Source organism: Euprymna scolopes, chromosome 1, assembly GCF_053919585.1.
Source record: "Euprymna scolopes isolate OS-2025 chromosome 1, ASM5391958v1, whole genome shotgun sequence".
Classification (NCBI taxonomy): domain Eukaryota; kingdom Metazoa; phylum Mollusca; class Cephalopoda; order Sepiida; family Sepiolidae; genus Euprymna; species Euprymna scolopes.
Window position 1 is genome coordinate 55,721,880 of NC_136482.1, and position 144,179 is coordinate 55,866,058.

Consider the following 144,179-nt stretch of genomic DNA (forward strand, 5'->3'; position numbering starts at 1 on the left):
AAGAGAACCCAATTTTGGGCTTTAATGCAGGTAAAGGATTGCGCCAGGAGTTAGGTTTCTTCTGAAGCAGGTAACTGACACAACCATTTTTCTGACGAAATTGGCAACCTAAAGTTTTCATTTCAAGTTTAGTAGTAAAGTTTGTCAAGATAGGCAATCTCTTATAGATGAGAGCCATTCAAATCAAATGGGGTTAAGTTGGGATCAGAGCGTTGATGGTGAAAAAATAAAAGCTTGTTTTTAGATGCGTTAAAATTAACAAGCAACATTTTACCTCATTGCACCACATGCTGAGGAGAGAGACTCAGAGAGATCTTTGTTGGTCTTGGTTTTTGCCATAGATTGTAATGCCATCTGCGTATATGTTGACGAATAAACTTGGAATGCGAGTTGGGAGATCATTGATGAGGATAAGGAAGTGAGTTGGGCCGAAGAACGATAGCATTGATACTTTGGGCTTCGACCTTTTTTCCATCAACGACTACTTCTTTAAACCTATCGGAGAGAAAATATTTCCAGATATTCGATAGCTGAAAATCTTGTACAGTAAACCTTTATGCCAAACTTTATCAAACTCTTTTGATATGTTAATCAATATCATAGTGATCTATAGAGAGAATCCCCGTCTATAGATTTATTGAGCATAAATTAAATTACAGTCAGTATGTCACCTGTAGATTTCGATGGACGAAAACCATATTGCTTGTAACTGAGTAGGTTAATTTTGCTGAGATGGTTGATAATTTATCTATATAACAAGGATTCAAGCAACTTACTTATGACACACAAATAACCAATTGGTCTGTACTGAGATGCAGAAGACCTATCTCCGATATTTTTAAATATTGAACAAACTAATAAAAATGTCCAAGGATTTGGGGGCATTGTTCCTTTATGCATTTATTAGACAGTTTTTCAATAATGGGTGCTAGTTCCGGACGCGATTTTTGCGTACTATAACTGGAATATTATCAGGACAAGTTGCTTTGTTGACATCAAGGGTCTTGATGAGTGTCGCAATATCACAAACAGATATATGGATGTCACAACGATTAGTTTCAGTCTCTGGAGGAAATACTGGAAGTCGGCGACCCTGATCGCATCAGGTTGAGTTTACTACAAAGCTTTTTTGCTTTGTGCTGACAAAATAACTTCAGACCCGTTGATGATGGTCGAGAGAGAGGATACGCATGTATTTAAGACCTTGTTTGTTACTCGGAAAACTAATGGAAACAAGTCCTCTGCTAATCTACTTTGAACTTGATAGACTGAGCATACGACGCTCTCGCGTTTTCTAAAAGCGTTTTGTAGCAAGTGTTGACAGTTCTATAAGCGATTGTTTTTTACAGTCATCAATTACCTAGATTCCACTTGAGGATAAGCGTTAAAGAGTGTACAGTAGTCAGTGAGACAATATCGTAGTAATCGTAAGTAGTGAAGTGGAAATTTGGTAGATTGGATTAAGGAGACTTCTAATCAAGAATTTGTTTATTATGGACTTGAAGACGGCCATACTGCAGTAATATGGAAAACAGGCAAACAGAAGTGAATTCCACAGGCTTGCAATTCTAAAAAAGAAGCTTTGTTCATGGAATATACGTTTAGGTTTAGGCACAGATAAAGAGTGGGGGAAATTATGTATAGTGGTTTCTATAGATATTTATAGTGTTTTTGTGAAAATTTTACAAGAGTGACCATAGATTTAAGCTCAGATGAGCACTTGCCATGAAAATAACGATAAAGCAGAAACAGTCGTGCAACGTTTCTTCTGTGGGAAAAAGGTTGCAGGGAAGAGAAAAGGGCATCTCCCACTAGGCTATGACGTCTATTTTGAATTCTGTCAAGACAGTATAAGGTGCTTCTAGCAGCTCCTGCCAAGATGTGGAAACAGTATTCCATCGTTGAATGTACCTGGCTTTTATATAGGTAGATAATTGCATCAGCAGTGGGATATCTATTGGAGCGGTAAATGGATCCCACCATTTTTCCAGCGACCTTGGCAACAAATTTGATGTACGTGTTTCATTTCAGATCAGGAGTAAATGTCAGATCCAGAAGCTTTTCAAAACATGGAGCATCCACATGACAAGAGCTATTTGTTTCAATGGATGTCAAATGGGGTTCAGGGCGTTGATGATGTAAAGATAGAAGCTTGGTTTTAGATGCATTAAAAGTAACTTGCCACAGCTTTTCTTATTGTATTACGTGCTCAGGATCAGACAAGATAGAATCGGAGTGAATTTGGTCATTTACGGCCTTTGATGTGTTACTATAGATGGTAGTGTCGTCAGCATAATGTCTACAAAGATATTAGGATGTGATTTGAGAGATCAATGATGTAGATCAGGAAGATAGTTGGGCCCAGGATTGACCCTTCAGGGACTTTAGCAGTAATACTGTGAAATTCTGATTTTTGGCTATTAAATACTACTGTTATGAACCTATCAGAGAAAAATGATTTAATAATCTAGAAGAGATTTTCAGCTATACTGTAACTGGAGAACTTGTGAAGTAAATCTTTATGCTATACCCTTTCAAAGAGCTTTGATATGTCAAGAGCACTTGCCTTAGAACGGAAGCCTCCGTCGAGAGATTCGCTAATCATGTGATATATAACCGTTAGCACATCTGCTATAGATCTAACAGACAATGGAAGATGTTTGAAAATGTCTATTACGTTTAAAGCAATTGAAGTAGTAGTTTCTGTGTGTAATATCGGCAGAACGTTTAGGAGAGTATTTAGGCTGGCTGTTGAGTTTTTGTTGAAATTTTTGGAGGGTATGTATATGTCTATGCCGATAGTAAATCAATCAGTTATGTCATATGCTATATCATTTTTAAACATCGAGCTTAGGGTGAGTTTCGATATGAACGTTCGCAAACCGTCTCAGATCCATCAGTACACTGTTCGGTATTTGGAGTTTTGTTATACTTTATTTTTATCTATATTGAAACAACCGAATGATCAGAAGATCCTAACGGAGACAGAACTAAGGTTGAGCACAGTTCATTGAATGTTGTTAGAAAAATGTTTTTTTAAAAGATTGGGTACCAGAGTAGGTTCGTTAACAATCTCCCTTCATTATCAGTTTTATTTGAGTGAACTATATATTATCTTTGTGAACATTAAAATTCTTACAGACGTGAATGTTGGCTGAGGGATGAGCATGCAGGGTATTATTAATTTGCTCAGCGATACCCTCAAAGATAGCTACTTCATTGTGAGGAGAATATAGGGCAAATATAACTGCTGTTTTATGAGTAGGCGCTACTCTAACGCAAATGTAAGCATGTTCCGGATCTTCTTTAGAGATGTCCCTGCGACAATGTAAGCTATCTTTGATGTAAGCGCATATTCCATGGCCATGGCGATCTTGACAGTCATGTTGTGACATTAAGTAAGAATAGCATTTGATGGAGAAATCGGCTAAAGGAAGTAGTTGAATTAATGCCAGTTTCAGACGAGAAAACAGGTCAAGTTTGGTCCGTCACAATTGTAGTTTAACCTCTAAAAGGTTGAAACGTAGATCCCCGATGTTAGGGAAGGAGACCTTGTAGTAAGGTTTTATGTTAGAGGTTTTTGGAAGAGGTCAGCAGAGTTATTAAAAGCAAAGCAGAGGGAAAGAGAGGGAGGGAGAACATGGATGAAAGAATTAGTGAAGAAGAGAAACTTGTAGGTCATTGAAAAGGAATAGCCGAAGCAGTTCCCACTAATATGGCACCGAGAGGCCTCACTAGAACCTACTATATGGCCCAGGCTCCATTCACAAACGGCAATACAACAGCACATGTTTTTGCATCTGCTGATATGGCAGCCACCTCATAAGTTGCTCCAAGGTTCGAATCCTTAACTATCAGGCAAATAACCTCAGCCCAGGATACCGTTAACCCCCAGCACTCTTATTAATAAAATGGCAACAAGAATAGAGTGTAAAGAAAACTTAGCTATCTCTACTGCTTGCACAAAATAACTGATCGAGTATAAAGTGTTTCCCCCACCCCGTTGTAAGAAACATCGTTCATTCGTTTGAGGTGAGGACTGTGAAACAATAGAAGGGGGGAAGCGAAAGTTTCTAGGCTGCCGAAAAATGCATCCACAAATACTTATTCTACGAGTCGTGAAAAATATATCAAATAAATAAAAGAAAAAGTTTTTAAAAAATTGAATAAACTAAGTATTACACTTAGTTTAAGTCCATAACTACTATTTCCAAAATGTTCGAGATAGGTCCTCCTTTCAACATATCACGCAGAATAAGAAAGAAAATAGTTTAGAGAGACAGTTAAATTTGCATAGTTTATGATATGAGAGCGAAGAAAATTTACCTACCTAACTTAAATAAAAAAAATCATTTTAAGACATGCGAATATTGCAATAATCAAGATTATAAATAATTACATTTGATCTACTTTGCAAAATTATCTGTTCCCTACGAGCACGTTATATTACAATCTAAATTCTAGATATCTGGGTACATATACATGTGGCGTCACGCCTCTTGTGCGTCGGTAGAGAGGAGAGGAGATGGAGAAAAGGAATAGGGTTTTTAAAACCTGACAGCTTTTTCTAAATATCTTATAAAAGCATTTAAGCGACGCCAATACATTTAAAAAATACTGATAACCTTGCTTCAATAAGTGACGAGCATGCATAGAGATTCCAGCAAGACCTGAAAGAGATAAAAACCATTAATCGTGGTCGCTGAAACGCATTCGTGATGGCTAACTACTGTTTGAATCTGAAGAAAGACCTTCCTGTCACTGAGCATCCCAGTAGTTCAAAGAAACGTAATTTCCAGCCCCGAAGTTTGAACAATGGTAGAGCAACATGCAATTTATGTGGCATTACCTTTATAAATGGCCAATATCTAGTTTACAATTTATACAGTATATTTTCTTTTGTTTTTATTTTTGTTTAGCACCGAGTAAAAGTGAAATGGGAATTCCACACGTGATCGTAGCAGCCTTTTTTACGGGTGAGTATGATAGAGGGATTTACTAATATATTATTTTTACACATGTTTTTACTTATATATTAGTTTTATACGTAATTATTTAAATTTGGCAAAGGTCTATAAATAAGAATATAGTAATAGGTATTTAGTAAGGTGTTTTGTAAGCTAGACTGAATATTCATTTAGGGGGGTATTTCAATTAAACAGTGTTAGCTATAGCAATTTATTAAACTATGCTTAACTAATATTAGCGCTTGCATGATACCAATCAAATTAACGGATACTCACTATATGATCGCTTTACGATCAAATAAACACAAGGTAACTCTAATCAAACCTTACATATTTATTAAATAAAAGAGCAGAAAAGTAATTTTCATTGGATATATATATATATATATATATATATATATATATATATATATATATATATATACTAAACGGCACTAGTATTTACTGATTTGGCAATCATTAGCATAGGAAATAATACTAACTGCTGATCGGGAAATTCGAACCCAGTTAACAAGTCAACATTTGACACCATTGGCTTAATTGTTACTTCTGGGCTAGCAGCAGGTAATCCGAGATTAAACATACAACGAGTGGAAGGATAAATTTTGTCACCCTCAAAGAAACAGCACTACAACTTTATTTTTAAACTTTTATTGAAAAAATACATTCAGCTAACTTGATTATGTAATAGAGCTGAGATTTATTTAATGTAGTTGCCTTTAGCTTCAATAATCGTCTCAATACACGTTCGAAACTAGGAGCATGCTTTTTCTACAAGCACCGGCAGCAGCTCCGCGAATATTCGACAGATGGCGGCGATCAGGCTGGCTTTGGTGTCGTGGGAAGTCATGTTGGATATGTTTTTACGTATGATAAAACGAAGTAGTCAAGCGGGTTTAATCAGGGTAAGAAGGAGCCAGTGAGAGAAGGGTACAAAGTCGTAGAACTTCTGAAGCCAAGCCTGGGTTTCTTTTTGAGTCCTGCCTGCTGCAACACCCAAGGTTCGCCAGCGGCCGTCTGATATCATCAGAGATTTCCACAGGTACACTTTAATGTTGACTTTTAAGTCGACTTCAAAGATGTAAGGTGGAATGAGGTAGCCCTCTCTTGAAACCACACCAAAGACAATAACCGTAGCCGGAAACTTCATTAAGCTGTGACTCAAACACTGAACCGTCCGAATTTGCACTCTTAGGATGCTGGCAATAGTCCTATTTTTCAAACTTTGATCAGTAGAGAGCGCGAGTTGTACAGCGGTTCATCTCCGATTTCGCTCGTTGAACACTGCATCACTTTCAGACATTGTAGAAGGCTTCTATCGCTCTTGAAGTTTGTACAGAACTGGCCAATTAGTAGATGGTCTGCAACAAAAAAGAAAACCGATTATTATCAAATGGAAATGGAATTATGTCGTCTTTTCTAGGGTGACAATTTTATCATTTAACCTTGTATATATTTTATTCTTACAGATTCTCCAGGTATCTCTTTCGTCGGATGCGCGATTGGAATCCTGTAGACGAGTCACTGTCTAACACAAATACAAACATCTTAATCTATAAATATATATAAAAGTCAAAATGTATGTTAGTGTGCGCATTTTTTCTGTATGTCCGGCAAAGGTTTTTGGAGGAGGGGGCGCTTGGGTGGTCACCTATCGTTAAATTTTTTTTATATACTGTCTAAATTTTAATATCTACTATTTACGAAGGGAGGTCGCGTCTACCTTTTATTTGAACGACTTTTACACACTAATTTCGCGATATTTCTTGATCTCCGCGTGTTACTTTAGCTTTTCAGTATAAAAGCGAAACTGAATCCCTAGCTTAAGCAAACTTTCCTGGCACACGTCCATAAATGCAATGAAATTTCATCAATGTGGAGGAAACCCTTTATATCAGACAATTGCTAACTCTCCTTTTTTATGGGGAGCTGGTTTTCTTCCCCAACTAAAAGAACTACCGCGCATCTAGAGTTGGAGAAACAAAAGTTTAATGGGTGATTTCATTCCCTCAATGGCGTGATGTTTGACCTCATTAAATTCACGAAACTGTTTTTAACTTTTAAATTGTTAAATTAAAACGGCTTTCATTTCTGTCCCATCGTAGTCGAGCGGGTAAGATGCCACGAGATCGGTAGCGTTTTGAAGCGCAACCACTCGGACGAATAATATCGGAAAATTGGCTACAACATGAATTCAATCACACAACTGGGCACTTTTCTACAGGGAGGGAGTCGTTTTTTCGCAAGTATATATTAGCGCTTGCATGATACCAATCAAATTAACGGATAATCACAAGATGAGCGCTTACAATCAAATAAACACAAGGTAACTCTTATCAAACCTTAGAAGAGCAGAAAAGTAATTTTCATTGGCTATATATATATATATATATATATATATATATATATATATATATATATATATATATATATATATAATTTTATACTCAAAGGCACTAGTATTTACTGATTTGGCAATCATTAGCATAGGAAATAATACTAACTGCTGATCGGGAAATTCGAACCCAGTTAACAAGTCAACTTTTGGCACCATTGGCTTTGACCCAGTAAACGATTGATTAGACTTAATTTTAATTTATGTCACTTCCAGTTTGGCGATGGGCGCAATAGCAAAGACATTACTTTTTCCACGTTCTTTTCCTCCTTCGCGGTACGTGTTCGAGCCTTCCGGCCTACTACCACTTTTTTTTTGCTCAACACTCACCAAACACCCGGGAATCGGCTAGTCATATATATATATATATATATATATATATATATATATATATATATATATATAGTCATCCACGGACAGACTATTTCACTATTTCATAGCTCTTCAGTGTAGTTAGACCAGCACATTTCACAAACCGAGGATGGAACTATCAACCATCGAGACAATTGTCTTCTAACAAACTGCTAGATCGGCGTGGGCGACATATATATATATATATATATATATATATATATATATATATATATATATATATATATATATATATATATATATATAAGGGAAAATACTAATATAATAAATGAAATATGAACTATCATACTTTACACACTTATCATATTCAAATAGTACAGAATAGAGAATACATTATTTAAAAACCCTGAAGAAGATGACTTTTTAAAGAAACATGTCCTTTCATCAAAAGAAACAAAACTATCATTTGACAAGCATTGATTTACATTATTAATTTGTAAATGTTATTAAAAGAATTATCAACTGTTTATTTGTTCTGAAAGAACAAAAGTACATGTGTGAGGTCTTTTTTATTTGTTTTTTAAAGACGTATTATAACGGGGTTTCAAAGGGTATCATCCATTGAAATATTATATTTTAATATAAATTGTATTCATTCAGACAAATATGTAAAAACAATCAATATTCAAAATATGCAAAGATCAATGTATTTAAATTTATTATGTCACTAAATTTCTTCATTGGCATTATTATACATATGATGTGATCTGGTCCAAGTAAGGTGTATAACGAAACATAGAAAACCCCGAAAGTAATAAAGCAAGTGTTTAACTTATGTTCAAGTTACGTTTAAAATTTACAAACAATTTTTAAATCCTTTCTACAATGGTTTATGTTATAGTTGCTTGCATTGAATTAATAAATAAAACATTTGCTTGAACAATGTTTACGTGTATTTTTATTTATTTGTTAAAATATTATATTTATTCAAGCGACAGGGTTTGTTAGTGCACAAATAACGTTGCCTGCATTCCCTTCCTACGATCTTGGGGGAAGTGATTTCACTCATCTCGGCGGGGCGGGTGCTTTTACTCCTGGTTTCGGATCATTCCCAGCTGGATTTTGGCCGTATCCCAGAATGATTAATCCCGGAATGCCATTGCCAGGTCATACAGGTGGAACAGTTGGAACAACTCACACAGTCACTCATGGATCGACTGCCGGAACTTTAGCACACCATATTGCGCCACATGTCAGCACCAAAATTGTAGGTCATCATCAACCTACAAGACATGTAACTACCGTCCATCATACCGCACCCACTGAAAACCTACCATACGTAAACTACGGTGTCAGCTTCCCAGGTGCAGTGTCTTATTCCTCTTCTTTACCCTTTAGCCCGGGGATGTCATATTTTGGTCCGCAATACACAAGTGTCGTCAAACATGGAACAACACCAGTTGTTGCACATTCACCAATTGTACACGGTAAGTATAATTATTTAAATACTATCTGGATATCGAGAATTATTTTCTATATCAATCTTCATAATTTTTTAAATAATAATATTCCTTTTAAAAAAAGGAAAATGTTTGTCAGAGTGAGGATTATCAACATAAAATGACTCTATCTGCCGTAATATATGATTACCGTTGTAAGTTAAATTTTCTTTAAATAAATCGAACATGTTGTTCGTCTGACAAGAGATGAGATAATCCTATTGTGGATAGACGTTTTACATTTTACTGTACTTCTAATAATTTTTATTGTAAAGCACTAATGCTACCCTACTTTATACAAGAGTGGTTTGTAAGCATTCTGATAACTATGGGTCGCTATGGTTTCTATTAGGTTGAGATGTAAGTTCTTGTGGAATTTTTAATTTTGATTTCAAATGATGTCTTTTTAAGTGAGTTTTCTGTTATAATATCTTAAAAATGTAAAATTGTTAAAATATATATTTAATGTAACAGTACAACTAATGGACTACACATAAACTGGAACAATGAATTTAACTAAGTAGAAAACGCTTAAATAATTTGAAGGGGGGGGGATAATTTATTAGTTTGCTAAAAGTCAACTCTTACATATATAATAGAAACATAAAGACGTCATATAGAACTCAGATTAAAATGACCACTGGAGATGTACCGGTTATTTTTGTGATGAAGATGAATAACTTGTATTATTTGGATTATTCTGTATATTGTTCTCATTTTTAGTGCTACTATCATGTTTCAGCCGATGTAACCTCCGCACTTCTTCAGGTAAATCTTGTACAAATTCGAGAATCTTTCCGTCGAAATCGCAAATCCGTAGACTTTAAAACAGTTGATTTATTTAATCCACGACGTACCATGCTTTCTTTCCGTCAGGGTTATGATCACAGAACATTCTTATCATTGTCTTAACTTTCGGGTATATATTCGACACAGTTGGACACAGTTAATCAACCGAGAACCACATCATTCTACATAAAAACATATATGATATTAAAGGATATACACTCGAGAGTCAACACAATGAAACGAATATGCTGTTATCCTAGCCATAGTTATTATCAGTTATCAGTAATTAGCAATTTTTTCTTGATATCGCTTGCACTGAGGATCGAAATTTTCAGCTGCACGAGAGTGTCACTTAAAACTAAATTTTACTTAGTATTTTATCCCTTTCGCCATGCTTAAGAAACATTTTGAGAACAATACTGAAGATGAGAACAATAGTTCGAATGATCCAAATAATACAAATCCTTAAAATAAGTTTTTAATTATATGCATACGTAATAAGGTTTTGTTCCAGAATCAATTTAGGTTATTATCTTTTACATACAATTAAAAAAAATAAACTGAAATTATGAAATTACGTTTTGTGTGCGAATGATTTTTTCGTGTATCGGTAGCTTTAGCAGTCAAAAATATTTACTGTTTTCTCGAATTTTTAATTGTTAAAATGCATTTTCATTAAGTATAGTACACTAATTTTAAAATTATTTACTGTACAAAAGAAATGTAAAATTGCATTTTAATATTTAAATAAAAATGGATATAAACAACGTAAAGTTCACTTTCTTTGCCTCCTTGATCGATTATTTTTCAAATTGTTGCTATACTTATTAATTTTATTAACTGTCCAACACCTGGACTTTTTCCAGATTTTTAAAATTCTGTCACTTTTGTACTCATTGAACTTTTTCTTTTATTATCTCTCGACCCCGAAGAAGCACATGTATTACTGAAATGTAACTGCATTTACGACGACTAATCAAAGCGTTTATGCAATAATAACTATTATAACAAAAGCTCTTCTTAGAATTAAGTAAGTTTGAAAAACATATTCGTGTTAAGTTTATTTTATTAATATATCTGAGCTTGTGTAATTATATACAGATAAATATGTGTGTGTGCGTGTGTGTGTGTGTGTTGTTTCACAAATTAATTAAATTGTCTAACTGACATAATAACCCCAACAGTGTTTTAGAATTATATATTTTTTTAATTTATTGTTTTATTTTCATCCAACGTTCTCAAATTATTTTACGAAATTAAAAGTAAGAAAATATTTTTAATGAGTTAACTATCTTACATTTCTCAAAAATCTCAATTCATAAATAACATTTTTTTTTAATTTTATCAAAGAATTTTTGTAAATTTATTTTATGTTTTTACTTTTTTATTTTTGTTGTTGCTCTTATCAATTGTTTTGTTAAGTTGAATTTTCTTTTCTCAATTATTTTTTCTAGCTAACAAGGTTTCTACTATAGCCAATGTCGGGCATCCCGACACATTGTTTTCGTACACAAACTATGCTCCATTTCCAAGTGTTGTGACTAAAACTGAGCACCACTCCCCTACTGTATTGCATCACGGACCATCTGTAACAACAGTCCATCACCAAACGGGCCCAGCTTTAGGAGTTGCCCATCATTCAACTGCATTTCCTGACAACTTACCTGCGGGTATAACTAAGTATCAACAAATGTCTACGTATCCTAGTTATGGATTGCTGCCAGCTACCTCTTTCAATCCTGCATTTGGAAATTTTTTCCCGTTCATGAACCCAGGACCTATTGGTGGGAGCATCAGTTCGGCAGCTGTTAATACAGTTCAACCTCAAACACTTGGATTTGGTACACCTTTTGCCATGCTCCCTGGTTACCAATATGGCATTTATAATCCATTGGGTATTTATTCAAAGTTAGGCGCTCCTGTAACCTTAACTGCAACTAAAACCTCAACAAAAACGTCCTCTTCAAGCAAAAAGAATTAGTAAGTTTAAAAGACATGCTTAATATTTTTGTGTAGATAATTATGTTAAATACACTTTGAAAATATATTTCACAGGTAAAATGCACATTTTCTATGACTTTTTTAACCCATTATTTCAGGATAAAAATATTTATTTTTATTTGAATTGTTTTTGTTTTGTTTTGTTAATAGGTATTTTTTATAATTAAACTAGATTACAATATAAAGTGTTTGGAAGCTTATCACGTCAATTTCACCTATAACTTTTTTAAACCTTCGAAAATAAAGAAAATACAGATAACCAGATTTAAGGAAATAGAAATCACAATTTTTAATTGAGAAATTACAGCTTTTTTACTCAAATGGATATGTATCAAACGGAATAATTGTGTTATTGTAAGTATTTAACGTACTTCTCGATTTTCTAAGACTGAATAGTTAATAATCCTATGCAGGCTATACATTTCTGATCACAAAAGATACTTTAAATTTTCGCTCCCCCACCACTGTTTGTCATTTGTGGCTTCCCGACCCACCTGAATCCTTTTTATGCCGGACATAAAATCTAAACAGTATATGAAATATACTTTTTCCAACATTTCTACACACTAACGAACAGAGTTTTTCAGACACTATAGAAACACACTTTATAATGGTGATATTTCAATTATATTCTCCATGTTTCGTCTCTCGTTTAACTAATAGCGGAATAAAATACATAGTACGGATGTTCAAACTGTTAATGGGCCATGATTGTACTTTTGGTAGCCTCGTAACTCTCACTTCCCTCACTTTTTCCTTCAGTCTGTTCATATAAAATAACGTCTTTAATCAAATCATCGCCATTTTTAATACATCGTTATTAAACTAAGTTGCAAACTGCAACTCCGATTATACTAATTCCGTCATCCACATTTTAGTACGTCTTTGTTTTCACATGTAATAGCAAGAGAAATTATCTTTGGCCTACTTTTTCCTCATTTTATACACGCACTCAATCCTAACCGACTTCCATGTCGGACTCACACGGTTCATTCTGAAACGGACTCGTCCAATAACCCCTTACATGATAAAATACATAGTACGGGTGCTGACATTAAATTTTCTGTTTTTCTTTAATCTATCAAAATAATTATAATATATTCTAATGAAAAAAAAACACACACATATAAGCTAAGTTAATACAGGAAATTTCATGTTTCTAATTTCGATTATGTTAAGAATAAAGAAATGTTATATTCTGCCACCTCAATTCTCTGCATATTTGCTTTGTATTTACAAATTTTAGAAGATTCATAATTTGTTAACATTTATTTAATGAAAAATAATATCGAATGAAATATGAAGCTAAAACAAAAAGACTAAAACTGATTCTATTTATAATAAATTTGTTACGTCGCAAATGGTGTAATAGCATTCCATAATTTATACAGATGGTTAGCTTGTAAACTTATCGCTGTGTCTTCACTCATTCAGTAATTACGTAATAAGTACGAATTTTCAATGTCTTTTTATTTATATTTTTCAGATCATGTGAGTAAGGGAAATGCAATGGAAACATGCCAAATATTGCACAGCACAAAGCGAAGACCAAATTAAAAAGAATGAAAAAAGTGAGAAGCTGGAAATATCAATGGAAAATGTTTTAACTCTGGTTTTATTGTTATTTTATTCTCTAAAAACTATTGAAATGAAATAAACACAATACCATCATTCATATTATTTGATTTTATTTCCTTTTTCTTTTTAACAACAACAGACATATGTATATAAATTAGAAAATAACATCAATTATCGATCAACAAATGAAACTCGTTGTATCCTGGTCAAACAGCATCAATGCAACAATTGAAGACCTGAACTGTTCATCGGTACGTCTTGTAGTTCCAGATGGTTCCGATTTCCTGACACCCACGAAGGTTCAGTAGCGTGGTCTTGATCGTCTATATAATGATAGGGTTTTTATGCGCTGTTCCTGGGATTCCTCGTTTCACCAGTGGTCCATAGGTAAAAGAAAAAAAAATGAAAATAATAAAAAATAGGAGAAAAACATACAAATGGAAACAACTCAAAATCCCCAGGGAAATTGGAGTGCAACGGGCTACAGTGTGAAACCGGCGTTAGGTTTATTACCCTTTTTCTGATTGCTGTTTCCTGAAAGAAATTAAATAGATCGTGTTCGTTTGGTTTTTGAGTCACGGGTTCTGTATGCAACGAATAAAATAAAACTCCAGTCGTAAATCCTTGTTTTTATAAAGATTACTTATTAAATAAAATCCTGACTAATATTATTGGCTATTATACAGTAAAGTTAAATGAAAAAAAATATATGCGATTTTCCTTTTTTTAACAAGGCAGAGATTTACAGTTGCGTGAACAGTTCGCTCAGAAAAAAAATTCTGAAGCAAGATTTAATCTTTTTTTTTCTTTTCTTCCTCTCTCCCGTTTTGGTCAGTGTAGCGTGGGTAAAGGGGTGGTTCAAATTCCACTCCTTAACACAACCACTATCAACTCTACACAAATCAACTCAGCTCAGTTGCTAAAACTCGGTCCCACACACCTTCTTATAGGAAAGTAACGGGGTGACGAGGTCTAAGGTTTCATTCACCCAATCAACCTTCGCAGTGTCAAAATTGAATTCACCCTGATTTGCAAATTTAGTAAAATCACTTGTGCATATCAATTAAGTAACTTTCCATCAAAAGTTTCTCACACGTAGCAACTTTAGAATTAATCTAATGTCACACTTATTATCAAGTTTAGACAAAACAATCGTGAATACTACTATATGCCATGCGATGGGTTCCTTCACAAAACACTATTATTATTAGATATTATTATTAATACCCAAATCCGCCCAGCTGGAGTTGTTTTTCCTTATGTTGGTTTGAGTCACCAACCAAACAAATGGAACCAGCAAAACAACCGGGAATTGTCCGGGATTGCTCACATAATAAAAGCCTAAGCTCAGCTCTATTTTAACCGTTATTGACGTAAATTACGACCATTACGGGTAGTTAAGTCACAATTATAATAATTTATTTCACTTTAATGCAACTAAATAGCAGATTACTTTCAAGTAAGATATTACTAATAGCGTCAAATGGAAGACACCATTGATAAAATCCGGTGTTTGGAATTATTTCGATATTTTCAAAATATTATATCATTCAAGTTATTTTAACGGTCATCAAAATGATTTCGTGATTTTAAATAAATATTTGTATTATTAATAAATGTTACAGTTTTTTTGGCAGATTCTTTCTACGTGATTATTTTCATTTTTATAGTTTATGTATTCACGAGAGTTACACAGTTATACGATATTTTGTGTGGTCGTTAATCTTTTGGTGATTTAACTGCAGATTATTCTCATTCAACTTCAGTTAATTCGGACATATTTATTCTTTTTATTAGCTATTATATCAGACAGTGAATTCAAAATTCCAGTTAAGAATGTTTGCTTTCAGCAACTTCTACGCACTCATGAAAAAAATGGACTGAACTCGACGAAAATCGTGCCAATCCTCCACTTAGAATTGTGTATACAATTTCTCTTGACATGCCAAAATTACAAAGACGTACGAAAAATGCCAACAATGAACTTAAATAAGTTACTGTTAGAATTCAAGTAAAAATAATGGCGCAAAACGTATTTGTCTATGAAAGCATTTCAAATGATTCTTATCATTAAAGAACTGGTACGTAATGTAAACAAAAATTTTATCTCTCTTTTGAAAGATATCAGTCTGCTCATGTAAAAAAAGAATCGAGAGGACATCAATCTCAAGCAATAGAAATTTAATAAATTGCAATTTATACATTATTTGGATAGAAAAATGTAACCCTACCGATAGCTTAATTATGTAAAGTCCACAAAATTTCATAGAGAAAGATGCCACGCTGTCGTAATTTACTCATTTACTATTAACATTTTCTTACATAAACAACACAAGTCTACAAATAGCTTACTATTGTATGTTTTGCACATGTTTAAGCAGGTTTATCACACTCCGTCGATGATTTACACATTTAAGATTTGCACAGCTGATCCTTTTTAAGAATTATAAAACTTCTTATCGCTTACCGATCTGATAGCTTTTTTTAATGTTTTAAAAGTCTAATCAAAGTTGCCGACGAATAAATCATCTGATGGTTTAAATATATTTAAAGAAGAACTATAACAATCTGACGAGTGAAGATTATTCGAAACGTTCAATAAAATTATGATATTCTGCCGATAACTTAAAAATATAAAGTTTATATCGTGATACATTTCTAAAAATGTATAATTTCCTTTTTTTATCTCGTTACGTCACCCATCTCTACCGTCCCCAGTAGGGCTGGGTTACGGCGTAACAAATTTTGGGGGCTCGTACCGTGGATATATATTCTCTCTAAAGACACACTGGACAGCCAAGCACATTTGAGGTAACGAGAACTAGTTAGCTCAATATATATACAAGACTTTCTACATTCTCCCGCTTTCGAGGAGTTATGCAAATTTATAAAAGATAGCATCCTAGCAATAGGTAGACATTATGAACTACATGTTAGGCCAGGTATGAGGAGAGCCTTGTTAGTAAAGATAGTAACAGAGCATCTTAGTTGACGAAGCCGTTTTAAAGACTCTGTCAGTAAGTTTGCCTCAACACCATCAAGAAAGACGGGAGGCGTTCAACATCCTCAAACATGCCCGCCTTGTCCCGACGTTCCACAAATCTAATGTGGACAGATACTTTCAGCATTTTGAGAAATTTGCTCTTAGTACAAAATGGTTCCTAGAAGTTTGGCCCATGCTCTTACATAATGCATTGAGGGGAAGGGCACAAAAGGTATATGCCTTTCTCTCCCAATCGAAGAATGTTCGAATTATAACCTTATAAAATCCGCCACACTCAAATCTTATGAATTGGTACCCGAGGCATATCGAAAGAAGTTTAGGTCATATCGGAAAGAGTACAAACAGACCTACGTGGAATTCTTTCAGCAGAAAGAAACACATTTTAATCGGTGGAGCTCTGTTAAAGGGGCAGAGTCTGATTATAATAGGCTCTGGCAGATGGTCCTTATCGAAGAATTCAAACGTTGTGTCCCTGATAACCTAAAAGTATTTTTAGACGAACGTCCGATCACCAAAGCCTATAAAATGGCTATCTGGGCCGACGAGTATACCCTTACGCACAAGCGGGATAAAAATAGAATTAATCCATTTGAGGGTGAAATTTACGCAAATCCTCGAAGAATGTCTGTCACAAACCCGAGTTGTAATTCAGGTCCAAAAGGTACCGTATATCGACCTCCCAGCCCAAGAAATACATCCCCGAAAGTAAATCGATCACCCACCTATCAACTGATGGACAGGTGGAGATCCATAACATACCACTACTGCAGAAAAGTAGGGGACATCGCATTGAACTGCCTGGCCAGGAATAATGCCATCCTGTGAAGGGACTTTCTAGTAAGCCACAAGGCTTCATCACCTCCCGCAAACCCCCTGCAGAACATTACAATAGTAAGATAAGAGAGGCGTATAAATCATTTATCTCGGAGGGCCTAGTGCATGTAGATAATCACTAAAATAGACGACCGGTAAAAATCTTGAGAGATACGGGGTCAACCCAATCTCTGATTTTAAAAAGTGATATATCGGATGGACTGAAAACAGCCACTGGTGAATCCGTCACCAATCAGGGAATTAGTGGAAAATTGATTGATGTCCCACTCCACCAAATCTCCCTTGATTCAACCATGGAAAATCTACCAATGAAAGACATTTCACTGGTGTTAGGGAATGATTTGACCGGTGAAAAGGTTAAATCAAAATCGAGAGTATTAGCTGAGGTAGATGCTGATAAATTTGAAGAAGGTAAAGAAGAGGAAGGAAGGTTATTCCATATAAAAAGTGATGAGAAAATTGACTTACTCCAACCATTGTTAAAAGAAAGGAATACGCCTAGTTTAAATTTAAGAATTCCCAAGAATCCTGTAGAAAATGTTAATTTAAATACAGCAGCACAATTTCAAAATCCGAAATTACTCACAAAGAATATTATCGAAATAAACCACTATCTGTACATGTTCAGGTAATATGCAATTAAAAAAGTAGTTAGAAAATCCATTTCTAACAAGTCGTGAACTCACAGGCTGTATCGTTTTGGAAGTTCTATCATAGTTAATTATATTTGTTATAACGGGAGAGGTTCAGTAAATAATTTTAGGAAAATTTCTATGTCAGATTAAGTTATGTGGAATTAAATAACGTAGACATCCGAAATTACCGGCCTGTATAGAAAATCTTATTTGAGGACTATTTCAAAAATTTTTAAGGGGTGTAATATATTTGTAAAAATGTATAATACATTATTTTATTGATTTTCAAACCGAGAGAAAATATATTTGTTCTGTCTTTTATTATTTTTATTTTTGTGCTCAAAAGCCAGTTGTTGTTTGCCTGTTTCATTATGTAAATTAAACAGGAAGTAAAAGAGAAGGAGACCTGTGAACAGGAAGAGAAAGAAGGGAAGGAGATTCTATGAACGAAGGGCGGAAGAGGGAAGAGAAAAGACAGCTTATAGACGAGAGAGTAGAGAAAATATAGAGAGAATCTATAAACCGGAGAAAGGGATAAAGAGAGATAAACCATATATACAGAGAGATAAGCCGTATATACAGAGAGATAAATCGCATAGAGGGAGAGATAGCCCTATATAGAGAGAGGTGACTGACAAGAGTCGTGAACGGCAGTCAGAGCCTTGTGTTGAGAAGCGAAGGTTGGGGGTGGCGAAGGCAACGAAAGTAGAGACAGCGAAAGACAACGACAATGTGGGCGGCGAAAGCTGCAATAGCTAATGTGGGGCGGTCAACTCTCGTGCGTGTGCAATTAATGAAAATATGAGTGAGGAGGAGTTGTCACGACAAGCTAAGTGAGAGGAATCGCTACGTACGTGCACCTGTACGATATTGATGGTGGGCAATACAAACCATCGAGCTATTAAGCAAGACAAAAATAAACTCAACGACGATGTAGCTGGACGAAAAAATCGAAAAGAATGGCGAAATACTAACGACAGACCAGTGATTTCATATAAGCTTCAGAAATGTGGATTCGGAGCAAATAGCGCGCGTATAATAGTTGTAAACAACGAAGGAAGGTGATATATGCATATATATCAACAGAATTGTGAAACGCTGATGATAGATTAATTTCTAGGCTTTGCACATGTTCCGACAACATCATGAGACTGCGAATGACCGGTTGAAATAAGAACTTTTATGAATAGTGGTATGCACAGTGATCTTATTGTATTTTTACATCATGGAGTTTCAAGAACACTAGAAATGTTCTTTTTTTTGTAATCGAACAAGGATGATTCAATGAAACTTCCATTTATAACGGTTACCTATGTCATTACAACCTTTAATAGCTTTAACATGACTACCTTCATTCTGTTAGCTACTTATAATTTCTACTATCGTTCTTCCTTGATTTAGGACTGTACCCTAATCAACCATGTATCTGAAAATATAGATGCAACACTGTCCTTGGATTGACAAGAGTCGTGAACGGCAGTCAGAGCGCACGAGTACATGTATTTGCTGATAATACTGTCTACTACAGTAATGGATTGATTTCTCGAGCTACATAGACACAGTTTGTATCAGCACGCATTGTTTCTCTATATCTCATTCTCTTACACAGAAACTCACATTCCCAACCCACTTTCCAGATTATGAAGATCAGAAAGCCTGACTTCTTGATCTATCTCAAACTATAGTACCTGATGATTGTGTAACAAATGTCCATAGTCCACTCGGAAACGCCGATTACTTTGTGCTATTGGTAGACATCACCCTAAATTTTCGACTCAAAGCTGAAGAGCCATTATCCAAAATGATTGGATAGTTCAAAACGGCTGATTGTTAAGCCATTAGAGATCACACCATAAATGTTCCTTAGACTAATATCTTTTCTACTCCTGCCAAACAGTGTAAAAAATGAGATAACCGAATACTGCAAATCAGCTATTAAAACATGTTTCTACATAGAAGTTCTATAGAAAGCCCCACTCTCTCCAATAGTTTACTTCTGTTTGTACACAAAAGGGGCAGTATCCATTTTGCAGGCTTGTCCACCGTAAGTCGAATAAAATACACACAAGTTTACAGAGGCTAGAAATTATTGTAAGAGTGCAGCAAAGAAAAGACATATCGAAATTACCAGGTAACATACTGAGTCGCGACAATTAGGATGTTACAATATTTTTACAACATAATGGTGTATGATCCGCACAGTCGGGAGATTCTATTTATAAACGATGCTGCTAGGAACTGACGAATCGAATTAATTGACGTGTTGCTACCAAACAATCAGAAACCAGAATTGCTCCATAAATATCACCCCTTTCTGTAGCAATTTCGCATATGTTGTCTTCGTGTCAACACGGGAAGAATATTTTGCTTTGTGGATTTCAAATCGAGAACTGTTTACTGCGAACCAGTCACCGCCCAGGACTTGTGGAGGACAACAAACCATCGGAAACGGTTTTGTTTACTGCGAACCAGTCACCGCCCAGGACTTGTGTAGAACAACAATCCATCGGAAACTGTTCTGAAACTAAAACATGGCTTACACTTCATGAGGTTACGGACCCAACGCGCTCGTTTATTTCGATGGATCCGAATCAAAATTCGAATTGTGGCAAGTGAATTTTTAGGATATCTACGAATTCAAACGCTACACAAAGTACTTCAAACACAACCTGAAAATAAACACCACCACGACTTCATTTAAAAGAACGCAACTGTCTTTGCGGAATTAATACAGTGCTTAGATGACCGAAGTCTATCAGTGGTAATGAGAGAAGCCCTGGACGATGGCTGCGAAGTATTGGAAATATTGAGAGAGCATCATTTATCGAAAGGAAACCCCAAAATTATTTCTTTATATACTGAACTGACCTCTCTAAAACGAATGGAAGGCGAAACCATTACAGATTATATTATGAGAGCCGAAACTACTGGAAATTCTTTTTAAATTTCTGGTGAAGTTATCAGCGATAGTCTCTTAATTTTCATTGTCTTCAAGGAATTACCGAGTGATTCAAGCCATTTACTACCGCGATAACCCAGAAAGAAATTCCCATGACTTTTAGTCAATTCAAGGTAGCATTCAGAAGTTACGAGGAAACTGAAAAAATGATCACAGAAAAAAACGAATCTACAAATATCATGAAATTTTAAAATGCACACATAAAAACACCGACATTAAATTATACGCATGCCAGGAATAAAAACCGCAACTTTGTCGAAAATAATTTTTCTCCTAAGAAAAGTACAAAAATTAGTTGTTATAATTGTGGGTGATCTAATCACAAGAGTTTCCAATGTAGATACGGGACTCAAAATGACAACTCCATTAAAAGTGTGGAGAACATACATTTTTACTGTCATGTACGTTTAACGCTTCAACAAAGAATAATAATTTTCTTGTCGGTTGTCCTGCAATGGCACATGTGATTACAAAGGAATCTTATTTTATCAATTTTGATCCGAATTTTAACCTTCAAAATTATTTTGTAGAACCTGTCGACGGCAGTCGAGTAAATAATATCGAAATTTGAAAAGAGGTGATGCTAAAATCTCACTAAGGAACAATGAAGGTGAACTACGTTTCTGTATTCTAGAAAACGCTATTCTAATCCCGAAATTTAAACAAAATATATTTTCTGTACAAGCTGTCATTAAACAAGGTGCAAATATAAACTTTAGCCCAAATAAATCAAAACTGGTGTACCCGAATGGAACGGTATTCGACATTAAAGAAAATGGAAGACTACATTATTTAAATAGTGTAGTCCCATCAAAAACTGCCTGCTATAATTTATAGACGTGGCATAATATTCTTGGGAACTGCAATACTCCTGATGTCAAAACGTTGCCGACTGTAGTTGATGGAATGAAAATAAAAACATAAAAAAAAAACTTTTGTACGCAGGGAAAAATGAGACGAACCATAGGAATCTGTTCTGTCTACTGCGAACCAGTTACCTCTCAGGACTTGAGTAGAACAATGAACCATCGGAAACTGTTCTGAAACTAAACATGGCTTACACTTCTAGTGTCTAGTGCCTAGTTATGTTTTAATTTTTCGGAAATTTTGTGATTATGAACAATTTCGCCACTCTCCGAAACCTATGAGGACGTTTGCAATGCCACTGAGAAGGCTAAACTGCTTATGTAGCGGTTCGCATCCAGCTCCAACTTAGATCCCACAAGCAATTCCCTCTCAAGTATTTTGCGAATATAAGCCACACCTGTATATTTGCAAATCACCACTTCTCATGTATGCGATATAAAAACACAAGACACCTCCAAGGCATGCGGACTTGATCTTATATCTGTAATCCTAACAAGGAAATGTCGCACTATTTATTTCGTTGCCACACTCAGCGTAGTAACCCAGATATTCTAGCTGAGTGATGAGGCCTGTGGCATAAGAGTTAGCAATAAATTTTCCATAATCCCATTCTTGCAACTCTCTCTCTTTCTCTTTCTCTTTCTCTCTCTCTCTCTCTCTCTCTCTCTCTTTTCTCGTTTGACCAGCAGGCAGTGGCCACGCATATTTTGGAGTCTCCCTCGCAAAGAATTAGCTAAAGTAACCATGCTAGGATAAAATAAGTAATTATTTTATTAACGTATAATGTTTAATAATATTGTAAAATAAATAGTTTAGTTTTTTCTCTACATGTAACTACCCAAGTAAACATAACAGTCAGAAATCAAGACCAAGTCGATATCACAGCCTAATCGACCCAATAAACAGTGAGCTGAACTAAATATGAACCAAGTAGAAGTTCACACCACTGAGGTATGTCTTGTTGTTTCTGGAATACCGTTTGTTAGCGCCAAAGGGGACTGAGGTCATTCGCATGATGAAGCAAGTAACTCTCCGCGGCAAACGATTGTTAGTTAACACCAGAGACGCAGAAAAGTCCTAAGGTAACACCCCGCCGGCAAACGGATGGATTATAATTTGGTGCCTATCGTGTATTGGTATCTAACATCTGGGGTACTGGTTTTCTTAACCAAGTAAGGTTCCCTGGCAAACGAACATTGTTATAGTAATGGTCTGCTGGGTTAGTCTTTGTTCTCTTCAAACTCTTTAACAAATGAATTGCCGCGTTTTGCTCCTCTGACAGCTGAAAAGCTATCTTTGTAGTACCAATCTATATGTATAAAGTAGTTGCGTTCGTGGGTGTGTGGGTGTGTGTTTCTGTGTGTACAACTTTCCTACAGTCAAAACCACTCGACCGATCATGACCAAACCTGGTATGATGATGGCATTTACATAGGAATTGTGCATACCATTTTATTGGTTAAACTACAAGGTAAAGGTCATAGCCTATGTAAATATGCTCACTTACAGACCACACCACTGAACCGATCTTGACCAAACCTGACATGATGATGGCCTTCCACCCAGGGGCGCACCATTTTTGAAGGTCATGGTAAAATGTTAAGGTCGGGGCCCAAGCGTACAGCAAAGTTCCACGCAAATTGCGGGTATCTTTGCTAGTATTCAATCAAAGTGCGACGAAATATCCGAATGCCGTGATCGGTAGAGCCTTTCTTTGATGCAGTATATGATCTAATAACTGTAAACGTAAGTTTTGTTAACAGACAAAATACGAGTAAATATATTTGATCGGCACAATCGAAAGGCAACGCGGACGAAGACATAAGCCATAAAAATAGACTAGAAATTGAATACTGCTATAAAAGCAACTCCCACATAATGAGAACCATTTATATATGTAGAACACAGACCCGGAGGTCAGCCATCGAGTTTCTAAACACTATGACCTAAAGCTAACACATACTTTAGGGAAACACAGCTTTTATATTACGAATTCAAAGGTGATTTGTGGTCAAACGATATTAAAGAACATCTTTTTACATGAAAGATCTATAGGTAACCCCACATGGTGTAAACTTACATCAAAATATACATTACTAGCTTTCCTTGTCCTGACATTGCCTGGGAAATGGGATTAACCAATAAGATTCTATGACTATCCCTCGGATCAAACAACCTAATGGAATAGTTAATATTATAAAAAGAAATTATATAAAAGAAAAATTAGAAAGAAAAATTTTCCTGGTTTAGTTAAATACCTATTTGATTATTTACTTTAAAGAAAACGGAAACTCTTTTACATCAAAAACCAAGTTTAATCGAACACCGATTGGTGATCAGTTTGAGTTGAGATTCCTTCTGGTTTTCATTTAGTGTAATTTATGACGTTTTAGTAGTCTTTTATTGAATAATGGCAAAGATACCCGCAATTTGCGCGGGACTTTGCTGTATGCTTGACCACAACAAAGTCCCGACCTTAACATTTTACCTTGAACTTGAAAAATAGTGTGTAAACAATTACTTTAGTAGACTATAATAAGGAAATTCATGTTTTAGGGAATATGCATTTCTCATCCGTCTGACGATAACTAAAAACAGTAACGACTAAGGCTTGAGTGCTAACTCTTTGGGTTTCGATTTCATACTGATAATATCCAATTTATATTTTCCTTTTGATGTCACAACTATATATTGGGTACAATATAATAATCAACATAAACTTGGTTCTATAACAAAAAAAAACATGAAATCTTCATAATTTAAAATATATTTAAAGGTATTTTACGACCGAACACGCCGGGTGGTCTGCTAGTAATAACTAAATAGTTAGAAATCGTTAGTAATTTCATGAAATAATGCATGAAAATGTAAATGTGTTTAATGAAATTAAAAGGAATGTTTCAACAAAGGTAGGTTTCTCTCCATCCCGCTCACATAAGGAAGGAAATTTTCGACGTAGTTTACTGTTTAAATTTAAAAAAAAATAATAATTAAATAAAAGAAATCGTAATGCCGGTGAGCAAATTGTATAAAAAGTAAAAGCTGTTTCATTTATTCATTGTGGATTAGATAATGAAAACAAATGTTAGTGTTAAGCTGTTAAAAAAAGGAAATTATTATGTTAATGTGAAAATGTTAAAAATAGGAAATTATTATGTTAATGTGAAAATGTTAAGAGTGGAAAAGTATTATATTAATGTGAAAATGTTAAAAATAGGAAATTATTATGTTATTGTGAAAATGTTAAAAATAGGAAATTTTGTTATCGTAGAAAATCGACGAAGAAACAGAATAAAAGTAGGAAGATAATGAATTTTGACAAATTATGTTTGAGTAATAAAAATACAACGTATTCTGCGTAAACGATGACCCGGACAAAAGTACAAATTGGTGCATTGAAGAAGCAATTTTCTTGAACTGACCAAGTGCTAAATGATTAAGTATATTACTGGAATTGAAATAAAAGTATAACATTATATTTTTAAATTAAAAATATAATGTTATACTTTTATTTCAATTCCAGTAATATAAAAATAGAAAAACATGCATTGCATAAAAATACTTATAACGACATGGTAGATACATCAGAATGCGAACATGTTTTGCAGGGCAAAGAAATTACTTGTAGTAACGATAGAAAAGTTAAACAGCAGTTGTTCTAAATCATTAAATATGTTGCGATACTGAAATTGAAACATTGTTTAGTGAAAATGGTATAAATTATAACATAAGAAATGAAAGTATCTAAAAATACGTCCTTCGTTGAGGATAAAAGAAGATTTGCTATCGCTATTGATAAATGTATAGAAGAATCTAAAGCAAGCAATATTTCGGTAAGTTATTTATAAATGTGTTAAGGTGAATGGTTTTCTGGAAGGTGGGGAAATTTAATTATTAAGAATAGTTTGTTTGATGCAGTATGTATGTACAGTAATGCTGTTGCAATACTTTAATGAAAGTCTGCAAAGAAGCGTTGTTGTACCAATAATTATGCCCGTTAATAATCTATTTGCGGTGGCCTAAGACAAGTAAGACGATTTAATAGATAAAGAGAGTTTTCTTTCTATTGTTTTTGTGGAAATACGTACTCGAAAGATGCATTTTGTTTGCAATAAATGCAATAATTTTTTAACTGAGATGAAGTGTACAACATGGGTTTTGAAACACGTTTTAGGCGATAATGGAAGATTTGTTCTTGATTAGTACTGGGTTTATTTTCTATTATAACTATAGTGGCAAGGTAAAAATAGAAACGAATCCATATATGAGATTAACAAGTTTAATAAAATTTAAGCTACTTTTAACCTTTTTTAAAGAATTAATAACCATTAAATTATTAAAAGCTCATTTCATCTCAGGATGAAACTACCATACGAGTATATAATAATTGTGTAATACTTCTTTAGACATGTCTCATACAAGAATGCCTATCACAATTTGGAATAATTATGAATACGCTCTCGATGGTTTGCCTTTCATTTCTGTTTCTAATAACATCCGAAAGGAATTGACTAGCTAAAATTAATCGCCGTATTTAAGTAAATCTACGTGGAACTGATAGAGAAGCCTAACTTATGTGTTTATGTTTCATCTCTACGGTTCTTCCTTGCTACTTCTCCGGCGTCATTTTAACTCTTCTCTATCTGTCTGATTCGCACCTTTTCTTAGTGTGCTTTCGCTATTACTCTGGCTTTTATAGTTAAGCCTCGACAGAAAACATGTCAGATGGGTCCAACGCTATCTGTTTTAACGCCGCTTTCCAAAGGTATTATCATTCGCCGATGCTAGGATACTACGCAGATTAACCTAATTTTCCTCGTCGACCTCCTTCATTCTAATTCATAGCGAAACAAAATCCCACTCTGCACGTTTTCTAAAATAAAAGAGAAGTTACTCATTAAAATACTAAGATCAACGCAGGTTAAAAACGGCTCGTAATGCAGGTTTACCGTGTGAATTTACTTTGCCGTGGGAACTTTGCAATTAGAATCCCATTAGCATATTTCTTTTTTACTACAATGTTTCCACAATTTAAATTTCCATTGAAATGGTGTGAATAAATTCCATGTGGAAGTTGTCATAAAAATCTGCCTTCCTACGACTGTCTATTTCTGTATAATGTTACGTTAGTGACTATAGACCAGTTTCTCTTGTACTGTTATGTATGACTTTGAGAGAATTAATTAAAACGAAATACTAGGGTTAATTTTTAAAGAGGACAAACAACATGGGTGTGTTTAAAAAGATATAAGATCTTTTAGAAATTGCGCCAAATGAATACTAATTACAAAAAGAAAATACATAATTTTTATTTGATAAAAATTGAAGAAATTTAGACATTTCAAATATATTATCTATATAAAGAAAAATTTAATTGTTCGTATATTAATAATATTTAATCTAAAACCTCATTTACTGATTGACTTGAAATTTTCATATAAAATTTGAATCGGATACATGCGTCTTTTTGGCCCCCTGACAAAAGGAGAGTGAGCCTATAAATTCACCCTCGTCCGGTCACACTTTTCTTAATAACTACGCCTCAGAATTTTTTTTAATTTTACAGAAACATTAAACATGATATGATTAAAAAAGTAACTGAACGGATTTTCTGGGAAAATTCTGGGTTCTTTAGGGCTAATAAAAACATCCCATTTTTGGGAACATTTTACCATATTTGTTCAAAATTTTCTGCGTATGTCTATTTACCAGTTTTGCATGGTTCTGAACTCCAATTTAAATATGTTAAAGTCTAGGGGACTTTTGGGACTAAATGATGGACTTAGTCATTTCTATTTTTTGCATGATGCAGAACACAAATTTACATATGTTAAGGTCTAAAACCTTAAACCCTTTGTTCATTTTCACCAGGATTTGACGTCCCCTGGGGACTTTTGGGGCTAAATTGGAGGGAAAATACTGAACTTAGTCATTTTTATTATGAATCGTTCACTGTGCAGTCACGGGCGATCATGCATGCTTCACTTCTGAATTATAAAGTTCTACGAAAATTTTATTTAATAAATTATTTACTCTTTTTGTAACAAACTAGTCATTTTATTATAACGGAATTAATCACCGGTTACGCGATAACCTTAGTTCTTTAACCATTCCCCCTTCTTATTTGATATTTTCTTCCTTTTTTTAAATCTCTCTCTCTCTCTCTCTCTCTCTCTCTCTCTCTCTCTCTCTCTCTCTCTCTCTCTCTCTCTCTGCGTTTCAACGATAAAACACTCAACCTTAACGTAAATAACAAAAAAGGATTGATTTGTTTTGATTTGTTGTCTTAACATTTTTACCGGGTTCGAATACTCACTTTCAACAACATTAATTTCAGACACTAAAGCCAATGGTAGTTCACGGTTTATAACATTGCTAGCAAAAAATAATTTTGTAACGATTCATTTTTGTCTTCACGGCCAAATGTAAACTTTACAATTGAAATAGTGAACGGAGAAAAGACAAAAACAGAACGACCAAATCCGACAGAAACCAAACTTTACTGAAGTAAGATATGGGAAGGACGGCAGGACTTCAATAGAAATGACGGGGGACTAAAAGACATGGAAAAATAGTTACAATAAATCGAGAACGAACAGTGAATGAAATCAGCAAGGAAACCCTAAAGTAAACCATAGGAAAAATGGCAAACTGGAAAACACCAGGGTACGACGGGATACATGCATAATGTTTCAAAAACTTCACAACATTACACGAAAGACTACCTCAAAGTATGAGAAAATATATACAGGAAATAAACGTACCAGATTGAATGAGAACACTTATACAGAGGGACGCAGAGAATAGAATAACCCCACACAACTATAGGCCTATCACTGTTTACCCAGGATGTGAAAATTACTAAAAGTACTGAGGGAACAAATATACCAGTCCCTGAATAATTGTAAAAAGAGGAACACGAGACATGTTTTACATAGATCAAAAGATCCGAAAGGAGGTAAAACGAAGAAAGAATTTAGCCATGGCATGGATCGACTACAAAAAAGCTTACGACAGGAATCTCCAAGCATGGATAATAGAATGCTTAAAAATGTATAAAATACCAAGCAGAACCATTAACGCGATTGAAAATACAATGAAAACATGGAGACTAGAACTGACAGCTGACGGACAACACATAACAGAAATCAACATACAAAGAAGCAGCTTCCAAGGAGACTCCCTATAACCATTACTGTTCATCATAGCCGTGATGCCCCTGGACAATATACTCAGAAAGTGCCAAGCTGGATACAAGTTCTGTAATATAGAGGAAAAAATGAACCACCTGATGTACATGGACGATCTGAAACGTTTTGCAAGGACCAAAAAGGAACTAGAGACAGTAATAAACACTACCAGAACCTTGAGCCAGGATATCCAAATGGTGTTTGGTATGGAAAAATGCGCACTACTAGTTATAAGAAAGAGAAAACTGGAGACGACAGAAGGCATGGAACTACCCAACCAAACGGAAATGAGGGCACTAGGGGAACAAGATGCCTATAATTACTTGGGAGTTCTGGAAGCAGACACCCTCAAAGCAACAGAAATGAAAAGAAAAATTGAAAAGGAATACTTCAGGAGAATAAGAAAACTACGAGAAACTAAATTATTAGCAGAAACCTAATAAAAGATGTAAATGCATAGGCTGTATCACTAGTAAGATACTGTGGAACGTTCATAGGGTGAACTAAAGAAGAACTGAGAAAGCTCAACCAGAAGAATAAGAAACGCATGACCATACACAATGCACAACACCCGAATGACGATGTTGATCGACTCTACGTGAAAAGGAAAGGAGAAGAGAGAGGACTAGTTTTTATAGGCGACTGTGTGAATGACACAAAAAAAATAGAAAAATACATAATGCAAAACACTGGAAGGATAATTATGGCAGCGAGAGACGTTGAAAAAAAACGAGGAAACAAAAATACAGAGATACAAAGGATAAGACGAGTAAATAAAAATAGGAAGAGAAACAACTACACGGAAGATTAATAAGAATGACGAAAGATGAGAATAATGAAAACACTTTGACATGGATACAAAAAGGACATTTAAACCGAGAAACTGAATCTCTAATAAGTACAGCACAAGATAACGCGATAAGAATCAACCACATCAAAGCAACGGTTAACAAGATACAAGAAAACAGCAAATGCAGACTCTGTGGACAAAGAGACGAAACGATAACCCATATGATAAGTGAATGCAGCAAACTGGCCTAAAGGAATACGAGAACAGGCACGACTAAGTGGGTAGAGCAGTACACTGGGAATTATCTAAACAACTGCATCTCGAACGCACAGACAAATGGTACAAACATAAACTGGTAACAATACTTGAAAACGAGAATCACAAAATCTCATGGGACATAGACATACACCAGATAAATCCATCCAAGCAAGATGACCGAGTGTCGTAATAATTAATAAGAAAGAAAAGTCCTCTACGATTGTAGACTTTGCTGTTCCAGCTGCCACAGGGTGAATATCAAAAAAAAAAAAAAAAGGAGAAACGGGGCAAATATACAGAGCTAGCCAGAGAGCTGAAAGGGATATTGATGATGAAGAAAATCAGGATAATACCTATTATAGTAGGAGCTCTAGGAACAATTCCGAAAAGCTTTGGAAAAAAAATGACAGAAATTAGAATCATTAGGAATGGCTGGATGATACAAAGAATTACCATAACGAAAACAACTGAGATATTAAAAAAACCTTGAGCACCATGAGGGGACAAGACAAGCTGCTACAGAGACAAAACATGAGGAAGCGTTACATGGAACCAAGATGCCAGCGAGAAATCAATGGAAATCGGTTGTTCTGATAACGCAAATTCAGTTGCAAATTTTACCGGAAGTGTGGAGAGTACTGGAAACCTGGGGAGGCTTGCTGTCACTCAGCTTTCAGGGAATACCACAAGGTATTGTCAAGGAGAGGTCTGTGATGACGTATGTGAAAGCTCCTTGTGAGCCAATAATAATAATAATAATAATAATAATAATAATAATAATAATAATAATAATAATAATAATAATAATAACGTCTAAATTGACAAATGAAGCAACTTCGGAAGGTCCTAAGCAGAGTATAAGCTGCTGCAGATGGCAAACTCAACAGTCAGAGCGTACGTGATAAAGTAAATCATAAATTTAACATACAACCAAAAGGTTTTCAGTGTGTAATTAAAGAACTGAAACAGCCTATCACAGCTAAAACTGCCAAAATTAAAGGCTAGAGTGACAGGATATGACAATATTGACGGAATAGACTGTTTGAGAATAATCAAAAACTTCTTTTTAACCAATTTGAAGGCATTGAAAGAGGAAAAGACATTGTACCTAATTCTGATGAATCACGTGTATTCTGGAAAGGTGTCCGATAAAAGAAAGAAAAACAGCAAGACAATGCAGAATGGATCAAAGATATTGAAAGAGAGGTGACCTCTAGAATGGAGCATCAAAGAAACATAAAAGTCACCTCTGAAATGTTGAAGGTGAAGGCTAAAAAGATTTCAAATTGAAAAGTGCCTGGATCTGACGGAGTCCAGGAATACTGGTATAAAAACGTTCCAGCTCTCCACCCACTTCTTGCAACAATGCTAAACGACTGGCTTTTTTTATATAGGCATGACTTATCAAGTCCAAGAGGCCACTCGAGGATAAGGGTTAAAGAGTGTACAGCAGAAATTGGACAATATAGTAATCGTAAGTAATGGAAATTCGGTAAATTTGTTAAGTGGAACGGCTTATCAAGAACTTGCTTACGTTGGACTTGAAGACAACCATATTGTAGTCAGCTGGAAAGCAGGAAAACGGAAGACAATTCCACGGGCGTGCAGTTCTAAGAAAGAGGCTTTGTTCGTGGAATCTACGTTTAGGGTTAGGTACAGATAAAGAGTTGGGGGAATTATTGATAGTGTTTTCAGCTAGACGAGTGTTTCTTGTGAAAGTTTCGCGAGGGGGCACCATAGACTGAAGCTCAGTCGAACACTTTCCATGAAAATAACGATACAGCAGAGACAAACTCGCAAGATCTCTTCTGTAAGATAGAGGTTGCAGGGAAGAGAAAAGGACATCTCCTACGAGGCTATGAAGTCTATTTTGAACTCTATGAAGGCAGGACAAGTCCTTTCTAGCAGCTCCTTCCCAGATGTGGCAACAGTATTCCATCCTTGGACGTACTTGGCTCTTATATAGATAGAGAATTGCATCAGCAGTGAGATATCTACTGGATCGATAGAAGGATCGCACCATTTTTCCAGCGGCCTTAGCAACAGATTTGATGTACGTGTTTCATTTCAGATCAGGAGTAAAGGTCAAGCCCAGAAGCTTGTCAAAACTTGAGGCCTCCTGAAGACGAGAGCCATTCATTTCAATTGATGCCAGATGGGGATCAGAGCGTTGATGATGTAAAGAGAGAAGCTTGGTTTTAGATGCATTAAAAGTAACCAGCCACTCCTTTCCCCATTGTACTACGTGCTCAAGATCAGAGGGGGAGAATTGGGGAGAACTTGGTCGTTTACTCTCTTAGATGTGCTACCATAAATGGTAGTGTCATCAGCATAAATGTCTACAAATGATGTAAGGATGTGATTAGGAAGATCATTAATGTAGATCAGGAAAAGAGTTGGGCACAGGATGGACCCCTGAGGGACTCCAGCATTAATACTGTGAGCTTCTGATTTTTGCCCATCAACTAATACTCTTGTGAATCTATCAGAAAGAAATGATTTTATAATTGAGAAGACATTTCCAGTTATACCATAGCTAGAGATCTTGTGAAGTAAACCTTTATGCCATACCCTATCAAAGGCCTTAGATATGTCAAGAGCAATTGCCCTGGAAAGGTTGCCTCTGTCGAGAGATTCGCTAATCCTATGAGATATAACTGTAAGCACATCTTATGGTTGATTACTTCTGTATTTAACACAGATTCCAGCAACTTACTCATGACGCACAGGAGACTTATTGGCCTGTACTGAGAGGGGGATGAACGATCACCTGATTCTTAAATATAGGGCATACTGATGAGATTTTACAGGGTGATGGGAAGCTATTCTCCTAAAGACAACGTTTAAACAGTTTTGTAAGTATGGGCGCTACTTCTGGTTGATTTTTTTTTAGTACTATAATTGGAATACCGTCAGGACCGGTTGCTTTACTGGAATCAAGGTTTTTGATTAGCTTGGCAACATCACGTACAGATATATGTATATCACATAGCGTGTTTTCTGATACAGGAGGAAATATTGGGGGTTGGCGGCCTTGGTCGAAATAGGTAGAATTAGCTGCTAAGTTCTTGGCAAAGAGTTTGGCTTTGTCTGATGTTGACGAGATTACCTCAGGTTCATTGATAATAGTTGGGATAGAGCTTCTGTTCAGGATTCTGTTTGCTATTTGCCAAAACTGGTGGGAACCAAGCCGCTGCTCAGCTACTTTGGACTTAACAGACTGAGCATACAGCTCTCTTGCGTTCTTTATTACTTTCTTACAATGATTGCTGAAAGTCCTGAAAGCGGCTTTAGTTTCCATACATCGATTACGTTGGAAGTAGTGGGAAAAGTGATTTCTGTGCGCAATAGCAGCAGCACATTGTGGAGAGAACCACGGCTGGCTGTTAGGTTTTTGCTGGAACTTTTTCGAGGGTATGAAACGGTCTATACCCACAATTAACAATTCCGTCAGGTCTGATACTATAGAAGACACACCCTTTTTAAACATGGAACGCAGAGGGAGATCTATTATAAATGTACGGAAGCTTTCCCAGTCAGCCTTAGTGTATCGATATACTGTACGATGGAGAGGTACGTCTGGGGACTTATTACATTTCATTTTTATTTTAATTGATACAACAGACTAATCGGAAGATCCAAGAGGAGACAGAACAGAAACTGAACATAGTTCAGGGTAAATTGTGAGAAAAAGATCTAGTAGACTCGCATACTGGCCGTCATTGTCGTCATTGGGTGGGTTCGTGAACAATCTGAGTGAGGTCATAAGCAATGGAGAAATCGTGAACCTCCCCTCATAATCGGTCTTGTTTGAGTGGGCCAACCATTCCACGTTGTGAACATTAAAGTCTCCACATACGTGAATGTTAGCTGAAGGATTAGCAGATAGGACTTTGTCAATTTTCTCAGATATGCTCTTAAAGATAGTAATTCCGCTGTTGTGGGGGCAATAGAGAGTAAATATAAATGCAGTAGTGTGAGCTAAAGCAACCCGGAAGCACATATAGGGTAAGTTAGGATCTTCTCTGGAGATGTCCCTACCACATGGAAAGCCATCTTTTATATAGGCACATATTCCATGCCCATGGCGATCTTGGGGGGTCAGATTTAGAAATTAAGTTAGAGTAATCTTTAATTGCGAACTCAACTAGAGAAATACCCTACTCAATGTTTCGCTTAAAAATAAAAGGTCTGGTTTAGTCTCCTGTAATTGGGTTTCAACCTCTGGAAGGTTAGAACGTATACCCCTGATGTTGGAGAAGGAGACATAGTAGTGGGGGTCTACGTTGGAAGTTGGAGATCCGGGTTTAATCGTGTATTTTTTTTTAATCTTGTCATGATGTAATTTTGGAATTCGTGGACAAGGTCGTCAGACTTGCTTAGAGCAGGACAGAGAGGGGAAACTAAGAGGGAAAAAGAAACGAAGAAAAAAATTTTTTTGTAGAACATGATAAGGTAAAGCCGTAACAATTACCCACTAATATGGCACCGAGAGGCCCCACCAGAAGTAACTGCATAGCCCAGAATCCATTCACCAAATGGCAATACAGCAGCCCCAGTACTTTGCACCTGCTGATAGGACAGCCTCCTTAGTGGTTAATCCAAGGTTCGGGTCCCTGACTATTAGGCGGATAACGTCAGCCCAGATAAAACGTTTACCTCCAGCACCCTTACTAGTTACATGGCTACAATGATAGACATAGAAACAGAAAATTTTCGCAATCTCTGGCGACTGTTCGCGCAAAATACTGCCAACCTATAATACAGCTTTTTCTTCTCCCTTTGTTAGAAAAATCACCCATTAAAAAATTAGGACTGAGGGACAAATAAAGAGAAGCGAGAGTAACAATGATTACGGGTAACTTCCTTGGTTGGCTGCCAAAGGGATCTACAGTCCTGATTATGAAAGATAAGACAAAATGAATGAAGTGACAAATATTAAAGCAATTACTTAACTCTCAGTCATGTGGAAACTTTTCAGTAGCATATTGTCTGAAAGTAACTATGGCCATTTGGACCAAAAACAAATTGCTGCCTGATGGACAGAAAGGCTATCGAAAAAGATCACGAGGCATCAGGGATCAGATTCTAGTCGATAACATGATCCTAAGAAACTACAAAAGAAGATATACCAAACTTGTCAGTGGTTGGGTAGACTACAAAAAGGCATTTGACATGGTTCCACAATTATGGATACTCAAGTGTTTGGAAATTTTCGAAATAGACTCTAACATCCGAGCATCTATTACAAATAGCATGAAAAATTTGGAAACCAATTTAATTTAAGCAAATGTTGTATTAACCCAAGTAAAAATTAAGAGAGGGATCTTCCAGGGTGCTAGTCTTTCTTTCTGTATTTTGTCATCAGCTTGATCCCTTCGACATTTCTTTTAAGAAATGAGAACCAGTTTGATACCTCGATGAACACGATCAGATTGTTTGTTAATGACATAAGGATGGAATTTGGCATCTCCAAATGTGCTATAATTGTGATGAAAAGAGATAAGCTAGTCCACTTAGATGGACTTAAACTTCCAAAAACATATCTTATAAAGAATGTTGACAGTGAGAGAGGCTACAAAGATTTGTGGATACTGGAGGCGGATAAGATTAAAACATGAAAATAAAAAAGCAGGTCATGGTCGAGTACAACAGAAGATTAAGGGGTGTTCTTAAACCACACCTCCACAGTCGGAATGCAGTATATGGCATCAAAGTTTATTTACGTGTCAATAATCCAATAGAAAGAACATAAAATGGGCAGTTAAATACTGTTTTATGTATCACAAATACAAGCAGTTTTTCCCGAATAGCTTCTAAAATAGTGTCTTTCTAATAAAGTCGATTTCATGTCGATAATTGCGTGATGCATTCGAATCACGTGGCCTTTTGTTTCAAGCTGATAAACCAGTTTGGGTTTTTTAAAAAAGGAATGTGTGATTGTTGGCTAAAATTACTTTTCATTTTCGAATCTTTGCATGTGAACCGGTTCTTTTCTCATCTTCGCCTTTGTTATATTTTCACAAAAAAGCATCGAATCAAAATATCACACAAGTTATTTACCGTGAATCTTTATGTATTTATTACATTTATGTGTACAGTGGTGTATTGTTCTTGCTGAGCAGAAATAACATTAACACGTCTTCATATGTTTCAAGTAGAAAAGAAAGGATGTGTTGACAGTGACGGATGCTGTTTCACGCAGTAAGTTTTGATAAAGGTAAGAACAGTTTACAAGATTAAAGTGCCAAATATTTATGTTGAAAGACTTCTAAGCATATATTTTCAATTCGCGTATCTCATAATTATTGTTATCATTTTTATTAGTATGCGTAATAAACCTTGAACAATATATACATATATATATGTATAATATATATATACATACATATATATATATATATATATATATATATATATATATATATATGCATGTATATATATATAGAGAGAGAGGGGTATACATATATATGTGTGGAGGGGTAGTATGTATATATATAAACTATTTTGTATTATTTCCAGTTTCAGACACTTTTTGTGTTCGGCTTAGTACGTTGTAAGATCAGTTAAATATATGCCTATAAATAATATGTATATATGCCTGTGTTTTAAAAATATTTTCAAATTAAAAATGAAACATTTTTTATATTCTTTAATATTTATTCCATCTGATAATATTCCAAGCAGAACATATTGTACCATTTGTACATTTCGCTTATATTTGCTTTTATTGTTTTGATTTATCTATTATGCCGTTATTTTCTTGGAGATTCTGTTATCTTAAAAGTTTGATTACAGAATTTTCCTTTTTAAAATTTAAAATGTAAAGAATCTACTTTAGATGTTTTCATGTATTGGTATGGTAATTTTAAAGGTATTATCACTACAATTCCTTTTGTTTATCAAATTACATAATCATTTACGTGTGTTATTTGTAATATTTTGACAGTTTACGCTTTTAATACTTTGCAGATGGTTCGCTTATAATGAAGATATAAAATCAATTTGCAAAATAAGGTCAGTTCACTCAAAAACTGATATGTCTTTCTTTAGTTTTTATTAGAAGATCATCAGAAAGTTATAAACACTCACTCTTTATATTGTAAATGGTGTAATTAACTTGAAAGGGTTGTGATTCAGCGATAGAAATTAATGATTAACTTAATTCTATGTTTTACGTCTAGTCACTGATGAGCCGTAGATTACGAAACAACGTGTATGTAAATAAGTATATATAAATATATATATATATATATATATATATATATATATATATATTGTTATGATTGTTTAGTGACCAGGAAAATATTTATCTGATTATTAATGAAAGTATATCGTGCTCTTTTTAATGAGCACTAATTAATAATACTCGTAAAATTCATTATGTTTTTGTAAAAGAATTCAGCATCTTCAAGTATCAGTATAAAATCAGTAAATAAATGAATAGTCTCATTTAATTATATAGTTTCTTCTATCAGCAGTAAGGTATACAGTATCTCAGCTTGTATAGCACCGGCTCGCAAGCAATTGTGTTCGGATTTCGAGTCCCGCCATGTTAAACCACACTGATAAGTGATAGTTGACAAAACAGTTGTTTGTCGATTATATATATATATATATATATATATATATATATATATATATATATATATATATATATATATATATATATATTTTGTGTACAGAAAGTTGTTAGTTGAGACAGGTCATTGGTACCGTCGGTTTCAAGCCCGATAATAAGGCCCGTTTAAGGTATCCTTATCGAGCTCTCTTCAGCCAATATTCGTCTCCTTAGCAGATAGGACTTTGTCAATTTTCTCAGATATGCTCTTAAAGATAGTAATTCCGCTGTTGTGGGGGCAATAGAGAGTAAATATAAATGCAGTAGTGTGAGCTAAAGCAACCCGGAAGCACATATAGGGTAAGTTAGGATCTTCTCTGGAGATGTCTCTACCACATGGAAAGCCATCTTTTATATAGGCACATATTCCATGCCCATGGCGATCAGTAGGAGACGAATATTGGCTGAAGAGAGCTCGATAAGGATACCTTAAACGGGCCTTATTATCGGGCTTAAAACCGACGGTACCAATGACCTGTCTCAACTAACAACTTTCTGTACACAAAATATAAGTACGCTCTTAAATTTGGATTTTCCTTTTAATTGAGCACTCTGCTGGAATTCTTTTTCCAAAAAAAATTAATCATTATATATATATATATGTATATATGTATACATATATATATATATTAACCAGTGGTGAAAAAACCGGATTAGAGTGCTCAATGTGTAACCAGAGCACTATATAGGAAATTTATTACTGTGAGTCCAGAATGAGTTTACATATTATTTCAGCTAGAGGAAAATCCTCAAAAAGAAGAGGAAATATCCGACTAGCATCGTCAGAATTCATAGATGGACTAAGTTATAATATCAAATAAGAATGGAAAAATCGTAGATGAAGGGGAGTTAGAAAAGAAGTGGGAGTGGAAGGGAGAGAACGTTGGAATTTAAAGTAGTAGGAGTGTATACAATAAGAGAGAGGGTTATGATTAAATATTAATTATGTGTTAATTCTTATATACGTTTTTTAGTTTATAACAGTTTAAAATTAAAAGACGCTATTCTTATTTATAACGACATAAGTAACAGTTAATTTAAAGGATCACCATGGCAACAGGTTGGAGAGTTATATATATATATATATATATATATATATATATATATATATATATATATATATATATATATATATATGTATATATATATATATATATATATAAGTACGTCCACATAAAAACCGATCTACAAGGTGGAGACGCTAGGCTTAATATCGTTGGAAAACTCATTAACAAAATCTAAGTAAATATATAAACGATAAAAACTAAACAGTATAGTCTTTCTGGCATGATAGCGTAATGGATTAAGACGCTGAACTGAAATACATAAGGTCCGGGGTTCAAGCCATGCTGAAGAAAGGTAGGGCCCCAAAACGCGCGTATACGTAGATTAATGTTTAAAAAAAATACATATATATATATATATATATATATATATATATATATATATATATATAGTAACCAAAAGGCATAATTATCATTGATATTATATATTGGGAATTTTTTCTCTCATGCATGTTTCGTTGAACAGCAGGAATAATTTATGTTTGTTTTTCTTGCAATCCATTTTTTCCTTTTGGTGGGCCAGTTCTGTTCGAGTGTAAAAAGAAAGTTGCCATAGTCGCGAACGTTTTCGACTTCCATGCGTCGTCTTTTGGCGAATGATGAATTAAAAATGTCGTTTGATGCATTTATTAAAAAGTCGATTAAAATTGTTTAAAATGATTAAAAGTATATGGTCGGTTTGTTCATGCGAATGAGTAAGGTTTTAACGATTGGGAGGCGAAAATCACTATCTGAGACGGCTAAAATGGTGCTGCTAGTATATAGCAGGGAAACCTGACGTTGTCCGGAATTGAATAATGATCAACAGATGTTTCACACTCCTATACTTTTATTGTCATCAAAATCGGTAAAATCGCCCATTTTTCAATCAAATCGACTTATTGCATGCTCTAATTAAAGACCGATCGCGGTACATAGGAAGGAAACTTCATATGCCTCCTCGTAGTGATTTAGTCCAAAATACATTATAATCTACATTGCACTGTAGAGACCATACTGTTTATTTTATAAAATAATCGTTATATATAATGGTTCAATTAAAGTTTAAAATGCAAAAGCCAAGTATAAAGCTTTAATTGCGCTCTAAACAGAAATATCCATTTCTAACGCGCCCCTGTCATATCAAAGAACTTATTGTTGATATCATTACTGTTTGTGCGGTGATAATGGCTTGAATCAAAGTTTAAAATGAAAATGTCAAGTATCATGGTACATTTACGCTTTTAACCAAAACATTCATTTCGTACACGCCCCTGTCATATTAAAGAACTCACTATAGATTTTATATGTCGGGCCTTTCTACTTGTGTGGTAATAAAACTTCTCAAATGAACTTCTCAAATGTTAGGCTGCGTTAAGTGTTAACTTTGGTCAAAATCGCATGTTCCTTCTTTTATCAAATTATTTCGATTATCGATACTTATCGAAGCCATTCCGATACAAAACCTAAGAACACTTCCAGACACATAAAGTAACTTCGTGTGAAATGTAATAACATAGACCCAGCCGTTCTCGAGTCCATTCTCACACACATACTCATAAACACAGAGACACACCAAATTCTTTTTATATAAAAGTAGATATGAATAATAGTAATACTAGTTATTATAACAAGTAAACGAATGTTATTCTGAATGATATTTATTGTTCACCTTTCCCACATTGCATTCCCTTGGTAATATTAGACCAGGAATAAAATCCGTTTTGTATTTGGGATTTTCATTTTTTTTTTTTTTTTTTTACGCCATGAATACTTTAAAATAAAAATATGTTCGAACTAGCATAGACCATTACATGTGTTTTAGACCAGACTAGTATCCGGAAGATTCGAAAAAATAGACAACATTATAGCACTTTATTAATTCAAGCAATATACTATTATGGTAGCAGGCATTAGTGTATAATAGATTGATTTGACCGATAAAGTGTTGCTCATGTGCGAGTAGTTCAAAATAATAGTGATTTTGTTGAATACTCCATTGGCAATTTAACAGTGAATGTAGAATCAGAAACCAAAATAATTACTGGAATGTCAGCAATGTCTCGGACCAGTTTGTTTGTTTAGTTGATTTGTTGCGTGAATTATTTGTTTTTTGGTCACTGATTGTTTTGGTTGCATTAGAAAAATTGTCAGGAAAATATAATATTTCTATTTTTTGCACATGAATCATTTGAGATCAGATCTGCACAGCATTAACCTGTGCATCATCATTGTACTTGTAGTTAATTTAAATTAAATATTCACCGGATTCGGTTTTGAAATTGAAGTATGTAATCTTTTATTTTATAAAACTCCCTATGTTTGTCTCCATTTTTAATTGCATCTCCTCCGCGATATAAGGCTGCAGAGCGGCGCAAAGCAGATCAAATGATTGCAATTTTCATGGGCCACATTTTATGGATTGTTAGCCGGTAAAATAGATACTAAAGGGTTAGAATTGAAAATAATTTGAACTTCTCAGGCGTAAGTCAAGTAAACTTGTTATTTGTACGGATGCACAAATTTATACATTTATACGCTAAATTCGGTTCATTCTTAACCATTTCTGATCCACCTGACAATAGTGCAAACGGTATCGATTAAGACTGGTGCGCTAAATGTTTTGTTTCATATTCTTGCTGATCGCAAGATAATTTTTATTTACTTTTGAGATCACTACTATATATTGGATACAGTATAATATATAATTATCGATAGAAAATTAATTCTATAATAATAAATACGAAATCTGCATAAATTTGAATATCATATCTAAGTTTGTTTTACGACCGGGCAACGCCGGGCATCCAGCTTGTAATTAAATAGTTTTGTGTCGTAAATTTATATTTTCATTAAATCGGTTGTAGATATATTTCATGGAGTCAAACATATTTGATAAAATATAAACTATTTACGTCAGATTTGTAAGTATAAGTAGTTCGAAGTTAATGCTAAAATTGAGATAACATTGAATATTTTTAAGGTGCTACAAAATTGATGCTGAATTTTTAAAAATATTTTTAAGGAGTTACAATTATATGTTAACAGATCAGTATATTTTAAACAGAATAATAAAATATGTAAAATAGAGTAATAATTTTAAATTTTATCCGCTAAAAATGCATTATATTTTAAATGAGTAGTAACTGTTTACAAAAGCATATTACAACTTATTAAGAGAAGCAATGGAAATGAAAAATACACCATACATTACAACCATGTAACCCTCACAACCACCTACCTTAAAAATGCTGCTGTCAACCCTACATAGTAATATAGAATAAGACTGAGAGAGCGGGAACCTTGTTTGAAGTGAATGTTCCTAATGATGAATCTCTGAACAGAGATAAAAGAGGGGAAACAGAACACATATAAAGGTCAAATGTATAATACAAAGGGAAACTGGAATCTCAGGGAGATATCAATCATCCCAGTGATTATAGGTCCCAGAATAACTTTAAAACTTATCTAACAAGTATTCCCGGTGAACCAAGTACAACAGAAATCCAGACAATTGCACTTAAGGGGACAACGAAAATCCTAAAAAAGGACAAAAACTCTCGGCTGGAGTCTATAAATGCCCATACCCAGCTTAAAACCAAAATATAAGACAATTTAAAGAAATAGAATTAATTTAATAATTTAACCTAATAGTAAGAAAATTTAAAGGATTAATATATTTAAATATTTGAAGGTATTAGTATAATATGAAAAGGGTAATATAATCTGTAAAAATGAGTATCTATCATTCTAAAAGATTACAATATTTTAAAATAGTATTATAAGGTGTTAAAATTGATAGTATAATAAATTATAAATAGTAGAATAATACTTAATAGAATTTTATAGACTAAACTGAGTAGTAAAAATAAGAACATTCTAATGTATCGATATATAAAAAGAAGTGGTATAATATGTTAAGTAGAATAACATTTTGAAACATATTAATATAATATTTTAATATGTTTAACGGGATCTTTCTAATGAAAAATTCAATATATCAAAAAGTGAAGTAAAATATTTATTAAATAATTGGCATAATACATAACATAATTAAATCCTTCTTAGATAAGAGAAAAATCCAGGTTGTCATCGACGATCGTACATCTAAACTATATGATATAAATGTGGGAGTGCCTCAGGGGTCTAATCGTAGACCGATATTATTCCTAATATTCATAAATGATCTTTCTGATAAAATTGCCTGTGAGATGGGTATATATGCTGACGCCACCACGCTTTATAACAGACACGACAGGAAAACAAATGAACACATATCTAAGGAAATGGCTGAAACACTAGAGGATGACCTCCGAACTGTAGTGGAATGAGGACATAAATGGATGGTCACATTCAATGCTGCCAAGACTAAACTCGTTTCCTTCAATAACTACAAGAAACTTTTTCTACCACCAATAGCAATGGCCAATGACTCTTTATCTGAGAGTACATCTTTTAAACTCCTCGGCCTAACACTCACAGAAAACATGAGTTGGAACAATTACATTGAGAGTATCGCCAGGACAGCTGCGAAGAAGGTAGGTTCCCTCTACCGTGCTAGAAAGATACTAACGCCCGAAAGTATCTTATACCTATATAAGGCCACCATTCGCCCATGTGTGGAGTATCTGCCATTAGTCTCTCTCTCCTAGACAAGGTTCAAAAGAGAGTCGCCAATCTGATAGGTCCTGAACTGTCATCTAAACTTCAGCCTGTCCCATTGATGAAATGTTGCATCCCTCTGCCTGTTCTACAAGTACTTTAACGGTGAATTCTCTGAAGAACTGCAAGCACTTGTGCCCCCTCGATGTAAATACCCCCGCCAACCCCGACAAGCATCTAAATCCCACCCCTTCACAGTAGAGATCCCTAGATGTAAGAGAGCCTTCTACTCCAGTAGTTTCTTCCCCAAAACAGCTAGACTTTGGAAATTCCCTTCCGTTTCCCTGCTTCCCCAATTGTACTGACATGCAGAAGTTCAAGTGCAACGTGAACCGACATCTTGCTGCCCAACTCCCTACAAAGTACTCCTGATGCCGATGTCCCTGATAGTAGCCCCCTACAACAAAGTGGCAATGTGCCTTGTTTGGGGTGAAAATGTAATTAAAAAAAATACTTTAAACTGAATTGTATAATTTTAAGAAAGAATATAATATTTGCATAAATGGAATTTGTCAAGAGGTCGTACAATGTGTTAAAGAAATAATATAATATTTCAAAAGTTGTTGCAAAATAAAATTATTAAAAACGAAAATAACACTATGAATGAGTTGTATTATATATTAAGAATATTAATGCTAATTTACTAAAAGTAAATTATTTGAAACAGTTGTAACAATATTTGAAATAGAACTTATTAAAAAGCGAAGTATAATGTTTTTTTTTAAATAGTATAACAATAATTTTAATGATTGAACTATATAGTTTAAAAGGGTTAAGTATAATATTGTGAAATAGTGCAGATTTGTGTGTAATATATTAAATAATTATACGATGTGTTAAAACTAGTAAGATAAAATAATAATTTTAAAAAAAACTAATATAATATATTCGTAGAAGTTGATATTTTAGAGATGTAGTGTATTTGAAGAGCGTAAAAATAGAAAATATTTTGAAATGGTAGCTTAATATTTTGAAAATAAAGGCGTAAAAAGGGTTTTCTAATGTGCTCAAAACTGTAGTAATATTATTTTTATTTAATATTTGAAAATACATATTCTAGTATGTTAAAAGTAATAGTACAGGGTGCTCTAGAAATACCTTCCACATTTTAAGCGCTCAAGTATATGTTGCTTATGAACTTATGCAAGTGTCAATGGTGTTTTGATATAGCTTATAATTTGCCATTTTTTCAGGTACCATTATCAAGCAATACGAATCGCACAGTTGAAGAATGGTTTATCTGTAACTGCAACAAAGAACGCTTTCCTAGTTCATTACAAGTTAGAATGACATGATGTTGTTCCAGGTAGAAAATCAATACAGATATCCTTGCAAATTTTAGAGCTACGTGTTCAGCACTTAATAGAAAGCATGCCTCGAAGCGTTCGAACGCAAGACCGTATTCGAACTGTTAGACTTTCTGTTACTCAGTTTCCTACACGTACAGCTTGCAAGCATCTTTTGGCCTTGGGATTATCTGGTCAGACAGTTAGTTGAATTCTCCGCACTGATATGCAATTCCATCCATACAATTAATGACTGCTCAGAAACTGCACGAGTCTGGCTGTGAATATCGTATGTCTCAAAATGTGAGAAATATTTTTGCCGGCCGCATGCTGTATAATATATATATATATATATATATATATATATATATATATATATATATATATATATATATATATATATATATATATGATGCATGGAATGGGTATATAGTTTTAAGGAAGCAGAAATTCATTTTCATTCACTTCCGCTTTTATTTCTCGGTTCTTTTCATTTTAGTTTTCTTAATTTATTTATATTTATGTTACAGAAATATAAGTTCAGATGTATAATCCAATGGCAGATGTATCTCCACGTAAGTCATTATGAAACTATTCACTTACTTAATTGTTTTGAAATGAAATTGTTTTTTATACGCAAAATGTGTTTCCTTATTTGTAAAAACTTATTGTTTTTTAAACCCTATTTAAAAACCTGGAGTTGTATGCGTATGCGTGTGTATGTGTATACGTGCTTGCGATGGCACAGAGTATGTTTGCTAAAAATAGTTCTGTTGAAGCTATCATATCTGTTTAATCGATACCTTTAGGGAAAATGTAAATTACTATACCATCCTTCAAACTATGTGTGAAATAGTAGGGGAGAGAGACCCGTAGACCTTGGTAGTGTAGCATTCCATGGTAAGTCCTTTTGTTCATCCTAGATATCCTGTAAACAATAAAATCTAGTTGAAACGATATAATATTTGGTAGTTGCCTGAATGTTTTAAAGTCGACCGCAGAAATACAAAAAAAAAACATAATGCAATAATGTAGCAAATAAAAACTAAAGAACGATAAATTATTTGCCGAATGTTAATTCCATAACTTACTTTAAATGTATAATCGTTTTATAATATCATATTCGTAATCGATGGACTAACTATTGTGTATGCCTGAGTGGGTTTTTTTTTAATTGATTTTATTTCTAGAAAATTCTGTGTTCATATAGTATTCTCTGTTCTCATCCTCCTCGGCCTTTCTATCCTATTTGACAACCACAGTCATTCTGATTCCATTAGTTTCTTCATAGTTAGTTTTATTATTATTATTATTATTATTATTATTATTATTATTATTATTATTATTATTGTTGTTGTTGTTGTTGTTGTTGATTTAATTGATTATTTTTTATGTTAAAATGATGACACGTTAACTAGTTTGAAATTTTGCTTTTCAAATTTGATCAGCAATATATTCATAAACTAAATACAGTAATTTTTCATATTTATTCTTTCTTTTTTCTTATAAAGGCCCTAATCTTGGTTTCCCACAAAAACCACCATTCTTAACTCCTCCTTTTGGCTATTTTCCTGTACCTCTGCAACCTCCACTACTACCGCCACCGCTGCTACCACTCCCTCCACCGCCTCTGAGCACACATTCATATCCATGGTTCTTAGAGAGACAAAAAGAAATACCAAAACCAGGAGCCGAAACTTCCTCTTTCAGTAATAACCAAAAATGTACACAATTACCATATTCCAACGTATATTCTTCCGACAGAGAATTATTTTCAAATGGTTTTCACACATCAATGAGGGAATTCCCTTATTCATTTTATGCTGAAATTGTTCCATTTGCAAATTGTATCAACATTGGTTATCCTTTTCAACCGGGAAAATTATTCACTCATGTTGAAGAATACCATTTTGCAAACCAGCCAATTATAGGTGAACATCCATCATTCAATAGGGGAGTTTCAAGATTTGGCGAAGACTTCGTATCTCATCCGGAATTCAACAAGTCATACTTAACGCAACCAGGAACATTTGGTTCACACTTGTTTAGCGAAATACCTGGATCTCAGCCAGATCTTCAGTTTTGTCAATATTCTACTTGCAGTGAATCGGCCAAGTCTGGGAAATATTCTGCCGAGAACGCTTTTAATGGTTTTATTCGCTATTCTGAAACTGTAAACATATTATGCATTCCTTCAATGGGAAATTTTTCCGAGTCAAAAACCGAAAAAGAAGTCGGTCAAGGCTGTGTGCTAATATCACAATCTCAAGTTTGCTCAAACAAGGTTAGAAATGGGTATTTTTTCTTTTGAATAAGATTTCTTTCGTGTTTTTATTATAAGAGTTCATATATTTTTGCTATTACGAAGAGCATTCAATAAGTAATGTCACTAACTCACTTCTACTTATGCGATCAAGCTGAAATTTTGTATATGAAATAATTTCTATCTTTATGTATTATGTGGAAAATTACAATTGTTAACTAATTGTGGTTTCTCATTTACAGGTGTTTGAACTGATTCAGGTAAGAAATATAGCATGGTGAGTGTCGTGCCGTGATTCAGTATTTGAAATGACGAAAATTTTGATGAACTGAATGAAACGTATGATAACGATGTCTCATCATATTACCTTGTAAAACGCTGGCGTCATTGGTTCGTGACTTGAAAAGCTGTGGAAATAGCTCCCAAACCTAGTCGCCCATTTTTCTGTCATTGATGAAGAATCTGTCAGTGAAGTTAAGGCAGCCATTTTAGAAGATCAACTCGTTACTATTCACCTACTAGCTTAAGTGGTCAAGATTAGCAACTATTTGCATATTCATAAGGTGTCTGCCAGATGGATTCCCAGCTTGCTAACATCTTTCCAGAAATGAGAACGTGTCGTGTGCTTGGGGGTACTCTGCCAAAGAAGATGAGTAAAAGTTTTTCAAAAGACTGGTTACACAGGATGAAACCTTGGTCTATCACTATGATTCAAAGACCAAAATGCAGTTAATGCAGTAGAAGCACGATTACTAACCAAAGAATACAAGGATGCAGTTTTCTGAGACTAGAATAGAGTAGTAATGGGGGATTTTCTGGTAAAGGGTACCACAATAAACTAGCCTATTATGCTTTACTTTTTAAGAAAATTAAGAGGACTTTTCCAAATCAAGAGGCGTGGCAAGATTAGCAAAGGTAATCTCCCTCCGTTTCAAAACGCACGTATGGCTAAAAAATATCCCCTCACTCTCATTGCTCCCACGGCCTTGCATTCTGTAACTTTCAACTCATCCAAGCAATAAAGTTGTTTGTTAAAAATAAACCTTAATAGTAGTTATAGACTGCTCCATACCATTCAAAAAATTCTAGCAAAATCTAACAGCCAGCAGTGGTTCTATCCAGACTTGTCTGCTGCTATTGCGAACAGAAATAACTTTTTTCAATTTCTTCTAACGTTATAGATGTACTGGGATCAAAGCCGTAAGACTGCTAGCAACCATTATTAAAATAGTAATAAAAAATCGCGAGGGAGTTGTGCGCTCAGTCCGTCAAGTCCAAAGTAGATGAGCAGCGGTTTGCTTCCCACCATTTTTGGCAAATAGCAAACAGGTTTCTAAACAGAAGCGTATGCTCTCTCCCAACCATCGTCAATTGGCCTGAGGTAATCTCATCAGCATCGAACAAAGCCAAACTTTGCCAAGAACTTTGTAGCTAATTCTACATTATGCAATCAAGGCCGCCAATCCCTCCCCGTATTTTTTCTGTATCTGAAAACATGCTATGTGACATACAAATATCTGTGCATGATGTTGCCAAGGTAATCAAAAAGCTAGTTTCCAGTAAAGCAACTAGCCTGGACAGCATTCCAATAATAGTGCTGATAAAGCTTCAATCAGAACTAGCTTCCATACTTACAAAGATGTTTAAGCGTTGTCTAAAGGTGAATTGCTTCCCAAAACCCTGGAAAACCTCATCAGTATGACCTGTATAGGGTATGGCGTAAAGATCTACTCCACAAGATCCCCAGCTACGGTATAGCTTGAAATGTTTTTTCAATTATTAAATCATTTCTCTCTGAGAGGTTCATTAATGGTGGTTGGTGGGCAGAAATGAGAAGCTCACAGTATTAATGCTGGAATTTCTTTGTTTTCCAGCTGACTACAATATGGTTGCTTCACGTTAAATGTAAACATGTTCTTGATTAGCCGTCCCCTTAATCTAATTTATTAAATTTTTATTACCAACGTTTCCTACTGTTTCATTGACTTCTGTATACTCATAAACCCTTATCCTCGCATGACCTCTGGGCCTTGATCAGTTGTAACTTTTTTGTAAAAAAGGGCGTTTCCCAGATGGTTTTCGAATCACATCATGGTTTAAGTACGAACATCTAAAACGGCCTCTAGTGCTGCATTAAACTATGGCATAAATGTGTTCCTCTGGGTGGTTTCTATGTAGGCAAAGACTAATTACTGAACCATGTTTCGTTGCTCTACTGCTTTGAGAATTAGGTCAATGGATAATACTTATTGAACGCTCGTCGTATAATGATACTAAATATGTTTTCTTCTCGTATAAATAGTAATATTATGATATATTTTTCCTGTGAAACAATTTAAACTGCTATAATTATGATTGTTATTATTATAAATCCAACAATGTATAAAATACATACTTTTGTTCAACTAACTGTATACATGAAATCATTTAGAATATTGTTCCAATATTAAATGTTCCTAAAGATAACTAAATAATTATTAATACTTATTTGATTTCACATTGATATAAACCCGGTAGTGTTCTCGGCATCTTCACTGAGAGAAACAATTCTTATATTCCTGTATTCTCTCTTTTAATCTAACTCACTTGATGTTCTCTTATCTACACTCATCAATAAATTATAACAGATAACAATCTCCGTTTTTTTTAAAATAATCAAGCAATGTCAAACTTTCAGTACTCTCTATTCCCTTCCAGTTGATCTTCAAATGATATTATCTCTTTTTGTTCTTTTCATCCTTTAAGAATTTCCCCGGACACATACTTTAATATCCACAAGAGAAGAGTTATCATGGTTCCATTTTATTATAAATAATATTATTGTCTGTCTGTCTGTCTGCCTGACTTACGGTCGCTATCAAACTACTCTGTCATTTTTTTTAATTTATAGGCTCGAAACTTGATATATTGGTGATTCGAACGTGTGGAACAAATTCGATTTGGTTTTTAATCAGTAATAAAAGTTGATAAGAGATAAAAATTGAAAACTTGGAAATTGGCAGGCGTAAGTCAACTTACTGTGCACTCTATGCATATGCAAATATGCAATTATACGTTTAACTGGGTTAATTTTTTAAGTTTTTGAAATCCATGTCTCCTAAATCCATATGATAGCGAATATCGCTAGAGAGCTGTACGTTTAGGTTTCGATCTAGCTTATGGCACTTAAGTTTGGACTCAATATATACTAATGATTTAAGAAGTTTAATAAGAATGACTTGTGCGCCACCACAGAGAATCAAAACCTAAACTTTTAGCTTACGATTTACTTTTTCCTTTGATGTTTATACCTGAGCTATGAAGACATGTTTGATGCAGAGCTAAAAATTAAAATATGAACCAATAGCTATTACGTTACGCATGCATATTCGTAATGCCGTCGTTCGACCTTCAGTGGGCAAATTTCAGTCTTTGACTTCTTACACCGTTTTCCCAGGCTAAATCACAAATATAAAAGTCTGCATGGGTTCGAATAATCTATATATTAAGTTTCATAGACTAAAAACTGACAGAGGTGTTTGGTAATCAAAACTTTAAAAAAAATATTTATACGCATACATAAATATATAGAGAGAGCGAAAAGGATTTTTGTTTACTCTAATCTATTTACGCAAATATTACGCAAGTATAAATCATGTAGAATATCTACATGAATATAATTACTGTAATAATAGGAAATTAAGTAAAATGAATGTTTAAAAGAATATTTTTAAATGAATAGAAAAGGCTTTTAAAAAACATTTTTGTTATATATGGGTCGTGGAATTGCATTAAAATTTAATTTGCATATTCTTTTAAACATTCATTTCAATTAATTCCCTATTAGATTTTCCGGTTTTCTTATGCGATGATTATGTTTAGTTAACTATTAAGTGTAATTATATTCATGCAGATATTGTATATGATTTATACTTGCGTAATATTTGCGTAAAAAGGTTAAAGTAAACACACACCTCTTTCTGTATGTATATTTATGTATGCGTATATATATATATATATATCTTTTTTAAACAATTTTGCCTACCAAACTGTTCTGTCAGTTTTTGTGTTTTTTATCTACAAACATGTTTTAATTTTTAGCCTTGCCGCAAACATGACTTCATAGTTCAGGCATTAACATCAAAGGAAAAAGTAAATCGTAAGGTAAACGTTTTGATTTCGATTCTCGGTGGTGGCGTACGAGTCATTTTTTTTTTTTTTTACTTTTTAAATCATTAGTATATATTGGTTCCAATATAATATAATAATTAATACGAAATCTGCATTAATCAAAATATCATACTTAAGCGTGATTTACAATCGGGAAATGCCGGGCAGCCTGCTAGTATGTATATAATTTTAAATCTTTGAAATCAATACTATATATTGGATACAATATAATAATAGAGAATTGGTTCTATAATAATAAATATGAAATTGGCATGAAGGAAAATATCGTATTTAAGCGTAATTTACGATTGGGAAGCGTCGAGCCCTCTACTAGTAATAAATAGAACTTTTAGCAGTTATATTAACATATTTTAAAGAAACATTTACTTTTTAGTCAACAAACATAACAAACGTTTAATTTCGACCACAAGTTTTATACTATTTTCCTTAGATACTTCCCAAAGAAGTCCAAGCTTGCTTTATCTTCTCCGTCTTTCCCTCGATTAGTTTTAGTTTTAGTGATATTTAATTTCTACTTTGCTGTAGTAAATTAATGTCATCTGCACTCTAGAGACTTCCTTAACATACCAGTTAATCTCAGTAGATTGTTAAATGTGTAGTGTCAATATTTCTCTTGATTTTTCCTGGACTTCGTATTCAAGATTTATTTTTGGGAGTGTTCATATAACGTGTAAAATTACTGATAGTACTTTACTTTTTATGTTTCATAATCTTTCAGTTCTCTTGCAACTATCCTATATTTGCTCAGCTTTTGTGTATCCTTCAAATTTACTCTGTGATAAACTCGGTGCGTGAATTTTAATATTTGGCAGATTTCTTTTCTCCTTTTGTCTGATTTTCTAACTTAGGCGGGTTTGTCTCTATTTCTCCATTCCTATCATTCTCTAATAGTTTCTGGTCTATGTTTTATCATTTTACTTTTTGATTAATGTAGTAGTCGTTTACACATTCCAAACTCAGTTTGTTGATTTTAATATTTCTTTAAGGCAAGTTGACGCATTCACTAATAATGTAGATTGCTGTTTCGTCTCTTTGTCTACTATATCTATATTTTTGTTTACCTCTGCATTGTCTATCTTGACTTTTATGTAATTTGTTTTGATTTTACTCAGAAGTGATTTTGGAAGTGTAATTGTTTATCTACCTAATTTACTTGTTCTTGTTATGCTGTATGTTTCACTTTGCGTCGCATTCTTTTCTTTCAAGATTTTTCATTCTCATGGGCTACTAAGTTTCTATTAGTTCTTCTGTGTCTGCTTGTTTAATGATGCCAACATCAAGGATGCCCAATTATTTGTAGTTTACGTGTTTGTTACCTTATTACTTTCACTGAATAACATATCGTTATATATATTCTATTGTCTTGAGTTCACCTTCTGCATCTACGCATTTTTCTATCTCTAATTTCATTCTTATCTACTAAAGTAGTACCGAAAGTAAAGCCTCCTATACTTTAACTGAAAATTCCCATTAAAATGATTGATATTTTGTGCTCCATAATTTATTTTTCAACATAGTAATGACCATTCTCAATGCACGTTTGCTAGTAATAAAATAAATAGGAAGTATCTATTTTTAAAATGTATATCTTCAGTAAATATTTAATTGTTCTTATTAGTTTTTCTAGAGTCTTTTCGTTTTATACGAGTAAATTCAAGCCGCGCATATTTATGAGATGAAATAATCTTCTTCCAGCTGTAAATCAGGATCCTGCAGTTTGCGTCCTAATTTTTCTTTACGAAGTTAAGAATTTTGTGATGAGTTATTATTATTATTATTATTATTATTATTATTATTATTATTATTATTATTATTATTATTATTACTGTTGTTGTTGTTGTTGTTTTTGTTGATGTCAGTAATAATAATAATAATAATAATAATAACAATAATAATAATAATAATAATAATAATAATAATAATAATAATAATAATAATAATAATAATAATGGCAGGAGTGGAGTTAGAAGAAGCGATACGTCATAGAATTCCTGACAAAAGTGCGTTGAAAATAGTGGTAACTATGTAGAAAAATAAATTCTAATGCTCAAAAGGTCGTCCATTTTACTGATAGCAGCTCTTCAACTTTTTGAGTTAACATAGGAGCCTGTACTTTTGAGACGACCCTTGCAGTAATACTTTTGATAATTATTTGTTTCTTTCTTTAATTCGATAAAAATTAAAAAGTAAATCTAAATAAACAAAACTTTTAGTATCAGTTCAATCAATTGTTACTGTTTAATCTTCCGGCATGATTTGATAGGGGTTTTTCATTGTTAAGAAACTAAGAAAAATACAATATATTATAGATAGTTTTCAAAACGATATAAATCATATTACACAAATTTTAACCTCATAAAATTCAAATATATATTTTGTGTTTTTTAACTTTTATTCCAATAATAATGACGCTGATATTTTCACAATTTCTACAATTAATTTGATTTTGATTTTTTTTTTTCAGGATTACACGTCTATGTTGCGCCAGTTCTCCATGAAGAAGATAGCTGGAAGTCAACGACAACAACAACAACAACAACAACAACAACGACGACGCAACCAACGATTGCAAAATTAATGTATATTTACCAGGGAAAATGGATCATGTGGTCTCACCAATCGTTGTTTCGTTATCGAGTTATTTACTTAAACTATTGTCGGAAAATATATTATGAGAACATAAAAACTTTATTGCAAAAAATGACTTTTTGAAGTCTATCAAATGTTTGTAAATCTGATATTAAGAAAGGAAACCTCGTATTCCCTGAAAAATATATAATTTTTTTAATAAATGGTGAAAAGTACACTAACATTAAACTACATTTTTCAGGTGATTAAAACGAAGTCACATGTTTAATTAGAGTCATTGAGTGTTTGAATAATTTATCTTTTAATTAACATATTAAAATTATTTTGTACAATTTTCAGCTTTTATTATTATATTGTTACATTTTAATTAAAAGCTACCGTGTTGTATTTAACAAGGAAGCAGGAGAGCGGAACGGTGTTCCACGGGCGGGCAATTCTGAAAAAGGAGCTTTGTTCATGAAATTAGCGTTTAAATTTAGGCACTGATAGAGAGTAGGAAAATCGTTTATAGTAGCTAGTCGAGTGTTTTTTGTGAATGTTTAGCAAGGAGAACCATAGACTGGAGTTCAGTCGAACATTTGCCATAAAAATAACGATGAAGCAGAGACAGGCTCGCAGCGTCTCTTGTGTGGGAAAGAGGTTGCAAGGAAGAGAAAAGGGTGTCACCTACTAGGTTTCAAAGCCTGTTTGAACTCTATCAAACCTGAATAGGGCGCGTATTATGTATGCTAACTGCTAGAATCTAAATTAATTGGTAATTTATTCTTATACGTAATCATCACTATTTTCAATGCACTTTTGGCAAGAATTCAACGACGCATCTCTGCTTCTGGCGCATGTCTATAACAAACGTTTTTATTTTTAGAGACTTCAAATCAAAATCTGCAACAGGGAGATGACCTTTTAGGTGATGAATGCATGAGTTCAGTCATCACAACAGTGAAATGTGCAATTCCGTCTTAAATATTCGGGTGAAAAAATACGAGCCATTACGCTTAAAAACCCATCATAAAGTCGCCTGGCGAAGTTATAACTTTATATTTTCTTTATTTTTGTATACTGTTATAGCAGATTTAGCTTTATTTACCGGTATATAATAAAGAATAGAGCTCACAAATCGACTGGAGTTTGTTTTCGTAAGTGATAAGCCTTGTTTAATTGCAAATGTATATCTGAGAAGAAAGTTAATGGCGGAAAGCTGTGTAGAGATACAACTAAACCATCAATATAGTAATTCCTACAAATAGATCAGCGGACACGACCTCCGAATGCAGTTTCGTAGATGGCTCTCGATGGATGGTAAATTGCCGCCAAATAAAAAGAGCATTCAATAAATGAGAGCAGTTCGATGAATGATAACAACATTTTCATGGTCGAAAAATATTTATTTCTGCATGCAACGACATGAATATAACATTGAGAGAGCGCTATTATTGAGAAATCTTTTTGAATGTTAATATATATAATTAAGGCTGCTAATTGTCATTTAATCCGATCAAAATGAATGTATTGATATACCCGTCCGCAAACATATCTAGAAACGAGGTAACCAACCAAAAACCCCCAGAAAGGTAAGAGATATACAAATAATAGAAAAGGTTTTACTTTTTAAGAGTGTAGAAAAGTAAAGGAGGGGATAAAGTGAATGGATGCAAAAGATACGACGTCTTATCGGTATATAATTCGATTCAAATGAACGCCAAAATACGACTGACTTTAATAGTAACCTTTTCCTTGTCCACTTCGTTGTTATACGCTATCCTTTTCACTTTTAAAAATTTCACAGGAAGATGTCAACACAATATGTTTTAGCCAATGAAAATCGTTTTAAACCCAAAATCTAATGAGACGATGCGAACTTAAACATGCCTATAAAAGCGAGGAAATTAGAGTTATCGAGGAAGAGCTATCCAAACCGATAAAACCCAACGCCCTTCAGTAGATGCAAGTATGCTTTTCTCCCATCGTGACTATGACAAGAAAAGAACATTTCAAAACTCAGGTATTGCTCAATCACTTAGCTAATATTTACACCCGCACAAACAGAACAAGGCAAACAAACACACACGCACAGCGCCACGGTGTAAAATACTGTAATGCGCATAATTTACACAAACTGAGGTTGAGCTCTTTATGTCTATATATAGATACATACACGACTGTGTATATCTATAAATATTGAATACAGATACGTAATTTTGATCATTTTTCTCTAGGCTCTTAACTACGATAAGATTTTAAGAGAGGAATTTTAATTTAGAGAAACAGATCCACACCTTATCTTTCTCTGAATGTTATAATTTTTTAAAACTTTTTCAATTCTTCTCGTCTAAGATGCATGGTGCCTTCAAAGATCAACACAAAGAATTCCATCAATCTCCCTATTTCACATAGTTCTGGTAAATAAAATTATCACACACATTATTGAGACAACTCTTCATTGCGGACATTAAATATAGTTCAAATAGTTTGTTGGTAAAAAAACACACACATGTTAGTTTGGACGGCTAGCCAAGGAAGAAATTTAATGCAGACACTATACGTTGCGTTATTGCCCTTGAATTAGTTGAAACCACAATTGGAACGGGTATAATGTTTTTGAAATGGTCTCAATTTCAACGTGACGAAGGGACAGCAAAAACGTATAATTCGCTTCGGTTGGTGAACCATATATGTTAAGAAATAACTTTATGTACGTTAACATGAGGTAAAAAGTAAATAATAAAATCGTTAAAAATGGAGACGGGGACATATGAAGTGATAGGAGTTGGCTATGAAAGAACATATACGCAAATGTTAAGAGCCATAGGAGTGTGGGAATTCACAAAGTGAGACCACTCGCATCTGTTCTTATCTAGTAAGAAGAGGCACATAGAGAGCTCTTTTCTATCCCTACGAGATAAACAATTCACTCCATCCATCATAAACTGTGGGGTTCCTGATATTTTTCAAGTGTAGAACTTCTGATGATTCCAGCAATCTCACATGTTCCAGAGAATATTGTTCAATGGAGGAGTGGTATATTATGACGTCCCAAATTGGAAAAACATACTTAAGGTATTACTACCAAAAACGAGAAGATTTTTATCGGTATGACTCAGGGTAAATTTAAGCAACGATTTTACGCCCATACTGCCACTGCCATGCACTCAAATAAACTAAATATACTATATTTAACGGAAAATCCTTCAGTGTTGAAGTGTGAGAACTGCTACTTTTAATAAAAAGAAGGTAAGGATATTACAGGCAAACTTTCTTAATGTTTACTCGGAAATTTATTGGAATATGTCCATAGAAAAACTATCTAATACCCAAGTGATCAGATGGGTGGGAATCACTTAGATCTTAAAACGAACAGTTCTGGAAAAGTACGTTACCTGCACCCACCTGCGTGTCATTCAACTCTTCGTTAATCTGAAAATAAAGAGGAACACATACTGCCTGAGAATAGAATTACATTTCGGGACTGCCCATCCACCAAAGTCGGATGGAGCTTGTCCTCATTGATACAGACTTTTGTAGTTGTAACTAATTAGCATCTGTGAGGATCAGCTGGGATAAACGTATCGATTGAAATGGAAAACGGCAGTTGAATTTCTAACAGCTGAGAAAGCATATTGGGATTAGGAATTTGTCGTTTTTGTTGCGGTATTGTTGAAATAGAAAATGAGTTACTATAATTTTACTAGAAGACTAAAATAAGCTATTTCGGCCTAAAATTAACAGCCGTGTAGACTTAAAGAGCATTCTCGAGTTTGATGGATCTTGAGCAGTCGTAAGAAGAGTTGAGAAAGTTAAATTCGTGCGTGACTAATCTAGAGTGAAGTGGCTTGCTTATATCACCCAAATTTAGTCAACTGGTGAGGTCGTTACAGTTTATCAGCAACTTACTTAAGATGAGATCTTCAATGCGGCATGAATTATAAAAGCACTATTTACTGCTTTTTCAATAACAGATTTAGGACAAAAGAAAAGTTTGAGGCACTCGTGTTGCGTTTTAGATGTGTATTGCGCAGATTTGCGAAGGTTGTCAGTCCTATTCAAAGAAATGCTGTGATGGTGCGCGTTTTTTACGATGATTCTCTGACCCCGTGAAAAAGTTGTTGCGGTCCTCCTCCAGAGTTAATGATCTGACTTGAGAAGAGCGTTGGTGAAAGACAGTGTAAGTGGGAGAACCAGACTTGAATATGGCACAGCCTACTAAAATCACTGGACCGATCTAATAAGAGTTATAAATGGATTGACTCTTATAATTTCGCGAAAGACTGTACAATTGTTCAACGCTGTTATCGATACAACACGACTAGTCTTTTAGTCAGAAATTGTCCTGTAATCGAAGTTATGGACGATATCAAACAAATACCACTCTAAATATATTTTAAGATGCAAAATGTTTTGCCAACAAAATATAATGATAACTCGATAGAAACATCAATTACTGAAAACTGAATTGTGGGCATTGATAAAGATAAATACACGTAAATTTCACGTTGCTTCACCATTGTTCAAATTTTAAGGTTTGAATTCGATTCTTCGAACTTCTATAATTCTCAGCAACAGTGGGGCCTCTTTTCAGATTCCAACAGTAGTCAGCCATCATTACTGCGTCGTAACGATCCTGATACCTGGTCCTCTTCTCTTTCGAGTCCTGATAGAATATCTCCGCCTGCTCGTCACTTATTGAACACAGGTTCTTAGAAAACCGGTCCATATGTGAAAATAGGTTGTGCAGCCCAGGTTTCCGAAAACAGTCAGCATGTTTTTGACAAGTTTTGATTAGTTTCTGGTCTTACTATTGTCAAGAAAATTCTTCACTATCAGAACAAATGTTTTCCACACTTCAGGTTTCACTTCAATTTCGTTCATTGAGTTTTTGAACTCTGGATCTCTGATTAGCTGCCGGATCTGAAAACTGTAAAAGATGCCAGCTTTTAACGTCTCCATGGTCAATTCTGGACAAGCCTGGCACAAATAAATGAATTGTCCAAAACTTTGGTGAAATGCATGATTAAATTGATCTTGATGTGTAGCGGTAGGAAGAGTATTGTATATCTGCCACCAGAGGATCATTGATGACGTTTCTTTTCTTTGCACAGCAGCAATTCCTCCTGAACAGACCAGTCCTAAGCACTATTTTTTGAAGATTTCCAGATTCCATGACTTTAAACTGATCCCTTTTCATCCAGAATCATTGGATTTGGATAATTTTTTCTATTAAAATAAATATTTACAATCCAAACTTTGCATTTTGTAAACATAAACATAAAAAGATGTGGTCATAGCTCCAAAACTTGACCTGATTGAACAAAACCAATATGATTTCTTACCATAACAGAATTGTCCTAAAACAACTGAAAAAGCGGAGACAACAAATTTATTGTTGACGAGTGCTTTCTTATCTATTTCGCTATCAATCAGTTAACAATGCCGTTGGATTCTAGCCACTTTATTTTAGATATTTTATAATCATATTCCCTTAACTTACTTTCCTTTCAATCATGGTAGGATGTTCGCAACTGTCGCTTGTATTCTGATGATGTCTGATACAAATTCGATTGTTTATCGAACCTCCTTATTGATATTTTTTAAAAACTGTTTGTTGATATATTTATAATCCTTAAAATAATAAAAATCTTGTTCCAAGCAAATAAATTTCAAATTGTCCATCTTCTTTGTCTTTTTTGTATCGAATTCATATAATAATAAGAATAATAAATATTTTCGAGCTGTTTATTTTTAGATTTAAATCAAATTAGCCCTAATATATAGAGAGATAATGATGTTAGAAATTGAATCAAACTGTTCCGATTTGTGAAAGAAGATCTGCCGAATAATATGAAGGAATATTTTAGAATTCTTTAGTTCAAATTGACGTTTGAAAATTCAAACAAATAAACAAAATTTGGATAACTTAAATACTAAAAAACGACTATGTAGCTTCATTTAGAAATATGAATAATTAATAAATAATTTAAAATAATTTCTAAAGAAATAATATTTGTCTTTTTTAATCTAAAGCAAACAGTTATTGAAAATGGAAATATATTACGTATATTTCTCTGTGTATCGATATGAAAACAAATGAAGTGAATACAAATGGATATAAAAAATTATCTATTACAATTTATTCAAAATTCATTTTTGTTAATATAAGAGCATTGTGTTAGAGATGAACCGATAAGCAAATTGGCCGATTACCGAATACCGATTAACACGTTTTCTAATGACGATTTATCAGCAAATTTAGTTTTTATAAATGATATAAATATTAATTTAATTATAGCATAAACGAAAACAAGTTAACTCCCTCGTTTGCTTGCCAGTGAAAATTCATCAAGAGTACATACGCCGTCTACATCGTATTTTCAAATAACAAGCTTGGAGAACTGTAGCCTTTTGAGGTAAATACAGGCAAGCATATGGAAAATTTATGTCCTTCCATTTCCTATCGAATTAATATTATAATTTTGTTCTCCGACTCACTGTCAAAGGATTTTTTTTTACACAGTGGTCACCACTTATCAAGGCCCGGAAGCCACTCAGTGATAAGGGTTATTGCAAGTACAGTACGTTAGTGTGGAGATTTGATGAAGTGTTTACTTAAGGGGGCGGTTCATTAGAAATTTGTTAACGTTGGACTTGAAAATTATTATTCTATCTCCCGTTTTTTACAGTGAAAAATTTTATGATTAATGGCGTCCATGTGCAAACCGCAAATAAATCATTCTTCATCAGTTACCCTCTTGTTCCTCATTTTTGGACCCGTGCTTCCATTGCATACATCTATTTATCTAGTTTAGATAATAAATATGTTATTAGAATAAATTACGAATTAGATAACAAACATAAGTAATTTAAATACGTAAAAATAATAAAATATTGACAACAACCACAAAGCATTATGGCAACAAGTATTTTGATGTCAATTCCAAAGATGAATACATTTGTCTGCAAGATCAAGGGGTGTAAATCAGCAAAACTCTAATAACAGAAAATATGTTAACTATCTTAGAAAGGGTCATCCAAAAGCAAAAATTGTAGATAACAAAAGAAAAAATAATAATTTTAAGGGGCAAATACTTCAGGGACAAGTGACAGTAACTACAAGCCTCAAGCCAAATTCCAAACTACTACAGAATCTTAATTGACCAAGAAGAAAATTTGGGATATTAATGACTACAGATCACACGAAATCCATTATCTGAGCAAGGGAATGATTGCTGTTGATATTCAGTCGTATTCTTTAACATCTGACACTGGATATAATAGGTTTATTGCAAAACAGTGTTCAAATTATAGTATTCCATCAAACTTCACTGAAAAAATAATTCCATATATATTTACAAAAATAAAAACAAAATTTAATCGTCTCTTAATGAAATTACGAACATTTAAACAGCAACTACAAATAATGCTCCCTTATTGAGTTTGATAAGTCATTGACTCTCGAATGACTTTGAACAGTGCAGAGTTGTTTTATTCCCTATTACAAGCACACACACACACACATGTGCAAGAAACCTGAAAGATGCACAATATTCAGGATGAGTCCCTAATACAGTTTTCTTTAAAACAAGTATAAACAAAACTTTTAGCTCATAGTTATTCACTTAAGGACTAAAATTTATACTTAATACTTTGTAATTCTTTTCTTATCTAGATATTTCATTATATCCATTTAAGAATCGGAAATTGTACTTGATATTTTTTATATAATGTAATAAAGTAAAAAGGTAAAAAGCCATAAAAGAGTTAGGCATTTAGCAAATATCAAGTTAAATTGGCAATTACGCGTACTGTGTTAATGTGTTAAAGTTTTCTGATGATTCACTAGGCATTAGTGAAATTATTTCAAATTAATGCCGATTATCGATTACCTACAGATTAATCGGTGCATCACGACTCGGTGATAATCAAAGATGTTTATTAACAGATCTTAATAAATCCACAAAAATCGCCATATAATTATCACACTTGATAGTATCCTAGACATGTACAAAGCTATGATTCACCCATGCATGGAATGTTGTTGCCATATCTTGGCTGGTGTATCTCCAAATCTAATAAGTCCCAGTCATATCGCAGCAATGCTGCATCCCTGTGCTTATTTTACAAATATTTTAATAGAATGTGCTCTGATAAACTCATTACATTTGCACCCCTGGACGTATATACCCCACCCCACTAATCCGTTTCGCAATCAACTCCCATCACTTCACTGTTGCAGTCTCCAGATGCCAGAAAGGTTTCTACTCTGATAGCTTCTTTCCTCGGACAGCTAAACCGACATGTAGCCCGTCTCCTTACGTAGACGCCTATAAATATTGGTCCCAAATAGTAGCTTCTTACGTCTAAGTGATAAAATGTTTTGTTTGAGGGTTAACAAAAGTAAAAGAAATAAAATAAAGTTAGTAAACGTTAAGTTTTTCATTTTTCAACTCTACAGTTGTAGTATCAGTTTATAATTCGGAAAGAAAAACAAACAATAATGGAAACAATGTTTCAATTTTCATTTTTTTGTGTTTTATTTTTCATATTTTACATTTTTTTTTCATCAATTATTTATCGAAAATTAGATTTTGAATGTTTTTTTCTTTATTTTATTCATGGTTTATTCACAGGTTATTCATTATTGTCTATTGATTTGTTTCTGGTATCTTCGGACGACAACATAAATTTGTAGTTTCGTCTTGGTCTTTTTTTTTATTTTGTACCTGGTGCCAGATTATCCAAACTTTGTACGGATAGTTTAACCTGGAACGAAATATAAAAGTTTACTTTAATTGTTTTATTCTACTCATATATTAGCATGATTACACGCACACATACACACACACACACAAACATATATATATATGTGTTTATATATATATATATATATATATATATATATATATATAGTGAATGAATGACAAAAGTCTATGATTCCAAAGTTCATGATGTTGACCATCTTACAATTTATTCATTTAATTCACTTGATATTTACAATTCTTGACAGTATCTGTTTCGTAGCACAAAATCAATCACTTAATTATTATATAAATTAGGGAATCTATAATAATATAAAATTTAGAAAAAAATCACTAGATTAACGAGAAAAATAAATAAAAATTCAAAATGATCGGATTATTAGTTTAGAGGTTTATGCTATACAATGTAATATATATAAAATAAATCAACATACATAACTTTTCATATATTAAATGTTAAAATTTGCACCGAAAAATTAATATATTAATGTTAGTATCCGTGTTTCCTAGAATATGTATATATGTGTGTGTGTGTGTGTGTGTGCGTGTGCGTGCGTGTGCGTGCGTGTGCGCGCACAGCACTTTACCTCTGTGTGCGGGGTCTTTCTCTATAAACTCCAAAACGGCTAGTCCGATTTTACTTTCTTTTTTTTTTTTTTTTTTTTTTTAATTTCGCAGAAATGTACTTTATGTCAGTGAGTCTTACATTTTCTGTAAGACTGCTTCACATAGTTATCGAAAATCAAAAAATTCGATTAAGAAAGAAACAGTTCGATTTTGACCAAAGCTAGCACTCAGATACAGCCTTATATCACAAATGCATTTGAGTAGTTTTATCACAACACAAATAGAAGGTCCCGATGTAAGCTTTTTTATAAGAGAGGAGTGCGTTCGAAATGAATGCTTCTGCTTACAACAAAATTGAACAATGATTCTTAATATTTGTATATATAACTTAAATTCAAGTTATTATTTATATCACTACCTCTACTTATATATAAGAGGCATGTTGTGTGTGTAAATTTGTTTTCTCTATACTCCGAAACTACTGAGACAATTTGTTTTTAATTTCCTACAAATATACTTTATGTGTCTTAACATGTTTCATATAGGTTCGGAATGCTTTCGATAAGTATCAGAAAACGATTATTAAAAGAAATTGATTAAAACACGAATAGTTCAATTTTGACTAAAATTAAAACTCTTATACAGCCCAACATCGCACTTACTTTCTAGAAGTGTTAACACCGCACAAACAAAAGGACCTAGCCTATAAAATCAACAGTAGGCTCTTTGATAAGATAGGTACGAGTTAGAAATGAATGCTTCTGTTTAGAGCACAATCGAATTGTGATACTTAACTGTTGTATTTTAAAGTCTAACTCAACCAGTTAAATAAGAATACTTTTATAAAACTATCCGTATGCTTTGTACAGTACTAACCAAAGAAAGAGATCTATAAAATTTGAAGAATTAAGAAACCAATGCTAATATAATAATTCAACTCTAAAATAAACAACAGAACGGGGCTCCATTGCAGCTTTATTATATAACCATACGAACAATAACACTATTAACAGCCAGATACTTCTTAATATTCGGTGCGCACGATTGCTAAAATATCAGCATACACACGAGATTGCATCTGGCATTCGTACATGCAGTAGCAAAGCCACTCATTTTAATTAAGGAGTAATTTTTTAATTAAATTTTCACCCCAAACAAGGTACAGTGCCACTTTGAAGTAGGGGGCTATTATCAAGGACATAATTTTCAGGGATATTATGAAGAGAAATGAGGAGCAAGATGTTTGTTCACATTACGCTTGAACTTCTGCATGTCAGTTCAGATGTGAAAGTAGAATCCCGGAAGGGAGTTCCAAAGTCTAGCAGTTCTGGAACAGAAACTATTGGAGTAAAAGAATTGCACCTAGGGATCTCTACTATCTAGGGGTGGAATTTAGCTGCTTGTGGGGCTTGTCGAGGGTATTTACGTCGAGGAGGTACAAGTGCTTGTAGTTCGTCGGGAGCATTCACCATTAAAATACCTGTAGAACAGGCAGAGGGATGCAACATTATTTGAATGGGACAGAGACTGCAGCTTAGATGACAATTCAGGACCTATCAAGTTGGCGACTCTTTTTTGAACCCTGTCCAGGAGTGAGAGACGAGTAGCAGATGCACCAGCTCAAATATGACAACAGTACTCCATACATGGCCTTATAGAGGTACAGAATACGTTCAAGTGCAAGTAGCTTTCTAGCGCGGTAGAGAGAACCCATTTCTTCGCAGCAGCCTTGGCAATGCTCTCAATGTATCTGTTCCAATTCATATTCATTATGAATGTTAGGCCGATGACTTTAAAGGAAGTACTTTCAGATAATGTGTCTTGGGTTATTGCTATTGGTGGTAGAGAAGGTTTCTTGTAATTAATGATTGAAGCAAGCTTAGTCTTAGCAGCATTGAATGTGACCATCTATTTTTGTCCCCATTCCACTACAGAGCGGAGGTTTTCATCTAGTGTTTCTGTCATTTCCTTAGATATGTGTTCATTCGTTTTTGTTACCACAGAAGCAGTTTTCCTAGCAGTCAGGAAAAGAAGGTTCGTTAATGCATTTGTTGTAAAGTTCGGAGAGAACTGGAGCAACCTCAGCGAAGCATTTTTTGATAGAATATAGATAGTCAGGATGAGATCGGGTCCACATGCTTTCGAGGTGTCTAGGTGTTTCATGATAGCATGCACCTGAGAAGGGGTGATTTTCAGATCATCTAGTGTGGCGTCTGTCCACAAAGGAAAGTCAGGAAGGGAGTGGTTTGTCGGGCCCAATTTGAAGTTTGAGGCAAACCCACTGACAAGCAAGTTAGCCTTCACGGTTGCCGTGCAGAAAAACGTCATGATTGTTTGATAGTGGGGGAATTGTTGACTGCTCATTATTTACTACACTGTCTTAGATTTGCCGAAAATCGTGGGTTCCTAATTTCTGTGTGCAATGGTATAATATATATATATATATATATATATATATATATATATATATAAGCGAAAATGTATGTATGTGTGTATGTGTGTATGTTTGTGTGCCTGCTAAAAGCTTTCGACAGACAGAACAAAATTCACAAATTTGGTCTCATATGAAAGCCCCATCCTCCGCCCGACAAATATCGAAGAATTGGCTAAAAATGTTAATTTTTTCACCCTGAAATCAACACTTTTCTACAGGGAGGTCCGCAAAAATCGTCCTCTCATGACGAGATCAGTTCTACGCATGCATCAGACGACGTCATGGCCTGATTTAGTTTAAATATTTGAAGAAGTGACAAAATTACATGTATGTCGTGTTAGCTCAGTTACTAAGAGCATTTGGGTCATTATCTAAACGTTTTGGGTTCGAATCGTGGTGTGAGATTCCGATTCTTTAAATTTTAATATTGAAGCAGGGTTATTTAAGCCATTTTTCACGTAACGTTCGTTTTTCTGTTTCTTTTTCTTCTTCGCTTATTCTTAGGTTATCATTAACACTCCTACCCCCGACCGACCACACACACCCAAAAACACCCGGGTACCCACCGATTTTTTTAATTTTAATATCGAAAAGCCATTTTCACGTGTTTTTTGGGGGGGGAGTAGTTTTCAGATTTTTACAGCAGTTTTAACGTTCGTTTTTCTGTTTTCTTTTTTGTTTTTGTTTTTTCGATTTTTACATTTAACATCGTATGTTTGCCTTACGTTAGTTTTTGTGTTTTTTGTTTTGATTACCCCCCACCCCACCGCCCGGGTACCTCCCTCCCGCTTTATTTTTCAGATAATTTTTAACGTTCGTTTTTCTGTTTTCTTTTTTTACTTCGCTAATTCTTAGGTTTTCATTAACACCCCCACCCCGCCCGACCACACACACCTCCAAACACTCAGACAACGCCGGGTACCGCCCCCGCTAGTACATATATAAATCAAATGTCTGGTTTATTCCAAATCGATAAACTAGAAATTTACACGCCCGTTTTCCGTGAAATTTTATAAGAGTGTCTCTTTCTCATCTTACTGGGTTTTTTTTTTAATGTTAAAAAGTAAAAAATATTACCAAATTAAAAATAAAACTTTTATTCGACTTCGTTTCTTTTCGATCGACAATTTTGAAATAACGAAAAATAACGATTCTGACTACACGTGCGTATTAAAAAAACTTTTTTTTAATCGTTAAAAGAGTAACAGAGAAATTGTAAATTTAATAAACAAAGCACAAGTAAAAGAAATTATTTGTACTTATGCATTTAATGAAACAAACGTAACTCAGCTTGCGTCTCGGATTTCTCCGGAACATGACATCCACAGAAGAAAGAAAGAAACAAACAAATAAACAATTCGATCGGTGTATGCGTGTTACTCCTGGACATAACGAAAAAAGACCCCTACTCGCCGGGGATCGGCAATATATATATATATATATATATATAGTGTTATAATGGAATAAATCCAGAGGAAATCCGGGTATGAGAGCTCAATGTGGTAAACAGAGCAATAAGATAAAAATTATAACACGGAAATTACATAATTGTCGATGCAATAATTTATTTCAACCTTATGGTATTTTCATCTTATTATTTTATCTTATTGCTCTGTTTACCACATTGAGCTCTCATACCCGGATTTCCTCTGGATTTATTCCATTATAACACTATAATTGGCTCCACACCGTGTTGAGCTCTCCCAGGATTTCTAGTATCGGAATTACCTCAATTTTGAATTTATATATATATATATATATATATATATATATATATATATATATATATATATATATATATATATATAGATATATATATAGATATAGATATAGATAGATAGATAGATAGATAGATAGATAGATAGATAGAAAGATAGATAGATAGATAGATATACGTTTTTTTTTATTTTATTACCAAAAGAAAAACGGCCGTGTAGCAGAAACAATAATGTAACGTAACAGAAATTTACGGTAATAAAAAATAAAACGCATATTTGCTCTACAACAATATTGAGCACTTTATTCAGTTTTTATTAATGACCATCTCAACTATATATATATATATATATATATATATATATATATATATATATATATATATATATATACCTCCAAAACCTCGAAAGCCGTTCTTCACATGGGGAAGTAGGGTGTATACCTAAAGCCGTTTTTAACATGAGGAGTTGAGATGTTTGCTGGAGCAAGTCGTAAAAATTAGCGAAATTGCTATTATTTATTGCAAAAAATGCTAAAACTTTATTTTTGTGACAAAAAAAAACATGTTATTCTCTACAAACATTTATTAAGAAATACAAATGACCGGTAGTTTTTTTGTTTTTTATTTAAAATTTTACTTTACTTTTTCTTTCACATAGCGTTGTTATTATTTCCTCGGTAACGCTCGACTTTATCCGGCTGTTGACGTCATGCGTCGGTGAAAGTCGAACGCTGAGAAAATAATTACAAACCACTTAAAGTTTAATTCATTCAATCAGACTTTGGAAAATAAATATTTGAAATAAAGTGGCGCTTATGCACTTACGTTACCGTGCTATTTTTTAAATTATTATTTACACGTTAAATTCAGGTTTTAAAACATTTTTTCGTTTATTAAATTGTTAGGTGAAAGTACAGATAATCCAGTCGGTTTCTAATTTGTGGAAAATCTAGCTCCCGAAAAAAAAAGTTACTTTGGATAGTAAATAAATTAAACTTGCCCCAGTCTCGAAAGATTTCTCCTCTGCTGATCGAAGAAAAAAGGAGAAGTGTACTTCGCCGTCTGTTTCTCCCCCCTCTCTTCCTCTCTTAATAACTCTCTCCATCCATCTCTCTCTTCTCTCTCTCTCTTTCTCTCTCTCTCTCTATATATATATATATCACCATCTCCATCTCTCTTTGCGCCCCTTTTTCTCTCTAATTCCCTCTATCTCTCTCCCCTTCTCTCCTTTCCTCTGTCTCGCTCCCTCTCTGTTTCTAACTCTCCCTCTATCTCCTTCTCTTTCTGAATTTCCCTCCATCTATATATCTTCCTGTCTATCTGTCCATCTCTAATCCCTCATCCTATTGTAGTCTCCTCAATTAATTACAGTGAATAATGCATTGTAAAACATGGATAAATCCTATTTTAGTCACCTCATTTACTTATTGTGAGATTAGAAGTTATTTGGAAATTACTGTTACCTTGAACAGCACCAGGAGTAACCTGTAAAACCTTTCTAATTAACTTGATTTTGGCAGCCATTCAGTGACAAAATGACATAGCCCTTGCTGCATGTGGAATACCTGCGATCTTGTTATCAAGTAGAACTACTTATTCTACTTAGAAACTACTATTAAACATTCAATTTTACAAAAATCTCACGTTCAACATCTCCAAACCATCCAGTATGGGGAAAATATTGCAGAAATACTAACTTATTGTTTGGGATGAATGCACAACGGTAGGCAAATAATCACTTGATGCTCTTGGTCGAACTTTGCAAGATTTGCATGGCAGATCATTTAGAACTGTAGTAATATTGCTTACAGAAGATTTCAGATAAATTATATTTGTAATTCTTCAATGAACACCGGCAAATTAAATAAATGTTTCCCTCAAATACTCTACTTTTTGGTGTTATGTGAAGACATTAAACTTAACTCAAAATATGCATATCCAGTTGCAGACCGCTCGATCCGCACAGAAATTTTTGCATCACTTGTGGGAAATTGGGCACAGAAAAGTGCTGGCTGATCCGAGTTAAGGGCGACATTCTTTGACTTTTAACTTCTGTAATTTATTTCATCAAAAGAAGAATTGGTTAAAAAGTTTTTTTTCCCAGATATTCAAATTAATTATCCACTTCCATGTGGTTAATTATCCAACTGATAGATTTGCCAGGGATGCCTCCGCATATACTGCAACTGAAAATTGGTGTACTAATTATCATGTTGTAAAATATAAACCAATCCAAGCTTTGCAATGGCACATGGCTTGCAGTAAAAAAAAATTAACAAACAATATCATAGAAACAACAACCTTAACAGGAACTTGCACAAGTGAAGATATCTTCATTCCACGCATTCCTATGATTCCACCGGATACACCATTACAGTTTAGGAAACTGCATTTTCCAATTTTATTGTCGTTTGCAATAATCATCAACAAAGCTCAGGGAACAATCTTTACAATTGTTTTACTTACAGCTACACACTGACTGTTTTTTCACATGGACAATTTATGTTATGTGTTCAAGAGTCACCAAACCAGAAAATCTCTACATCAGCTAAGAAAATGGAAAAACAAAAACTCTGTACCCATACGAAATGTGGAATTAAACCTATAAGAAACATGCATTTTTTAATTTTGGAACTTTTTCCATTGTCGCCAATTTGAGCAACAGCAACGCGTGGCAGGGTACAGCTATATATATATATATATATATATATATATATATATATATATATATATATATATTTATATATATATTTAAATATATATATATATTTATATATATATAATACATAGATTATGACACACATAATAAAACTCATGATATAATTAAATACCATTACGTCTTAGTAATAATATGTATAAATAAAGAAGAAATTTGTGTAACTATAACAAATACAAAATAGTTACCTCGTTAGAAATTACTGGTAAATAATGAAAATTACAATAAGTTATATTATGTGGTAATAAATAATAAGTAAATTAATAAGTAAAAATCACATTTACAAATACAAAAATATATAAATAAATAAATATATATAGAGAGAGAGATAGAGAGATATAGAGAGTACTACTCAAAGGAAGTAACTCTAGTTAACTTCAATGTATGACCACAATAATTGCCTTCTTTTAGGCAACATTAATAAACAATACAGGTTGCATGTGTATATAGTATTAAAATTAAACGTGAACAATATAAGTGAAACACGAAAAAAATATTGTTGTAATTATTATTATTATTATTATTATTATTATTATTATTATTATTATTATTTACTCACTAGGTGTAAGCACATATGCTATCACTAAATATTGCTCTTTGAGAACAATCTATGATGTTTCCTGGAGTTTGTGTGACAACATGTTTCCCCAGATTTCCAGTACTCGCCACTATTATTATTATTATTATTATTATTATTATTATTATTATTATTATTATTATTATTATTATTATTATTTCATATATCTACATAACATTCTAAGTATCTATTTTCAGTATTTACTTGAACAATGCCAAATATGTGAGTAGACGGTGGCGTAAACATGAACGCCTACACGTATTCTTTTTTTATCTTCTTAAAAATGGAGTATACCCCGAAAATTTTAGAACGTCTACATCACATTAACATCCTTATCGGACATATGTTGATAAATAAAGATATTATTTTTGAAATACACTGAACATTAAATGTTTTCATGATCCGTTTTACTTCCTCGTCTCGTTCCAAACAGTTTTCTCATATAAGACTGCATTGTCTTAAAACAACTTATTTCACATTACATACAATTCTTCAAGCAACCTCTAACACCCATTTTTATGTTTGTGTATTCAAGAAAAGTCGATTTTCAATCACTATAATTTTAGGCATATCAAAAGAAAACAAAAACACATAGAATTATTATAATATCAACGACTATAAAAATGCAATATTTCAGATCTCCTTAATTCAATTAAATACTGCAGGTGAAAGACGAAGAGTTAGAGAACTTAGGGTCAAATAGAGCTTATATATTATAACTTTTTATAATACAAAATTTCTGAAATGATTAATAAGCTATAATCAAGCTCGGAAAGTATTTCTGCAAAAATCAATAAGAAAACCTTTATCTTTTCAAGTATATTTTCAATACCGCGTTTTGTACTCATATTAAAGCACATAATCGAACATAATAATCCAAGACATAAAATAAAATTCATTTGATACATTATGCTATAATATTTGATTAATCTATGGAAAAAAATTCTAAATAAATGTTTAAATTTTCAACATATTTACAATGGTGAAAAAATCCAATGTTCATTTAAATAATAAAATCAATCTTCACTCACTTGATTGTCCTAAGAGTGTATTCAGTTTTTCAGAAACGTCCAAGTCCTGGTGGGAAAAACTGTGGCATCGGAAATCCAAATCCATTTGAATAACTTCTTGGTGTCCACATCGGAATGGGTCCTCGATTTCCTGCATAATTCGGTCGGCGAAAATTTAAAAAATTTGGAGCTGGCATGAAAAGATTTAAAAACGGATCAAATTGCCCAACATTGCCATCACCAAACCCTTGTTCGTTGAATTCGAAGGCGTTTTCATTTTCATTAAATATCTCGTTGTTGGCACTATTAAGATTATTTTGCCTGTTATCTTGGTTCAGATTTTTGAATTTAAGTTTATCCCACTTTTGTTTTTTAGAATCATTCTTAGGTTCACCGGCGAAAAGATACTTGAAGTCAAAGCCAAGAGAATTGGGAGTTGTTGGTTTAGGACGAGTATGAAAATTGTCACCATGCCCATTACCTTTCTTGACGCCAGGTAAACTTCCTCCTTGTAATTTACTTAACAAGTCTGCGTCTAGTGCTTGAAACAGTGGTTGTGGGGCACCATTAGATGGTTTGGTTTCATTAGAAGTTGAAAATGCTGAAACAAAATAAATATTCTTAAAATTGTAAAGATAAAATATAGAAAAAAGTATATCAATCGACATCTTTACAATTTGTGTAGTAACTTTCAGGTCAAACAATGTAAGAATGCATAAGAATTTAACATCTGTCACATGCATCAATTGGGCCCAGTGTTTCTTTCTCAAATGTGTGATCATTTAATCTGATGAGTAAAGCTCAATGAATACGATTATTTCTTTTCGCTCAATGGATGCGAATAAAAGTAGGAAATTAATTTTGTTTTTTAATTTCTTAAAAACATGTTAAATATTTCTCCTTAAAAATATCCTAATCTGAAAGTTTCCACTGTTGAAGGGGTTATATGTGATCATTTCAATTCTATATTGATGATTAGAGCCTTATGTTTCGTTAATTTTGCCAGAAATTATCAGAAAAGAGACACATTTTCCTAAATTTCGAAACAGTATTTTAAACTGATTAATTATTCTCGTGTTGTGCTAACATAATAGCGAAGCTTGAATTTACACTCCAAATTGTAAAGTATTAATGAGATAGATAGGTTAGGGTTAATGAGAGACTGATTCAAACTCGTTCTGCATCCCTAAAAAATTTCAATGGAAATGGGGAAGCCAATACGATTAGTTCCAACAACATTACAGAAATAACCAGATGTGATTTATAAAGCCAAAAAGTGCCTTAAAGACTGTAGAGCCGTTTCTATGACAAATACTGTCACAAATATTTGTAGACTTAGAAGTAACCTAGATTATGTAGAATCTTACCTCAGTAAACGTCCAGATATCGTAGTATTAAGTGCAACAAACTTACACTCCTTAATCTTCTATAGGTACTTTAACATGACAGGATACCTCCCTCTCTACCATAAGGACTCGGATAGATATATGCACGAGCTTGAAGTCAATATTCGTAGCATCCTTTCTTTAACTAGAGAGCAACGTCTTTAATCAGATGATCAAGCCTATATATGCTTTCGACTAGACTTTCATCACTGCGTTACTAACTTATATTTTCTCTCCCGTTCTTCCTCAAGTCAGGACTGTGCCTTAATCGATCAGGCCTTTGATTTTATAGATGCAACACTTTCTTTGCATAATAACGCCCAAATACGTGTGTTTGGTGACTTTAATGTCCACCATAAAAATTGGCTTGGTTTTTCAGGATGCACAAATGCAGTTGGACGCTGTTCCTTTATTACCCATTCCCTCACACAGACAGTTATTTTCCCGACCCGCCTCCCAGATCGGGAACACCAGCAAGCTTCACTTCTAGACCTATTGTTTACCACATTACCCGAGGATTGTGTGACTATTGCCCACAGTCTACTTGGAAACGAAGACCACTTAGTGGTATCAGTAGGCATAACACTTAAATCCTAACTCCAAGGTGAGGAGCCATTACACAAAATGAAAAGTTACTACAAAGCGGCTGACTGGGAAACCATAAGGGAACACATCAAATATGCCCGTGGACTAAAATCTTCTTTCTTCCCGTTGAACAGTATACCAATGAGAGAAACTAATAGTGCAAAGCTTACATTGAAGCATATGTTCACACAGTGAAGTATTATAACAAATCTCACTCACTGCCCTGGTTAACTATAGATTGTGCAGGTGTGTTTGCACAAGGATAACGTGCACTCCGCCGGTTCGTCATGAGTAAATATCAAATAGGCAAAAATTTATAGATACTAGAAATCATTGTAAAAGTGAAATAGCCTCAGCAAAAAAAAAAATGCTAAAATAATCAGGGAACGCATAGAATTGAACAAGATAGGAACTTGCGATTTCTGAAACATTTATAATAGTGTAGTGAATAAAGGGCTATCAGTAATACCTCCACTATCCAACAACCAGAAGGTTGCATGCACGGCTACAAAGAATGTGGAACTGCTTGCCCGGCGATTCGCCTCTAATCCACGTTAGAACCAACAAACAACTCCCTCCCAAATCCCTTTATGCGAACTGAAACGACATTCTCATGTCCGCGATTTCATAAAAAAATTAGAAATCTCCAAGGCGTGTGGGCATGAGCTCATCCCGGCTATACTATTTAAGAAATACTCAGCTGAGCTAACCCCCATACTTTCAAAACTCTACAACAAATGCCGTGCTGAATCTTGCATCCCTAATAGCTGGAAAATCGGGCCTGTGGTACAAGTGTACAAGAATTTTAGTGAAAGGACTGACCCTCTCAATTATCGCCTTATCAGTCTTCTTCCGTTCTTCTCTAAAATCTCTGAGACCTTAATCAATCAAGTACTAGTCAACCACCTCGCAAAAGTTAGCCTCTCTAACGAGCAAGGCAATGTCGTTCTATTGCGTATATTTTAACGGTCATATCTAAACACACCCCATGCCCTGGATAAGGCGGGCAAAGCTGTAGCCCTGAATATGTCCAAAGCATTTGACAAAGTCTGGCAGGAAGGGCTGCTAATGAAAATTAAATCGTATGGTATAATGGACGAATACTAAATATAGTTAGATCCATCTTAGACAATAGTACATCCGACAAATCCGCTTAGCAACAAAATCACACCCCTTTACTGTTAAGATCGCTGAATGCCAGAAAGTTTTCTACTCCATTAGTTTCTTTCCTCGAACAACTAGAATTTAGAATTCTCTTCCTGCTTCCTGCTTCTCTAACTGTACTGATATGCATAAGTTCAAGTGTAACGCAAGCAAACATCTTGTTAATCTCTTCGATGCATGGTCCCAAATAGTAGCCTTTTACCTTCAAGTAGTGATATGCCTTGTTTGAGGTTAACGTGAGTAAAAAAAAACGTTTTAAGATATCAGATATCCCAAGTCGTTTAACGTTAATTAATAGAAGTGTGTAAGTCCAACTAGAAATATACGCCACACATTGAGAGTTGCAAGTGGTTCTCAGTGGACACAAGGAATAAAACTAAATGGATTTTTACTCCTCATTATTTATCATAAATATATATGTGTGTGTGTGTGCGCGCGCACGTGTGTGCTTCTGTGTTTGTGTAAATTATTATCACGGGTCAATGTAACACTTGCCTTTTCTACTAGCATTTGTATTGTAATATCTGTGTTTAAAATTTAAATAAATGTAATAAAGTAAATATTACCTGGAACTGGTAATCCGTTGGCTATGTTATAGTTTGAAAAGCCAGAAACTGAAAATAAACAAATAAATAAACACAATAAGCAGGGCTATGACAACAGAATATTCTTTTCATTGTTTTGAGAGTCAAAATAATGAAAAGAATATGCTGGTGTCCTAGCCTTAGTAATAAGAGTAATTTTAATACTTATTAAATAAAAAATATAAATTCCTATGCAATATGGCATATACAACGATTATTAATTTGAAATGTTTAGCTTCACGAGATGTTTAGATTAATATAAAGTAAGCTTTAAAAATTTTTGAAATCAAATCAATTGACTGCCTGCTCTAGTTGAGGACAAATGGCGGTGCACCGAAATGAAGCTTCACATTCCTTCCGATAGTGACGTAGTTCAAAATATATTGTAATCTTCATTGCATTGTAGAGGATCTACTGTTTTTATTTTATAAGATCATTTATATGTATATAACGGCTAGAATTAAAGTTTAAAATGATAAAGTCAAACAGTATTCTTCATTTATGCTCTAAACAGAATCATTCATTTCGAACGCGCCCCAGTTAAATCAAAGAACTTACAGTTAATTTCATACTTCTGGCCCTGTGTATGTGCAGTGATAATGGCTTGAATTTAAGTTTAAAATGAAAAAGGTCAAGTATCATGGTGCACTTTTGCTTTAAATAAAAAACATTGATTTCGAATGCACGCCAGTCATATCAAAGGACCTACTGTTGATTTTTTTATGATGGGTTTTTATACTTGTGTGGTAATAAAATTGTGCAATTGTGATTTAAGGCTTTATAGGATATTCATTCTGGTCAAAATCGCTTGTTTCTTTCTTTTAGATGACTTTTTTTAAATTATCGATGATCGACACTTATTGCAGACCTTCCGATACAAAACTTATTTTAGAACACTGCAAGATACATTAAGTACATTTATTTGAAATTACATAAAAATCGGCCGGTGGAGTCTATAAAGAATGAAGACACATATTTCATTTATATATATTTATTATTATTATTATTATTATTATTATTATTATTATTATTATTATTATTATTATTATTATTATTATTACGTGCATAACAGGAATATACCTTTTATGCACGTAATAATATTTAGTAATAAAAATAAATAAATAAAAATATGCCTCATAAAAAATCAGGTGCGACTCATTCATATATATGAATAACAAGAAGCGCTTATTACTCTTAAAAAACGCTAATATAACGGGAAAAATATAACAGCGTTTCGAAGTTGTTAATATTGCTAAATAAACGCAAACAAATTATATATATATATATATATATATATATATATATATATATATATATATAAAGAGAGAGAGAGAGATAGAGAGAGAGATGAACAAATCATGTTATGTGTTCATCAACGTTTCGTCTTTATTTCGGGACTTTCTCTGGATGAATAAGATTAAGAAACAAAAACAGCAGTACAAATATTTGAAAATGTTTCATGTGCAAAGTGTGACGCTGTTCGATTTCAGAAAAGGAAAAAACGTTGAAAATTAAAAAACGGAGAGATGATTGGGGTTGTAAATGATGGGGAGATTTTTAATAACGTCATATAGTTGTTAATATGTTTTTATAAAAGATATCAATTATAAGACAAATATTATTACTATTTCTATTATTCTCATCACACACACACACACACACACACACACACACACACATATATATATATATATATATATATATATATATATATATATATATATATAATATGCAAATTATGCTTACAAAACATGCCTATTTTTCAGTCAGTCTCGTAACTGTTTTATCGGTATGTCCCCAAGGTTGACGACAATGTGCAGCAGTAAAATAACATCTAATGCAAATAACATTAATTCCCTCGATTAACTGAACACATCCCGATGAACAGGAATGGATTAAGAGATTGAAACAAACAGAAAAGATTTTATGACATTTCCTGCCTTCTTCTTTGTTTCCATTTTAGTCTCGAGATAGCGACCGTTAATCTCTCAATCGCCAGTCTGATATAATATCCTGTTAAAACACATTACTTTGAATTTCCCGGATCCTATTTACACTTTCAAGATTAACCGTTTGAACTTTGTGGACACTTCCGTTTATGAGATCATCTGCAAAAACATGTTTAGCTAATGACATCAGAACATATATACAGTGGAAAGATAGTAGAGAATTTGAATGCCTACTAGACACTATCCTCGAGTGTCTAAGGTCTCTCTGTACAAGGGTTTGTCAGAACCACCTGACATGAGGATACTTTTCTCTATAAGTAAACCCCGACTAAATATTCAAAATCACATAGTATTCGCTGTCCAAATAAGATTTCCTAACTACTGCTAACCCATATTAGATATCTTCTCAATTTCTTTACTAACTCAGTGTTTGAAGGATAAAGAGGTTTGATGGAACATTCGAATACCTATGTATCCCATATAGAATTCAAGTGTTAACCCCAGGTAGTGAGCTCATTGATTTCTGATAACTTTGACTGAAGTAAAAATTTTAAAAAAAGTGGAAATATAAATTTTGTCGCCCTAAAATAAAAACATTAAAGCTTTATCAATTCAGGTATCTTGATTATTTAATATAGCAATAAATAAATCAATTCAGGTATCTTGATTATTTAATATAGCAAACATTTTTTCAATGTAGCCGCATTCAGCCTCAATTACCGCCTCGATACGGGTCCGAAACTGGGTGCATGCCTTTTCCACAGGCGCTGGCAGGAGCTCGGGGAATACTCGACGGATGGTGGAGATCAGGCTGACTTTAGAATTGTAGGAGGTCATGTTGGTGATGTTCTAATGTATAACCAAACGAAGTAGTCCAACGAGTATGTCCCCCAAGGTTGACGACAATGTGTAGCAGTAAAATAACATCTAATGCAAATAACATTAATTCCCTCGGTTAACTGAACACATCCCGATGAACAGGAATGGATTTATTCATCTCAGCCTTTGATCGTCTAATATTGACATTCAAATCAGTAAGAGATTGAAACAAACAGTTCAGTTTGGGGGAGAAGGTGTCACGTGAAAGAAGGGTACAAAGTTGTAGCCCTCCTTCTAAAGCCAAGTCTGGTGTCTTTGGACTTGTGCATCGGTGCCGTATCCTGCTGCCGCACCCATGGTGTTCCAGGGGTAATTTGATTGCATCAGCGGAATCACCACACTCTTCAGCATATTCAGCTATATTTTGGTATTGACTTTTAAGCCGACTTTGATGTGAGGTGGTATGATGTGGCCCCTACTTGAAACCACGCCAAAAACCATAACCGTGGCCGGAAACTTCGTTCAGCTGTGCTCTTAAGCGTTAAACCGTCTTGAGTTGCATTTTAGCGGTGCTGGCAATAGTCCTGTTATAATTTGTATCGATACACCGCATGAGTTGTACAGTGTTGCAATTCCGATTTCGCTTGTTGAACATTCTTTCACTTTTAGACATGATGGAAACCTCCTATCGCTCTTGGAATGGCCAACTAGTAGATGGTCTGCACCAACAAAAGGAAACTGGTTTTCATCAAACAGAAATGGAATCATGTAAACTTTGGGCGATAATTTTAAACCCGACGAGCAGCTAAATCCCACCTCTTGACAATACAGATCCCTAGGTGCAAGAAGGTATTCTACTCCAATAATTTTTCCAACAGAATTGTTAGACTTTCGAAATCCCTTCCTGCATTCTGCTTTCCAAAGTGTACTAACATGCAAAAGTTCAAGTGTAATGTGAACAGACATCTTGCTACTCATCTCCCTTCATAATATCCCCGCAACTTATGTTCTCGATAGTATCCCCTGCTTCAAAGTGGCACTGTGCCTAGTTTGGAGTGAAAATTGAATTAAAAATTTAAATAAAACTTTATTAAAAATCATTGTAAGGAAGCAAAAAACACAAGCAGCAAACAAGTCGTATAGCTTACACATGACAAACGTATATATTCTTACCCACCGGGCTACTATCTTATTCTACTACTCGACGGTTAATTTGCTTGAAATTAATTAGTCGAGCAAGTAACTGTGAGACGACAAACTGTAAATCGAAGCAAAGTTACTTATGACGACTACTATTGTTTTATGAAGATTTGGGGATATTATAAAAAACAAATTTTTAATTTTCTCGCCAAATATTTAATGAATTCCTTTGTAATAGTGATTATAATAATAATAATAATATTCATGTTCTTCCGCTTCATTTCAGATATTATTTTATATAGTTTGATATAATATCGAATAAAATTTTTTTATCCTTAATAGTTTTCCACTCGTGTAACTATTCATACTAACATAACATTTAATAACTGTTTGTGGGAACTATTACTACTGTCTCTTTCTACCAGCGTCATAGTAACTGCTTGCTAGAATTATTAATACTACTCTTTTAATTTTAACGTTTACAATATAAAAATAATTTTATTATATTATATATATTTTTACATAAAGGGGAATTGCCTTAGCAAGATAAAGGGCTGTTTGAATAAATTCATAATGATTTAAATTTGTAATTATAAAAAAATAAATCATTTTATTATCAGTTGTGTGGTAAAATTAGTGCCTGCAACTGAAAATAAAATGATTTCTTATTTTTAATTAGATATTTAAATCATTGTGAATTTACTCAGACGATCCCTTAGAAAAGAAATATGTAAAATAAAGTGGTGCTTATGCACTTATGCTATCGTGCTATTTTTAAATAGTATTTTTATGTTTAATTCAAGTTTTACAATACCTTTTCTGTTTATTAAATTGTTAGGTGAAAGTACAAATTATTTACAAAACACTCGCTAGTTCAGTAACATAAGTGCACGCAACTGAAAATATTTTTTTATAATTACAAAATTATATTTTTATTATATTTTTATAATTACAAAATTAAATCCTTGTGAATTTATTCAAACTGTCTTTGGAGGGCATGTAGGAGATTGCCCCCTCTAAATTCCACAATTTACACCTTTTCCTTTTTTCACGTTAATCTCATCGATTACAAACTTAACTGCCAGATTTTTTAAAAATATTTAAAAAAAACAACATTTTTATGACTTTTCGTTGGGGATCAGTTTTCAATTATAACGTTGTACGAAATTGAACACCTAGTTTATGACCATCACCGAGAAAAATATTGTCGCCCGGTAACATAAGTGAATATGATTTTTTTTATATTGTATCACGCTAAATCCATAAACATCGACACTTGAATGAATGGTTTATTTTATTGTCGTTATACCGTAATTGCATGATTAAAAGTTTAGCAGACGAATGATTGGGAGACAAAAGGTCTAAGAGAACCATATATATATATATATATATATATATATATAAATGACGAAGCTCAAAATGAATAAACGTTTTGACCCCTCCCTTTACTAAAAAATTCACCAAAAATCAGGAAATTAACCGATTTTAATGAAATTTTCAGTGGAAACATATATTATTTTATAATGATCATGGAATATAATGAATACATTATTTTATTTAAATCTTGGTGGAAATGTATTATTAACTTTAAACCAAAGATACCTTTATTAAAGTTATGATTTTCGGTAGAAGAAAAAATGGATGAATTTATTTTTGCTTTTTTAATGAAAATAAAGCATCATTAATTGTAACAAAAAAATCTGTATTAATGAAATCGATATAACTCGAAGAAAAATTAATTTCTCGAACTTCCTATATTATCATTGAATTAAGCATTGTTTATTTAATATTTTCACACAAAAGATTAAAATTGTAAAGAATATTTCTACTTTTGTTTTTAATTACAGGTTTCGCATAATTTTATGGCACGAATCTAATATTTTCCTTGCTTGAATGAATGTGAAACTTTCGGCGTAACATTATTTTTATATAATCTTGAAAAATAAAACTTTTGGTAAAATTTGTGGAGAGTCTAAGATTTGTGAATGGTTCTTATTTTGTTATGTTGTAGATGTTCTTGAGTGTTCATATTAGTGAGATAGCGACAGGGTACATTTTACTACAGAGCCGGGAACATGTAATACCTTTGAGAGGGGGATAGATATATAGATAGAAGAGACATTGACATTTATACAGTTATACAGTTTGACAGTTCTGGGAGTGTTTCTATAAACGTTATCTTTCTTTAACACATATATTTTTGAGATGATGATTCTCAGTTCTTTTACTATAAAGAAGGAACCAGTCATCAATTAGCTGAGAGAGGAAACATTCTTAAGATGATAGACACATTACTTATATGAATTTTATACACAAAGTTTTTTATGCAGATGAGTGGAACACAAGTTCTTATAATACAAATTCACAATACAATAACATAAAACAATAGAATAACATAACACAAGACAGCTGTTACAAAATGATGACTTCCTTTTATTTCAATGGTTTCGCATCAAGGAATTCAAAGTGTCTACATGATTTCAATTTCCAACCTTTCCCCTCCAAAGGTGGATGTCAGCTCTGTCCGTCCGACCCTGCCCCGGCACTGACTTCTCTCTCTGACTGACTCCTAAAGCTCCAACTATATTGAGAACTCATCTCCTATCCATGACGTCACTGCATGCCAAAAACACATGCTTGCTAAGAAGAATTCTCTAACCTAATTTTCGACTAAACTATTTTACAATAATGTTTAACATTTTCTATGGTTCGGATCTGGATAACCTCAATTTAATTTCATTTCTATTTTCCTAAACAAAATTGCGTCGTCAAATTCCTTTTTCACATAAATAGATATCTAAACTATTTTATAAGAACTAAACAATGGGTAATTCTACATTCCATTTTCCATAACATATCTGTATTTTTTATTTAAAACTCTCCTGAATTCTCGGACTATCCTATCTCATTTTTACTTATTACAAGAACAGGCGATTGTTCTCTAACAATTTAACTTTGAACGACTCGAACGCAAAGCAAAAACAAAACGCATGGATACGGTGTAATGGGGTCTTTACTTAACATGTATCTCAGAATGTAATACACCTCAATGGGCCGGGATGAGCCCGAACAAACATAGCGAGAAAATAAACAAAAAAAAAGATAATGTGAAAAGAAAAAAAGGAATGACATGAATATCGTCATGTCATGACAGTTCGAAGATGGAGGCGGGGAAATTGGGATCTGGGTTGTTATTATACTGGGATACTTATCTGTAGATGAATTACAATCACATGGTCAGTGTTGCTTTTTCTTTTTTCTTTTTCTTTTTTTTTAAGTCTGTGAACGCGAACATCTCGCCTTCTGTAATCTTAAAATTCGTCGACGTTATTACGTCGACCGAAAACTGCGTCATTTTATATTGTTCCATGTGGACATCATTTTATCTAACAATTTCTCCTGGCTTATAGGAAATTGAACATTTAAGTCTGATTTAATTCAAAGTATATGGTATTTGTCCAATTTCTTTTTTATCGCCTGTATGCGAATGTGAGTTGGACGGAACAAAAACCCTTTATTTTATCATCAGAATAATGCGGATCTCCGTATCATCCATCGTATCTTGTCGCTGGTTCTCTCAATCATTGCCTTTTGGTCTGAAGAGATAAATTTTCAATCTGGCATACACGTGAGATCAATTCAAAAAACACCCGGGTTTTATTTTTGTTTTTCCTCCGCTTTTCTCCCTCTTATTCGCTTTTTTTTTTTTTTTCGTATCGCTACTGCCGCTGCTCAGTCGCGCATTGCATTTTACAGAGAGAACGAGGGGGGAAGCTAGGGAAAAAGGCGAGATGTTAAAGATGGTGGGAGGGCTCTCGCTGCTAGTGCTATTATGTGCGAGGGAGAGGGAGTTGGTAGGGCTCTCGTTGCTAGCGATATTGTAAGTGAGGGAGGAGGGTTCTAATCTGGCTTTACGTTTGATTTGGAGGAGAACGAAGAGGAGGGTCCCTATCCGTACTGATATTTATTCATTTATTTATTATTTTCTTTCACTTTTCTTTTGTTTCCTCCCCCCTCCCTACCGAAATCATTATACACACACACACACACACACACACACACACACATACATACATACATATATATATATATATATATATATATATATATATATATATATATATATATATATGTCTTGGGGGCATTCCACTTGTTATGGAGTCAGTCCCAGAAATTGCAAAAACAGTTTACAATATGGAAATCATTTTATTATATATGTATTGTTGTGAAAGGGAGGGGGAAATTGACTCAGCGAAATAAAGGGCCGTTTGAATAAATTCACAATAATTTACATTTGTAATTATAAAAACAAAATTATTGTGAATTTATTCAAATGGTCTTTTAAAAAATAAATATATGAGATAATGTGGTGCTTGTGCACTTATGCTACCGAGCTATTTTGTAAATAGTATTTTCAAGTTGAATTAAAGTTTTACAATATCTTTTTTGCTTATTAAATTGTTAGGTGAAAAGACAGAATAGTTACAACACACCCGGAAGCCCTTTAACGTAAGTGCATAAGTACTAATAATCTGATTTTTTTATATTGTAAGCTACTTTCATGAATTGCTTATTTTATACTTACTAGACCATAATCACGTTATTAAAATTTTAGCAGAAGAAAACTTTTAATAAACATTAAAAACAACTGGAAGCAAAATTATAGAATACTTTGGGGGGGGGTTAAGAAAATTGTCAATAAATAATAAAAACCAACCGCTAGAAAAGTTTTAGAAAACCAATATATCCCCCAAAAGAAGTGTGTTACGATGCTTATTAGCTATAGCCGACAGCGCAAGCGTGCAAATTAATGTTCCGCTAACATTGCGATCAGCCTTTAGCAGTTAATTCCGTCTACTGCCGAGCACAATCAGGTAACTTCGGGAAAATAGCGGGTCAAATTCTGCAGTACTTTAATCATTGCCAAATTCTGTGATTTAAAAATTACGTACATTTAACTTGTTTCTTAAAGCTTTTACTTGACAAGTCTTACAAATTTTCAAATAATTTTCTTTTAGAATTGCAATTAGTAATTTTTAAATTACCGCGTATTTTAGCCATTTTTCAAAACAAAAACAAAAAAAAAACGAATTTTAATTTTTACTAAAAGATTAAAAATTAAATCCGTATTGTATTTTTTATTTATTTTTATTTTATTTATTAGCACCACTGCTCTTTCTTCAGTCTCTTTTTTCTCTCCTCTCCTGTGCTCCCCTCACTTATACCCTCTCAGTTGCTCTCCCTCTCTCTTACTCCCTCCCTCCAATTTCTTATGCACCTGCACTCTCTCGGAGCATCTCACCTCTGTCTCTCTCTTATCCTCTCGTCCCTTTTCCGTTTGCACCCATACTCCCTCGTACCCCTCCATTTTTTTGTACAAATTTCAATGTAAAAGCAGCTATTATGCACACTTTGATTCGAGTCGATTTTAGGCAATCTCCTTGTATTGTAGGAAATTAAAATGTCAAGTGAAATATTGTCAGTGACACTAATGTTTCCCATAATTTCAATTTTCCTTCCAAAATGACGAACAGTATTGGCATTTCTTTCGGAAGAATATTTAAAAAAAAAAACAAATAATTGACAAAAACCAAGCCGTATACCAAATATAAATAGCAAAAGCATTAAAAGTCAACCATCACCTCAGCGTGGTATGGTATTGTAACTAGATCCCAGCAGGCGAACGATGGCACTATTATGAATCATTATAACTCAAAAAATTATATTTTTTGTAAATATTGCATTATATAATACTTTACATGTGATTCTTTGCATGTTTTATTAATTAATAAAATTTAATTATTTTTCTTGTTGTTAATGTTATTGATAAATATAATTTTAAACATTTAGGTATTTTCTTGAGAAAAGACGTCTAACTCAACAGAAAAATATTTAACAAAATGTTTTAGAAATAAAATTAATTGTGTATAAAACATTAGAAGAAAATGCAAAATTATCCAATAATATCAATAAATCTTGGCAAATTATGTAAATAAATTTTGTAAAAGATTATTATTTAGTAAATTGATCTAAAATTATATTTGATTTTAAAAGGAAAAAACATGGATTAAAAATTTTAAATAAATGATCAATACATTTTGCCATAAAAACAGGATGATTGGATTCATTTTAATTTGCAAAAGAAGAACTAAAAGTCCAAAACCAGGGAATTATCAATAAATTTTGTCATTATAATAAATATTTATGTACATTTGACATAACTTATGTATACTATTAAATTTTAATGAAATAAAACCTAACATTATTAAAATAAAAGATAATCGTTTTTTTTTTTTTGACAAAATTTATTGATAATTTATCGATTTGGGATTTTTCGCACCGTTCTTTTTTTCTTTTGTAAATTAAAATTAATCTAATAATAGAATTTTTAAACGACAAAATTGATTGATAATTTAATGATTTTAAATTGTTCTCACGATTTAAAATTTTTCTTCTAATGTTCTATATGCAATTAATTTTATTTCTTCTGTCAAAAAGTTATAATCAATATAATAATCGTTTTTATAATGAGAGATTTATAAGTGTTAAAATCTTACAAAAGTGCAACAAAATACCAATCATATTTTGATTAGTGTATAAGGCACATCTGAGTAAGTATAAATAAAATAGTGTTTTTTGTTCTAATATCTTCCCTTTTATAGCGTAATATTAATCAATAGTTTTCAGTAAAGTAATTTTCCGATTAAACATTTTGTTGAATATTTTTCTGTTGAGGCAGAAATATTTTTCCAAGAAAATAAAGAAATATTATTATTATAAAAATAATATTTATATCACATAAAAATGCGAGCATGAAAAGTAATATCGTTAAGATTAAACTTAGAAAAGTAAAGGGCCTGATTATTAAAACTGAAAAAGAAAATATTATAACTTAAAATATTGCAGTAATAAGAATTGATTATATAATATTAAACTGAATTTTAAAAAATATGTAATGCTGCAATATTTTAAATTATAAATTGATTATATTTTTTACTAGAATTTCTTGTCTTTTTCTTTTCTAGTTTTAACAACTAGTCTTTTACTTTTCAAAGCTGAATCTTAACCATATTACTTTTCATGCTCGCATTTTTTATTTAATGCATGATATTTCTAGGTTTTACTTTGTAATAATATTTTCTTTTTTGTGTTCAATATCATCTTTTATTACCGGCAGAAATTGTTACCCTACATTGATGATTGCATGAGCATGAAACACTAGTGGATGTAGGTCTAAATAATTAATTATTATATAAATATATATAAAATTGAGTAAAAGGAAAGAGTGCATAGATTTATTACCGGAAGGAATTGTTACCTAAACTGATGATTGCGTAATCATGAAACACTATTGTATGTAGGTCTAAATTAATATTTATTATATGAATATATATATATGTACATATAATTAAATAAAAAACATATATATATATATATATATATATATATATATATATATTCAGATAAGTATTGTAAAATAGCACAGAGTGCTTTTGCTTAATGAGCTTTTTCTTGTAATTTTTCAACTTTTCGAATTGGCGTTTTTATTTCTCGGTCGAATCTTTGCAAGAAAGTTGCATAGTAGTATTCGGCCATCTGGGCTTTTTTGTGGTTGTTTTTGCAAGTACTTTCAACTGAGTTGCGTCAGTCGTCTTCCGGCAGTTTTTGATTACTGTTTCGTTTAAAATCTGGATGCTTTTACATGCTTCAGTTACGATTACATTTTGATTTCTTGAACTAGTGTAGAAGGGGGAACGGGATTTATTCCACATTAAAACGCATTGTCTCTAACTCAGTCCTCGTAAAGAGGATAGTAAATAGATACAATAATATTGTTATCAATATTATGATTATTTAAAACCATTGTTATTAACACTTTACTATATTTATCTATTAATATTTTTGTTTCAACTATTAATATCATCATTATGATAATTATTAATAACATTATATTTACCGTTCAACAAATTTGTTTCAGTTTCTTACCATTTATTATATATATTAAAATCAATTGCGTCTGTTTTATTAGCCATTTGAAATAAACGCTTATACGTGTAAAAACATTTTTAAAAATACAACATTCTTTTTCCACAAACGGCTAAAATAATTAACATGAGCTCTTTCGAATATTGTTGCAAGGAATGAACGCTGTCAAAAAAATGAAATTTCCAGTCTTTTTTTATTTTCAACGTCTTTCATTTTCATTTAGATACTTTCTTGTGACCAAGAGCGCAGGACTGCTTGAAATATAAAAAATAAAATATTAAATTAAAAAAAAAAACATTGTTTTCATACTTCAAAAAACCTTTATAGGTTTGAAATCACTATATATATATATATATATATATATATATATATATATATATATATATATATATATATATATTACCATATATTACCGGCACTAATTGTTACCCTACACTGATGATTGCGTAAACATGAAAAACTATTTCTATTTTCATCAGCAGACCAGTCGAGTTTGGCACACAGTGAAGCTCCTATGGCTGAATGTTCATCGGAAGTCCAACCAGTGCTTAAAACACAAGAAACTCCTCTGACTGAATGTTCACAGAGAGACTAGTTGAAGCTCCAAGAAGGTTTTTAGGCTGAATGTTCACAGGATGACCAGTCTAGGCTTGAAAAACAAAGAGGCTCCTCTGACTAAATGTTCATAGGAAGACCAGTCGGTGCGTGAAACACAAGAAAGCTTTTTTTTTGGCTGAATACTCATCGAAAGACCAGTCGGTGTATAAAACACAAGAATCTCCTCTGACTGAATGTTCATCGGAAGACCAGCTGTGGTTTGAAACACAAGAAACTTTTTTGGCTAAATGTTCACAGGTAAACTAGTCCGAGCTTGAAACAAAAGAAGCTGCCCTGGCTGAATGTTAATCGGAAGATCAGTCCGGGCTTGAAACAAAAAAAAAGCTCCTTTGGCCAAATGTTCATAGGAAGACAAGTCCTGGCTTTAAACACAAGAAGCTCCGCTGGCTGAATGTTCACAAGATGACCAGTCTGAGCTTGAAATACAAGAATCTCTTCTGAATGTTCATCGGAAGACCAGTCGTGGCTTGAAAAATAAGAATCTCTTCTTGCTGAATATCCATCGGAAGATCAGTCAGGGGCTTGAAATACAAGAAGCTCTGGCGGAATATCCATCGGAAAACCAGTGGGGGCTTAAAACACAAGAAGCTCCCATGGCTGGATGTTTGAGAAGTCGCAATGGTAACCAACCGCCAATCAGAAGAAACCGTCTCTCAGAAGAAATCGTATCTATAAAACGTCAATGTTGGAAAAGTTGCAATGTAACCAACAGCCAATCAGAAAAGACCGTCGCTACGTTCTTTACAAATTCTTAGAACTTTTGAATACAGTAATTTTATAATAATTTTTGCTTTACTAAACGAAAATTGAATTTTTTTTAAGCATAGAAGGGAAAATTGTTCGATATTTAGTTGCAAATGTTACGTTGCGCAGTACCCTAGGTTGGGAACGGTAGTAGTTAGTAGGTTTCCCCGGTTGTAACAAAAACGCAGTAGCCGTTAATTTCATTGATCGTCCGCTAGTTTAACTTGTTTACGACTCGAGCTAAACGGTTGAAATGGCAACTGCTAAGACAGCATGGTTATTTCCCTTTGACCGGACATTTTTCACTCGCGCTGACTTATCAATTGTCAAGCTTGTCACAACAACGTCGGTATCTGAAACAAAGTTTTGACATGCGCATAACGATCAGGTGTAACTCAGAACATAAATCAAAGACGTAAGTCACGATTGATTTTCGTATAAAAATGTATTTTTAACTAAAGCCGTACATAAAGTGTTATCATATAGTTCATATCTGCGGCTTGGCTTTCCTTTTATTGATCGATCGGAGGGGGGGGGAGAACGTGATTTCACTTCGACAATCGCACGTCCTTCGGCGGTCCTCAGACCTGCTTCTTCTCCTCTTGACTCCAAAAATCACGTCGTTATATTGACAGGACTTTTGTTCCAGTATTTTTCCACTATTACGATCTCCGCTTGCTTGCCGCTGATTGATTAATTCATTTCTATTGTCGATAATTGATTCTTCAATTCCCAGGCAAGTTTTAGTTTTGTTTACAAATGCATTGCTCGCATTTGACCCAGATCTCCAGTAACCCATTTTTTCTTAGCCGGGCGACTATTGGTTTTGTTTATTGCACGTGCCGTCACAAAAACGTTTCCAGCCTTGACAATAATTGTTTTTCCAGGACAGTCCAATCTTTCTTTGTTCTCGCAAAGGAATGTCCCATTCCAGCAAAATATGCGATCTCCCCCACAATCACTTCACTTTGTAAACAAAAAATCGTCGTCCGATTTTTCTGTTTACGCCGTAATTATTTTTGTCACTTTGTACTGGTGGACAATCGATATTCGATGCCCTCCTTTCGAGTTTCTTAAAGGGGGTTTATTTTAACCGTTATGTATCGGATGGTCCCAGACATCCGCTACATAACACAAAATGAGTAAGTAATGAAGCTTTTAAGCAGTTCTAAATGAGTAAGACTAACACTCAACAATATATTCAAACACGGTAGTGTTTCAATGATAAAATGTGCGAGTAGAGTTAAATTAAAAAGAAATTAATTCAGATTATAGAGACACGAAATCAAGTGGCGCTTAATAGAGTTAAATATGATCATGCATAATTTAACGAATATTATAAATTCATGTGTTTTTTCTTAGTACATTTGTCAATGTATTTTTTGTTTAAATAAAACAATTCTAACAAAGACTTTTTTAAATAATAGGCCATTATATTTCGTGATCATTAATTAATAAATACTGAGAATTTCATTATAATTGGTTGATTTCCTGAATTTTGGAGAATTTTTAAGTTAAGGGGAGTGGTTAAAATGTTTATGCATTCTGAAGATCAGCCATTCATTTTGCACAAATCTAAAGTCTCTTTTTTTAAGATTAGGTTTCTAAATAATAACGTAATTATTTCATCACGGTCCGTATTCTGCATAAATATTTTTTTATTATTTATTATTTAATATTATTGAAAATTTTTTAAAAAATGTGATACCACTAAAACGAATATTTTTTTAATCCTATTAAAAAAATCCAAAATTTATCTAATCAGAATATCTTTCAGTTTCTTCGTAAACAAGTTATGTGGCCTTTTGGCTGAGAGTAAAGTGTAGTATCTGTTCTGAAAATTATTTTTCTGTTCTCGGTCAGTGGAGAAGAAATCCATCTAGACTGATGCCATTTTTATTTTTGTTCCTATCCAGAGTTCTCTATCTTGCGGGGCTAGATTTTCCCTACATTAAAAACCAACCTTGTGTCTAACTTTGCCCTCGAGGGAAGGCAAGTAAATAGGGAAATGTCAGCTACTTTAATATTTTTTTAATAGTTAAAAAATATTTACTTTTATTAACTTTAAACATTCAAAACATTTAGTTATATAAGAATTTAGTAAAATTAATAATTTAATGACCAGTTAAATTTATTTCATTTCAGTTTCTTCGTAAACAAGTCAGTCATTTTAATATTTTGTTAATAGTTGAAAAAAAAATATTTGAGAAACATTACATTCATAGCACTTAGTTTTTATAACAATTTAGTTCAGTTACGATACGTTATTTAATAAGTTAATTTGGCGGACGTTTAAGAAATTGCCTCCACCTCTAAATGCCAGAATTTACATTTTTTTTTCATTTTTTCATGTACTTTATTTTCAGATTAAAACAAAATTTTTTAACTTTTTTTATTTACTTTTCTCGTCCGGGGTCAGTTTTCAATTATAACGTTCTATTAAATTGAACGCAAACTTTGTGACCATCTGTCTTACGTGACCGGTGAATATTGCTGTCTAAAAAAAATGGGTTCGGAAGAAACTTTCTTAATCCCCATTCTTATCCTCCTCTCTTACCTATTTGAAAAAATCCCAACTATAGGAAATTGTGAGAAAAAAATATTATTTTTTAAGAATTTGTTAACAAATTTAAATAAAACCACTCCAAGAATGGATTTTCTGCAGAATTTTATGGAAAATATTGTATTACATTATCCACAAACAAAACTTCTTGAGGACATTTCATGACTATACTGACATATTAAGCTTTCAAAAATGGCATATTAGTAATGTTTTATTTTAGCGTCTTAAAAAATGTATGACTAAATATTATTCGTACCAAATGCTGTTAGATCCATTAAATTGTATGATGAGTTTACTCAAAACCAAAAAAGTCGCGTTTTTATTTTTTTATATACAATTATACAAATTAAAGTTTGTATTTATTTTTTTTAATTAAAATTTTTTTAAAAAATTTCCGACACTAAAATAGGGCATTACTGTGATATTCATTTTCAGCATACTCGAACACTTGTAACGGTTGCCATTGACTTGGAAAGAAAATAAAAATTTAGCCTAACCCCTTTTTTAGACGGCAATATTCCCGGTCACGTGAGAAAGATGGACATCAAGTAGGTGTTCAATTAAATTTCTGTACTCTTGGGGTGTGGAGTTCAATTTTGTAGAACGTTATAATTGAAAACTGATCGCAGACGATAAAAGTTATATAAAAAAAAGTTTCGGTACTCCTGGGGTGTTGAGTTCCATGGCGATAAGCATAATTATTCAATAGTCGCTCCCTTAAACACAAAACTAAAAACAACACACATATCAATGCTTACTATATTACCTAGATATTTACACACACGATAAATTATCCATTATTGATGGAAGTTTACTACTTTTTAAATTAAAAAAAATGGTTGTTTATCCGCACATGTAAATTAAATTAAAAAAGGGTACTTATGCTCCTTTGTTACCGTTATTTTGAAAGCTATTCTTAACATGAGGAGAGGAGGGTGTTTTGTAATTATTCTGTACTTTCACCTAACAATTTAATGAAAAAATATATCATAAAACTTGAATTCAACTTGAAAATAGTATTTAAAAAAAGCACAGTAACATAAGTGCATAAGCGCCGAAATTATCAAAGTAAACAAATGCATTAAAAATGTTATCGGCGCATGCGTTAGCCTTTGAAATGGGAGCAGCTATTAAATAAATATGCTTGACGCCATGGAACTCAACGCCACAAGAGTACCAGTTTTAATTTTTTTGTTTTAATCTGAAAAAAAAAATTGTGTTGCGTGTTGCATTTTCATTGAAAACATTCTAAATTTGGCGGATGTTTAGGAAATTGATCCCATCTCTCTAAATTTCACAATTTTTATAACTTTTATCGTCGTGACCATTGCAAAGAAAAATAATGTGACTCTCTTACGCGACCAATGTTAAATCCCGTCTAAAAAAAGAGGTTAGGAAGGGAACTTGAAACCCCTTACACCACTCTCTATTTCTCATCTATCTTATCTATTTCATCTGCGTCGTCTCGCTTGAAAGAATCCCAACTACAGGTACAGGATACTTTCAGGCGTAAGTAACTTTCTAGCACGGTAGAGAGAGACCACCTTCCTTGCAGCGACCGTGGCAATGCTCTCAATGTATCTGTTTCAACTCATGTTCCCTGTGAACGTTAATCCAAGGAATTTAAATTTATTACAAAAAAAGGGGGAGATAATGTCTGGGAAAATGGTCTCACTACACGACCCTCATTCGAGAAAAAAAAATTGATGATAATCATGACCAGAGAACAGACATTACATCATCACTTATATCTTAGATAAAAAAGAGATAATGCCTGGAAGGATAGTTTCGTGATAACTAAACGGACGGTACGAAACACAACTCTCCATAAAATCAATTAGTTGGTAATTCCTGGGAGTATTTTTTATGAGGGAATCGCTCCTTATTAGGCCCTTGAGTCACTTGAGGATAAGGGTTAAATGAGTGTACGGTGATCACCGGGACAACAATGGTGGAAAGTGGATATGATTTGCTTATTTAAGAGGCGATTAAACAAGAACTTATTTACACTGCATCTGAAGACGATCACGTTATAGTCAGCTGGCAGTTCTAGGATAAAAAAACACTTTGTTCATAGAATTTATGTTTACATTTAGGCACAGATTAAGGAATGGTCGAGATTATTGATAGTGGTTGCAGAAGACGTGTGTTTTTTGCGAAGATTTAGTAAATAGGGAAGCATAGATTGAAACTGAGACAGGAACTTACCATGAAAATAACGATACAGAAAAGACAGGATCACAGCGTCCCTTTTATGAGAAAGAGGTTGCATGGAAGAGAAAAAGGCATCACTGGATTTCAAAACCGATTTTAAACTTCAGATACACCCCAAAATGAAGTACTGTTACTATATTTTGGCGGGATAGGATGCTCCGTATAACTTTTGCCCAGATATGGCAACAGTACTCCAGGATGGATCTGACTCTTATACATGTAGAGAATTGCATTGAAAGTGAGGTTCCTTCTAGAGCGATAGAATAGCGCAATCATTTTTTCTGCAACTTTGGCCACAGATTTGATATATTTCAGGCCAGGATTATGGGTTAGACCCAATGAAGCAAAGAGCTTCTTTTAGATGAGAGCCACTCATATTGATTTGGATCAAGTGGGAATCAGAGAGTTTATGAAAAGATAGCAACTTGGTTTCGGATGCGTTGAAATTAACCAGCCACCTTTTGCCCCACTGTACAACGTGGTCAAATCTGAAGAGAGAGACTCAAAGAAATCTATATCGTTGTTGCCATAAATAGTAATAACATCTGCATAGACGTATAAACTTAGAATGTGATGTGGGAGATCATTGATGAAGATAAGAAAAAGAGTTGGGCCAACGATAAATATTTGAGGTACACCATCCTTGATACTTTGAGCTTCAGACTTCTTTCTGCTTATTGGCTACTTGTCAAAGTCTATCAGAGAGAAAAGACGCGTTATTTTACAAGATGCTCCCAGATACTCCATTGCTTGAAATCTTGTGAAGTAAACCTTTATGCCAAACTCTATCAAATGCATTTGATAAATCAATAGCTATTGCTCTTGAAAGAAAATCCCCATTGTTAGATTCACTGATCCATTCAGTACATCAGCTGTAGATCTCGGAAACTATATTGCTTACCATTGAATATATTGTGTTTGCTGAGGTGGTTGAGAATTTCTATATTTAACATGAATTCAAGCAACTTACTCATGACACTCAGAAGACTAATTTGTCTGTACTGAGATGCAGTAGACCGATCTCGACGATTTGGGGGGCAATTTAATGAGGTTTTCCAAGGTGTTGGGACGCATTCCTACTTTAGGCATCAATTGAACCGCTTTGCAAGAATTGGTGCTAGTGCCGATTGTAGATTTTTTACTAGAATATCTGGAATATTGTCAGGACCAGTTGTTTTACTGGTATCAAGATACTTGATGAACAATATGTCGATGTCGCTCAGATAATTTTCGTTCTAGGGAGGGAATTCGGAAAGCAGGAGGTCCTAATCGCATAGGGTTGAGTTTGCTGCAAAGTTATTGGCAAAAAGTTTGGCTCCGTCAGATGTTGACTCTATCACCTCAGGTCAGTTGATTGTCGGGATAGAGGACACGCAATTGTTTAGGATCTTGTTATTAGTTCGCGAAAACTCATGTGAACTACTTTCGACCAAGCATATGACTCTCTAGCGTTTTTTATAATCCTTTTGCGATGATTTCTGGCAGTTTTAAAGACTTTAAAATATCTGTTAAATTTAAAATAATTAAAATAATGGTTTCTGTATTCAACGGCGGCAGCATATTCAGCGGTGTACCATCGTTTGCTGTTCGATTTCTGTTGAATTTCTTGAAGGGTATGAAGCTATCTATGCCGATAGTTAACCAATCAGTTAAGTCGGGTGCTAACGTAGACACATTCTTTTTAAACAACGTTCGGAAACCATCCCATCAGCCATCTAGTATCATATACTGTTCGATGGAGAGGGATATTTTGGGGGTTTGTTATACTTTGTTTTTATTTTTATGTATGGTTTCATGACCGCATAACAGATATTACGCTATTACTACTTACAATGAAAGTAGGAAATAATGCTTGCAGAATGGTATCATGACAAAAGCAGATATCACACTATACAAAATAGGTTATAGATATCCCTTGAAAAAATATCATGTCGACAGTGCAGATGATGCATAATTACTACCACCAATAACAATAATCGCAAAAAATTGAATTAGGAAAAAATGAATGAAAACAAATGGAGCAAATGAAAGAAAAATAAATGAAAACAAAAGAAAAAAACGAAAAGTGAAAAAGAAAAACTAATGGAAAAATTAAATAAAACAAATATAAACAGATTAATAGAAAATAAATGAAAAAGGTTGAATAAAAAAATAAATGCAAGAAAAATGAATTGAGGAGGAATGAAGATAAATAAAGAAAATAAAAGATAAACGAATAAAAATGAATGAAAACTCAAGAATGAAAATATTCAACCGACATAAGTCCAGTTTAAACAGCCCGAAGTATATAGGAACCAGAAATAACTGTAAGAGAGTAATAGAGACAGCTAAGATATATTACACGGTAACCAGCAGGAAACGCATTGAAGCACAGAAATTAGGAACCCGTGATTTTGGGAAAATCTACAACAGTGTAGTAAATAAAGGGTAGGCAACGATTCCCCCACTATCAATCAATCATGAAGTTGCTTGCATGGCAACCGATAAGGCAAATCTGCTTTCCAGTCATTTTGCCTCAAACTCCACACTGGACCCGGCACACCACTCCCTCCCCGACTTTCCTTTGCGGACAGACGCCATACTAGACGATTTGAAAATCACTCCTTCTCAGGTGCATGGTAGCATAAAAAAACCTAGACAAACCTCAAAAGCATGTAGACCAGATCTCGTTCCGGCTATGATAATAAAAAAATGCTCTGCCGAGATTGCTCCAGTTCTCTCCAAACTTTACAATAAATGCCTTAATGAATCTTGCTTTCCCGACTGCTGGAAAACCGCTTCTGTGGCCCCAGTTTTCAAGAATTCTGGTGAAAGAACTGACCCACTAAATTATCGCCCCATTAGCCTCCTCCCACTTTTCTCCAAAATATTTGAGTCCTTAATCAAGCCCTAGTCCAACACCTAACAACTGCTAAACTCCTGACCGACAAACAATATGGATTCAGGCAAGCCCGTTCAACAGCAGATGTCTTAACTGTCGTCTCTGAACGTATATACCGTTCACTGGACAAAACAGGGGAAGATAAAGCGGTAGCCCTTGATATATCTAAGGCTTTTGACAAGGTATGGCACGATGGTATTCTAAGGAAAATTAGATCATATGGAATCACTGGAAGAATACAAAATGTAATTAAATCCTTCTTAAGTAAGAGAAAAATCCAAGTTGTTCTCGACGGTCGTACATCTAAACAATATGATATAAATGCGGGAGTAGCCCAGGGGTCTATCCTTGGACCTTTATTGTTCCTGGTATTCATAAAATTGTTTCGGAGATGGGTATATTTGCCGATGGCACCTCCCTCTATAACAGGCATGAGGGGAAAACAAATGGACACATATCTAAGGAAATGGAAGAATCACTAGAGGTTGACCTCCAATCTGTAGTGGAATGGGGACAAGAATGGATGGTCACAATAAATGCTGCCAAGACTAAGCTTGTTTCCTTCAATGACTACAAGAAACCTTTTCTACCACCAATAGCAATGGCTAAGAATACACTGCCTGAAAGCACTTCTTTTAAAGTCCTCGGCCTAACGCTTATAGGAAACATGAACTGGAATAGATACATTAAGAACATTGCCAAGGCTGCTGCATGGAATGTGGGCTCTCTCTATCGTGCTAGAAAATTACTTACGCCTGGAAGTATCCTGTACCTCTATAAGGCCACCATTCAGCCATATATGGAGTATTGCTGTCACATTTGGGCTGGTGCATCTGCTGCTTGTCTCTCACTCCTGGACAGGGTTCAAAAGAGAGTCGCCAACCTGACAAGTCCTGAACTGTCATCTAGGCTTCAGCCTCTGTCCCATCGACGAAATGTTGCATCCCTCTGCCTGTTCTACAAATACTTTAATGGTGGCTGCTCTGACGAATTGCAAACACTTGTACCTCGTCGACGTGACTACCCCCGACAAACCCGACAAGCAACTAAGTCTCACCCCTTTACAGAAGATATCTCTGGGTGTAAGAAAGCCTTTTACTCTAATAGTTTCTTCCCTAGAACTACAAGTCTTTGGAACTCCCTTCTGGGATACTGCTTTTCCAACTTTACTGATATGCAGAAGTTCATGTGTAATGTAGACAAACATCTTTCTACTCATCTCCCTTCATAACGCCCCCGCTAATTGTCCCCGATAGTAGCCCCCTACTTCAAAGTGGCACTCGCCTTGTTTAGGGTGAAGATTGAATAAAAAAGAAGCAAAAAGAAAGGAAAAGAATCAAAGAAAAAATATATGAAAAATCATGTATGAAAAAATTAGTGCAAACAAATAAAAATAATGAATAAAAGAAAAATAAATGGCAATCAATAAAGAATTGAATAAAGAAAAATGCATATAATAAAATGAATAAAAGTATCAGCGTATGTAGTTGTATATTACGGAAGAGTTCTATGTTAAAATAACGGTTTTCTGCTTGTCTTATTCTATGGAGCGATGCTGAAACAATTTACGAATTCATTTTATAAATTAATATAATGCCTGAATTCTATCAACTACGCAAGAATCATTATTTGGAATCGTTATGTTCATTGATAAAAAAAGTCATTTTCTCTATCGTAATCATATGGAAAAAGCTTGATAAAGTAATACGTGAAGCAATAATAGATGTGGGTAAGTATGTTTCTTTTTTTTTACAAACCAACATTTTCAACATAAAGGTTTGATGATTGTTAACATATAATAAAACACACACACAAATATATATATATGCATATATATATATACATATATATATATACATACATATAAACATATGTAGTTTGAGACTTATTTTAGATAAAAATGATAAAATAATTACCTGCCAAAATGTATATTGCAAGTGGAATAATAGACATAGTGGTTACCCTGGAAAATAATCAATATGAAAAACAATATGAATAGTATTGAAGTTGTAAATTTTTAATGAGATCTGATCATATTTTATTGATCGAACTGTTGTTCTTATCTTGAGTGTTTTTAGTGCAATGTTTCGATCCTATTATCCTTCGACCTTCATCATACATGTCGGTTGTTGTTTAGAAAAGAAAGGAGAAAAGTTACTGATTCGTAGATATTTTCATATTTCTGTGAGTCGGTTTCCATTTTTTGATCATTGTTTCGAATCTGTGAGAAAATAAATTGGTTGACAAATGGGAGGTAACTCTAATAAAGATCTATAGAGGGATTATCTCCTATTCATCGCATACATTTTAAGGATGTACAATATTTGCTTTCTCAATAATTAGAGGCTCCCAAATGTTAGTAAATTCCAGCTTGGTTTGCTTAGTAATTTTTTTCTTTTTTTAGAATATGTGCCGCTTCTTTGAGTTGCCAGACACTCCACCTTACATTCCTATCAATTATTTTGACCTCGTTCCACGAAAGAAAGTGTTGTTTTTTTTTCTAATAGATTAGAAACAACGACCAAAAAATGAAGACTGACTCCAGAAATACGAAAATACCTACTGGGCCAGTAACCTTTCTCCTTTTTTTTTCAAACAACAACCGACATGTCTGATGAAGGTCGAAGGACAATCCTACGGAAACGTACACTAATAGCACTCAAGATAAGATAACAATAGTCCGATCAATACAAGTAATATAAACATGAATAGTAATTTACATTTTCAAAATTTATGAAGTGGTGTTTATTTCTGCGCATTTTATTTTAGACAATAAAATGAATGCACAATATAAAAAAATGAAGATAACAATCAAAAAAATAAAATTCTCCGAAAAACCTAGAAGAAATCATTTAAACGCACAGAGCGTATTTCTTAAATACCTTTCTCATTCGTTTTCATTAATGTAAACATGAATGTGTTTACGTTTAAAAAGCTAGAAAAACAAATTAAATAAAATATACTCATTAATATCTAGAAAATAAAACTTTCTGGCGCACATCACAGTATAATATACTTGTCTTAAAATTAATAACACCATACAGCAATTTCGTGTATGTTTTGTACTTGTTTTACTGTCATTTAAATGATGTAGCATACACACACACACACACACACTCACGTATATATATATATGTGTGTGTGTGTGTGTGTTTGTGTGTGTGCGTGACCCGATGTGACCCGGAAAACGCCTGGAGGACCTTACTAGTGGATTGAGAGACAGCCTGTCTCCTGGGTGGTTCCTTTAACGCGAATTCAGGAGATTTCGCATGGGTAAATATAATGATGAAGATGATGATGATGATAATGGTGATGATTATGGGAAGAAAGAAGGTGTTTTAACAAATAATGAAAATGATCTCCCTGCCCCACAAAAATGTTCATTAACCGACCGTCAAGGGAATGAGATAATCGCCGTCAAGTGGCTAGAGTAAATGGAAATTGCCCATGAAAACTAACTTAACGATAAGACAGCAGATAGTGATATTATAAAAGTCGCCAATTCACGGGATATGGATATTTATTGCTTTTACCGAAATAATAATTCTGTTGTGCGAGGACCGCCGGCGAATTCAATTAAGGAGACGAAAAAGACATTTTTTCTTCGATAGTCTTAGATCCCGTTTTTTATTTGTTTTTGTTTTTTTCTGTGTCGGGGCGTTCACAGGCCGGTGGGAAATACTTGGATATCCTCCCACTCTTGGGAAGCAGGACATTACTGGACCCAGAAAAAGGACCGCTGCTGAATGGTGAACGACTATTTCGAAACGTATTGAGGGGGGGGGGAGTTACAGCTAACCGATTCTAATATAACCTTAAGCAACGACATCGAAAGGACACCCTGCCACGAGTCGTCGGCGACCCCCCTCTATATATACATAACCCCTATGCCAGTTGCACCTTTTTCTCAATCCTGTGTATCTGTGCCGGCCCTGTAGGGGTTATATATATATATATATATATATATATATATATATATATATATATATATATATATATATATAACTACTTCATTTACTCACATAAAATTAATATATGAAAGTATAAATTTATGCGTGAACGTTAAGTATTTATTTCAAAAGTGCTCAATACGTAGGTAGAACTAGTTAGTAAGTTATAAAATATATATGGCGATTAAGCTACACTAAATATTCCGCGTTTCATCCACTCTAGGGCTCTTCAGGCTTATGCGCGAATTTTGTGGTTGTCTGTCGTTTTTATATACGCACCTGCTATTGAGATTTTAGTTAGCCAATCAGCTTTCTAGTATCCACCGTGCCCTTCCTATTAGGCAATGAACATGCACTTACCGGAAAAAGGCCTATTTCACCTCTGGTTGACCTGTTCCTTTGTGTGTGCTCTATTTAGGCTGGATATCTAGTTTCTTGACCTGTTTTAAATCTAGGTTGAGGTTTTTTTCTGTTAGTTTATATATATATACATACATATATATATATATATATATGTGTGTGTGTGTGTGTGTGTGTGATAGTTTATGTATATTTGTGTTTACTTTATTTATTTGTTTATTTTCTATTGTTTTTGTTAGTTTTAAAGTTATTTTGTATCGCTATCCTAGAGTAAATTTTATCTTGTGAACACAGTTGTTCGCTATTTCTCTTCTACGGTTTAATAGATGTTGGCGTTCTTTAAAGTACAGGATAGTAAATTTTTCATGAAGGCATAATCTACATGGGTCGTCTAGGCCTCTACATGTGGTAGCTTGTCTTATTATTTTCCATTCGACTACCGGCGAATGTCCGCTTTTCTGGTGTTCCCAGTATTTATTTGCTAGCGTTGTATTCATACAGTGTTTTTTTATTGTTGAATGTACTTTTGTGGTCATAATATCGAGTTTTGAAATCTAAGGAAGTCAATCCTACGTAATATTTCTGGTTATTCGGGTTTTCTGTCGTAAATAGTGTGGCCTGGTAAACTACGCTTTTGGTTAGACATTTATTTTGAAGTTGGAAAAGTGTGCAGGGTCTACAGTTGCATTTATCTTGTTCGTTATTAGCATTTTTATTTTTATTTCTAGTATGGTTGTTGTTGTCCGGAGTTGGTGTATTATTATTATTATTATTATTATTATTATTATTATTATTATTATTATTATTATTATTATTATTATTATTATTATTTCTGCTAGTGTTAGTTTTATTTTTGTCATGGTGTATGCTTTTTTAATGTTTATTTTGTTGTTGTTTACATTGTTTTTTATTTAATATTTTGTTATTACGTGCTTTATTTATCATCTCTAAATTTTCGCAGCAGTCGTAGGATAACTTTAAGGTATTTTCATTGAAACTTTAGTGTAAGGGTTTTGTTGCGGGACAGTGTTTTTCAATAAGATCTAAAAATGTATTGCCAAGTTTTGTTTTTACATTTGATTGTATGGGGCTGTATACCAAATTATAGTTCTTTTTCTTCAATTTTTAATTTTATTATAGTTATTTGATACTACGGATATCGGCCTATATAGAGATGATGGACTAGCTATAATAAAAGACTCCAACAAAGTCAAGGGAGATAACTTTAAGAAAATCATACACAAGGAAATGAAAAAATTAGGCCTAAAAGCAGATGTATCAGCTAACGTAAAAATAACAAACTTCCTGGACGTCACATTAAATTTAGATAAAAACACATATGAACTCTACTTAAAAGATAACGCTCCAATATGCGTAAACCCTAAGTCCAACCACCCATCATCAATTATAAAACAGATTCCTAACTGAATCGTAAGTAGACTCAGCAATAACTCAAGCGATGAAAATGCATTTAACAGGTCAACCAATATCTATGAAACAGCCCTAAAAAATAGTGGATACAAAAATATCGATATCAAATATAAGCAACAAAATACCAATAACTTTAATAAAATAGACCTTGTAGAGGGCATCTATTTTTTCTTCTATAGTTACAGTCTGCTATATTTTCTGCATTTGTATTTTGTATATTATTAATTTTTTTATTGTTAAAACTAACTATTTTTTGATGAAGGTTTGACATAGTTGAGTAAGACACTTTGATTGTGTTTTTATTAAAGATTTTACTGTATCTATGAGGGACTTTAAAGTTTTTCTAATATTTTTAAAAATTCTCTGACTATGTTTGTCTCAAGATTTTTGGAATATGGAGGGTTGAACCATAGGGTCTCCCTATGTCTGTTTTTACTTTTACAGACTTTGGTTTGCTGATTATTTGTGTTAATATCTAATACTTGCGGTTCCATTTTGCTTTAATCTTGCTTTTTGGTCATTTTTTGTAACTCGCATACGGGATGACATGGCCGTATTATAGGTTATTATGCTCTTAGTAGGTTTATTTTCAATGCAGTTTTTGTTTCTATCATTTTTATTTAGGAATTTGATTTTGTGATTTGTATCCTGAGTTTTTAAGGGCTTCATTGTAATATTTTTCATTTTTGTTGAATATAGATTTGTTAGAAGATAGCCTAGAAATTCTTAAAGAGACATTGGGAAATATTGATTTCAATATTGATTTAGGGTGGTTTGATTCACAACAAATCAAACCACCCTAAATCAATACTGAAATTTACTTTTGAAATCAGTGCTATATATTAGGTACAATATAATATTCACTAGAGAATTTTACTCTGTAATAATAAATATGAAATCTGTATAAATTAAAATATATTTAAACGTATTTAATGGCCGGGCAAGTTCGGGCTCCGCATCCCCCCCCTTGCTTGTGATTTAAATAAAATAACGTTAATATATTAAGGGGAAAAAGTAATCTGTAATATAAATCTCATATGTCTGTTTAAATGTATGTATGTATGGAGATATCTATGTAGCTATGTATATATGTATATATGTATATATTATGTATGCCTGCCTAAAACTTTCAATAGAGGCGACGGATTTTCAGAATATCGGTATTGTTTTAAAGCTCGAATCCTCTGACGACAAATATCGAAAATTGGCCAAAAACATTAATTCCTTCACCCTCAACTAGACACTTTTCTACAGAGAAGGGTCGCTATTTTTTCACCGATATTTTCGAAAGTCATCCCCTCTTTTCGATTGACTAGCCTTAATTTAAATCTTCGCCACTTCCGGTTTGGCGATGGATACAACGACAAAAACATCGCGTTTTTGTCACGTTCTTTTCCCTCTTCGCGGCACGGGTTCGAGCCTGCCTGCCTACTACTACTTTTTTTTTTTTTTTGCTCAACACACACCTTTAAACACCCGGGAAACGCCAAGCACCCATGCTAGTACAGTATATAGGGCAATAATACGTCAGGGAAGAATGTTAATATGTTATATTGAAGAATTTAAATGAATAAGAGATAAGAGAAAACTATAACATGTTATATAAAAGTTTAATAGGCTACATGAAAGGATATTAATACGTTAGATTTAAGTATAATAGTTTGTAGAATAACGGTAATATGTTATATATACGAACGATAATACACTTCGGAATTTTTTTTCAGATAAGGATTGATAATTTTTATTATTCTGAAAATTTGGACTACTGTTCTCATCTTGGATGCCATTCTTAATAGGCCGATATAACTTCCGGCCATTCTTCAGGTTCGTTATATTGAACTCTGGAATCTATACGAACCTTTTATTTAATTGGAAAGTGTATATTTCTCTCGATCAGTTAACCATGACTGGGTAGATATTAAATTCGTAATTGTATTCTTACTATCGCCCCTTATAGAGGATTGAGCGTTCAACCTTCAGAAGACTCACTTAGCACTAATTATAACGTATATCCGATGAGCCCTGGTTCCTTGATAAAAGCGTTCCATTGGAAATTCCGAAGATTTCTGAGTTCGACATAAAGATTCTCGACAAGAATCACCTTAGAAGGTCGGAGGTTAAATTGTCCAAAAAGTTGGGCGAATTAAATCCGAAATGATAATAGTAGTCTCGATATACAAAATAATACGGACGGTTATACGTTTCATAGAAGTACATTAATATATTAAATAATCAGACGGACATTAATACGTTAGAAAGAAAAGGTTCATGTTTGAGGAAGAATAATGTTTAATAGCTATATAGAAAAACGTAAATATTTTACATAGAATGGCGTTTATGTGTTAGATAAAAGAAAATACGTTTTATAGAAAAACGGCAATATGTTCGAGAGAAAAGAGTTGCTAGGTTAAATAGAATACCATAATACGTTAGATAAAAGAATGTTCTTACGTTAGAAAGATAACGTCAGACAGAACATAATACATTAAGTAGAAAACTATTAATATGTTAGACATAAAACGTTAATACATTAGATAGAAGATTAGTAATACATTAGACAGAAAAACGTATGTTAGAGAGAGAGAGAGAGAGAGAGAGAGAGAGTTGATGCACTAGATATAGTATTAATAATTAGAATAACGTTGTGTTAAATACATCAATACTAGATTAGATAATGGTAATGCATTAGATAAAGGTAGAGTAATACAGTAAATAGAACATTAATACGTTTTACAAAAAACAGAAAAGGAATGGCATTCAAAGTATACGTGTATCTGTACACACAGCAACGTTCAAATATATTGTGCGAAAACAAGAGTTAATAAATACGAGTAATCGAAAAACCTTATTGCGTTAGATAGAAGAAAATTTATACCTTAGATAGAAACACGTAATAGGTAAAAATAGAACGGACGTCGAACAGTAACAGTAAAAAGCCAAAATAGAAACTTGGTGTAAAATAAATAAAATGCATTAAATAAAATTAATAAATAAATACATACAAAGTGTAGGTGTATCCCATATGTACGATAAAATGATTGTATGAGATAAGATATTTTTAATTTTGAATGTAATTATTATGAGTTTTGAAGAATAAGTGAAAACATATGTGAGATTATTAGTTATTAATAGCATTCCTAATTAAGAAATGAGTTTTTTATAAATCGTTATAGGCTAGATTTAGATTCCATATGTTGCAAATGAAATATTTTCTTTCATAAAGTCATTTTCTCGTGCATATTTTTACTTAACTGTAAAATTTAATTATTTTCTTTTGTGTTTATTTAACCTTGTTGTAGTTTGGCATTAAAATTTGGGTTATTATCCATGTCATTGACTGCGGAAATTTCCACTACCACTACTAACAAAAGAAATTATAAAAGAATACTTTAAAACACAAGCAAAAACTCATTATGCAAATAAACGATTTTTTTCAGTGTTATTAACTCTTTCTATTCCCCAAATTCAATTGCGAATAATATACGCTTTAACCTTCTCTTAGTAAAAAAAATATCCAATATAATATTATGTTTGATACAAAAATTATGTATAGAATTAAGTTTAGCTGTTCGAATTATTTAAAGTTTAAAATGCAAATCTGGTTAGAATTTTACAAAGCATTTCGTTTTTTTTTTTCTGTATAAAACATGGCTGAACTTTGATAATAGTTGCCTACGTTGTTCTAATATTAGCGGATTACTAAAGAAGCAGATCAATTCAATCTAAAACGAACGAAAACTCACCTGTGTTTTTAGATTCAAAAGCAAGTGAAAGGTTTACAGTTCAGCTAAAGAGGTTAGTTATATATGTGTATGTCATAACGCCATTCTCACACGCTCACCAAGTCATTCACACTCCTCCCCCACAAAACAAATTAAAAAGTGTGTTCCGCCTTTACAAATTCATTTGTCTTAAAATTTTCATTGTTTGTATGCATATGTTTCCCATTGTTTATGCATATATGTGTTTTAATCGAAAAAAATAAATGAATCCTTTTTTTCTTCATTTCTTTAGTGCCTCAGATCTACTTCCTCTAATTCTAGATAAACGAACATCTGAAAACAGGTTTTTCTTTAACACCATTTATAGATTTATCAGCCAATGACAAATCGTATTAAAAAAAGGGAGCGAGTCGGAATGTTTACTAATCACATAAGAATTTGTTTAGAAAGGCCATAATAATCTTCTGTTTTGTAAGTTTCTTCAGCCTTACTGAACGCTATAATAACAATAAACTATCAGTGCTAATAATATAGGAGTACAAAAATCACTTTTTCATACCCTCCCATTCGCACTGTTGTTATCTTATTGGCTTCATTTAGACATTAAATCGTGTTTCTATTTTGTCCATCTGCCTGTTTTAAATAAAGTATCACAGAGAATATTAAGAAAATAATTTTGCCATTTTCTGTAATAATTCATATATTGTATTTTTTCCAACTTTTAAACTTTACTTTTCAACATAATTTATGGAATTACAAAATGTTTGTTAATTATTTCTATATGTATTGACTAATATTCAAACATAATTTGGCTTCCATTCTTCATTGTTCACACTGTTCGTCTGTAGAGAATCATTGTCACGACTAGACGATTCTACACAACCTATAATTAGTATCCAAGAGGAAACCCATGAAGAAGTTTGAATCATGATTGATAGTTCAGGTTATCATAACTTTGAGCATAAATAACATGCACTTCAGATAGATGTGTGTATGTGCGTACGCTCGAAGATGTTTTTGTGTGTCTACGCTCGTGTATGAATGTGTGAAAAGCAATTATGTTTTATATAGTTTTTGTTTGCTTAAAGTTACATGAGAATATAACATTTATAAAATATTAATATTCAATTCTTATTGTGTATTTTATGTTCAATTTGTATCATATATAACAGCAAATTCCGATAAATGTAGACCTAATTGTAAGCAATCCTATTAGTAGTTTCATTTTCCAGATTTTCATGAATAACTTTTATAAATATTAAAGCGTAAATATTCGTAAACATGTTCATTTTTTTCTTGAATGATGGTCCGACAGAATTAGTTGAGTCGAAGAATTAAAGTGTCAAATTTTATAAATTATATCAAAGTTTATCATTTATCTTTCCTTTTAAATGTAAATCATCCCTGTCTACATTATCATAATATAAAGTAATATATTAGAAATTTCTGCTATTTATTACTTATACAATGAATTTCTTTTATATCATACTTATGTAACTCAGTATAAAACAACAGCTTTGCTTCCAATAATTAACAAATGATATCTTTTTCAAATCTTATGTTAATTTTTGATTCGCTACTCCGAATCATGGCTTCTAAATTCTCCCTTTCTGGAATCACAGATGAGCATAATTATATTTGCATATATTTCAGTGTCAAACTTGCTTTAGAAAAGAGATTTAAGATTTTTTATGAACTGCTATAAACAGCTTCAACCAACTGTTCCGTTGTCTTTCAATTCTTTTCACGATAAACCAAGTTTTAGTTTTATTTCGATGGGATAAGAAACAAAACTAAATGCCGCAGCAGTAATCATATGACACATTCATTCAATAAAATAGTTATCAAAATCTTATTATTAACAGAAGTAAACGGAACAAAAAATCGTATTGTTAATAGTTTGGCACCAGGAAAGAAAGCTAAAAATTAATAAAATTATCTTTTGCATAAAGAAAATAATTTATTTGAAAACTTTAAACTGATAGCATTCTATATATATGTGTGTAAAATGGAATAACAATACATATGTAAACGCCTAACCCAATACTAAACAATTGTGTTGCGAGCCTGTCAAGATCTACACATCATAAAACTTAGTGTGTGTAAAGAATCACCAAAACTCAGTCGAGTTTTTTGTAAATTAAAAAAATTATTAATGGAACGAAATTACTTTGAAATATAAATGCTACAATTTATGAATGATTTTAATTTACTTTGATAGCCGTTTTTTACAACCTAGCCCACTTCGCTAACAGGAATCAAGGGGATCTTGTTCAAGGAAAATATTTGATTTCTTTATGACATATCCCAGTTCTCATTAAAGATTTTCTACTACTGCTCCAATCTGGAGCCAGAAAAACAGTGAGAAATGTTTATCTTTCTCTTGCCTAATTGACAGCTTAACTATGTTATAGTTTATCTGTGGTCCTTTCTTTGCTTTGCCGAAGTTCAAAACTAGAATTCATCTGGTCTAGTGAAATACCTTCTACGATTTTTTACTAGAGAAAATATTATTAGAATGTTCATTATTCCACGCATGAGCTAGTTTGTAACAATGCTGAAAGTATCTTATTTGGGTTTCGAATACTATTTTAGTTTTGATATTTGGTCAAGAATTACCTGTAGGGTAAAGTATCTTCATGTCAACATGACCTGATAAACACAGACATTAAGACACTCGATCATACTGTTTGAAAAGCGTTAAAACTATCTTCCCTTTCCTTTTATAATAATTATAGACGTTTTTTTTTCTCAAATTGTGTAATCATTAAACAAAGATAGAATTACAAACAACAGTTCATCGCCAATTTAACATTAGAGAAAAAGGAGTGTGTAAATATGCAAAAGATGTTCGTTGAAATAATTGTGAGCACTACAAACAACTTTTACAACTTCTCAAAATCCACTCTAAGCGATTCAGAAATGTAATAGGGCTTAAAATTATGTTTTCAAACTAATAATATGTCAAGAGTTTCGTTTAAAATTTTAAGGTAATCAAATGTTTCATGTTTAATTTTTAAAACGAATTGTTCAATTTTAAGCAGTATTTTATGTATTTTTCTATAAGAATAATATATCAAATACTTTTTCTATCTGAAATTTTTGTCTGAGTTTTACTAAAAGAAATAATACAGTTTAAAATCGTATTTTCGAAATTTCGTTCACAGTATATTTATGTTTAATGTAAATATAAACTACACACTTTCTAAAACCTGAACAGTCATTTTTATTATTTGTTTATAATTTGAGAATGTATTGTTTTATCGATATAGTAATAAGGAAGCTGTGTGAAAATGTAATAAACAATTTTGAAAGTACGCATAAATAATACCGTCCTGAGAACGAGGGTCATTTTACGCTAAATTTACATGAGAGAATGACTCATCCATTGAACGCGTATATTTTTAAGAAGTACATTTCATAACTTAAAAATATAAAGGCTTAATTGAAATCTCAATAATTTTAGTAAAGATGATTTTTTTTTTCATTTCATTCCGGCAATATGGTATTCGGCAAAATGACGCGATGCATGAAAATTGTTGACTTTACGTTTTCATTCATGATGAACGTAATAATATTAGCCAAAAATACGTGCAAGATATTTTATAGTGAAAGCTTACACGTGTTACTTAACAAAAGTCCTCATTTGTAGGATTGGAGAAATTAACAGTCAGGCAAATAAAGAATGATTGATAGTTGATAGATAAGAAGGTGACTTCAACAAATGAACGGAAGTTCAGACTCAAAAATCATGAACGGAGCAGACGTAGAAATCAATGTTTGGAGTAAAACTCTAATGGAGGTGAGACGAGCGAATAATGTGATAGAATGTTTTATTCTTTCTTTTTAGTCTAATGAATATATATACAATACCGGCAAAAAGAAAGTCCGCACTTGTAATTTTTTTCAAAAACTGAAAATGTACGCTATATTTAATGTAGCTGTTTAAACAACCTATACCTGCTTTGATTCGCCTTTTATTCCTCTATAATTTTACCTGTTCGTATTTGACTTTTAATTGAAATATTCTAGTGTTCACGTCAATTTTAAAAATAACTTCAAATTGAGGAGGCAAAAAGAAAGTCCGCAGCAACAAATTCACTTAAATCTAGCTTAAATTATCGCCCCTAAATCAGTTTAAAATATCCACCAACAGGCAACAAAGCATCTCTAAGCGTAATTGCTGTCGTTCCAGGTTATACAACGGAACATTTATTCCATATGCCACGACTTTGTCTTAGTGATCGTCAGGAGCTCATTATCTCCGCCTTTCTGGTTTATTCAATCGGGAACGCGGCCGTAGATGGAAATGTGATAATAAAATGGTACAAAACGACTGTGCAAAAGCACCAAACACACCGGCAGTGTACGTGATACCCATAAATCTTGTCGTACTAGACTTACTTTTAACAGGGAAGACAATGCTATCAAGATCCGCAGTCTAAGAAACAGATTTGAAACGGCTCCCAAAACCCAACAAGAGTACAATATTGTTAAAAAGTGCTCTCTTTCTACTGTCAAGAACAGATTAAATGAATTTAATTTGCGAGGATGTGTTGCAAGCCAATGATTTCTGTAAAGAACAAAATGCGCCGTCTGGACTTCGTCAGATGCAATGAAGATCATGACCCTTCATATTGGTCAAAGGTGCTTTTTAGCGAGGAAAGCAAGTGAAATAGGCTAGGTAGTGATGGTAAGCAGTATGTCCGTCGGAGGAAAGACGAAGAATTAAATCCCAAGTGCTCAGTTTCAACGCTGCAAGGTGGCGGAGGTTAAGTTTTGGTCGGGGCATTATTAGTACCAATGGTCCAGGGTTCTATAGTTCGCTTGCAAGGTCGAATTAATTCGACCAAGTAAATTAATATGTTGACTGAGCATTTTCTACCCTACTTTGGTATGAATTTGGATGATAATCCCATCTTCATACATAATCTCCCATTCACACAGCTGGAAATGTCAAGAGGTTCCTGGAAGAGCATTATATTCCGTATTTGGATTGGCCTGCACAATCACCAGACCTCAATCCTATCATCAAGCATCAAGCAACAACTACGCAATGATAAAATTTCACATTTGGAAGACCTTTGGACAAAAATTAAGAAAAGTGGAATGCCCTTTCCCCTGAGTATTGCTGCAGTCTAATTCAATGAATTCCAAAAAGATCGCAAGCAGTCAAATTGCAGAAGGCCTATGCTACTAAATATTTACTAGTTCATTGTGTTCCTGTTGTATTTGTGTTGCATTAATGTCCTAAAGTTACAATTAAATAACAGTTTTCCATTGTGCGGACTTTCTTTATTACTCCTTAATTTGAAGTTATTTTTTTTTTCATTTTATGTTTTTACTTTGAGGCCATCTGTCAACTCTAGGATAAGATGTTCTGCACTCTGTCAAGACAGGAAAGAGTATTTTTGGAGCTCCAACCCAGATGTGGCAGGAGTACTCTCTCTTAGAACGAAATTGTTTTTTGTACAGGTAGAGGGTCGCGGTGCTGATAAGATATTTCCTGGGGTGATAGATCTAATGTTGGTATTTTTTTCAGAGTCAGGGTAAAAGTGGGTCCCAGAAGTTTGTAAAACAGGGTGCTTCATCAAGACAAGAGATGTTCATTTAAATTGGGGAAAACTGGGGATATAATCGTTAGTGGTGAACAGATAGTAGTTTGATTTTGGATGTATTAAAGCTGACCAGCCGCTCTTTACCCCATTGCAGCACACATTTAAGGTCACAGGAGAGAGAATCAGAAAACTTCTGATCATTGTGCGCTTTTTTAGTGTTGCCATAATTGGTAGTATTGTCTGCATAGATGTCGACAAATTATCGAAGAATATGATTTGTGAGATCCTTGATAAAGAAAAGGAAGAGTTGGGCCCAATATTGATTCTTGGGGCATGTCAGCTTTAATACTGTAACCTGCGTATTTTTGCCCATTATCGACCACTTTAATAGACCTATCAGAGCAAAAGGAGTTTATGCTTAAGAGGACGTCTCCAGCAATTCCGTAGCTAGAGATTTTATGAATTAAAACTTTGTGTCAGACGCTATCAAATGCCTTAGATATGCTAATAGCTACCGCTCTAGAAATGAAACCTTCGTCAATAAATTCACTGATTCTGTGTAATATCACAATTAGCATATTAGCTGTTGATCTCTCAGAGTGGAAACCATATATTTGTTACCCAAAACTTTGGCTGTGATGTGTCGATTTCTTGATTCAAAACCATATACAGTTTGTGATGCTTCTTTTGTTAACTTGACTGCCCGTTCGATGCCCTGAGAATTTGATGGCAAATCTAGCAAGTCAAGCTTGTTCCCATTAAATAATGATTCTCGGAAAAGTCTTGTCATTGGTGGTTCAAAAATACCACAAAATGTCAAATCTATTAATTGTGTCCAATGAGTCGCATTAAGATTAATATTTGGTATTCTTTTTAATCGTTTCTTGGTTGACTTCCCACTACTGAAAGAATATAAAAATTAATAGAATATTAAAAAATTTCAATGTGCACTGCTTTAACAATTATGGTGAAATTAGATAAAATCTTAAAAATGTTGTATAAATTGGAATAAATAATTTAGTCATTGAATAATTAATAAATGTTTACTTATCTAATCGCCAAAATTCTTTTTAAACCTTTTTCTCTTGCTTCAACATCCTCGGATTTGACCATTGAATAAAGGTTTTCAGGCAGTAAAAAAATACATTATCTTGTGTGTTTTTAACGCGATCTGCTGAATTTCCTTAATCCTCTGGATCATATTAAAAATATGCAATTACTGATGGTGAAATTTATTTTTTTTTAATTTCAAAACAAAAATGGCATACACATTTACAATAAAATTTATTAACCTCTGGAGTTTAGTTGTGAGCCTTTGTGGGTATACACCACAAGTCCATAAACACACGAGTCTGATGGCTAAAGTTAGCCACCTTGCCTGGTTTAAAAGACTAATTTCCCACGCAGATCAATTTTCCATGAAGCATATCTAGAGTCAACCTTGCCTCTAGAAATACCTACTGTGTATTTATACAGTAATCTTTGGTCACAACTGAGGTCATTTATTTCATCGATTTTCAAAATTGAATCCAGAGGACTGCTAATAGTGTAACAGGATATTTGGGGTAAATCATGACAATCAGTTGAGCATAATTTCCCCAGGGCACAGCTGAATGTTGTAGGGCCTTTTGCGCAACCATCCATGTTTTTTTAAAAAGGAGCCCTGAAATTGTTTTTCGTTTTGCTACTTACTTAAAAACAATGTTTTGTAAATATATTTTTTTCTTTTAAATCTTCAAAAGTTAAATATATTTTAAAAAATCTTTCTTGCGAATATTCGACCATGTCTGCTATTTGACGTGTTTACAAAGAACCAACGCCATATGCTTGTGCAAATGTCTAGGTCGAATCACCGGTGTCACTTGAAATGTGCGACGGTCGTCGCCAGTCGTCGTCTTCTACTACAGGGTGTCTATTCTTTCCATGTCCGTTTTTTTTCAGAGTTTTCTGTCCATTTTCCTCCACAATTCCTTTATAAAACAATGTATCCTTATCCATTCTCCCATCAACTGCAATGCATATCAGATTTCCCACCCTTTCATCATGTTTTTTTTTGGGGCAGTTGTTTTCACTTTAGTTTTTGCCCTATCCACTTTATATTTATCAATAAGAATAGTGCTTATATTAATATTGGGTATAAGAAGGGGCATAGTCTACAAATCCAAGAGCAAGGACTTGGCAAAGAGCATATCTGGGAAATTTGATAAGGCTATAAGGCCTTTTGGGTGGCTCTTTGGCTGCTAATATTCTTCTTCTTGTTCTTCACTTCGAGAAGATGAGTAAGAGAAGGAGGAAATATTACTCTGGAGATTTGAAGTTGAAGGTATTAGTGATGAATTTACATTTATTATTAACCCTTTTTACTTTTTTCATAGCACTTTTATCAACTACAAAAATGGCCACCCATGATAACATATAAAATTACATGAATTAATATTTAGAAAGCTACTTGTTCTTAGTCTAATTTTAAATTTTCGCCAATTCTACACCTTGACAAGGCAGTTTGGTACGCGAGTGCATATTTAACAGCCTTTGTTTATGCTTGCGCGTAGCGTAAACGAAGGTTAGGCTGTGAAATAGAAAATAGTCCCAGAGTTCAGGGATTAATACCATGCAAAAGAAATCAAACAAAAAACATGTTAGCCAATAAACACACAGAAAATGTCCCCTTTCTCAGGTGGTCGGAAAGTATGTGTTCATTTTAAGTTCAATTTACATGGAAAAGTGATCATCCATTTTTCGAAAAATTAATTGTTTCATATCATGAAAACTATTTTTTGCGACGGAAACGGTTTGCAGATTTGTTTTTATAATACCGAAATCTACAAAAAAATATTTTGTTCTATACGATCGTGGGACGGACCTTAAAGTAAAATAATACCAATTTTCTTTTTAATAAATTTGATAAAATTTGAAATAAATACAATTTATACATATATATTTATATATACAAAAGTTAAAGTACAAAGTTAAAGTACCGTTTACTTACCTTAAAAAGAAATCTGAGTTCGGCTCGTAAGGTTTTTTTTCTGAATAAACATTCTCTTTATAAAATAGAAAAAAATCAGAATAATTATATACGTTGTATTTTTTATATTTAATTCGATGTTAATGAATATTTTGAGCGATATTTAAAGAGAAAATTAGGTGCAGAGATTATTCAAGAGTTTATTAAAAATGTAAACAGTAAACATAAAAACGCACGGGTCGTAATTTCAACCAATGAGTCCGTATAATTACCCAACAAATAAAACTTCCATATATGTAGATATTTCTATATCAAATTAAATATTATGTTTGAATTCCTTTTTATTTTTTATATTATCTTTTATATTTTCGTTTAATCTCTAAAAAACTAAATAATACATTTAAAATATTTATGATTATAATGTATTCTATCCTTTGGTTTGAATCTTCGGATTTTATTTAGCGCTATGTACTCGTAGTGAAGAATCCGAATTTATTTGGTATATAAGTTGGAATGCTCAACAAAATACAAAATTAAAAAAGAAATTCTTGTAGTAACTTTTGCCATTATTTTGCAACTTTCTTTTTTGCACAGTTCCAAAATCGACCCACCCTAATATATATATATATATATATATATATATATATATATACATTTCTGTGGAAATATTCTTTATTCACTTACAATTCCTTTTCATATATACCAATCCTTATTTAACAAAACTCAATGTAATTACAGAGCATATACTGAATATATGAATAGATGCCAAAAATCTATATTCCAAATTTCATAATGTTGATCATCATACAATTTATTCATTTAATTAAGTTAACACTTACAATACTTGACAGTGTCTGTTTCATAGCACAAAATCAATTACTTAATTATTATATCAATCAGTGAATCTATCTTGCCCTTAACTCATCAGAAGAAATAGAAACAATCAATCAACTAAAAGGAAATAAAATGCGTTTGGACATGATTAAATAATCCGAAAATTAGAAGGAAAAGAAGCTGCAAATACCTTATAGTTTGCTTACATTGCGCCATTTAAATATATATATATATATGTGTGTGTGTGTGTGTGTGTGTGTGAGTGTGTATATATGTATGTGTGTGTGCGCGCGCGTGTGTGTGCGCGCGCGTGTGTGTGTGTGCGTGTGTGTGTGTTTTATATAAACAGTTAGATCGGTTTATGACTAGTTAATTACATTCAAACAATGTCATAGCATATAATAAGCGTGTCAAATGTTTGTCTTTCTCTTTTTCTCTTAGTCCAATGAATCTATGTGTGTGTATGTGCATAATATAAACTGTTAGATCAGTCTGTGACTAGTTAATTGCGTTTAAACAATGTGATAGCATATAATAATGCTCGTCTTTCTTTTTCTCTCTTAGTCCAATGAATATATATATATATATATATATATATACATATATATATATATATATATGAAAAATTAATTACGTTTCAACACATACATGTTTCGTCAGAATCGAGAGATAATCGTGAATGTAAATTCGAACAATGGCAACAAACGAAACAGAATCAAAATTCGAAATAATAAAGCTCCACATCATAACGACAGTAAGAAAAAATAATAACAGCGGGGTTCTAAAATACGCATTCCCCAAAGAAATCAGTCCGACATCCCAGTTGTTTTCCTTACTAGCGTTAAATCTAGAGAAATGGGAACATCGATGAACGTTTAACATGTAAAAATATAACAGATCGTTGCTACTTCCTATTTATTACTTCTTCTTCACCACCTCATTTTTTATACATTGAGTTAAGTTTTTATAAAAAGAAAATTAAAATAACATTTTCTATATGGATATATGTGTGTATATTCATGCATATAATCATAAAATACATATATACAGGGTGATCTTCAACAAACAGAACACACAATATTTTTATAAAACTGTTCATTTTATTTTGTTTGTTTCTTTCTTTTAGAATATAATTGTCAACATTGTGTACAATATCTTGGAAAATATTCTTGTCAAACATGTCATGATTAATCAAGGAAAATATTTTGGATGGAGGTTAATTTTACCAACAAATGATTCACAGTGAAATATTGCTTTTTATAAGTTTAGAATTTGTTGTTGTTTAATCCATATGATAATACAAAGCTAAGGTAAAAATATAACAAAGGATTTTCGGCTGGTGAAAAATACTTTCCTGGGAAATATCAACTCTGTGAACGAGGGTCATTTTACGTTAAATTTACATAGAATTATGATTCATTCATTTTGCATAACATAATGATTCATCCATTAGGCGAGTCCATTTTATAACTTGAAAATGTGGATGCTTAATCAATGGCGTACAAGAACTGTGCCTCAAAATGTAAACAGTTTTATATTGGAAACTATCCATCATTTCATTCTGTCGATATCGTTTTCAGCAAAATCACCCGCTGCATAAAAATTAATGACTTTTTCATTCGTGAAGAATTTAATAAGATGAGCCTAGAAATAGGCAAAATATTTTAGAAGACTACTATAAAAGTTCACACGTATTATATACAAAGGCTCTAGTTTGAGAATTGAGGAAATAATAACTAGACGATCTGGAAATGATTGACAGCTGATAGGTCAAAATGCGACTCCAAAGAATAAACAGAATTTAAAATTTTGAAACTACACAAGTGTATTGTGAACTACACAAGTGTATTGTGATCAATTTTCTGGCTAATTCCGTCTCGAGTACGGTTCTCGGGTTAAATTTCCAATAAAAATGACGCGACTGTTCCAGATGCTTCCTCTCTAACTCCCTCCCCCATCTCTCTCTTTCTTTCTTTCTTTCTCTTAGTTGATTGAATATTTCTCTCTCTTTATATATATATATATATATATATATATATATATATATATATATATATATATATATATTTTTACGAATGCTCCTCCGTTGGGAACGCCGAATGGGGGTTAAGTAACAAAAATATTTTTTTTGTCCTCGGGTTCGAACGCATGCGGTACACCGACCAAGACGGGATGGGGATACCTTTCTCAGACCAATGAAAGAAAATCAAATGGGCACAAAACACAATGAGAGAAAACGGACACTAACAGTTTTAAATTTTTAATTAACTTTATTATAAAACAAATAGGCTTTAAGAGGAGAGGGAGAGAAAAGAAAAGAAAAAAATAAGATCAAACGACAAAGGAAAAACAAATCATGAGGATGGGGGAGTCTTACGCTAATGTCTAAAAATGCCGACGGAAAATACATCAATTAACAACAAAGAAAATAAAAATAACAAAAGAAATCACTGATCCATCGAACGATAAACAGATAGAGAGAGTGGGGACTTACAGTTCATACGTTTTCTAACGTAGACTTCTTCGACAGAGTCCGTTATTTCGAGGTTTCTTTCTCTTATTTTCATTTTGAGCGACTGGTTCGGAAACAGGCATTCACAACTCAAATGTCGATTTATAAAGTTTGCAAGTCATTCTTCTTCTTTCATTGAAAATCAGTTTTCTGTATAGTTTTTAATCATTGAGTGTCTGCACCTATCCAGGCTTATGTCCAATATCGACGACTACCCGAAACAGGGTTGCATTGTCCGATCGCAGTCGCAGAGGAATCTCCGTAAAAAAATGTCTTTTTTCTTTCCGTCCCTCTCTCTCTCTCTTTCTCTCTCTCTCTCTCTCTCTCTTTCTCTCTCTTTCTTTTTCTCTCTCTTTTTCTCTTCTCTCTTTTCATCCGTATTTCGCTTGTCTCTCTTGTTCTTCTTGTTTTTCTTCTTCTTCTTGTTCTTCCTTTTAGCGTAAAACACCCGAAACCAAAAGGGGTCAGAAACTGGGTGATCTCGTCCAATCGCTGACTAATCCTTAAAAAGTAGACGGGGATTTTGATATCTGTTGTGCATTTTCTTCAACTCTCTCATCGTCTCGGTTTTTCCCTAAGCTCTGTCTTTCTCTGGTTATAGATTCTCTCTCTTTTTCTCTCTCTCTCTCTCTCTCTCTCTCTCTCTCTCACTCACTCTGTTCTTTTGCTTCGGCAATAGTAAAAACAAAAACAAAAAAAAACAAGATATATTCTCCGTCGGCTAAGAAAAGTGAAATTGAGAATTTTCTCTTTAAAACACATAATTTATTTTTAGGATTATGTGACAATATATGCATATATATATATATATATATATATATATATATATATATATATATATATATATATGGGGTTTTTGGGGTGTTCAGAAAGTGGATGTTTTTGTTAGGACAGCTCGTCTGCTACTTCGTTTGCAACTATGGCCACATACTGAGTACTAGCTTTGGCGAACTTGCTAAACTAGATGAGGTGAGCCAATGCGTTTCAAACTATCGGGCTGCATCCGTCTTACTGCATGCAAAGTCTGACTCCCGGCGGAACAAGTGAAAGAGTTCACCTGAAGATCCAGCGGTTGTTAAGGCAGTGGCAGCAAGTGTTGATGGATCGCTTTGAGCAGGATCTGGCGCTGAAAAAAATCCTGGTCAACAACTGCAGCTTGGCCGTCTCCCTTCATAACGGTTCTCCATGCCACTGGATAAAGACTTCCTAGGCCGAGAGAGTGTAAATCATCACCGATTACCAACCAAGTCCTGAGGGGATGGGAATATGGCGAAAGCAACAGGTGTAGGTGAACACTGGCGGCTGTAGTCAAAAAGTTGCACGTAGGCAGCCCATGGGCAAGTGGTCGCATTCTTTCCTGAATCCAAGAATAACAGGAGAGTTCGGCAGTACCTTTGGGCGACTGGGCAGCCTCTTTAGGACAGCAATGCAAGCAGAGGACCTAATACAGGGTATTAGTTTTGCCATCAGGACAACTTCGCTGAGGAGTTAGCCTGCGCTACCAGTTGGAATCAATGAGCGCCTTATGAAACTGAGCACTCCTCAGCAAGACAAGGTACCTCACAATTATCAGCGTTTACGCCCCTTACGCTTACAAGCCCAGATGATGCCAAGGAGCAATTTTAGGGGAGGGACTACAGCAGCTGAGAAGGCGTTCTGGCCAGACACGGAGTAGGCAAAATTAATGACAACGGCCTGCTTCTCCTATGCAATTATACAGAGCACAGTCTTTGCATCATCAACACCTAGTTCAGGATTGCAGACAAGTACAAGAGCATCTGGATCCATCGAGATCGAAACACTGGTACGTGATTGATTTCATCATCGTCCGCCAGTGAGACATCAGTGACGTTCGTGTGGCCCATACCATAGGAGGCACTGAGTGCTGGACTGGCCACAGATTGGTGAGGAATGTACTGGCCATTCACATTGTACCCCCACGGAAACCGACCCCAAATTGTCAGAGCCCTATATAATGTCACCAGGCTAAAGGACTTATCTATCGGGCACGATTCCAGCAAGTGATAGATGAGAATCTCCAAGATCGTGTGACCACTGAAGGCAGCACTGAAAAATAGACTTCTTTCAAAGAAATTGTTACCGAGACTTCGAAGGAAGTCCTTGGGGCGAAGACTAGAACCCACATAGACTGGTCCAATGAGAATGACGAAAAACCCAAAGAAACAGTACATGTCAAAAAGAAGGATTAGATAGAGTGGCTGAATGACCCGTCCTCCGTCTGCAAACGCGAGAAGTTCGAGGCCCTCCAAGCCAAAGTTCAAACTTATCTCTGAGCATTGCAGAACCAGTAGTGGCGGGACAAATCAGCTGAAGTCCAACATTATGCTAAACCTCACAACACCAAAAAAGTTTTAAGCGCTTGAAAACTGTTTTCGGACCCTCTATCTCTGGCAACGCCCCACCACTATCGTCAGATGGGAATACACTTATAAAAGACCAGCAGGGTCTCAGCAAGCGCTGGCAGAAGCATTTCAGCACTGCTGAACCGACCCTAGTTTGTTTACTGAGACGCCTTGAATCAGATCCCTCAACAGCCCATACAAGATTCGTTCACAACTCCGGCAGAGCATTAGAAAAGGATGGCATCCATGCTGAGATCTACAAGGCAGTTGGCCCAACACCTTTGGAGCTACTCATTGTCTGAGAGGGGGGGATGATGCAGGACGACTTTCATGATGCCCTGATCGTCTCCCTCTATAAGAACAAAGCCGAACTGTGGAAACTACAGGGGCATTTCTCTACTCTCAATTGCCGGAAAGATCTTTGCGCGGGTCATCCTGAACAAACTCATTACAGTCTCTGAACAACCCCTTCCTGAGGCACAGTGCGGCCTTAGTCCTGGCAGAGACGAGGAGTCTGCAAACTCCCCCCCCCCAAGAAGTTCTCTTTGTCGACGACTAGCTGCCCACACAGAACAAGACTTGCAGCAGATGCTGGCCGCTTCTATGAGGCATCCAAGCTCTTCGGCATGACAATCAATCTTTGAAAGACAGAGGTGCTCTACTAGCCTGCGCCATATTCCCACTCCCCTCCCCTATCATCACCATTGACGACGTATCACTTGCCAATGTGGAGCATTTCAAATATCTGGGGGAACACCATATCCTGCGATAGCTCTTTAGAAAGGGAAATTGACACTAGAATTAGCAAGGCAAGTCAAGCACTGGGCAAACTCCGCAATCGAGTGCTCAACGAACACATCCACCTATGTACAAAACTGAAGGTATACAATGTCGTGGTTATTCCCTCACTCCTCGATGGTTGCGAGACTTGGACACTGTATTGCAGGCATATCAAGAAACTGGAGTTTTTTCACATACGAGCTATTCGCTACATTCTGAGAATTAAGTGGCAGGACCACATCACCAATCTAGAGGGCCTTGACCATGCAAAGTTCACTACCATAGAGGCTACCATCATCAAGGCCCAACTCCGATAGGTTGCTCACGTGATTGGAATGGAGGAGTGTCGGAGGCCGAGACGTCTGATGTACGGGGACCAAAACTGCGGTATGAGGACATGATCGTGATTATAAATTCAAACAATGGATAATACATAAACAGAATCAAAATCCAAAATACGAGAGGCGTGCAATAAGTAATGCCCCTGACCCACTTCCAGTTGTCTGACCTAGCTGAAATTTTTCATGTGCAATGATTTATATCTCTACGGGTTATGTGACAAATTACAGCTCTGTGTTTGAACTGAGTCAGGTGTGAAATGGAGCCTGATGAATGTCAAGCAGTGATATGGTTTTTGTTTTTGAAAAGACGCACACCATAGGAGACTTTTGATGAAATGAAAGAAACTTATGGTGATAATTCCCCATCATATGACCTTGTAAAACGCTGGCATGGTGAATTCAAACATGGCCGGAAGTCTGTGAAAACAGCTCCCAGACCTGGTCGCCTTCCTTTCTGACATTGATGAGGCATCTGCCCGTCAAGTTGAGGCTGCTATTTTGGAAGATCGGCGCATTAATATTCGCCAAATAGACCAAGATGTCAAGATTAGTACAGGATCTGTGAAAACTATCATTCATGACCATTTGCATATGCATAAGGTGTCTGCCAGATAGATTCCCAGATTGCTCACAACATTCCAGAAGCGAGAATCAAGGCCCGGAAGGCACTCGGGGATAAGGGTTATTGCAAGTACATTACGTTAGTGTGGAGATTTGATGAAGTGTTTACTTAAGGGGGCGGTTCATTAGGAATTTGTTAACATTGGACTTGAAGACATCCAAGTTGTAGTCCGGAGGGAAGCAGGCAGACGGGACAGAGTTCCACAGGCGTGCAGTTTTAAGAAAGAAGCTTTGTTCATGGAATCTGCGTTTTGATTTAGACACAGATATAGAGTGGGGGAAATTTTTCACAGTGGATTCAGCTAGACGGGTGTTTTTCGTGAAGGATTGGCGAGGGGGGACCAGGGATTGGAGTTCAGACGAGCACCTGCCATGAAAATAACGATAAAACAAGGATAGGCTCGCAACGTCTCTTCTGTGGGAGAGGGGTTGCAGGGTAGAGAAAAGGGCATCCCCCACTAAACCACGAAGTCTATTTTGTACTCTGTCAAGGCATGATAGGCTGTTTTTGGCAGCTCCTGCCCAGATATGGCAACAGTATTCCATCCTTGGACGTACTTGGCTTTTATATAGATAGAGAATTGCATCAATAGTGAGATATCTTCTGGAGCGGTAGAAGGATCCCACCATCTTTCCAGCGACCTTGGCAACAGACTTGATGTACGTGTTCCATTTCAGATCAGGAGTAAAGGTCAAACCCAGAAGCTTGTCAAAACACGGGGCCTCACCCAGACGAGAGCCATCCATCACAATTGATGCCAGCTGGGGATCAGAGCGTTGATGATGTAAGGATAGGAGTTTGGTTTTAGATGCATTAAAGGTAACTAGCCACATCTTCCCCCACTGAACCACGCGCTCAAGATCAGAGGAGAGAGAATCAGAGAAAACTTTGTCATTTACAGCCTTTGATGTGTTGCCGTAGATGGTCGTGTCATCAGCATAGATATCAACGAATGATTTAAGTATGTGTTTAGGGAGGTCATTGATGTAGATCAGGAAGAGAGTTGGGCCCAGGATTGACCCCTGAGGGACTCCAGCATTTATATTGCAGGCCTCCGATTTTTGTCCATCTACCACTACTCTTATGAGCCTATCGGAGAGAAATGATTTAATGATTGAGAAAACATTTCCAGTTATACCGTAGCTGGAAATCTTATGAAGTAGACCCTTATGCCATACCTTGTCGAAGGCCTTTGATATGTCAAGAGCAATTGCCCTAGAAAGGAAGCCTTTGTCAAGAGATTCACTAATCCTGATGGATATAACCTATAGCACATCTGCGGTAGATCTTGCAGAGCGGAAACCATATTGTGTGTCACTAAGAAGGTTATTCCTGCTGGTGGTTGACTATTTCTCTATTTAATATTGATTCCAGCAACTTACTCATAACACAGAGAAGACTTATTGGTCTGTACTGAGAGGGAGATGACTTATCACCTTAATTCTTAAATACAGGGCAAACTGATGAGGTCTTCCAGGGGGTCGGAAAGCACTTCTCCTTAAGGCAGCGCTTAAATAGTTTCGTAAGTATGGGAGCAAGTTCTGGTTGAAGCTTTTTTAACACTATAATTGGGATGCCATCAGGGTCAGTTGCTTTACTGGAATCTAGGTTTTTTATAAACTTGGCGACCTCATGCACGGATATTTGTATGTTACCTAGCTTGTTCTGTGTTATAGGAGGAAATATGGTGAGTTGATGGCCTTCGTCGCATAGGGTAGAATTAGCTGCAAAGTTCTTTGCAAATAGTTTGGCCTTGTCTGACGCTGACGAGATGACCTCTAGTCCATTGATAATGGTTGGGATAGAACGCAAACTTCTGTTCAGGATCCTATTTGTTATTTGCCAAAACTGGTGGGAACCAAGCCGCTGATCAGCTACCTTGGATTTAACAGACTGGGCATATACCTCTCTTGCATTTTTATTACTCTTTTACAGTGGTTGCTGGCAGTCCTGAAAGCAGCTTTAGTCTCAGTGCATCTATTACGTTGGTAGCTATGGAAAAAGTGATTTCTGTGCGCGATAGCAGCAGCACATTCTGGGGAGAACCATGGCTGGCTGTTAGGTTTTTGTTGGAATTTTTTAGATGGTATGAATTGGTCTATGCCTACAATTAACCATTCGGTCAGATCTGATACTATAGATGACACTTCCTTTGTAAACATGGAGTGCAGAGGTAAATCAGATATGAATGTACGGAAGCTATCCCAGTCAGCCATACAGTATCGGTATACAGTACGGTGGAGGGGTACGTCTGGGGGCTTCTTACATTTCGTTTTTATCTTAACTGATACGACGGAGTGGTCGGAGGATCCTAGAGGAGAATGAACGGTACATGAACATAGCTCAGGGGAAGTTGAGAGAAAAAGGTCTAAGAGGCTTGCATATTGATTGGGTGTATCGGGCACACGGGTGGGTTCGCGAACAATCTGAGTGAGGTCATAAGCAATGACAAAATCATGACAAAACCTCCCCTCATCATCTGTCTTATTTGAATGGGTCAGCCATTCCACGTTATGGACGTTGAAGTCTCTACAGATGTGGATGTTAGCCGAGGGATGTGAAGACAGTATGTGGTCTATTTTCTCAGATATGCTCTTAAAGATAGTAACTCCGCTGTTGTGGGGCCTATAGAGGGCAAATATAAATGCAGTGGTGTTAGCAAGTGCAACCCTGAAGCACATATAGGGTAAATTAGGATCTTCTCTAGAGATATCCCTTCCACATGGGAAGCCATCCTTAATGTAGGCACATATTCCATGCCCATGGCGATCTTGGGTGTCAGATTTAGCTGTTAAATTGGAGTATCCATTAATTATGAACTCATCTAGGGAAGTGGTCGGCCCTATTCCAGTTTCACTTAGAAATAATATGTCCGGTTTCGTCTCCTGTAATTGGGTTTCAACCTCTGGAAGGTTGGAACGTAGACCCCTGATATTGGAGAAGGAGACCTGGTAGTAGGGGTCTACGCTGGAAGATGGGGTTCTAGGTTTAATCGAGTTTTTATTCTGGAGATATTTCATGTTGAGGTTTTGGGATTTGTGGAATAGGTCGGCATACTTGGTTAGAGCAGTACATAGAGGGAAAGTAAGAGAGAAAAAGACAGGAAAAATGTTTTTATTTGTAGCACACGAAAAGGTACCGCCGTAACAATTACCCACTAGTATGGCATCGAGAGGCCCCACCAGAGACTACTGCATGGTCCAGATCCACTCACCAAATGGCTATACAGCAGTCCCAGTACTTTGCGCCTGCTGAGAGGACAGCCTTCTTAGTGATTAATCCAAGGTTCGGGTCCCTGACTATCAGGCGGATAACGTCAGCCCAGACAAAACGTTTACCTCCAGCACCCTTTCTAGTGACATGGCCACAAGGACAGACAGAGACAGAAAAAATTCCGATATCTCAGACTACTGGTCACCAAGTAGTACCGCCCTTTAAGCAGCTTTTTCTTCACCCTTTGTCAGAAAAATCACTCATTGAATGAGGACTGAATGACAAAATAGGAGAAGCGAGAGTTACTGGAGCTGCCGATAACACATCCACTGTATTATCTACTCTCCATTAAAAAAAAGGGGGGGGGGAGAGGAATGGGTACAAGTGACTTATTTATATCTAAATAGTAAGTCCGGTGCGAAGTTAATAATTCATGACACTTTTGGTGATAATCTCCCCTCCCATATTAATGGGTGGAAGTTTGTCGTTATCTATCTAGTTTGAATCATTAAAGTTTTATCTTATAATTAATTAAAATCCAATAATTAACTATTATCAATTTGTAAAGTCTGCTTACTATTAATTTACATTAGAGTTTAAATAATTATTCAAGGTTTTAATTTAGGAGGTTCGTTTTCATGAGTGACTGTTTCTTTGCACTGTATTATATTTCGAATGTACTTGAACATAAGGCTAACTATATAAGATAGTATGATTCGCCAGCAAGAAGAAAGTATTTTCAATACCGGCAAGCTTGAAGTAATAGTATATATTAAGTATACTACTTAAATAAAGTCCTAAGTTTATCTACTCTGGAGAATAATTTCCGGCATTTTTTTTATCGTTAGTTGCCGGTATTTTGTTTGTTTTCATCGTTCAGCTTTGTAGCAGGAGGGGGGGGGCGGATAAGACGGAATACAGACAAAAAGACAGGAGAAATACAGACAAAATACATAAAACACGAAAAGCAAATTTAAAACAATGTAACAAAACATTTAGGATTAGTTTAGAGAAAAAAAAAATACTTAACGTTTTTGCACTAGAAATTCCGCCCGCGGTCTTTTTATCAACTGTTAGCTAGCATATGCCTTTCTAGAGGATATTAAGGGAAGCTATCAAAATCAACAGGCGGGGCAAGATCAGCAAAGGTACTCTCCTCCTGCAGGACAACGATCCGGTCCACAACTCGCATGTCGCTAGATCAGAAGCACGGGCGTGTGGTTATGAAATCCTTCCGCACCCTCCCTAATCTTCTGACCTTGCACCCTCTGACTCTCACCTCTTCCCAGCCATGAAGTGTTTTTGATAGGAAAGCGTTTCCCAGATGATGAAACCTTGATTTCTTAAGTCACGTCGGTCTCCAGAGCTGCATCAAACGATGGGAGAAATGCATAACTCTGGGCGATTCCTATGTAGAGAAAGACTAATAACTGTGCCAAGTTTCGTTGCTGTACTGCTATGAGAAGTGGATCAGGGGCATTACTTATTGCACACCCCTCGTAATAATGCTTCCTAGAAAAATAACAGTAACAAAAACAATACTAATATTGACACCTCGGTGGATTCTTAAACATGATTTCTGCTAGGAAATCAGTCTGACATCCGATATCCCAGTTGTTCTCCCTTGTAGAGTAAACTATAGAGGGGAGGGTACGTTGATGAACATTAATCGTGTAAAAATCTGGCATGGCATTATAACTTCCTTTTCATTACTTCTTATCCCACCTCATTTTATTTATTTATAAAATGTTTTAATAATTTTTCTGCAAAAAGAAAATTCAAGTGTCATATTGTTGGACTCTTCTATCAATTGTTAACGACATTTAACTCACGTAGTCGGCACTGCAATTACATTTGAATTGATAAATATTATAGTGGGTGTAGAAAGACTTTTCAAAATGGATGCTATTAAAGGTTCCGCAGAGAACACAAAACGTACGTTGGATGCAAAATAGCATTTTTCTACTGTGCAGCTTATATGCTTAGGGAATTTCTCGCTTACTTACCCTTACTTACTAATCCCGGTAAACGAATATAAATTGGGCATTTAGCCATTGTATTAGTTTCTATTTAACAACATTCATGTATTCTCCGTCCAATGATTGACTTAAGCACATCAAGAGAGTAACTATTAGTGGATAAAGTATCCGTTATTCAATTCTTTATCCAATTTTGGTTTTGAACGAATCATAAGGGCACGATGTATTGTAGTCTAAATTTAATTAATCTTTCGTTTTGTTGGGCAAAACGAATTCCAGCGTGCATACAATCATATCCATGTGAGTTTACGATATATTGATGTAAGGTAACAACATCGAGATTTTGTAAACAATACATCAAGAGGAGCACATAACGTACATTTGTGTGAAATTTTAAAGAAATTGGCAAAGCCATTCGAAGTCCATATGGAACTAACTATAACACACAGAGACACAAAGTTGCTTACATACACACACACACACATACACACACACACACACACACACACACACACACATATATATATATATATAGTAGCGTCCAAAACTAAGGGACACAATTTTAAAACCTAATATTTGTTAGAAATAACAACTGTGAATAGCTGAAATTTTGACAACTGGTAGTCGTTATCATCCATAATAACATACTAGAAATTATATCATTGGCAAAGGATAGAAAAAGAATTATAATAATTATTTATTTATTTTCAAAATAGGTAGGTACCAAAGTAAAAACAGAATAAACTCGCTGTATATAAAACTGAACAAGGAATAACTGTCGCCCTTATATCATATTTAACAAACCCTGATAATCGCGCTCGCAACTAATTCTTTTGTCGTGTTTGAATACATCGTGACGCGACGGTTGCTACCCTGTAAAAGCGTAGCTTAATTGGACTCTAGATGTTTGGCAAACTGGTTGAGAATGCGCTACCAGATAATGGATAAACACCGGCATTAAACAAACACGAGTATCGACTAAACCTCATCTAATAGTAGTGATAAATACTCTGGACCAAACTATTTCACCTCAAAATCTATCGGAAAGTACAAAGAAAGTTATAGTGTTACAGGTGTCTAAAGATGGTCCGTATCGTGACTGAATATCAGAAAACGCAAAAGAACGCAGCTACCAATTGAGTGAAATCATCTTCCATAGAACGGATCAACATGTCTGCACTGCGAGTTGAATAAAGGAACTGACTTTTAGAGCCGGAATCGATAAATTTGCTAAGTATGAACAGAATCATGGAAATTTGCAGGCTATCACCCAACTTATAAATTCGTAAGCACTCTGATTCAACAAGCTGATATATGGACGTATCTAGATAATAGATAGTTGTTTCCTTATCTTGGGGAGAAATTCTTCCCCCAAACTCGTAGTTCCATTGGTATCAATATTTCAACAAAATGTGATGCACGCCCTGGGTTAGATTTTCGCGAACTGAATGGACACGTCAGTGCATTCGCGACATCTGTGCATATAAACTAAGCGGTGGTAGGAGTCATTCCAATGTACCAATGCTCGATCTTTAGTGAGATTTTTTTTTAATTCCGTTGGACAGATTGTTAGCCGGATTTAACTAAAGAAGATTAGAGATAACGTAGTTGAGGAAGTTCCGTTGATCAATATGATGGAGACGACTATTTCCAAGAAAAACTCAAAGCAAGTAATTTGTGAATATTACTAATATTTGGTTTGATAGAAACTTTCAAAATACTGGTGTCACCCTGGAACCTGCTAGTAAAACACGCAAATTAGCTGCAGAAAGAAAATAATGCACAAATATATAAGCGTCCTTGCATTGAAAGGAGTTAACATGATACATGCTGGTAGCAATAACCCTGCGTTTTTCTCCCGATTCCTACTGTATATGCAAATCACAGGCACCCTCCCGAAAAAAGCTAAAGTTTGTACTAAAGCGACAGATGAAATGCTGATCAGACGACGGCTCATGTACAGACTGACATTTTGTTAAATCAAAACATAACTGACGGGATGGTCTGACGTGAGTATCGAAGCAATAGCTTGAGTTAATAATAAAAATGACTAAACCAAAGAATCATGCATTGTCACATTAACAAGCGTGCCCATTTTCGACCAATTAATGTCCGTTCATCACCTATGTGGCTATCCCAGCACAAAGGGAAACATCGGCAGGAATGTCGATCTTATATTTTTTAACAGTTTCATGAGTACCATAGTTGGAGATTGCAAGGAGTTCCATTTACAAAGATAAACTGGCTCGGGTAGCAACTGCGTGAATCCTTTACTTTGGAACTAGCAAGACAATATGTTCAAGGCAAAACTACCGAGTATTATCAGGACCAAATAGTTAGCATAAAGAAACTGTCTACTGGAAGAAAGAATATGAACTGGTGCAAATAAATTGACGATGTTGCGAAAGCTGCCGCAAAAAGGTGGGTTCACTCTACCGTGCTAGAAGATTATTCATACCTGAGAGTATCCTGTACCGTTACAAAACCACCATTAGCCCATGCATGGAGTACTGTTGCTAGAGCTGGACTGATGCATCTACCACTAGTCTCTTCCTCTTGGACAAAGTCCAAGAAAGAGCCTTCGATCTAAAAAAAAAAAAAAAAAACACTGTCAACTACGCTCCAAGCATGTCCCATCGCCGCAATGTTACATCCCTCGGCCTCTTTTACAAGTATTTCCATGGAATGTGTTTTGATGAACTCATTGTAATTGTGCCGCCTAGATGTGCATACCCTAGAAAAATAAAAATCACTACCTTCACTCTAGAAGTCCTTAAATACCGGAAAGCCTTCCACTCTAATAGTTTCTTCGCGAGGACAGCTAGACTTTGAAATTCTTTTCCTACTACCTGCCTCCCTTACTATATTAACATGAAGGAGTTTAAATGTAATGTAAACCAACATCTTACTCTTCTCCCCTAAACAGGGTCCCAAATAGCAGTCCCTTAAGTCCAAACTGACGATATGTCTTGTTGCGAGTGAACGTGAATAAACAAAATGTCGGTGAAAGAGTATTAGCGTAAAGAAGAGCTCTGTCGGGGTTTGGATAGATGGCAAGCAACGGGACGAGTATATACTTTGTTTTGTGTTGGAAGGTTGATTTCATAAGCATTTCAATGATCGCTTCACCTAACTGCTTCCAAGGGGATTGGCAACTATTTGGTTGACTGTTGCTGGGTTACAGAATGTAATGATTTGGCTTCGTTGAAGCGTGTTAGTATCGCTAAATTGACAGGATTTGTTGGTATGCCTTACGAATTGTTCGTACGGATTTTACCGTTTCTGAAAAAATTGTTAATGTTCATTGGTTTAATTAGAGATCTAACCCATAGTCATGTGACCACTCGAATTCAACTCTCAAATCCAAGCACATAATACATTGACTAAAAAATAACGTTTTATTTCCCACAAATTAGTTGTGAGTGGGAACATCTATGCCGTTATATATATATCACAGATTTCGAGGCATGATGTCTCACTAACACGTGTAACTGTGTGAGATTATCGAAACAAAAGAACGCCAAAGCCGCTCAACGACTTTTGAGGAGGAAATAGGTTTTGCGAATATTCACACGCCACTGACTAGAAAGAGGATTGAGACCGTTGCTTTGGATTGTAATAATTGCTATTTCAAGATTAATACACAAACACACACACACACAAACATATATATATATATATATATATATATATATATATATATATATATATATATATGGGGGTGAGAGAGAGAGTGACAAGGTTGTGCAATCATCATGTAGTGAAAATATTAGAGGTTAGTTATGTACTAATCAGTTACCGCTTATCAAGCACCAAAGGCAACTCGAGGATGAGCTTGATGGTGTTAATGGTCGAAACTTGTACAAATTGATTGTTTGAGGACGGCTAAACAAGAATTTGATAACATTTGTTTTGAAAACAACCATGTTTTATTCAGCTTGGAAGTCGCTCCATGATATTATCTTCTACAAATTAGTAGTTCTAAGAACCCTGCATTTATTTATCGCGTAGTTTGTTTTGCAGTTTCGTCTCTTTGTTCACGAAGAGGCTACATATATTGTTTTTTAGGGGGTCTATTTTAGCTTTTATATAGGTCATATTGATCGTGTTGTTCTTTTTATAAATATGTCAGGTTACTTCATGCATTTTTTTCGCTAATAAGTATTATGAATTTTCTTTGCTGCTGATTCTGATCCGTTTTTTCTTTTCTTTCTTTTTTGTTTCCAGTTTCGCTACTATCTATAGTATTCATTATAACAGTGCCGCTTTCTATGATGATCAGATTTTTTTTCTGTTCTAGACTATAGATTTTCAATGGGTTTTTTGTGTTATCATCACAGTTTTCTATAGATATGGTCCTCTTTTCCTTTCTCTTATAATTACGTATAATAGATCGGTCTTATTCTTCAGTGTAGTACATTGTGCATGGTCATTAGCTTCATAGTTTTCTAATCTAATTACTAAATTATTCTTTTCTATCGCCCAAAAAAGATATAGAATATCTTAACTGGGATATTTCTCTGGAATTTGTTTTTAATAGGTTTCTATTATATTCTTTGGTTTATAAGATTTTTTTCGTCCTTCTCAAGTATTATTTTCAGTCTTCTTATTCATTTCTCTTGATTTGATGGTGTCTGCTTCCAGAGATCTTATATTCAGAGGCAGTATGCTCTCTTGGTTGAGTAGTCATATGCCTTCCTCTAAATAGATTATATCGTTTTATATTCTGTAGTTCACAGTTCCCCATTCGAATGTAGAACATTTAGGAAATGACAATTCTGGGTTGTATTTTTCAGTTTTTCAGTTTCGTTTTTAATTATTCATAGCGTCAATAGCGATGAAAAAGTGGTTTATTCATTTTCATTTCAGTTTGATATCATGTAGTTTACAGATCCAGAAAACAAGTATGGAAAAACATCTAGATGAGAATCTATACAGAATATGTGCTGTGATGTGTGATTATCCTAATACGGCAAAGAACAATGAAATCGGTGATATCGAGTTCACATCCTAGCCAAAATAATATAAGTATTTACGCACTAGTTTTGGGCAAATCTATGAAAGCACAATGGTATTTTATCCAAGTAAACATTAAAGTCAAACTAATAATAAAAGAATTGTTGTTAGTAATTATTGTAATCTTAAAACAAAAAATAAAAGTATTGTAACTGTAAAATAAAAATAAAACTTTATCATTTAAAATAAAAATAAAACTTTATCATTTCAAAATAAATATGATATTCTAATCCATTAATGGATTGAAGTCAATTTTACCCCGTTTCTTCAGTTTCAGTGAGAAACTAACCAAACACAAATCCATCCCGCTTACCATTTACAGCACTTCTTTAACATTTAATTTAGATTATTAAATTTTGACATTTATTCCGAAGAAAATGCCTCTACAATACGTATTCTTGTACTGAAGATAGCAAACAATTCCCTGATTTATCCATTTAGTCCTCTCACTCCGCTCACCTGACCGTGTTACATTTTTTACATGCATTTTTCGCACCACTGTGATTATTTTTTACTATTTATAACATAATAGAACAAATTTCGAGTATACATGCTATGTGCTCTCTCCAATTGGATAAAATTCATTCTTACGTCGTGAATGTAGTCGCAGAATAAAAGAATTATTATACTGCTTGGTTTTTCAATATGATATGGAATCTGTTTAATACTAATACTTTTACTCGGTATTCAGAAGACCAGAATTAATTATGCACCACCTTAAATTGTATTCAACATTGCGTTTTATACTGATTAAAATTCAATATTGCGTTTTATATCGATTAAAATTTAATATTGCGTTTTATATCGATTAAAATTCAACATTGCGTTTTATATCGATTAAAATTCAACATTGCGTTTTATACTGATTAAAATTCAACATTGCGTTTTATATCGATTAAAATTCAATATTGCGTTTTATATCGATTAAAATTCAATATTGCGTTTTATATCGATTAAAATTCAACATTATGTTTTATATCGATTAAAATTCAACATTGCGTTTTATATCAATTAAAATTCAATATTGCGTTTTATATTGATTAAAATTCAATATTGCGTTTTATATCAATTAAAATTCAACATTGCGTTTTATATCGATTAAAATTCAACATTGCGTTTTATATCGATTAAAATTCAATATTGCGTTTTATATCGATTAAAATTTAACATTGCGTTTTATATCGATTAAAATTCAATATTGCGTTTTATATTGATTACTATTAAAATGCTGAATTTTTCAACATTGAATTTTAATAAAATTAATGCAACCTGAACACAAATCACGTCTCCATTATATTAAACATTGATATCTGCCGATGTCCAGTGCTACAAATGCGTGTATGTTATTTTAGTGCGATTGCGAAATGTTTTTCTATGTTAGTTTCGTAAATTAGTGAACTTGTAATTCGTTTGTTTTATGAAGTTCTAGATAAATTAGGAATTTATATTTATACTCTTCCAACTCCATAAAGTAAACACAAAAAGTACTCTCATGTATATTAAAAACAGTTAAAAGTTAAACGGCTGTATGCTATAAAAAATAAGGAATCCGCCGCCATTAATACAAAGAAAGAATTGATTTTTTTTTTTTAGAATAATCGAAAAATACTAAAACCATTAGGTCTGGAATCTTTAATGAAAGATAAATCTTCAGACTAATGTAATTCTGTTAAAAATTACAACATGCGTCAGGAACAGGTTTTGTGTTTAGGAGTACATATGAACTAGAAGCATTTAATATAAATTGTGTGCGTTATTTGCGTCATTCAGCGTGCATTAGGCGGTTGCACCCAAACCTTTTCTCCTATTTGGATTATGGATGGTCCTTGCTCATTAATTTTTGGAACATATCTCTTGGGTGCCTCCATTCATAATAAAAAATTGATCTATGTGACACTGTATCCTTTCTCTATCCGACCTTAGGGGATATGTTGTACCAGAATGTGGCTTCTAAGGTGATATCTATCCTCTTCTGGCTATTGGTTTCACTATCCGATGATGACTATTATATTTCCTCCAGGTCTATAAGCTGTCTGTAATATCTTTTTATCTTCCTTTTTTTTCAGCATAGTCTGGAAGATTTCGGAGCGGAAAGCATGTTACTCCCTCTATATCGCCAGCTAATATTGTTTAATTCTTCGAAACTCTAGGATTATGAATATTTGGGGCGGGATTGATCTATTCACACTAAACACAGTTCTTAACTACCTTCTGAATTTCTTTCCGTTTTATATGGGGGTCAACTTTCCGCACCAAATATAATGTTATTTCCACTCCCATGTGGTGCATGCCATGCAACTCTTCCAATTCACCAATTACTAGACAGCATATTGGGGCCTCTTCTTTCTTAACTAACACTGTTTGGGGGGAAGGATCTGTGTTAGCACATCTGCTTTGTTTTTCTCTGAAGGCACAAATACGTCTTTGATTCGCAATTCAAATTGATGTATCATCTTTCCAAGTACCCCTAATCTCCGGTGTACAATCATTTCTACGGCACCTTTTGTTCGTATTCTTCCACTCTCTTCCACTGCAGAGTTCACCAAGCTGAGTTCAGTGACTTAATTGATTCTTATTTCGATATCAGTTAGTCCCCATTTTATAGCTAAATTGATTCCCTTTAGAACAGCATCATTTTCAGTCACGTTAATATAATTATAATCATTATTTTTTCCTCATCCGTGTTGCATCTTCTGCCACCATACCGCCAATCTCTACGACAACGCCTGTTGCAATAGAGCTCGCATAACACCACATCACATATGCTCGTTTCAGGTATGTGCCAAGCTCCAATGACAGGGTCCTCTTTTTTACCTCAGCTAGAATCTCCTGCATCACTCTGACGATTTTGCAATCAACTTTATTCTCCCAGTCTACTCCACTTGCTCTTCTTTACACATCTTTGCCCTGAACTATGTTCAGTTTCTGTTCTGTCGCCTCTTGGATCTTCCGACCACTCTGTTGTATCAATTAAGATAAAAATGAAATGTAATAAGTCCCCAGACGTACCTCTTCATCGTACAGTATATCGATACACTAAGGCTGACTGGGATAGCTTCCGTACATTTATATCTGATCTACCTCTGCATTCCATGTTTAAAAAGGATGTGTCCTCTATAGTATTAGACCTAACTGAATGGTTAATTGTAGGTATTGACCATTTCATACCCTCTAAAAAGTTTCAGCAAAAACCTAACAGCCAGCCATGGTTCTCTCCAGAATGTGCTGCTGCCATTGCGCACAGAAATCACTTTTTCCACTGCTTCAAACGTAATAGATGTATGGAAACTAAAGCCGTTTTCAGGACTGCCAGCAACCATTGTAAGAAAGTAATAAGGAACGCAAGAGAGTTGTATGCTCAATCTGTTAAGTCCAAAGTAGCTGAGCAGCGGCTTGGTTCCCACCAGTTTTGGCAAATAGCAAACAGAATCCTGAACAGAAGCGTGTGCTCCATCCCAAGTATTATCAATGGACCTGAGGTAATCTCGTCAGCATCAGACAAAGCCAAACTCTTTGTCAAGAACTTTGCAGCTAATTCTACCCTTTGCGACCAAGACCGCTAACCCCCAATATTTCCTCCTGTATCAGAAAACACGCTATGTGATATACGTATATCTGTACGTGATGTTGCCAAGCTAATCAAAAACCTTGATTCCAGTAAAGCAACTGGCCCTGATGGTATTCCAATTATAGTACTCAAAAAACTTCAACCTGAACTAGCGCCCATACTTACAAAACTGTTTAAACGTTGTCTTAAGGAGAATAGTTTCCCATCTCCCTGGAAAATCTCATCAGTATGCCCTGTATTTAAGAATTCAGGTGATCGCTCATCTCTCTCTCAGTACAGGCCAATAAGTCTCCTGTGCGTCATGAGTAAGTTGCTAGAATCTGTGTTAAATACAGAAGTAATCAAACATCTCAACAAAAATAACCTTCTTAGTGACACTCAATATGGTTTCCGTTCTGCTAGATCTACAGCAGATGTCCTTAGTTATATCGCATAGGATTAGCAAATCTCTCGACGGTGGCAATCTTTCTAGGGCAATTGCTCTTGACATATCTAAAGCCTTTGATAGGGTATGGCATAAAGGTTTACTTCATAAGATCGCTAGCTATGGTATAGCTGGAAAAGTCTTCTCAATTATTAAATCATTTCTTTCTGATAGGTTCATAAGAGTAGTAGTTGAGGGGCAAAAATCAGAAGCTCACAGTATTAATGCCGGTGTCCCTCAGGGATCCATCCTGGGCCCAACTCTTTTCCTGATCTACATTAATGATCTTCCAAATCATATCCTTACATCATTTGTAGACATTTATGCTGACGACACTACCATTTATGGTACCACATCTAAGACAGTAAACGACCAAGTTCTCTCCAATTCTCTCTCCTCTGATCTTGAGCACGTAGTACAATGGGGAAAGGAGTGGCTGGTTACTTTTAATGCATCTAAAACCAAGCTTCTCTCTTTACATCATCAACATTCTAATCCACATTTGTCATCAATTGAAATGAATGGCTCTCGTCTTCAGGAGGCCTCAAGTTTTGACAAGCTTCTGGGCTTGACCATTACTCCTGATCTTAAATGGAACACGTATATCAAATCTGTTGCCAAGGCCGCTGGAAAAATGGTGGGATCTTTCTATCGATCCAGTAGATATCTCACTGCTGATGCTATTCTCTATCTATATAAGAGCCAGGTACGTCCAAGGATGGAATACTGTTGCCACATCTGGGCAGGAGCTGCTAGAAAGGACTTGTCCTACCTTGATAGAGTTCAAAATAGACTTCATAGCCTCGTAGGAGATGTCCTTTTCTCCTCCTTGCAACCTCTATCTCACAGAAGAGATGTTGCGAGTTTGTCTCTGATGTATCGTTATTTTCATGGAAAGTGTTCAACTGAGCTTCAATCTATGGTCCCCCCTCGCCAAACTTTCACAAGAAACACTCGTCTAGCTGTAAACACTATCAATAATTTCCCCCACTCTTTATCTGTGCCTAAACCTAAACGTAGATTCCATGAACAAAGCTTCTTTCTTAGAACTGCACGCCTGTGGAATTGTCTTCCGTTTTCCTTCTTTCCGGCTGACTACAATATGGTTGTGTTCAAGTCTAAAGTAAATAAGTTCTTGATGAGCCGTTCCATATAAGTTATTAAATTTACCAAATTTTCATTACTAATGATTACTATATTGACCAATTTCTACTGTACACTCTTTAACCCTTATCCTTGAGTGGCCTCTGGGCCTTGATAATGTGGTGATGCCTAGGTAAAAAAAAATAAATAAATAAATAAAAATAACTGCATGTCAATCGTAAACATCCAGTAATTGGATAGTGCCCCAACAATCTCCCACAGATAGAAAATAACTCCTGCCTACTAATTTAGGATCTTGTTGCCTCTCCTGAACATCAGCTTTCCAATCCTATTTTTTTAAATCTTTAGGCCCAGTGCCGCTCCCCTGTCCAGGGATTCTGGCGATTTTACTGCTAGCTCAACTCCTTTCAAATGTTGCACAAGTTCGTTTGTTGATATCCTCGTTACATACACTATTATATCATTGATGTATGAATCGGTAGCCTGTTTCGTTTTGCTTCCTTTCTTTTACAACGTTTTTGAAATGGCTGCCATAATCTTCGGCGGAACATTAAGTCTGAATCCTAACAGAGTTAGGCACTATGTTTTTCCTTTATAACAGGTCAGCTTGTAATAACAGTTCCTCGCCACATGTAGCTACAGGAAGGCAGACTTAATGTCCACATTGGCGATTCATCCTGCCAACCGTTTCCATTTTCTCATCTTTTCATCACACATATCTATTATGTCACACTCTTTATGACACGCCACAAAACGGTTCAAATCACGAAAGTCTAACACTAACCTGACCTTCCCTTTTGTGGCCTGAAACACTGCTATTAATTGTAACACACCTTTTCTTTCTTCCTTCCATGTAAAAGAATACCGTCTGATATCCATCTTTCCACCTCTTTCTCAAATTCTACATTTTTCTCACTTTCAAGGGAACTATTATAAGACTGCACTCTATTCTGTAACACTGGAGGCTCTCTCTTCCATGTCAATCTTACTGTCCAGTTCTCTCCATCGAAATTTGTTTTAACGTATTTAACCTCAATTTTGCAAGCATTCAGCTGATAAGCATCGGCTGTACAGTGTACATTTCCGAACTTTACTTCAGCTTTCTATATATTTACACCTTTCATCTCATTGATTACGTTCATTCAAATTGTGACGTCGATCCCGTCATGGATGTGATTCATTTTTATGGGAAGAGGCTCATATTGCGCCCCTATTTTGTTGTTGAGGTGGCTCATGGCACAGAAGCTCCCCTTGTCCGTTTCTCTGAATCTGAGGACAATATCTAGCAATGTTACCAAACTTTCCACAATTGTGGCACGTTAGTCTTTGGCTCTATGTATCTCTGTGCAATCTTTTTCAGGTGTGGTTTTAACATTTAAAGCACTAAAGGTAGCCGTTGTAGTGCCATAGATACATCGTCTGCGATTCCCGTTATAAAGGCAAGTTTGACTGCATGATCCATTCCTCTCCCTAGGTATCCTGCTAGTCCAGCCAATCTTTTGATTGCAATCATGTAAACATCAACTGATTCACCTATCCAGTTGAATCGCTGTAGCTTTTCGTAGGCTTCAAAAGGCCCTTACATGAATGCGATCACTAGTCTCATTTCTATCTGTTTTGCATTTTCTTGTTCTTCATTACTTAGTTCAAGATAGAGGGCGAGCTAATCTCCATATAGAAAAAGTGGAATAAAACTGGCAAGGTCTGTACATGTTGTCGAGTAGCTACTAATTTTACCTTTTTTATCCACCCGACTACATAATGTTCTCCATTAAAAGGTGGTATTACATCTTTTCCCAATCTTGGCATCCCGGATTCCATGATCTGTTCTCTGCCGAAATAGCTTGTTTAATACGTTGGTACTATGAAAACCCAACGCATATCCGACAGAACTCACGTCTGTCAAAGAGATACTGTCGAATTGACAGACTACGATCCCGAGCAACTAACGCCGAATGACCTATCGGCCCGTTTTATATAGCCATCGGGCGAAACCCAACCGTCGCTGCGGGCATGGTGGATTTAGCTCATTAGAAGACTCCACATCTGCAACCGAAAGGTCTGGGGTTCGCTCATCGCTGCTAGTGTGTATTAATTTTTTTAATTACATTTAAGACTATAAATTGTAATGGTAAATTTGAAAATATTGTAACAGTAAAATGAAATATAAAACATGTTAATTTTTGCATTGCAAATTAAAAAAACATATATAGTAATTGTAAAATACAATAAAAACTGTAATAAATGAAAAATATTATTTCCCGACAGTCATTTCTTGAATCCAAACAATTTTTGTTATCAAATTCTCAAAAAAATTTTCTATTTATCTTTTGCCGATTTATTCTAATGTTTCCAGCATTTCTCATTCATTTGTTAATTGGCGCTAATTAGATTTCAAATAAGAATATAAAATTCTAATTGATAGATGATCAAAGCAACTACATTATACAGAGAGTGCGGCTGATAAAGTCTTATATGTAGAAAAAAAAAAGAAATGCTTTCTAATTTATAGCCGATGTTCAGTGAGTAGTAATTCAGTGAGTTCGACAATTAGGTCAAAGGTGTTTTTATACGTAAACAGGTTCTTATATAACGAATTCAGATGGTTAAATTAAACTGGATCGACAAAACTAGAAAATTGTGTTAAATCCTTTAGGCCGATAAACAGGTTGATACCAACTTAATAAATTTATTTTTCACAATATTCTATGCCATGAATAGCAGCGAAAATTCTCACCATACAACCTAACGAAGGAATCTTATAAGGACGCGAATAAACAACTTTATTTGTAACTCATGTTTCTTGTCTTATCCACGTCTTCTTTATGTCAAATTTCCTGCGATTTAATTGTTTTATTAACGATGTTAAAGATCACGTTTTCATTGTTTACATCTTTCTTGTTGGTTTTGAATCTGAGTTCGACATCAAAATCACAGTACAAAAGTACTAGCCAGAAAAAATGGCCCAGTTTTGCTTCAACTCCGGTTTCTTCAATTAAAATTGAATGTCATTATATGCAATATAGTCAAGTGAAATAGTTATTTTCTCTCCTTTTGTAAAATATCAAATTACTTTCTGGCAGAGTAGGTCGATTCGTTTAAAACGAAGTCAGGTGAGTTTAGGAACAAACAACTGATTCAAAGTAAGTGATATGTTTTTGCTTACTTTATACACACGATATCAGTATATACTTTATTGCGCATTTAAAAGCATAATCACTGGTAAATGTTAAAAATACAATTCGCAGAAAGGTTACAAAAGGTGCTAATTAAAGAATACGCAATAATATATATATAATGAGTGTTTTTTTGTGATGTTCTGGTTATTTATCCAATAAAAATCCGGTGTTTATAAGATAATGCTCCATAACACTTAGAGCTGTGTTATTGTATTTTTTATTTGTGTTTCGAAATTCAATTTCATCAAACACCGATCCTGAACTGGTTTCAAATATGAATGTGAATAAAAGCGAGTATATGTAGACGTTAATATAGTGACATACAAACAAATTTAGATACATATGTTGAAGGTATGTATATTTAAACGAGGTATGAATTTGCATATTTATTATTTGGTGGATTGTTATCCTCATCTTCATATGTGTTGCTTCACCACATTTTGACTAACTTATTCTGTAACCTTTTTTCAGGTGGTTAACAGTCTGCAAAATATATAAATATTCAAATTATTACGCCTCATCTCAAAGGATTAAAAAAATAAAATAATATATAGAGGTGTGAATTGTTCTTAACAACCGTCGGAGTATTCGAGTTCACCAAACTTATAGCTAGATTTAGAATTTAATTTCTTTTATAAAGATTATAAAATTAGATGATAAAAGCAATGAGCATTATATGTATCAATGTAATTGAATACATATCAAAGTAGAATAGAGTTTTAACCTGCACCTTACTTCCCCCTCTTAATCCCATAAAAAACTTTTTTAAAATTACTATGTACATTCGCATTTGAAATCCGTTTAAGAATTCTCACTTCTAGATCTATTTCTAACCACAGTTGCCGATGATAGTGTAACGAATGCCCGTAGCCCACTCGGGAATGCTGATGAAATTACCCTAAACTCTCGACCCAAAGCTGAAGAGCCATTTATCAAAACGATAAAGTGCTAAAAGAAGGATGACTGGGAAGCAATCAGGGACCGCATTAGAGATGCTCTATGAGGAAATATCTTTTCTCTATCTGCAGAACAATGTGCAAATGAGACCACTGAATGGTTTAAAGTGGGAATTGAAGCACATGTTCCCACACTGAAGTTTTATAGCAAACCCTACTCTCCCCAATGGTTTACTTAAACTTGCGCGGCTGCCATTGCTCAAAGGTAGTATGCATACTGAAGATTTATCTGACATAAGTCCAGTAAAAAGCAAAAAAAAGTCATAGAAGCTAAAAGTAATCGCAAGACGGAAATAGCGACAGCTAAGAGAGAATACACCGAAACAGCCAGAAAACGCATTAAAGCACAGAAATTAGGAACTCGTTATTTCTAGGAAATCAACTACAGTGTAGTGAATAATCCCCCCACTATCTAACAATCATAAGATTGCTTACACGACAACCGATAAGGCTGACATGCTTGCCAGTCGGTTTTCCTCAAACTCTACATTGAACCAAGCAAATCACTCCCTCCCTGATTTTCCTTTGCGGACAGAAACCACAACAGATGATTTGAAAATCACCCCCTCATAAGTGCTCAATATCATAAAAATCTAGCCACCTCAAAAGCATGATCTCATCCCAGCTGTACTATTAAAAACATGCTCCGCTTATGTTCCTCCAGTTTTCTCCAAACTTTTCAACTAATGCCTTAACGAATCTTGCTTTCCTGACTGCTGGAAAACTGCTTATGTGGTACCAGTTTACAATAATTCTGGCGAAAGATCTGACCCATTAAATTATCTCCCCATTAGCCTCCTACCCCTTTCGTCAAAATTATTAAGTCTATAATTAATCAAGCTCTGGTCCACCACCTAACAGCTCCTAAACTTCTGTCCGACTAACAATATCGGTTTAGGCAAGTCAATTCTACTGCAGATGTACTAACTGTAATCTCTAAACGTATGTACCATGCACTGGATAAAGAAGAGGAAGGTAAGGCAATAACTTTAGATATGTCTACGGCCTTTGACAGGGTATGGCACGAGCGTCTTCTCGTGTAAATTAGATTATATCAGATCTTTGTTGCAATATTTTTAATGTTTAACGGGGTATGCTCCCTCAAAGTTTAGAGATTATATTTATAAACGCTGTTGATGAATCAATTAATACACTTTCTGCTATAAACCAACCAGAAACCAGAATTGCTTCATAAAAATAAAATATCTTAACATTCCAGCAGATAATTCATTTGTGTCAACACGAGAAGGGTCTTTTGCTTTTTTGGCTGCAAAATTATAAAGTCCAGAACGTGTACAGAACAGCTGTCCACTGAAAAAATCACTAGGACTTGTGTAGAACAACTATCTATCGGAAACTCTTCTGAAATTAAACATGGCTTCCAATTCAAGAGGGTATGAACCTGGCAGAAGAATTTACTTCGATGGATCAGAATCAAAATTCGAATTGTGGCAAGGAAAAATTTTAGGATATTTACGAATCTTAAAGTTACACAAGGTAATTCAGTCACAACATAAAAACAGAAACGACCCTAAATTTATTGGTAAGAATGCAACTGTCTTTACGGAATTAATACAGTGCTTAGATAAAAGAAGTCTATCTCTGATAATGCAAGAAGCATTGGAAGATGTTTGCAAAGCATTGAACATATTAAGGAGAGCATTATTTATCGAAAGGAACCCCAAAAAGTATATTTTTATATACTGAACTGGGATCTCTAAAACGTATGGAAGCTGAGATGATTACATATTATTTTATAAACGCCGAAACAACAGCAAATTCATTAAAAATGTCTGACAAAGTTATTAGCGAGAGTCTGTTAATCTTCATGGTCCTTAAAGAGTAGCCGAGTAAAATTAAGCAGTTTAACACCGTGATAACTCAGAACGAAACCCCGTGACTTTTAGTTCATTTAAGGTAGCATTTAAGAGTTACAAGAAAACTGAGAAAATGATAATAGAAAAAAACAAATCTACAAATATTATGAAATTATAAAATGCCCACTTAAAACACAAAAATTAAATTATACCTTTACCTCGAATAAAACGCAATTTCCAACAAATATTTTTCTCCTAAGAAAAGGGCGATTTTTTGCTACGATTGTTAGCGACCTGATCGCAAGAGTTTCCTATGTAGATACAAAAATTTCAAAAGTGACTCAGTTAAAAATGAGGAGAGTTTCTTTAGCCAACATACATTTTTATTTTCATGTACGTTTGATGCTTCAGCGAACAGTAACAACTTTCTTGTCGATTGTGGTGCAACGGCACATGTAATTACAAAGGAATAGGAATCCCCCAATTTGAATCCAAACAGTAACCATCAAAGTTACTTTGTAGAGCTAGCCAACTGCAGCAGAGTAAACGATATCGTTTTGAAGATAGGTGATGCTTAAATCTCGCTAGGAGAAGGAACAATAAAGATGAATTTTGTTTCTTTATTCAAGAAAATGCTCTTCTATTTCCAAAACTTAAACAAAATATATTTTCTGTGTAAGTCACCACTAAACAAAGTGCAAATATAAACTTTATCCCAATAAATCAAAATCGGTGTACCCAAATGAAACTGTATTCGATATTAAAGAAAATGGAAGACTATATCATTTAAACAGCATAGTCCAATCAAGAACTACCTGTTATGATGTACGAACATCACATAAGCATCTTAGACACTGCAATATCCCAGATATCAAAAAGTTGCCGAATGTGGTTGACGGAATGAAGATAAAAACTTAAAAGAACTTTAGAAACTGCGACGTTTCTACACAAGGTAAAATGGCAAAGTACCAAAACAAGATGTCAGACAAGACGACCAAGAAAATCCTATTACTGGTACATTGTGACTTGAACAATCCCGTGGAACCGATATTCAGAAAAAAACTTCAGGTATGCATTAAATTTTGTAGACGATTATTCCGGTTTAATAATGGCGTATTTCTTAAAGTAAAAATCTGATACCTTGCTAGCAACTAAAAAATATTTGGCGTAAATGGTCCCCTACAATGCAGTAAAGTTTATTTGCTCTGACAATGGTACAGACCTCACGAATAAAGACTGTGAACTTTTTTAATTAACTATCGTATCAAACATGAAAAATCGGCCCCTAATTCACCACACTAAAACGTAACTGCGGAAAAATAATGGCGGACACGTTTTGAATCAAACCTCCCTCCCAAAACCTTCCA

The 144,179-nt window shown here is 34.2% G+C and overlaps 3 protein-coding genes across 6 annotated transcripts in view; 2 read left to right on the plus strand and 1 right to left on the minus strand.

The window, feature by feature from the left end:
• LOC145283462 (uncharacterized) overlaps positions 1 to 13,636 on the plus strand; it is a 24,845-nt gene extending 11,209 nt beyond the window's left edge. Inside the window, exons 2-5 of the mRNA XM_080132282.1 lie at positions 4,920 to 4,976; positions 8,673 to 9,161; positions 11,417 to 11,942; positions 13,450 to 13,636. Of these exons, the coding sequence (XP_079988408.1) occupies positions 4,937 to 4,976; positions 8,673 to 9,161; positions 11,417 to 11,942; position 13,450 (1,056 nt within the window). The 5' untranslated portion in view covers positions 4,920 to 4,936 and the 3' untranslated portion in view covers positions 13,451 to 13,636. The remainder of the gene's footprint in view (positions 1 to 4,919; positions 4,977 to 8,672; positions 9,162 to 11,416; positions 11,943 to 13,449) is intronic.
• A 22,396-nt stretch (positions 13,637 to 36,032) lies between these two features.
• On the plus strand, positions 36,033 to 54,045 carry LOC145297771 (uncharacterized). 4 transcript variants are annotated; one of them, XM_080144146.1, is made up of 6 exons: positions 36,034 to 36,298; positions 37,051 to 37,095; positions 45,221 to 45,265; positions 46,202 to 46,974; positions 51,034 to 51,096; positions 53,588 to 54,045. In XM_080144146.1, the coding sequence occupies exons 3-6, from the start codon at positions 45,235 to 45,237 to the stop codon at positions 53,699 to 53,701; spliced, it is 981 nt and encodes a 326-aa protein (XP_080000272.1). In that variant the 5' UTR covers positions 36,034 to 36,298; positions 37,051 to 37,095; positions 45,221 to 45,234; the 3' UTR covers positions 53,702 to 54,045. The 4 variants fall into 4 exon arrangements, with proteins under 4 accessions (XP_080000322.1, XP_080000272.1, XP_080000192.1 ...); XM_080144066.1 differs by lacking the exon at positions 37,051 to 37,095; XM_080144196.1 differs by lacking the exons at positions 37,051 to 37,095; positions 45,221 to 45,265 and having other exon boundaries at positions 36,033 to 36,298.
• Positions 54,046 to 62,203: 8,158 nt separating this feature from the next.
• LOC145283474 (uncharacterized) lies at positions 62,204 to 105,693 on the minus strand. Its single transcript, XM_080132287.1, has 5 exons — positions 105,600 to 105,693; positions 98,032 to 98,078; positions 75,184 to 75,231; positions 71,505 to 72,084; positions 62,204 to 62,466 (listed from the first exon to the last, which is right to left on the minus strand). Exons 2-4 carry the CDS (start codon positions 98,066 to 98,068, stop codon positions 71,534 to 71,536), a joined length of 636 nt encoding a protein of 211 aa, XP_079988413.1. The 5' UTR covers positions 98,069 to 98,078; positions 105,600 to 105,693; the 3' UTR covers positions 62,204 to 62,466; positions 71,505 to 71,533.
• Between the last annotated feature and the right edge of the window lie 38,486 nt (positions 105,694 to 144,179).

Bases quoted from the DNA above. Each gene is read 5' to 3' on its own strand.
- LOC145283474 (XM_080132287.1), bottom strand. From the start codon at position 98,068: ATGTCTATTATTCCACTTGCAATATACATTTTGGCAG. The intron at 75,232-98,031 runs GTAATTATTTTA...GTTTATTTTCAG, and splicing joins TGCAATATACATTTTGGCAG to TTTCTGGCTTTTCAAACTAT. The intron at 72,085-75,183 runs GTAATATTTACT...ATTTTGTTTCAG, and splicing joins CAACGGATTACCAGTTCCAG to CATTTTCAACTTCTAATGAA.
- LOC145297771 (XM_080144196.1), top strand. From the start codon at position 36,268: ATGCTGTTTCACGCAGTAAGTTTTGATAAAG. The intron at 36,299-46,201 runs GTAAGAACAGTT...TTTCTTATAAAG, and splicing joins CGCAGTAAGTTTTGATAAAG to GCCCTAATCTTGGTTTCCCA. The intron at 51,097-53,587 runs GTAAACGTTTTG...TTTTTTTTTCAG, and splicing joins AGGAAAAAGTAAATCGTAAG to GATTACACGTCTATGTTGCG.